Below are 136,963 nucleotides of genomic sequence, written 5' to 3'. Positions count from 1 at the left end.
AAGGGTGCCGGGCTGAATTTTTGGGCAGAAATTGTTTAAACAATTCTTTTAAACAAATACAAAAGATTACGTTTTTCTGCTCTGGAACATATATTTTTAGGTTTCTTCGGTCATTTTAAACAAGAAATGTATCTCGTAATTTTTCTTAAAAATTGATAGTTTTCGAGTTATAGGCGATATAAAATCTGAAAAATGCGAAAATACGCATTTTTGAGGCCTAAAAACTCATATTTAAATTAGTATTTTTGAGGTTGCCAGATACTTAAATTGAAGATTAAACATTCAGCTTCAAGATTCTGAAGAGTGGTTGCGTCTAACCTTAATGTATACCGTTGTGTTTAAATTGTTAAATATGCGTGTTGTTCCGATTTTTTTGCCGGTGCGGCGAGCTCTATTTCAAAAATCTCCTATTTTCCTCCGAAAAATATGTTTTCTAGATTCTTTGGAATATTCTAAATAAAATAAGTGTCTTGACATTTTTCTCAAAAATTAATAGTTTTAAAGTTATAAGCGATTTAAAATACGAAAAATGCCAAAAAACGCATTTTTGGATTTTTAATCGCTTATAACTCTAAAACTGTTAACTTTTGAGAAAAATGTCAAGAAACTTATTTTATTTAGAATATTCCAAAGAAACTAGAAAAAATATTTTTCGGAGGAAAATATGAGATTTTTGAAGTAGAGCTCCCCGCACCGGCAAAAAATCGGATAAACACGCATATTTAACAATTAAAAAACAACGGTATAAATTAGGGTTAGACGCAATCACTCTTCAGAATATTGAAGCTGAATGTCTAAACTTCAATTTAAGTATCTGGTAATCTCAAAAATACTAATTTAAATATGAGTTTTTAGGCCTCGAAAATGCGTATTTTCGCATTTTTCAGATATTGAATCGCCCATAACTGGAAAACTATCAATTTTTCAGAAAATTTACAAGATACCTTTCTTGTTTAGAATTACCCACAAAACTTAAAAATGTATGCTCCGGAGCAAAAAAACGTGATCTTTTGTATTTGTTTAAAAAAATTGTTTAAACAATTTCTGCCCAAAAATTCCGCCCGGTCCCTTGAGATTTGTTTAAAGGGGACATTTTTGAATAGGCATCCACAAAGAAACCGAATCAGAAATTTTTCCAGACGGGAGCGGTCTCACCACATGGACTAATAAGATATATTTGAAATAAATTAGTAAATAATATCTAAATATTAGTTTATTGCATGTATTATAATTACTTTAGGGCCATATTAATACATCTAAATTAACACGCGTGCAGTAAAGTAAAAACAGCGTGCGGAAAAGTAACACGCGTTCGGAAAAGTAACACGCGTGCGGAAAAGTGAAACTTTCTAAACTAAAATGCGTGCGCGAAAGTAGATATTTTTGCACGCTCGTAAAAAAAATTATTTTCGCAATAACTGTTGTAAAAATTAGTGTACAGCTTTGAAATTTTTGTCAAATAAGGGTTCTTTTGTGCTTTATATGTGATAAAAATTTCAAAGCGATTCATTCAATTGTTTAAATTTTATTCAAATTGTTTATCCCAGAGAGCATTTTTTTTAAATAACATAAGTCAGAAGAAAATGACGTTAGAACCATTCCACATATGTTAAATGAAAGAGCATGAACTATGTTTTAAACTTGGTTTAAAAAAAGTGAATAAAAAATGCATTTATTAGTAATAAATAATTATGCAAAACTATCGTAAATCTTTCTTATAAAATTTTTATTTTGTTATATAAGAAATGATACATATTTATTACAATTTTTTATCAATTATGGTATAGATAAAATTACTTGGTAGTTGTGCACTTTAAACAGGGTAAAAAGTTAATTTTTTTGGAAAAAGTTATTCAAAAAGCTTAAAAAGAAAAATTGACGATACTTTTGCAGAATTATTTATTAGATACTAATAAATGCATTTTTTATTCACTTTTTTAAACCATGTTGAAAATGTAGCTCATGCTCTTTCATTTCACACCGGTGGAATGTTTCTAGGGTCATTTTCTTCTGGCTTATGTTATTGCAAAAAAATGCTCTCTGGGAAAAACAAGTTGAATAAAATTTAAACAATTGAATGAATCGCTTTAAAATGTTTATCACATATTAAGCACCAAAGAATCCCCATTTGACAAAAATTTTACAGCTATACACTAATTTTTACAACAGTTATTGAGAAAATATTTTTTTTTTGCAACTCCGACTTTTTTCGCAATTATATTAACAATAAATGAATATCTCAAACTTTGTAATACGTCATTTTAAAGCTTTTTCCATAATCTCGAAGATATTTGAGATATTTGTATTAAAAAAATCATAAGTTTCACTGTTTTCCGTTTATTTGAAAAAAAGGGGGGAAATGCAATTTTTTGATGTTTGATGTTAATTGTTTATAAATAAAAATGGCCACCAGATCCTACGCAGGAAATAGTTATAATTTGTTCCTATAGGTATTACCTGTCGAAAAAACGCTTCAGTACTCTGGCTGCTGAAGTGTCAAGAACAGGGTACATTTTTGCCTTATTACCCAGGCCTATTATAAAAGTGGCTGGAATCAAAACTAAGCGAATTACGCTCAACATAAAGTTGGCTCGTTTTTTTGGTAAAAAAAAATCTTGAAGATATCCCAGTTTAGCACCCCAAATAAAATTAATCGTTACTACTTTACAAACAATTTACTTTACTTATATATTTTTTTATGATCCGTAAGTTTTACCTGTTTAAAATACTTATTTTTGAATGGGTTATAGTTGAACGGCTTTGAATGACTCACTAATCGCGAGTGTACGCAAATTTTGAACAGCCATATCTTAACCAATTTTTTACTGTTTGACATTTTTCTAATCACTAATACTGTTTAAGTTATTTTGGAAAAAGGGCATATTTACAAAAATTTTAGACACAATTTTCTTTATTATAAAACCAAATTGTTTCAAAAATAAGGACTTTGAACTGGTCAAACTTACAGATCATATAAACAGTAGACATACATAGAAAGTAAGTAGTAAAGTGGTAACGATTAATTTTATTTAGGGTGCTTAATGGGGTGTGGATATTCACGATTTGTTAAAAAAAGGGGCTAACTTCATTTTGAGAGTAACTCGTTTAGTTTTGGTTCTAGAAAATTTTATAAAAAATTAAAATAAAGCTTTTTTAAACCCTTTAAAAAATTTTAATAATTTTTTGATTATTTTCCGTTGAAATATTCGATTTGGAATTTGACGAAAATAGACTTCATTAATATACTATTGGTTTCTTTTTTTTTATAAGCTACATTTTTAATACTATTTTTTCTTCGACAAAATATTCACTTTTTGTGTTATTTGCGAAAAACCGCCTAAAACGTGTTTTTTTTTTGTCGAAAAAGAAACATTTTCAATCGCAAGTAACTCGAAAAGTATTGACTTACTCAAAAAACTCCCCAATGTAGTCACGTCCCAAGGAAAAAAAACGAGACGTAAGTTCAACTATGAAGTGGAGGGTAAGCTGAAGCTAAATCTAAATTTTCATGTAATTCGAAGTTGACACTGAAAATTGCATTCCAAAACGGTCATTTACTGTGCTATAAATGGGAAAGTGAAGAAAAAGTAAACAAATTGATTTATGTTGCTTATAAATGCAAAATAAATATGTTAATTTCGGCATTTTGTGAATTATGTTGGGAGATTTTCTACATAATATCATAAAAAATGAACACTTTATTTTCTTTGTAGAGTGTAGGATAAGCCTCCTCCTCGCTTGTTCACAATAAGTTAATCACCTATTAAGATTTCAAAAAACCTCACACAATCTTTAGAAAACCGATATTTTATTCTGAATTCTTTTTCAGTATATTTTGAAAAGGGATTTATTCTTGCTTTGAAAGTTTTCATTTTTCTGTATTTTCCATCATGTTAATTAAAGTGTGATACCTCTCAAACACATTTTTTTATTATATACCTACTCACAAAACAAATAAAAAAATAATATATTCTTGTCTCTGATTACTTTGCTAGTCGTAAAATAGGTTATACCAGCCTTAAACTAGAGTGACAGTGCGTATAATCTTGGACTTAATTCTTATATAATGTATAACGTATAATCTATATCAATTCCATGTTTATTGTTAGTGATTTTGCCTATACTGTATTTATTCTCAGTATAACTTATATACTTGGTTTTATTAGTAACAGTGTAAAAGTTAAATTGCTTGTTTTAATTTAATTAATTGATAAACATTTCGTCAAGACTTTTTTTTAATGTTCTCTCTTTCTCTTCGAATAAGACACATGTTCCAATAAAACTTAATTTATTAGTAAGAGCCACATCTAAAACTCAGCCATTTGAGTTTGTGGTATAAGTTAACATTTAGGTAATTAAATTAAGTGGCAACCGCGTAGAGTAAATTAATATTAGTGCGCCAAAGAAAAGTTAACATAAACCGAATTTTCATTACTCTATATTCTCCACCACTTTTATAGCTTTGCTTTTTAATTGCCACTATTCATATCATTCATATTCATCCGTTAAAATCACTTCATAAGGCTACATAATTCTCGAATAGAGTTGGGAATAGGTTAATATTTTAAATTGATACGCCATAATATTTAGAAAACTTTTAGCTTAAAATTAGTTATGTGTTCGTATGGGTAATAACGTAGTCACCATATTGAATGACGTGGCAATTATTTCTTGACATAATCAATGCAAAGTTGGGCTAGGTCTAGCTCACTTTCCGGGAAAACTCATTATAACCTTTAAGTGTTTAAGAAGGTTTTATTTGTGATTTAAAAAAACTTCAAAACATTAAAATTGAGTTGCGCTCAAAATATTGTTGGTCCCTTTCATTTTTTGGTAAAAAGAATCGCTAAAATCACCCCCTAATAAATTAGCATCCCACATAAAATTAATCGTAATCGCTTCACAAGTTACTTTACTTATGTATTGTTTATATGTATAATATGTATTGTTAAGTATCATTGGTTCAAAGTGTACATTTTTGAAAAAATTTGGTTTTAAAATAAATTTCTTTTTTATTTAAAAAAAACTTTTTTGGAAAGTGTTCAAAATTTGCATATACTCGTGATTAGTGACTCGTTCAAGTTATTTTAACTACAGCCTTTTCAAAAATAAGCACTTTGAACCGATGAAACTTACCGATCATATAAAGGATACATAAGCAAAATAACTTGTAAAGCAGTAACGATTAATTTTATTTGAGAGGCTAATTAGGGGGTGATTTTTGCGATACTTTTAACCAAAAAATAAAAGGGACCTACAATATTTTGAGCGCAACTCACTTTTACCGTTAGAAGTTTTTTAAAAAACAAAAATAAACCTTTTTTAAACACTTTAAAAAAGTTATAATGAGTTTTCCCCGAAAAGTGCCCCGTTTTTTGGTTATTTCACGTTGAAATATTCGATTTAGAATTTGACGAAGAAGAACTTACTTTTCATAAGCTACAACTCTGCTTCTACTGGGTCTACAAACTTCATACACACACCATTTTTTTCACTTTTTTATGTACTATATTTTTGCGAAGAATATTTTTTTCGAAAAAAAGCGCTCAAAAATATTTTTTGAAGTTATAGTTCTTTAGGCGCGATAGGAAGTGAATTTTTATTATTCTGCGCGCATGCGCACAGAGACACTATGTTATTCGTTGCTAAATCTTTTAAGTTATGTACATAGTATGTATCAGTCCAAAAAAGGTGTGGAAAAAGTATATTAGTGTTTTTGTAAATATATTTATTATAATTTTTGTGTCTTTGGATTTGTCTTCCTCGGGAGTAGGATAATATGTATTATTAAAACATTTTTATATTTCATACTTCACCTTGTCTATTTGTTACCGTGATTTGTCATAATGTCCGAGAAACCGTAAAAATAATTCCTTCGTAGCGTCATTGGTACAGCATTCGATTAGAGATCGAGAGGTCCCGGGTTCAAATACGGACAATTGCTGTCTTTTTTTTTAATTTTCGGAAAGTGGTAAGTATTAAAATTATTTTAATAAAATAAAAATAAACTGTTTAAAGTATTTTATTTCGTTGAAATCATATAATAGTCCGTTCTTTAACGGTAAAATATTGCAAAACCTCTAAATTTTAAAGAACCGCTTGGATTGACATGGAATTTGGCATACACATAGATAACAAGTCAAAGAAAAAAAGTGATATTGTGCCGATATGTGCTTTTGCCCCGGGGGTGCTTTTCACCCCCTCTTGGGGGTGAAGAAGTATTCGTCCAAAGTAAGTCCGGAAATTGATAAACTGACTAATTTTAAGTAACTTTTGTTCTATAGAGTTTTTTCACTAAGTCAATACTTTTCGAGTTATTTGCCAGTGAATATGTTCATTTTTTTAACAAAATAACCACACTTTTAGACGGTTTTTTGCAAATAACTCAAATAGTAAGTATTTTGTCGAAAAAACATTCTTATCAAAAATATAGCCTGTAAAAAATTTAAAAAAATGGTGTGTATATCACGTTTCTATACCTAGTAGAAGCAGAGTTATAGCTAATTAAAAATAGGTTCATATTCGTCAAATTCCAAATGGAATACTTTAACGTGAAATAACCAAAAATGAAGCACATTTCGGGGAAAACTCATTACAACTTATTTAAAGTGTTTAAAAAAGCACATTTCGGGGAAAACTCATTACAACTTATTTAAAGTGTTTAAAAAAAGCTTCATTTTTGTTTTATAAAAAAAATTTCTAGCATCAAAAGTAAACAAGTTAAGCTCAAAATAAAGTAAGTCCCTTTTTTTGGTAAAAAAATCGGGAAAATCACCCCCTAATTAGTATCTCAAATGAACTTAATCGTTACGACTTCACAAGTTTCTTGGCCCGTGTATGTATTGTTTATATGATCTGTAAAGTTTCATCGGTTCAAAGTCCTTATTTTTGAAAGGGCTGTAGGTAAAAGGAGTTGAACGAGTCACTCATCACGAATGTATGCAAATTTAGAAACACCAAATCTCAATCAATTTTTGTCTAACAGAAAAACAAAAAAATACATGATATTCAGAAAAGTAATGCTGACTTTTTTTGTTTTTCGAGATTTTTGGTATCTCTAACAATTTTTAAGTTATTTTGAAAAAAGCATATTTTTCAAAATTATAATTTTTAAAAATTTTACTTTAAAACCAAATTTTTTCCAAAATAAGCACTTTGAATCGATGAAACTTTAAGATCATATAAACACAACATAAGTAAAATAATTTGTGGAGCGGTAACGATTAATTTCATTTAAGTTGTTATTTAGAGGGTGGTCTTCCCGATTTTTTTTGGCCAAAACAAAAGCGACCAACACTTTAAAAAAATTATGATGAGTTTCCCCAGAAAGTGCTTAATTTTTTGGATATTTCACTTCGAAGTATTCTATTTGAAATTTGGTGAATATGAATCTATTTTTCATTGGCTATAACTCTGGTTTTACGAGATCCAGAGACCTAACGCGTACATCATTTTTTTTTACTTTTTTACAGGCTATATTTTTGCTAAGAACATTTTTTTCGACAAAATACTTACTTTTTGAGTTATTTGCGAAAAACCGTCTAAAAATGTAGTTATTTTGTTGAAAAATGAACATATTCACTCGCAAATAACTCGAAAAGTGTTGACTTGGCGAAAAAGCTCTATAGAACAAAAGTTACTTAAAATTAGTCAGTTTATCCATTTCCGGACTTATTTTAGACTTATATTTTTTCACCCCCAACAGGGGATGAAAGTCACCCCCAGGGCAAAAGCACACATCGGCACAATATCACTTTTTTTCTTTGACATGTAAGATATGCGTATGCCAAATTTCATGTCAATCCAAGCGGTTCTTTAAAATTTAGAGCAAAAACCGTGAAAGAATGGACTATAATAGAAGTATAACTTCTTACGTGCGTACAAAGTACACACACATTCTTTTTTTTTTGTTCAAAAAATGTACATATTCACTCGCAACTAACTCGAAAAGTATTGAGTGTAGAACAAAAGTTGCTTAGAATTAGCCATTTTATCCAATTCCGGACCTATTTTGAATTTATATTTTGTCACGCCCGAGAAGGTGGTATTTCGTAATTTTTGTAAAATGGAGGGGATGTAGAATTGTAAACTTTTTCTTATATAACAATAGACAATTTCAACTACCTATACTCAAATTTTTATACTTTCTTTATTTTTTTTTTGGGGGTCAGATTGTTCTTTGGTCGGGCTAGAAGTAGAATAGTGTGTTTGTCATTTGTGTTCTTGACACTTTTTAAAAATTATTTTATGCATAATTATTTGTAAAAAGTGTTCAGGAGATGGCTCATAAGGCTCATTCGATAGTGTTCAAATTTTTCGCATTAGATTTTTTAGATATGGTCATGAAACTTAATCTAAGTCACTGTTTGGGTATTTTTCCACTTTGGTAGGTATTGTTTAAGATGAAGCTAAGTCATTTTACTGCGTCTTTGTGTATAATTTTCCCTCCTGCTCTTTTTATAGTAGCTTCTACTTTCGCTTTGAGGATATGTGGTCCGGTATCATTTTCATTTTGTGTATTAGTTACTATCAGATACTGAGATTGTCAGACAAGAGATTTTTCTTCTTCTTCCTTCTTGCATGTAGGCTTTAAAGCATGTTTCTTCTTCAGTATATTAGCCTCCCAAATTGTTTAAATTATCGCACCATTTTTTCTTGGTCTGCCAATACTTATTCGTCCATTTGGCGACTTATCTCGTGCTATTCATACTATCCCATCCTCTGCCATTCTACTAATGTGTTCGTTCTACTCCTGTTTCCGTTTTGTCACCCATCCATTTTTGTCTTCTACATTGCATGATCTTCTTATGTTTTCGCTTTTCTCCCTATCCAACAGATTTTTCCCTGATATTCGTCAGATTATTTCCATTTCTGTGGTTTCTAGTAGTCGTCTCGGTTTAGATGTACCGGGTGTCCCAATAAGAAAGGCGCTCGGCAATATCTCAGGAACCGTTTATAGTACAGCTATGGTAAAAAAAATTTTATAACAAAAGTTGCCCCGAGAAAAGCCTGGAAATTATTTTCATAATTGTAAGTCCACCGCTAGAGGGCGCAATTGAATCTCAAAAATAAAAAAATCGAAATTTTACAAAATTTGCCTAATGAAAGGGCACTGGAAATCCAATCATCGTATTCTTCATACAATTCTGTGCATATTTTATTTCACAAGTTTAAATCTATCTGTGCAAATAAGAGGTGGGGGTGAGTGGGAACCTTGTTATTAAAATCTATGTAAGTCCGGTTCTGCTTAATCGATTGTTGCAAACTTGGTCTTGTTGAAAACAGCTCTTTTTCGTCAATGTATTAGTTATAATTTGGAAACAGCCTATTACGTAATATGCCGGCTAGGAGGCGCTATTTATCTTCTTTTTAGAAATATGGTTTTCTTTGGAAAATATTAAATATAAGTATGTATTTTTTTTCCTGTATTACAAAATAAGACCAAATTAGCAACAGAATACTGAAAACCGCATGTCTATACCTTTTTTTTATCTCGAGATATCTTAAGAAACGTGTAAATTGTAAACATAACTGTTGCTGTCATATAAGTGGAAATATAACGAGCCGTTAAATACCGCTATGAATTCCACGATTTTATTGGTTAGAACTACCCACGTGATATCTGTGTTCGTATTGGTCAGAGTGACAATCAGCTGTTAGACATAATTATGTGATGGAATTTTTATTTTGATGTAAATAAATATTTATTACTGATAATTTGTATAAGCAAAATTATTGTACTGCACTGCACCTACAGTGACTCACAGCCTCAATTCTGAAATGATACAGTCGCTACTCAATAAAACTGTAGCTTTTGTCAGTGACTCAATATTAGAAAAAAATTACATACTGAAAGTAAGTTACTAACTATAAATCCTCTAAAATAGCATAAGCTATGTTTTGGGTTTCAGTTTCAGATATACCATACTTAAATAACAATAATCCTTTAATTATTTTGTGTATGATTTTGATATCAGCTAAAATTAATAAAGAAAACAAAACTTCTTGTTGCTTATTTCTTTGGCTGATATATTTATTTCTTGCAGTTCAGCTATGTGGATTATTATTTTATAATATCCGTCTAATTGTTTCAGGGTTACATCTTTTTCCAAACTGTCTTTCCACCTCATCTCTCAATTTTGGTGCACTTTTTTGGGATTATTTGCTATTTCTCTGACAATACATCTTATTGTTCGTCCGCTATAACTTTTCCCATGCGTCACGATTCATTTTCAAGCAAATTAAGTCAAAACATTAGGTGAAACGAATGTGTATATACATTTTGTATACTGTATATTATATACTACACACATCGGCGTACGTTTCACTTTATGTTTTGACTTAATTTGTTTGAAAATGAATCGTGACACATGGGAAAAGTTGTAGCGGACGAACTATAGCTATTAGGACTTTGGAGACGGCTGCTCTGAAAAGTTCGTTTGATGTACATCCGTACAGCGTATAGCATCTCCCTATGCTTCATTTTCCTTGAATCTTTCACTGCATACTGAGTTGGAGCAAATTGTTTTGGCCCATACATGGCAACATTTTTCATACGAATTTCTAGTTACATACAACCTATCTTTTCATGTCGTAAGGTCAAACCCAGTTATACCAGGAAATTGTCTCAGGCCATAGCATTATTCTCTACATATAAAAACTTAAGAAACTGTGTCCTTTTAGGTGACACAACAGATCGAACACAACAAGCCATGTGTATCTTTTTCGGTACACAGTGTTGAGGACATGCAGTGTGTATCTAAAAGAATACACTGGCGCTGGGAGTGTTAATTATTGCATATTTGAAACCCAAAACATAGCTTATGCTATTTTAGAAGACTCATACTAACTTACCTACTTTAAGTATGTAAGTTTTTTCTAATAAATATTGAGCCACTGACACAAGCTAGCTTTATTGAGTAGCGACTGCATCATTTAAGCAGTGAGCCCCTGTATATGTTTATCAATCGTGGCCTAGCTACACAATAAAATTGTTTCGTTGATCATTCTCTGCTTTGCTTTCTTCAGCGTGCACACTGATTTTTGTACAGCAGCTTTTGTAGCCAATAGTTACTCTTGTTTGTTTTCTAGATTTTTCCTAATCAGGACTTGATTTCTTTTTGGTTAGTTACTGTCTCCCTTCTACAATAGAGAGAGAGTTTGGGGCTTATTCGTTAAAGTGTTGGAATGCTTGTGGGTTTTGATACATGTACATACTACCACAACTCTCAATACAAAATTTGATCAAACTAAACTGATAGTGTGACCACTAGATTTTTATAATTTGAACAAACTGCAGTTGTGGCGTCACTTCCTGAGTTTGCTCAAACTGTTTGATCAAATTATTTGATAGTGAAACCACGACTTTAAGGATTTAAGTAACATCAATTTAATTTGCAATAAAAAAGATCATCAAGATTTGACGATGCTTGTAAATACATACACCCGATTTAGATAATTTAAGTGACAGAAATTTTTAAATTGTCTTGTCAAATATACCTACATGCGAAAAAAATTTAATCAAAATTTTCATAAAAAAAATTGAAGTGTTTTAAAAGTTTCAATATGTAAAAACATTGAACCACAGAAACGGTTTTTCTCCACAAAGAAACAAAAATCGTAGCAACATATTAATAAGTGATACATACGTTTAAAAATCCAAATGTAAATGAAATATGAAATTTCAGACATTTTAAAAGGACACAAGACACACGAAAATGCCGAAGAAAATCATAATTATATAACACTGGGGAACACACTTTTTGTTGAGTTAGATCTGACACTCGTTTTTCACTAATTTTTGGCGTCTGAATCTGAGAATAACCTTAGATTTTGTCTATCACGTCAACTTTTTAAACTGAGGTGCCCATTGAGTGCCCCTAGCTCACTTATGAGGTTCCGATGCTTTATCTTGATCATCAGGTTTCAGTTTGAAATAGGCAAAATATGCTTGTCTGACAAATGTACTGATGTTTGTCCTTTGACTGGGAATGGTAAAACTGCCACATATATAACAAAACGAATGGGGCCTGTTTTCGCACTTACGACGTGTAGGAGCAGAGGTAGCCATAATTAAACGATTCAGTTCAAACACACTAAGTAGTTCTATACACTTCAGCAACAAAATACTAAATACTGCTAACCGACACACAACGCTTTACCACAATATTAACTGAGTATAACAGACCTAACTGAACAGAAACAGGCATGTCTAGACCAGTTGCAGTTATCAGCGCGTCATTCCTCCCACCCACATAGAAAACGAACCTGACGTGATAGAAGAAAACTGAAAACAGTTTTGAAACCAGCATACCTAATTCTATAGAAAACAGCTAAGAAATCTAACTCAACAGAAATTAAGTCTCAAATTGTTCTCCAGTGTAATATAGCATATAATTTCCCCTAAATTACTTTTCCCCATATCCAGTATATTTACTTTTATGTAAATTATCTGTTTTTAATTTTCATGCATTTATAATTTAATTTATAAGATCTATTCTAGTGCTGCTGTGTTTGTATTGAACAACTGAAATAAATTAAAATAATATTATTACTATACAATAATTGTTTATATTTTTTATGAGATAAAAGAAATATTTTATGAGACTAGGTACAGTCTAGAAAGCAGACTAGTAGAAACGAATAAATAGTGTTTTTTTAATCAATACTGTTTTTCAATATTGATTTTCTACCACTTTTATTTCTATCACAAAAATTGTCAATTGTAAGATAAACAAGAAATATTTATCCGTTATCCTCGGTCAGCAGACTTGTTTTCTTGAAACGACACTTTGCATACAATATTGGTATTTAAATATCCCGCTCTGTCATTCTTAATCATTTGACCAATACGAACACAGATATCACGTGGGTAGTTCTAACCAATAAAATCTTGGAATTCATAGCGGTTATTAACGCTTCGTGAAATATATAGAAGCAAGTAGTGTGCTATGGAAAAAAACAAAGAAACATTTTCCAGATGTCACCGTATAAAATAAATCAAAACAAAATATGAAAAACTCTACTACTGGGGTGACGTCTTTGGGGATATTTCATTGCATATATTCTAGCCGCAACAGTTGCATTTCTTATGCATTCAAAGAATGTGGCTATCATGTCAAATGCTTCTTAGTTTGTAAGAATCATCTTGAATTTCACTCTGTATAAATTTTATATAAAATTTAATAGAAACAAATCGCCAGAAACGATGACTTTTTGCAGTTAATACTTCTAATAGTTCTATTTTTTCCATAGCACACTACTTATTTCCACTTTGACTTCCTAACTTAGTTTACCGGTGACAATAACAGTTATGTATTTATCTTAGTTGGGAATAGGATAATTGTTATTAAAATATAATGAAATAAAAATTAAAAATTTGTGTAGAAAATCTGACGTTTTTACATTTTCTACGATTCATCGAGAGAAAAGCAAATGCGCGCAGGCGACAATTCATAAAAATTTCATAAAGTGTTTCATTCATAAAATTAAAGTGTTTAAAATATATTTATTTCGTTAAAATCATAAAATCTTACTCACGTACAAAGTACACACACTCTATTTTTGTTATATTTTATAGTGTTATTTGCCTTATTGTTGTTTTGATTCATTATATACGGTGACATCTGGACAATGTTCCTTTGTTTTTTTTTTCATAGCACACTACGTGCTTTTATATATTTCCACTTATATGACAGCAACAGTTATGTTTAAAATTTACACGTTTCTTAAGGTATCTCGAGATGGAAAAAAGGTATCGACATGCGGTTTTCAGTATTCTGTTGCTAATTTGGTCTAATTTTGTAATACAGGAAAAAAATACATACTTGTATTTAATATTTTCCAAAGAAAACTAGATTTTAAAAAAAAATAGCGCCTTCTAGCCGGCATATTACGTAATAGGCTGTTTCCAAATTATAACTATTACATTGACGAAAAAGAGCTGTTTTCAACAAGACCAAGTTTGAAAAAATCGATTAAGCAGAACCGGACTTTTTCATAACAGCGATTTTTTCATAACGAGGTTCCAAACTCACCCCACCTCTTATTTGCACAGATAGATTTAAACTTGTATAATAAAATATGCACAGAATTGTATGAAGAATACGATGATTGGATTTCCAGTGCCCTTTTATTAGGCAAATTTTGTAAAATTTCGATTTTTTAATTTTTGATATTCAATTACGCCCTCTAGCGGTGGACTTACAATTATGAAAATAATTTCCAGGCTTTTCTCGGGGCAACTTTTGTTATAAATTTTTTTTTCCCAAACCTGTAGTATAAACGGTTCCTGAGATATGGCCGAGAGCCATTCTTATTGGGACACCCGGTATCAGGTCTTGTCTCCGCCGTGTATGTCAATATAGGTCTAATTGCTGCTTAATAGATTCTTGTTTTGTATCTTGTCTTAGGTGTTTTTTCTTCCAGATTTTGTCATTAAGAGATTCCGCCCAATTTATTTGCTTTTAAGGTTTGTTGTCGTACTTCATCTTTAACATCTCAGTAACTGGTTACATCTATTCCCAGATATTTAAACTTTGCTTCCTGCTTTATTATTTTCCCATCACTGTCGATTTTACATCGTAGTGGGTATTTAGATGTTGTCATACATTTGGTTTTTTCTGCTAATATTATCATATTGTATTTCTTGACTGTTGTATTGAAGATGTGTGTTAACTTTTGGGGATCGTCTTCTGTCTCGTTGATTAATTCGGCGTCATCTGCATAACATAATATTTGGATTTATTTGTTCCCTATTCTGTAATTATGATCTTTACGTACTGCTTCTATTATTTCGTCCATTATTATATTAAAGCGCAGTGGGTTAATGAGTCACCTTGTCTGACTCTGCTTTGTACTGGTATAAACTAGGTTAGTTTTCCATTTATCTTTGCCTGTATTCGATTATGAAAGTAGATGTTTTACATGGTTTCTATAATATTGATTGTTATGTTTCTTTTATACAGTAAATTTAAGACGTCTTCGACTTGGATGCGATCGAAAGCCTTTGTCAGGTCTATAAAATATAGATCTGCTGGTTTATTGTACTCAATGGCCATTTCTGCGATTTTCTCATTACAAATACGACGTCTACGCAGGATCTTCCGGATCTGAATCCTTGTTATTCATCTGATAAAGTTGTTAGTTTAACAATAACAACTAACAACTAACAACAAATAAGAGATTGTATAACTAATTTAAAATAACATCGCACCTCTAAACAAATCCTGGCTGAAGGCTCTTGACATATCGATGCAAAAAAATCGGCATATATTAATTAAAAATGGCCTTTACTGAAACATGGGGATGACTTCCACTGTTAATTAGAGCGAGCCTAAAAACCTGGACAAACATCTGGAATGATGGCGGGAGTATATTTCACTCCGCCAACTTTTTGATCGTTCTGTTTCGCCGACAACGCGGGAGGTTGACTGGGGCAACATTATTGAAACAATCTAATTAATATGGCTCGAACGAGGAAATACCTAACTCGTAGCAAAACGTTTCGTGGAATAAAACTAAAAGGGACTACGAAAAGGTTTCGAGGTAATTGAGTTTAAAAATCTAAAATAACACCGGGAAAATCAATTTCAAGATTTTTGCAAGGAACTTATTTTTAATTAAAATAATGTTTTTGATAATTATCCATAACCTAACGAATTAATCACTTTACTGAAAAAGTAAATAAATACAATATTATATCCTTACAGGAAACTAAGCCGCTTAGAAAAATTGGACTTGAAATAGAAAACAATATTTCCTTTAATAGTAGGGGTAAAAATAAATCAACGATATACGATCAACGAAATACGATCAACTTGATACCAGGTAAGGCGAAACGAAGATATATAAAATAGCCAAACAGAGGGCAAAGAAAGCAAAGGATTTTAATCAGATTAGATATATCCGAGATGAAAATAATAAAACACTAGTTCACGAAAGGGATGTCAAAAAGAGATGGAGAAAGTACTTTGACAGCTTATTAAATGAAGAATTTGACAGGCAGCCTGTAGAGTCAACGGAGACAGTAGCAGCAATGGTCACCAAAATAACAAACGAGGTAAGTGGCTCAAACGCTTAAAAAAATAAAGAAAGGAAAAGCGGTAGGACCAGATGATATTCCTGGGGAAGTATGGAGAGCATTGGGAGAGACAGGAACAAGGTGGCTAGCAGGCCTATTTAATAGAATTATGGAAGTTGGACAAATGCCAGACGAATTGAGAAGCAGTATACTGTTACCTGTTTACAAAAACAAGGGATATATACAACATTGTACAAACTACAGAGCTATAAAACTGCTTAGCCACACCATGAAAATATGGGAAAGAGTAACTGATAGACGGATACGTGAAGAGACCGAAATATCCGAGAATCAATTTGCCTTTATGCAGGGCAGATCAACAACAGATGCAATTTTCATTATAAGGCAGTTTATGGAAAAATACAGGAGTAAAGAAACAAACTGGGCACTCAATAAAAAAGGAGTCCCTGGTGATTATGTGAAGATTGTGAGGGATATGTATGAGCGCGTAACGACTAGTGTTCGGACAGATGTGGCAGAGACTGATAAATTTCATGTGAAAATAGGATTGCACCAAGGCTCTGTGCTTAATCCGTATTTATTCTCATTAGTTTTGGACCAGATAACAGCGAAATTACAGGGTAACATTCCATTGTGCTTAGTGTATGCTGATGATGTCGTGTTAGTAGGAAATAGTAAAAGAGATTTAGAACAAAAACTGGAACAGTGGAGGCAAGCTCTGGAGGAAAAAGGTTTAAAACTTAGTAGGACAAAAACAGAGTATTTAGAATGTTCACTTAAAGATAGAGTTACTACAAACAAAATGGTATTTTTGGATAGTGAACTGATTGTAAAAAGCAATAGTTTTAAGTAAACTGGGGTCGGTATTACAGAGTAATGGAGAAATAGATGGAGATGCATGCAGTAGAATTAGGGCTGGATGGATGAAGTGGAAAGAAGCGAGTGGTGTGTTGTGTGGCAGAAAAATTCCAATGAAGCTGAAGGGAAAATTCAATAAAACAGCCATAAGACCGGCTATGATGTACGGAACTGAATGTTAGGCAGTGAAAAATAGAGAGGAACAACGAATGCATGTGGCGGAAGTGAGAATGCTCAGATGGATGAGTGGAGTGACAAAGAAGGATAAAATTAGAAATGAGTCTATTAGGGGAAGTCTAGTTGTGGCACCAATTGATGTCAAAATGAGAGAGCATAGGTTAAGATGGTTTGGTCATGTTCAACGTCGATACGTTAATCACCCAATACGAAGAATAGCTGAAGTGTAGATTCCCGGAAGGAGTAGGAAAGGACAACCAAAGGAGACCTGGGGGGAGACGATAAGGCAGGACATGTTGGTAAAGGGGATTAGCATAGATATGACCCAAGATAGAATTATGTGGAGAAATGCAATTAGGGAAGCCAGCACCGCATAGGGATAAGGCAAAGACAATGATGATAATGAAGATGAGTAGGGGTAAAAATAGAATGTCGGAAACAGGCTTTCTAGCAAACAAAAAATTAAAGGAGTTAATTGTTGAGTTTTAAGCAATCACATAAAGATTATGACTGTATTTTAAGCATAAGAGGTGAATTTTAAAAGACTTGTGAACCTACATACACCATCAGAGAAAAAGACTGCAGAAAGAGGAATTTTACGGTAATTTGTAAAAAGCATATGGGAAGATATCTAGATAATAAGATCTTGAAGTGTTACTAGGGGACGGAAACGCAAGCATTACAGAGAAGAAATCTATACACCTACGAAAGGTAATACAGTTTGCACCAGAGAAGATATAATAAAGGTTACTTGATAATACCTTTCGCTAAAGAAAATAACCTGATTATTCAAAGCAGCACTTACTTTCAACGCAAAGATATACAATAAGGCTCATGGAAACCTTTAAATGGAAAAGTAGTCAACCAGATCGATCATGAACTTATTGAAAGGGATGAAGAAAAGTATATTACCAACATCAGGAGATATAGAGGGTGCAGATTCTTACCACTTTATGGTAGGAGCGAGATTCAAACAGATCATACTAGTTCTGAAGTACCTAAGCATTCAATAAGGAGATGGACGAAACCAAAGAATAAGAAAATGTGGCAAAAAAATAAGAGAGGTATGGTAAAATCAGCCAAAAACAGTAGAGAATAAACTTAAAATATAGAAATATGCTTTATTGTCCCTGAAAATTTTACAATTTTATGGACAAAGCTTAACATAGAGTCAAAAAAAAATAACATAACAAATACAATTCTCTGAAATTAGATAAATCGTCAATATAAAAAAAAGAATGTGTGTACTTTGTACGCACGTAAGAAGTTATACTTCTCTTATATGATTTCAACGAAATCAATATACTTTAAACAGTTTCTCTACTACTTTCCAAAAATTTTTATTAAAACAATACCAAAAATTAAAAAAATAAAAAAATGAAACACACACAAACACATTGAAAAATGCCACAAATGATTTCTGAACAACAGTTGTTGCCAAAAATTTTAATTAAATACCTATTTTCTGAAAAAAATTATATAATATTATACTTACAATCATAAAATCTATAAAAAAAATAAAAAAATGATATAACTTGCATTGGGCTTGAACCTACTTCCCGTGTATCCCGCCGTACGAGAGTCGAAGCGATTTCAAACTGCACCAGCTTCGCGTATACGTCATGTGGGAATATACACAAACTGAACAACTTTTTGACATTTTGTTTATATGAATTTTTATTAGTTTGATTTTTGTCGAATTAAAATACAACAATATATAGAGTAAGAAAACGATACATTAGATGAAAATTTGTAGAAAGTTTGTTCGTAATCAGATTATGTAAATTAAAGCATTGCCTACTAGGGGTATAGCATAGCAAGTACTAGGTAAGTACCTACATTATTTTTTTTTACATTTTCCAAATAGGTATGAAGATAATTTTTTATTGGAATACAACTGAAACATTTAGAATTACGTACCTGTGGCTTTTCAAAACTATTTAAAAAGTCACTATAATTATAAATTTGATTTTATTTCTGTCCTCACAACAATAAAAACTAATATATTATACATTTTTGTTTACCGATAACCTCCATATTGAACAATTATTGACAGATCATTTCAACACCCAATCAGAGCCCGTATAAAGACTAATACCAAACTGTCGGTGTGCGCATGCGCGCAGATCAATATAAATTCACCCTCAATCTCAATCGCGCCTAAAGAAGTATAACTTCAAAAAGTTAATAAAGTAAAGCAACATACAAAACCAATATATTGCAAAATGAATATAAATTTCAAATTGAACATACAACATAATAGGCCTGGATCTCGCGTACCAAAAAAGTTGATTAATGGCAAGCTGAAAATTTGTCAAAAGCTTAACCACATATATAGTATGGTTTGATGACGAATGTATACAAGAATTAGATGAGCGAAATAAATTGAGACTAACAATACTGAAATTAATGCACCATATTAAGGAAACATAATCTTTATTTATTTGTTAACAATATTAAATGTACAATTATTATAAAGTAGTTAGTTTGCCCATTATTTTCTACCAAAGCATAATTTTGTGTATTATTGATCTGTAGGATTTGGGAACTCGAAGCAGCTCGAATCCAGCTGCAGGTATGGTTTTAGAGAGCTTGCATTTGAGTGACCCCTTAATTTAATTAACTCTTGTTGTGAAACACCTTGCTTGAACAAGGCTGACAGCTGAAAATCGTTGAGAATGGTTTGTTATTTTATGTTTTTTTTTGTGTCTATTCCAATTTTTTCAGCTGACATTTTTATCCACTTATAGTAGGGGAGCAAAATATGCTAAATGTGCAGTCACTCGAGCGCTTTGGGACCTATTGGATTGTGAAGAGTAGGTCCTAAAACCAAAAAAAGTTAAGTAAAGTTTTCCATTTTAGTGGGGACTTAATCATTTTAAATTTAATTTTCCATTTCCAACAATCATTTTTTAGATTATAGCGCCATCTATCCATAATTCGAAAAAATGTCTCGAGTAAAAGTTACTTATTTTTACGTAAGAAATCCAAATATGCATTAAAAAATGGGGCTCCCATTTAAGATTTTAGAGTAACTCCCAACCCCACCTCCGTGGGGGGTCGTGTTTGGTGCCTTTCAATAGATTTTTCAAAAATATTGAATAAGTGTATTTTTCAGTTTTTCGATCTGATGTTCATTTCATGAAATAGCGCGGGATTCGTATTTAAAATATTAAATTTACCCCCCACCCCTCTCCTTGGGAAATCGTGTTTGGTATTATTCGATAGATTTTTGAAAATATTGGGCACGTATTTTTTAGTGTTTCGATCTGTCATTCATTTCGCGAAATATTCGCATTTTTCTTGTGAAATTTTGGGACTCACCCATTTCCTTACGCCCGCCCAAATCGTCAGATTTTTGAAATACACACTGTTTCGCATGTACTTAACTTACCTTATCTTAATCTGAAGATTTCGAGTTTTTCTAGGGATAGATTTTTTTTTCGGCCCACCCCTTTAACGAGCTCCGCTGCATTAAGAGTCAATATATGGTAGAGGTACATTTTCAGGACACAAGGTTTTTCACCATGTAATAATCTGACGCACTCGAGTAACTGCAAAAGTCCCCGCTTGGGCTCCCCTACCATTAGATAGGGTGTTGATTCCAAGTGGACAGTTCTTGAACTAAGATCCATCCTTCCAGTTGAGGTAAACGGTAAGTTTTCTTCTTCTTCTTCTTCTTCTTCTGCTTCTTCTTCTTCTTCTTCTTCTTCGTCTTCTTCTTCTTCTTCTTATAATAGGCCTCTTGGCCTGTTTCTTACTGATTTTGAGCTTGTATTCATAGCTGTGATGTTGACTGCCAGCTATCTCGCCACCTTTTAAAGGGCCTTCCTCTTGGTCTCTTGCCTGTTGGCTTCGAATCCCTGGCTACACGGGCTATTCTTTCGCTGTCCATTCTCATCACATGCTGTTTCTACTCTCGTCGTCTCTGTCTTCCCCACCGTACTATATCTTGTATTTTACAGAGATCTCTTATTCTGCCGTTCGGTATTCTGTCTCTCAGTGTTTCCCAGTTATTGACCTCAGCGTTCTCATTTCTGATGTTCTCAGTATCCTCTTGGTTTCTGCTGTGTCACACCTTGTTTCTATCGCGTACGTCATGATCGGTCTTACACATAATTTGTATATGCGTAATTTCCCTTCCAGCCCCATATCTTTGTTCCTCCAGATGACATGCCTCAGACATCCTGACACGTAATTGGCTTTATTCGCTTGCTTTCGGACGCTCTCTTTAACATCTACATAACTACATATTTCGATTCCCAGGTATTGGAATCTCGAGACTTGTTCAATTAGATCGTTGTTAATTACTAATTTGCATCATATGGGTTCCCTTGACACTACCAGGGATTTTGTCTTGGCTGTTGATATTTTCATGTTGTAGTTCTTCGCCACTGTATTGAAAGTTTGTGTCATTCGCTGTAGGTTATCCTCATTATCGGATATTAAGATTGCGTCGTCAGCATAACAGAGGATTTTTATTTGTTTTTCGGCCATCTTATATCCATTTCCAGTAACTTTAATGTTTTCTATGATTTTGTCCATGACTAAATTAAAAAGCAATGGGCTCAAGCTACCGCCTTGTCTGATTCCCGAGTTGATTTCTACGTCCGATGTTAGTTCATTCTCAACTTTTCTTCGTATTAATGTCTTTAATTATCCTTATCATCTTGTTCGGCTATTTTTTTCTCCTTTAGAAATCTTAGCACATCTTCCAAACTTACACAATCGAAGGCTTTAGTCAGATCTATAAAGCACATAAATGCAGGTTTATTATATTCCAGTGCTTTCTCAGCAATTTGTCTGGCTATGAATATGGCGTCTATTGTGGACCTATATTTCCGAAAACCTTGTTGTTCCTCACTAATTGTGTATTCTTCATTTGTGAAGAACTTCTCCATGAAGTGTTTCTCCATCTATCCATAATTCGAAAAAATGTCTCGATTTAAAGTTACTTATTTTTACGTAAGGAATCCAAATCTGCAATAAAAAATGGGGGATCCCATTTAAGATTTTTAAGTAACTCCTCACCCCACCTCCGTGGGGGGTCGTGTTTGGTGCCATTCGCTAGATTTTCCAAAATATTGAATAAGTGTATTTTTCAGTTTTTCGATCTGATGTTCATTTCGCGAAATATCGCGGGATTCGTATTTAAAATATTAAATTTACCCCCCACCCCTCTCGGTGTTAAGTCGTGTTTGGTATTATTCGATAGATTTTTTTTGAATAATATTAAGTACGTATTTTGTATTTTTTCGATCTGTCATTCATTTCCCGAAATATTCGCTTTTTTCTTGTGAAACTTTGGGGCTCACCCATTTCCTTACGCCGCGCTCAAATAGTCAGATTTTGAAATATAAACTGTTTTGTATGTACTTAACTTACCTTATCTTAATCTTAAGATTTCGAGTTTTTCTAATGATAGATTTTTTTTTCGGCCCCCCTTAACGAACTCCCTTGCATTAAGATTAAGAGCCAATATATGGTAGATGGTACATTTTCAGGATACAAGGTTTCTCCCCATGTAATAATCTGACGCGCTCGAGTAACTGCAAAAATCCCCGCTTGATCTCCCCTACCATTAGATAGGGTGTTGATTCCAAGTGGACAGTTTTTGAACCAAGATCCATCTTTCCAGTTGGGATAAACGGTAAGAAAGGGTCTGTCTGATAAAATCTTTGGTTTCCTTTTTTCCATTAATTTCAAAAATAATCTATATTTTCGTTTGGCGAATTTCTTACCAGCCATTTGCTGCTTGCCAAACTTTTTGAACCGCCTGGATTTGTTTTGATAAAAAATGCTGTTGTATTCAATTCGGCCCGTAAATTCTCCCATAACATCAAATTCCTTCTGGAAAAAGTGAATCTTGCAGTTTACGGCCTCATTGCCTCTCCAAGCAAGTTTAAATGAGCAAAGGTGAAAAAACCATTTTTGTGCTCCATCGGGGGCTTCCCCGTCGTAGCTTTGGATGATTTTTAATAGTTCTTCGGTGGATAATGCTTTTGAACTGAGTTTTATTTTTCCTTAAACCATTAAAAGCTGCCTCCGCTTGGTATCTCTGGTTAATTTTGCACATTTGAAAGATATATTTGTGAAAGTGTCGATTTTTGTGCTGTACTCCGTAAAATATTTTTCTTGTACCATTTTTGCTGTAGTATTCCACATTGACTTTACAGACGACTCTTTATAGTCTTCGCCATTGCCTTTTTTCATGTTCAAGGCATAATCCTCGAGGATTTTTGCTAGTTGCGTTATAGTAGTACATCTTTCAAGCGTAAAATTTCTCACCCGTATGAACTCCGAAAATTGGGTCCAAATAGAGCTTCTGGACCTCTGCGTGTTCAATGGGACATTTTTCGAAACCAATTTTTTTGTTTCTTCACCTGACTGGCGTCCAAATCTTGATTTTTCGTCTGGATTCATTATATCTGTCCAAAATTGATTACGCCTCAATGACGTTTGTCAAACTGACAACAATAGAATTACCAGACACCTTGGTGACGGATCTGTCATAATTTTTTCGCTGAGAAATCACGGGCAGGAAGGAGTTTTGTCAGTAGGAAAGGTGGCGTTGCTATGACGTTTTGTCAGTTAAAAACGGTCTATAGTCCAGAAAGCCACTGCGGATCCGCTAGGAAAAATATTCCGATTCGGATTTTTTGCACAATCTTACTCAAAAAGGACCCCTTTTAACAAATTTTCATGTTGCCAGGACCAAAAGTGGGTCAAAAATTTTTTGAACGTTTTTTTTGTTTTTTTTTTCCTAAAATTATTTTTTTTTGCATGGAACAAATTTTGTTGCAAACATTTTTATTAAATTAAAATTTGTGACAAAAATAGAAGTAGGAGACCCTGTATAAATAAATATATAAATGTTTATATTACTGAATAGAGAATTGAAGAACCTTTCAAATGAGCTAGCACACGACCCCTATCCTTATTTAAAAAAAAAATCATCGATTACGTCATCACGCCCAGATGGATGACGTCACTAGTGTACCATATATGCCACAATATCATAACTTGAAAATAAAAATCGACCTGTTTCAGGATTTTTCCTTAAAGTCGCCGGTTTACGAAATAACGAATTTATTCCTTTCATTTGCACCATACTGTCGGTGGAAAATAGTGTCGCGCACGCTTGATTAGCAATTAAGAAACAAAGGAGTTTTGAATATTGTATTGCAAAATACTCTTCGTGATTTCATCAATCGATGTGTAAAGAATATGTACTTACCTTGATAACATTCAAATTTTTAGTTTTTCACATAGTTTTTGAGGGTTAAAGATGGTCAATTTCGCAATTTTTCAATATTTAATCGCTTATATGTCAAAAACTATCAACTTTAGAGAAATATCACTGAAGACCTTTTCTGTTTGGAATGATCCAAAAAACCTAAAAATACTTTGTTCCATGCAAAAAAAAATTTTAGGAAAAGAAAAAAAAACGTTTAAAAAATTTTTGACCCACTTTTGGTCCTTGCAACATGCAAATTTGTTAAAAGGGGTCCTTTTTGAGTAAGATTGTGCAAAAATCCGAATCGGAATATTTTTCCTAGCGGATGCGCAGTGGCTTTCTGGACTACTAGTGAAATAGTCAATCAAAAACTAATTCAGATATGTAACACAGTTTTCACGATTTTTACGATTGTCTTTCCTTTCTAACTTTAATTTAGTTTAAGTGAAAATCATTGAAAAAAACTGAATAAAAACTTTTCTTTTTGTGTATAAATATTTTCTTCGTAAAATGGTAATTAATAACCAGAAGTTAAAGTCTGTATTCAAAGTTTCTTTTCACTGGCTTAATGACCTCCTTCTGGTAGAACTAACTATCCGCGATTTGTAATTTAAAATTTTCAATTTGCATCCCATTTAAAATTTATTACACCATCACGTCTATATTAGCAATTTAAAAATTGTGTGGTGAATTCAGTACATGTTTCTGTAGTAAAATTTTAATTAATAAGTTTTAACAAAAAAAAATTTTTTTTTTAATTTAGCTAATTCCTCGACAACTAATGGCCACTGGCATGGTGATGGTACATGGTACTGTATGGATTTTTCCAATTAGGTACCAAGTGTATTGTGTAGTGTGTGTGTTGAGTAAGTGTCTTGTTACTTTGCAAAGTCGACGTCACTGTCTTTGCAAAGAGACTCGAGCCCGATCAAAGAACAATCTGATCCCAAAAAAAAAATAAAGGAAGGATGAAAATTTGGGAATAGGTAGTTGAAATTGTCTTTTCTTATATAAGAAAAAGTTTACAATTCTACATCCCCTCCATTTTACAAAAATGGAGGGGAATACCCCCCTCTCGAAGATGAACAAAATATATTCAAAATAAGACCGGAATTGGATAAAATGACTATAGGCTATTGATTATGTTCAAAATAAGAGAGCTAAAAAGAACTACAACGTTAACGAGATTTTATTATCGCATGTGATCAATGGACATCTAAATTTGAAAAAACCGCGGAGTGCTGCTATTTAGATGGGTGCGTTTTTGAGAAAGGGGTGAATTAGTCCCTAGGCACAGGGCGACTTAGGATGAGGTCTATGCACTTTTGGTAGAGACATGTCTAAAGGAAAATTGTTCCATGTTAAATTTACTATCGAAATATCATATTCTAAAGTCAAGAATAATTTATTTTACAAAAATATATTCAAAAGAAAAGCAGGAAAAAAACACGAAAGATAGCAATTTTGTTTTTTGCCCCATATCTTTTTTCCAAAGGAATATAGGTATAGGTATTGCTTAAGAAAAAAATTGCTTCCATCCTTTCTCTTTAAAATGCCGTTAGGTAGAAGTCTCTAGGATTCACAGTTTCCGAAATAGGATTTTTGAAAGTTCGACGCTCACAGAATTTTTGGGCAATTTTCCCCATTATTTCGCAAACATTGCTCTGTAACTTTTTTATACAAATATGTAGGTATAGGCAATGGTACATTTAGTAGAAAGAGAAGTCAATTACCTTTAAAATGGTCTATGGTCTAAGGTTGTACGACTATTATTAAGAAAGTTATTCTTTTTGAATATTTGATACTTTTAATGATTTTTGATATTTTTTATGCTTATTTCTTAACTTTCTCATTATGACTTTTTTCTTAGCTTAATTTCTTTACTTTAAAATGGTGTATTGCAAAAATTGCAAAAAATTCTAGGACTCTTTTTAAACAAGATATCCGTAGGATAATCTGAAAAACTGTAGCGACTATAGAATGATAAGCCTTATGAGCCACACCTTGAAAATCTTTCTACGTATCATCCACAGTAGAATCAGAGATAAATGTGAAGAAGACCAGGATGAAACACAATTTGGCCAATAAATAAAATAAAAACCTTATCTTGCACAAGGTATATTTAAAATCCCTAAAAAGGGCTATATCACAAAACGTTTTCGGAATCAATATTCCATCATCAGTGTTATCACAGGTTTAGATGCTTTAAGACACCAAAATGTACGGGTAAAAACCTTTAAATTTATATTAAACGGTTGAGGTTACATTCTATTCTATATCTGATTTTAAAGGATGTTAAAAATATTTCCAAATTAACCCCTGGCATCTCATGACATCAACCATATTGGTTGCGAAATTTTAGGTTGAACCTTACATGGCAGAGTTTAGGTGACAACTCAGAACCATACATAGCAGAGTTTAGGTGAAAACTCAGTTGTCACCTAAACTCTGCCATGTAAGGTTCTACCTACAATTTCCCAACCAATATGGTTGATGTCATGTGATGCCAGGGGTTAGTCTGGAAATATTCTACCATCCTTTAAAATCAGATAATAGAATGTAACCTTAACTGTTTACTATCAATTTAAGTTTGTTTACCCGTACATTTTGGTGGCTTAAAACATGTAAACCTGTGATAACACTGATGACGAAATATTGACTTCGAAAACGTTTTGTTGTGATACAGCCTTTTTAGGGAGTTTAGATATACCTTTTACAAGATAAGGTTTTTATTTTTTGTGATTTATGGTATACAGCCAGTACAGGAATTTTTTCCTTGTGATATTTTTACTATTGGCCAATGTTGTAAAAAAATAACTTAAAATTAGTGTTTTCATCAGTAACTGGTCAATAACGACAGTAGTGAGAAGCAAGTTACCAATGTTGATAAATAAATAAAATTATTCATGATGTATTATTTTGTATTTAAAACAAGTTTTCAAATGTTTAGATACCATAATAATAATGAAATATACCTAACAGAATTTCAGGTGACAAGTTCCTCCCTGGACACCAGGTACCTCGGAGATCATCGCCCTCATGAAATTCGTGCTCAGTGACCCCCCAAACCGCCGAATAATGGTTCTAGACTGATTTTGAATGATTATAACATAAAACTCCAAGCGACAAGTTTCACCCCGGGGCACCAGGAATCTTAAAGACCGTCTCTGGCATAAAATTCGTGTTCAGCAACCCTCAATACCCCTGAGTATAAAAATGGGACTTATTTCCGTCAATATTTCCAGAGTTCTAAATTTTTCATTTTCCATCTCTTAGAGATGCACTTTGAAAATAACTGCATTTTTCTTATGTTAATAATTCAATTTTCATCCCCCGGAGATCAATTTAGTTCACAAAATTTCCGAACACTCTCCTGAATCGAATGCAAAATATTGCATGACAATTCATCATTCTGCACAAAATTAGTAGGTGTAATTCTTCGTTGCCTCGCCTAATCATGTTGCCAGTTCGAAATATCGAACCAAATTCGATATAACCGATCTCAAAGTAGAAAATTGGAAATTTCGGCTTAATTATATTAATTATTTTTAATAAACATTTATTACCAGAGTACGGCAGTTCTCGCCAGTGGCGCACACCCACACCCCCTACATGCGACACTATATATACACGAAATTTTCGATTTTCTAAATCTGACTGAAATGAAAATTGGCCCAACGCCCATCTAAAGTTCAGGAAAAGACTCACCCCATCATATGTCAAATATCCATTTTGGTCCAAGGGTATGGATTTTACGGCCCTTCCTATTTAGGGTCTGTTTTTTGTTCTCGTCCCCAAAACTCCCAAAAACTTCAAAAATGTAAGTCCGACCTTTGCGGTTTCTAATAGTACTGATCATTACCTTTCCAAGGCATGTCTAAATTTAAAAATCGGTTACACCATTCAAAAGTTACCGAGTTCAGAAATATGACTCAATTTCTATTTAAAAAAGGGAAAATGTTTGTGGATATGTATATATGTATGTATATATGTATGTATGTATGTATCTATATATGTATGTATGTGTGTGGCAAAGTTAAACCGATCTGAATTTTTTCTCCGTTTGAAGAGGGGATCAGGGCCGATTAAGAACCGGTGTAGTTTTTGACTTTTGACCACCCATAAACCAGCTATAGGACTTGGTAGGTACAAAACGGCAAGCAAGCAAGCAATTTGATTTAACCCGACCTGTGGGATTTGTTCACCCTCTCGAAGGAGTACATTCGGGTGTAACAAGTCATTGGGGCGAGGTGTTTTGACCCGAGTAATACAGGGATCACCCCACCTCGCTCCAATGCCCCAGGCCATCCCTTTCCCCCCCCATAGCACGCTGATGCGCGATGGAGGCACAACTATCGTAGCCAAATGCTCTTCACAATGGAACCCTGGGTAATAAGATTCCACTGTGGTACCCTAATCGAATGCAAAAAACTAGGCCCAGCGTGATGCGCTCTATGCCTTTATCTTCTTAATAACTTATCCGCGGTACTAAAAATTGCTTGCTTGGGCCCCGAGTCATCGTGCCGAGCCCCACTGAGCCCTGTTGGGCCCTGCTGGGCCCCGCCCGATGACTCGATGCTCTAATTTTTATGTGGGTTTTTTTTTATTTTTTTGGGGGCTTTCGCCGTTTTTTATTTTATATAAATTTTTTTGGGGGCTTAAGGCCCTTCTAATTTTCTAATATTTGCTTACCTTGGAGGTGGTCGTGGTACTTGGACTTTGTAACAAAAATGAGAAAACTTCTGTTGGAGTGAAAGTAAAAAGAAAGATATAGGTACTCCAACAGAAGTAAGGAAAATAAAATAAAGTAATAAAAGGGAAGAGAGAGTGGGACTGTGTAAAGAAAAGGGTGAAGTGACTTCTACGTTGAGAAGCCGTAATAGGAAAAATACTACTAAAGTGCAGTAGTACTGAAGAAAGGGGGATTAGAAGGGATAGAAGTAGAAGTGGGAAGAGACAGAGGCAAACTGAATAGAGTTGGCTAGCAAGAGATGCAAGGAAACCACTTGACACTCAAGGATGGATACGGCTCGTTTGCATGCCTGTCGAAGAACAGTAGCTCTATATAGATAGTAATGATGACTAAAAGATGAAATAATAAGATAAGAATAATGTACTGAAACTGAATGAAGATGGATAATTGCTAAAGACGAACAAAATAAATAAATCTAACAAATCATGGGCGCCATGAAAATGATCTTCGATCATTTTCCCAGGTATCTTACACTGCTGTCAAATATTAAATATATTAAACCTGTAATAATGAACATAAAGGAATAATAAAATAATTGATATACAAAATAAATACATATTTATTAAAAAATAACTACTAGATTTTTGACAATCTCTGAGTTACACAAAGTGTATATCATGTGACTCTAAAATGACATAAGTTATACAAAAAGTCATCTCTAAGATAACAACAATAATGTTATCTGTTACAAAATTACAGGTATTAGTACCTCTTACTTACATATAGGGTACAAAATTACATAAGTCTTCTACCAAATGGTTATAGTACGCCTGCTACGTACAACTGAATTGAAACCGACAAAGATGAAAATAATACAAATAAATAGGCCCAAGCCTCACTAAGGGAAAATACAATAATGAATAAATAAAGTTAAATATACAATTGACTAAAGTAGAAATGAAGTTGAGATAAATACCGACGATGACCTAAATTAACCGAACAAATGGAATAAAGCGAATAACAGTAAAATATTTGGGAAACAAGCTAGTAATATTAAAAAATAAATTTACCCGAATTACATAAACCAATATCAAAGCAATAATAAAGTATTAAAAACCTAATTTTCTCTAGGCTTATTCCTGTGCACAAGAAGTTACCGTAGATACAAAGTTTGGGAACCAAATAATCTAATACACAAATATGTCAAAAAAAACCAGAGGTAACCTAAATCTGGAAAAAAAACATAGTGTATTTAACACATAGTCTGTAATATAAAAAAAACCAATAGTTACTAAAACACCTCACTAAATGTTCCCAAACGAGGTTGCGGTTGCATCCTAGAAAATGATGCACCAGGATGGTGCGACCCCATGACTCCTGTAGGCCCAGGTGCCAAGACGAAAATTGAGCTGGAACGCTCCCATAGCTTGTTCCCAAATCGACATACTCCCATGATGACTTGACTGTGGCTGTAGTGGTTTCTCTAGGTGGTCAAATAAGGTCTATGACTTCATGGTAGGGTTTCTCCCAAATGGCTAAAAACATTCCCAGTTTTATTTCCCATTTTAAACATTAGCAAAAAGTAAAGGGAAGAAGAAATAATTGAGGAAACTTTTTAGAAGCATTAACATAGAAAAACCGATCATTAAGATGGAACAAAAACTAATCTCAGGTAACCTTGAACTGTTTTGAGTGTGAATACATGGACAAATGACATTGAAATGATTTATTTGAGGAAATATCTGTAAAAATATATTGAATTTATAAAATATTGGATGTTCAATAAATTTAAAACCTATAGAGAAATGGTAATTATTTCCAATATTAATTTGAGGACTTCAAAAATGTTTGGTTATGTAAAACCAAAAACCCCATTAATATAAAGATCGATATAAAGATAATATAAAGATCGAAATCATCTACACCCTTCTCTTAATAGACTGACTAAGAAAGTTTAACAATGGGACTAATATTTTAAATATTCCACAACAAAAAACACATGACAATGGCTAATTAAAAATTATTACAAAAAAATAAATCTCACCGAATGATTCCTAGTTGGCTCCAACAGGAGTTGTCACACACATGTCTCCCTAACTCGACAACCCTTGCTGGTAACTTTTTACTTTACTTTAAATTGCTTGATGTTATAAAATAAGTTGGATGAAATCATCCGCCATTCTATATGGTACCTCTATTCGACACAACAGCCAACAGTCAAGTAAAGAACGAGAGGCGCTTCTCCGCCAAGGTAAACGTCAAACTCTCTCAGAAAACGAAATCATTCTCGATAAGTGGAGTACGTTCCATCACCGAGGTATGACGTCACCCCAGTAGTCCTATACGAGAAATTAGAGAATTTAAATGGAGACCGAGGAAAAATAATTATAATAATAATTAAAGAGCTAATTTTGTAACGTGACCGTTACAATCCCCTTCTACTCGGAAAAAAAAATTTTATCCATAAAATTTTTTTTTTAAACTTCAAAATATTAACAACTAAATTTACAATAGTCTAACAATCCACGTTGATTCGCAAGATTACTTCTAAATATAAACTAATGATCAAGTAAAAATAAATATATGACTCAAATTCATACTAAAATGTTACTATGTTACTCTCTGTTACCAATATTAATATTGCTTCAAAAACCAAACAAACTAAATATTGTTCTAAAGTTCATAATAATAACTAAGTGTCGAATTGGGCACTAAAACCAAAATTGAGCTATCCATGGACATCAGATTTATAAAGGATATATCCAAGGACGGAACAACCAGGAAAGGTGTGAGCCAATTCGAACCATATCAAAAGTAAATGTACCAAAGTGAATAAAAAAATCAGTAACTAAAATAAGTAAAGAATTGAACACTTAATCCAAAATTGAACTAACAATGGACACCAGATTCATAATAGTATATCCAGAGAAGACCAATCAGGAAGATTTATGGAACAACTCTCACTAATGCCAAATAATACCAATAATAAACATACCAAAGGAATCCAAAACTCAATAACCAAAATAGATGTGGAATCGGACACTTAATCCAAAGTCGAACTATCAGTGGACACCAGATTCATAAAAGGCATATCCAAAGAAGAACGACCAGGCAAATTTATGGACCAATTCACACCAATACTAATCCACATAAACAGATCAGGTCTACGTACACCCACATCCGGTAATACGAACCTATCCAACCAAATACACAAAATAAATGAAGAATCGGACACTTATCCAGAATCGGACTATCAATGGACACCAGATTTATATAGGAGTATATCCAAAGAAGAACGATCAGGCAAATTTATGGACCAATTCTTACTAATACTAAATAAACTAAATTATTGGATCCAATGGTAACTACTACTGAACAAAATAAATAAATTAGGTCTACATACACCCTCATCCGGTAATATGAACCTATCCAAACTAAGTAATCAAAATAAGTCACAATAAAAAAATTACTAACAGACTAAGTAACAGAGATGTAACCAAACTAAATCAAAGGTATACTGACTGTATACTGTATACTGACTAAATCAAAGGTATATCACTGTAGGTATACCTACAGTGTACTGACTAAAATATTATAGAAACTACATAAACTTAATTCGTGCTGGTATTCGCGAATTATAGCATGTTGCTACAACAGATGTATGAGAATAACCAGACTCAGATAAAGTACCAATAACGTAAGAGTAAGTAAGAAAGAAAACAGAATGAATGGTGAACTTGCAAGTTCTATGGCACTATGATAAATAATAGAAGTGATAGGAAAAAAATGTCGAGAACAAGCAACCAATTTTAATTAAAACTGCAAATTCATGCGTTCTCACATACGTGGAATTATTCAGGAAATATTCCAGAATCTGCATAGCAAGACTAATGCCTAAGGAAAGAAGTGGGAATATACTCAAATGAACAACTCATCTGTCTAAACACTCCAAATACTGACTTAATGAACCTACTATGTATAGGGATGGCGTAAGCATTGATTTATAAACAAGTGCGCAAGATATTTATCCATGTTTATCCATCAACTATCAAAGTACAAACATACTATGAAGTAAAAGACCTAATATGAACTAAATACTTCCCTATCTAATGATAAAAATGTAACTGGAATAATTGGACTAATTACAGAAGAATGGTTAGGAAATGTGGCCAACATTTCCTGACCAGAAATATTATGATGAAAAAACATCTGCGTACTCAGCCATGAAAGACATAGATCACGAAGTCAATCGAACAGCAGTGATCAGTTGCTGAGCAACAACCTCGAACCCACGCATTCACAAATCAGAGTATCAACAGAGTAATGACAAACTAGTCCAAAAGAAGAAATCAATAGGTACATCATCCATACATACCTATATCATTCATACATACATACATTATCCATACCTACATACATCATCCATACATACATACATTATGCATACAACCACATACCATGCATACATTCAGACTTAGAGACTTAGAATCCGTACATACCTCAAACTTCCAAACTAATTCCAGAATCATAGTGTGTAGGATATAAGGATATACATTATTATAAAGTGTTTAAGATATTGGAGACAAATGTTAATAGAGTAACCCAATAATAAATTATAAACCATAACATCTTTCCACTATGGCAAATTCAATAACAAGATTTAAAAATAATAAAAAAATTAGTAAGTAATCAAATATTCAAAATGATATAACACATAAACTGAGATATAGTAGTGTACATTATGATAAGTTCCATAGTTCCATACAAAATATCAATATTAAACCAACGTACTTGTCTGAGCTTACATATTGAAAAGTGCACCATTAATAATGCAACAAAATGATAAGCTCATAAACGAGAGTACTACATAATAATTAAATTAATAAATAATAAATTAAAAGTCATCGACAACAAAGCCAAAAGATAAAATCGAGTAATGTAGGTACCTGCACTACCTGATGATTAAAAACATTAGATTAAAATATAACAATAAAAATTGAGCTAAAGGCAAACCAAAGAAGAGATTGGCTCAACCACTGTTAAGTCACTAACAAAAAATTTATATTTACATCTCAACCCAAAGCATCTGATTTATATAAGCATTATATTATGGTACCCACACTGGTATAATATTATTATCAACATTAACAAAACTAGAAGCTGAGATGGATAATGGAACTACTTTACCATACAATAATTATAATTGTTATGTTTAACACTACCAATTAAAGAAAATAAAATTTTGGATGAACATCTGTAATCATCCGAACCATGCGACTTCAACGTATCATGTATAGAAGCTAGTGTTCTGGACTGATTTTGCTTTGTGGTGTGTGCCTGTCTTACCAAACAACCCAAATATCAAAAATAACAAATATAAAATATAATCTAAAGTTTGTAAGACAAATATACATATGGAGAAAATATTAGCGACACACCAACAAATCAAAAATGCCAGCAAAATATATAAATGATCAAATCAATAAAGTAAATGAAATACCTAAATACTGAAAATGATTTCTAGTTATGTATAAAATATAACCATACTAGAAAAAAATGTATGCATATATTCAACGATTAATTGTACGCGCAAACGTACTACCATTGGTAGAAGGAATAAAAATTTAACTAATAGAACATAATGTCAGTTATGTATACTCAATCTAAATACATAAATAAGTTTCCAATAAAAATACAAAATCCAAACTAAGATATGAGCTGTACCACTAAAACTAAAAATGAGGTATCGAAATAAACTAATCAAAACCAAAAGCAGTATAAGTCTACCTGTTTAGTATTAATAAAAATAAAAAGACCAAAAATAAATCAGAAATAACATGTATACCAAGATATCAAGAAGGTAATAATACAGAAAATTCCAATAAAAGAAAATTGAACTAAAAGAACTACTGTCTTAGAACCATAAAACGGTTGGCACCACGCATTGGGCAGCCAGTGTAACAAAAATGAGAAAACTTCTGTTGGAGTGAAAGTAAAAAGAAAGATATAGGTACTCCAACAGAAGTAAGGAAAATAAAATAAAGTAATAAAAGGGAAGAGAGAGTGGGACTGTGTAAAGAAAAGGGTGAAGTGACTTCTACGTTGAGAAGCCGTAATAGGAAAAATACTACTAAAGTGCAGTAGTACTGAAGAAAGGGGGATTAGAAGGGATAGAAGTAGAAGTGGGAAGAGACAGAGGCAAACTGAATAGAGTTGGCTAGCAAGAGATGCAAGGAAACCACTTGACACTCAAGGATGGATACGGCTCGTTTGCATGCCTGTCGAAGAACAGTAGCTCTATATAGATAGTAATGATGACTAAAAGATGAAATAATAAGATAAGAATAATGTACTGAAACTGAATGAAGATGGATAATTGCTAAAGACGAACAAAATAAATAAATCTAACAAATCATGGGCGCCATGAAAATGATCTTCGATCATTTTCCCAGGTATCTTACACTGCTGTCAAATATTAAATATATTAAACCTGTAATAATGAACATAAAGGAATAATAAAATAATTGATATACAAAATAAATACATATTTATTAAAAAATAACTACTAGATTTTTGACAATCTCTGAGTTACACAAAGTGTATATCATGTGACTCTAAAATGACATAAGTTATACAAAAAGTCATCTCTAAGATAACAACAATAATGTTATCTGTTACAAAATTACAGGTATTAGTACCTCTTACTTACATATAGGGTACAAAATTACATAAGTCTTCTACCAAATGGTTATAGTACGCCTGCTACGTACAACTGAATTGAAACCGACAAAGATGAAAATAATACAAATAAATAGGCCCAAGCCTCACTAAGGGAAAATACAATAATGAATAAATAAAGTTAAATATACAATTGACTAAAGTAGAAATGAAGTTGAGATAAATACCGACGATGACCTAAATTAACCGAACAAATGGAATAAAGCGAATAACAGTAAAATATTTGGGAAACAAGCTAGTAATATTAAAAAATAAATTTACCCGAATTACATAAACCAATATCAAAGCAATAATAAAGTATTAAAAACCTAATTTTCTCTAGGCTTATTCCTGTGCACAAGAAGTTACCGTAGATACAAAGTTTGGGAACCAAATAATCTAATACACAAATATGTCAAAAAAAAACCAGAGGTAACCTAAATCTGGAAAAAAAACATAGTGTATTTAACACATAGTCTGTAATATAAAAAAAACCAATAGTTACTAAAACACCTCACTAAATGTTCCCAAACGAGGTTGCGGTTGCATCCTAGAAAATGATGCACCAGGATGGTGCGACCCCATGACTCCTGTAGGCCCAGGTGCCAAGACGAAAATTGAGCTGGAACGCTCCCATGCTTGTTCCCAAAATTACTACCCAATGATGACTTGACTGTGGCTGCCTAAGGAAAGAAGTGGGATGAATGGGAGCTCCCCACGTTGGGCGCCAGTGTAGCAAAAATGAGAAAACTTCTGTTGGAGTGAAAGTAAAAAGAAAGATATAGGTACTCCAACAGAAGTAAGGAAAATAAAATAAAGTAATAAAAGGGAAGAGAGAGTGGGACTGTGTAAAGAAAAGGGTGAAGTGACTTCTACGTTGAGAAGCCGTAATAGGAAAAATACTACTAAAGTGCAGTAGTACTGAAGAAAGGGGGATTAGAAGGGATAGAAGTAGAAGTGGGAAGAGACAGAGGCAAACTGAATAGAGTTGGCTAGCAAGAGATGCAAGGAAACCACTTGACACTCAAGGATGGATACGGCTCGTTTGCATGCCTGTCGAAGAACAGTAGCTCTATATAGATAGTAATGATGACTAAAAGATGAAATAATAAGATAAGAATAATGTACTGAAACTGAATGAAGATGGATAATTGCTAAAGACGAACAAAATAAATAAATCTAACAAATCATGGGCGCCATGAAAATGATCTTCGATCATTTTCCCAGGTATCTTACACTGCTGTCAAATATTAAATATATTAAACCTGTAATAATGAACATAAAGGAATAATAAAATAATTGATATACAAAATAAATACATATTTATTAAAAAATAACTACTAGATTTTTGACAATCTCTGAGTTACACAAAGTGTATATCATGTGACTCTAAAATGACATAAGTTATACAAAAAGTCATCTCTAAGATAACAACAATAATGTTATCTGTTACAAAATTACAGGTATTAGTACCTCTTACTTACATATAGGGTACAAAATTACATAAGTCTTCTACCAAATGGTTATAGTACGCCTGCTACGTACAACTGAATTGAAACCGACAAAGATGAAAATAATACAAATAAATAGGCCCAAGCCTCACTAAGGGAAAATACAATAATGAATAAATAAAGTTAAATATACAATTGACTAAAGTAGAAATGAAGTTGAGATAAATACCGACGATGACCTAAATTAACCGAACAAATGGAATAAAGCGAATAACAGTAAAATATTTGGGAAACAAGCTAGTAATATTAAAAAATAAATTTACCCGAATTACATAAACCAATATCAAAGCAATAATAAAGTATTTAAAACCTAATTTTCTCTAGGCTTATTCCTGTGCACAAGAAGTTACCGTAGATACAAAGTTTGGGAACCAAATAATCTAATATACAAATATGTCAAAAAAAAAACCAGAGGTAACCTAAATCTGGAAAAAAAAACATAGTGTATTTAACAGATAGTCTGTAATATAAAAAAAAACCAATAGTTACTAAAACACCTCACTAAATGTTCCCAAATCGACATACTCCCATGATGACTTGACTGTGGCTGTAGTGGTTTCTCTAGGTGGTCAAATAAGGTCTATGACTTCATGGTAGGGTTTCTCCCAAATGGCTAAAAACATTCCCAGTTTTATTTCCCATTTTAAACATTAGCAAAAAGTAAAGGGAAGAAGAAATAATTGAGGAAACTTTTTAGAAGCATTAACATAGAAAAACCGATCATTAAGATGGAACAAAAACTAATCTCAGGTAACCTTGAACTGTTTTGAGTGTGAATACATGGACAAATGACATTGAAATGATTTATTTGAGGAAATATCTGTAAAAATATATTGAATTTATAAAATATTGGATGTTCAATAAATTTAAAACCTATAGAGAAATGGTAATTATTTCCAATATTAATTTGAGGACTTCAAAAATGTTTGGTTATGTAAAACCAAAAACCCCATTAATATAAAGATCGATATAAAGATAATATAAAGATCGAAATCATCTACACCCTTCCCTTAATAGACTGACTAAGAAAGTTTAACAATGGGACTAATATTTTAAATATTCCACAACAAAAAACACATGACAATGGCTAATTAAAAATTATTACAAAAAAATAAATCTCACCGAATGATTCCTAGTTGGCTCCAACAGGAGTTGTCACACACATGTCTCCCTAACTCGACAACCCTTGCTGGTAACTTTTTACCTTACTTTAAATTGCTTGATGTTATAAAATAAGTTGGATGAAATCATCCGCCATTCTATATGGTACCTCTATTCGACACAACAGCCAACAGTCAAGTAAAGAACGAGAGGCGCTTCTCCGCCAAGGTAAACGTCAAACTCTCTCAGAAAACGAAATCATTCTCGATAAGTGGAGTACGTTCCATCACCGAGGTATGACGTCACCCCAGTAGTCCTATACGAGAAATTAGAGAATTTAAATGGAGACCGAGGAAAAATAATTATAATAATAATTAAAGAGCTAATTTTGTAACGTGACCGTTACAACTTCGTGGGTAACGCTATCTTCGGCACTTGTTTCGAGCTACGAACACACTACTATCACTTATCACTTTTAGTTTATCCTATAATTTGTTGTTTCGGGCGTCTGTGCTTCCATCGGTGGAACTCGTCGTATCTTAGCGTCTCTCGCAGTATGTAATTTGGGTGATGTTCTAACTCTGCGAATTTGACCCTTGCCTTGTCTGTCATGGTTTCTGTGACTCTCACCTGTTGGAGTTCTCTGAACAGGAATCTTTCAGCTACATATCTTGGGACTCTGACGGCCTCCCTCAAGCTGTTGTTATGGACTGCTTGGATCTTCTTCTTGTGTGTATTACATACGTGTCCCCATGCGAGAGACGCATAAGTTAATACCGGTAGGATTATACTATTTATCAATCTTAACCTTGTTTTGAGTGTTAGTTTACTTTTTCTGCCTGTGAGTCCTCTTAGATTCGCTCTTGCTATGTTGGCCTTCTGGACTGTGGCTTCTACGTGTTTTTGGAAGGTTAATCCTTTATCCATAATGACTCCTAGGTATTTGGCTTCGTTTTTCCACTCGATGGGCCTGTTCTGCACCCTCAATTGTTCCTCTGGCTGCTGTCTCCCTTTCTTGTATAGAACCGCTTCTGTTTTCTCTGAATTTATGGCTATCTTCCATTTGATACACCATGCTTCAATTTCTTCTAGTGCAGTTTGTAGGTTGGTCACTGCTATATCTGCGTTTCTATGCTTGGCCGCTATTGCTGTATCGTCGGCGTAGAGGCTCATGAGGGTACCTGGTGTTCTAGGTACATCTGCGGTGTATATCGTGTACAGCAGGGGTGACAGGACCGCTCCCTGTGGTACTCCAGCCTCCGGGATTCCGAGTTCGGACAGGACTTGTCCTATCCGAATCCTGAACCTCCGGCCGCCCAAGTACGACGAGATTAGCCTCGTCATCGCTCCGCTGTACCCGTAATCCCGCATTTTGAATAGGAGCCCCTTGTGCCAGACTCTGTCGAATGCCTTGCTTACATCCAGGAACGCTGCTCCAGTGTACTGCTTATCATTGAAACCGGCTGCTATGTACTCGGTTAGCCTGAGGACTTGTAGTTCGCTGGAGTGCTCTGCTCTAAATCCGAATTGAGCCTCTGGGATGATATTTAGTCGGGTTGTTTCCGCTTGCAGTCTGCTGAGGATGATTCTTTCCACTATCTTGCTGATCGCTGGAAGTAAGCTGATTGGCCTGTAGTTCTGTGGGAATGTGTGATTCTTGCCAGGTTTTGGAATCATGATGACACGGGCCTCTTTCCATCTGTTTGGGAATGTCTTGAATCTTAATATTGCGTTTATAATATTTGTGAAATACACTATAGCTTTTCTGGGCAAATATTTTAGGGCTCTGTTGGTTATTTCGTCGAGGCCAGGCGCTTTTCTCGGTGAACTATTTTTGATATGTTCATTGATTTCTTCCGGTGATGTTGGGGGGATGAAGTCCTCTGGGTCTTCTGGTCCTTCTTCTTGTTCTTCGACTTCTTCCAGGAAGTCGTCGTCTTCGTCTTGGTGGAAGTTCAGTCTGCATTCATCTTCGAGTGTAGTCCTCATCGCCTCTGCTTTGTCTTCTATGGTGTATACCATGCCGTATCTTCCATGTAGTGGGGGGATGGGTTTCCTGTCGCTTCTCAGCATTTTCTGGAGCTTCCAGACATTTCTCATGTTTGAATCTTGTTCTTCCATCTCTTGTACGAAGTTGTCCCATTTTTCGCTACGGTGGAGTTTTAGGGCCGTTTGAACCTCCCTATTTAAAATATTTGCCCAGGATTTATCTACTCTGTTTCTTGTTCTTCTTGCTGTTTTCTTTGCTCTATTTTTTTCCCTTATCAACTCTTGTGTTTCTTGTGGTATGTCTTTGAACCTTCCCATGAATATCTCGACATCTTCCTCTGTTGTGCTGTTTCTAATTGCCTCTTGGATGATATTTTCGAACTCTAGGACTTTTCCTTCTATTTCTTCTGGATTGTTTATTACTGGCACTATGTTTATTCCTTCACTTACTAACCTTTTGCAGTTAGTCCACTTTATTTTCTTTTTTGTTCTTTTTGGCGGGTTTGTCTCTTCCCATGTTCCGATTTCTAGTAGGATGGGGTGGTGGTCAGTTGATCCTTCGTCCAGCGTGATTAATTCTGATTGCAGTCCTAGGTTTTTGGCTACAACTAAGTCGATGTGTGTCGGAAGTGCGTTTCCTGGGTAGTGGGTAGGTTCTTCTGGGCCCATTGCCATTGTGTCTTCGTTGTTTTCTATGTATCTGTTTAGTAGTCGTCCATTTCTGTTCGTAGCTCTGTCGTTCCAGTTGGGGGATCTTGCATTCAGGTCTCCTATTATGATGGATGGTTCGGCGATGTTTAGGAACGCATCTAGGTCATCGTCCATTAAAAGGTCTTGTGGTCTTACGTAGGCTGATGTGATCCTTATTGCGCCTTGCCTCATGTTAACTTCTATTGTTGTGGCTTCCATGTTGACCAGTGGTGGAGTAGTGTAACTGGTGTGTCTAATACCCTTCTTTACTAGGATGGCCGTTTCTCCTGATCTTCTAGTGAGGTCGTTCCTATATACGTCGTATCCAGGAAACTTTAGGTTGAAGTTGTTGGTCAGTTTTGTTTCCTGAATTGCTACGATGTCCATCTCGTATCTGTTGGCGAGTTCATCTAGTATGTTCTGATTTGTGGTTATGCCGCCCGGGTTCCAGGAGCCTATCCTCAAGTATCCCCTCTCTGCCATTAGTTCTGTGCCTGCCTGGTGCTGATTATCACCTCTTGGACTACCTTAGTCACGATGTTTGTGACCATCCTGACTAGGTACTCTTCGTCTGGGAGGGTTGGTCGGTTGGACGGTGTGTTGTTCTGCGCTGGTTGGTCTCCCTGCGTGGCTTGCGCGTAGGATACCCCGGTTGCCTGCTGTCTTCGGTTTGGTGGTGGTCGCTGTTGTGACCTCTGTGGTGGAGGCCTCCCCCAGGTTGGGCACCTAGGACATCCTCTGTAGTTTGCTGGGTGGCTCCCATTGCAGTTGGCACACGTTGCCTTGACTTCTCTGGCTCTCTGGCACTGCTTTGAGTGGTGTTCTTCGCCGCACTTCACACATCTCGGGTCCTTGTGACACGAGTTCTGGTTGTGATGGTACCCTTGGCAGTTGAAGCACTGCGTCGGTCCTGCTGCCTTGCGTAGGTCCTCTACCACAACTTTCATGTGGCACAGGTTCGTTACCCGCTTTGCTTTTTCCACGTCTTCCTGATCCAGTGTCATGACAAACATGGGTAGTGGCCTCCTTTTCCCTACTCTCGTAGACATGTTACGTGCTGTGTGGCAGGTTATTCCATATTGGTTTGCCATGTCTTCTTGGATTGCCTTCTCGGTGGTATTCGTGGGCAATCCTCGTAACACTAATTTTGGTTTCCTGTCTTCGTCGAGTGGAAAGGCTATCCATTGTAGCCTCTTTTTCTCTTTGGCGGCGTATGCTTCTGCATATTCCTCCACTATCCTTGTCATCTTTCTGTAGTCATCCGGGCTTTTAGCCTGGATGAGCGTCTCTCTGCCACTTCTGGAGATTTTGTTTGTGGTGATGATGCCTTTGCCCTGGGCTATGGTAAGAATAGCCCCTGTCTCGCTGACACTCTGTAACTTAATTACAGGCGGTTTTCTGTATGGTGTTACCTGGTTTTCAGGTAACACGGCTTCTTCGGCGTCTTCTTCGTCTTGGTTTGTTTCCATTGACACTGTATCAGTTTGACTGGAAGCGGCAAGCGCGTCCCTATCTGTGCTCGTGGATGGCACTGGTTCCTCGGGGAGGGGTAGCTGTACCTGGGGAGCTAGTTTCATGGCGTTTTCTTGGTTGGACGTCCATGCGGCGTCTTCCTCGTCGGTTAGTGGAAGGTGTGTCACCAGGGGTGGAAACTCTTCCTTACTCTTTTTCCTCTGTTGGGTGGACGCCTCCTTCGTCGAGGTGGTAGCCTTCTGGCTGGGTGGTCGAGTCTGCTCGGTGGTCATCTTTTTGGTGGCAGACTGCTCTACTGGTGGCTTTTTGTCCGTCTTTTCGGGGTTTTTCTTCTCCGATTTCTTTGCGAGTTGTTTCTGGAGAGCTATCAACTCGTCGAATCTGGCATCCATCTTTTCGCTCATTCGTCGAATCTCCGTATTCAGCCCTTTGATCTCTGCCTTCTGTTGTGCGATCACATCTTCGTATTTTTTGTTGTTTGCATCAACGTTTGCTGCAAATTCTTTCATCAGGGTTCTGAGTCGGTTGATTTCTGCGTTGGCCTTTGTCAGCTCGTCTTCGCTGGCGGCATCCTCTTCAAACCGCTGACGTTTGGTAGTGCCCCTGCCTTCGGCGCCTGGGACGTCTTCGTCCATGTCTTCGACTTCCTGGGTGGCCTCGATGTTCTGGGAATCCTCGACTTCCTGGGTGGCTTCGGTGACGTTCTCGGTGGTCTCGACGTTCTGCGTGGAGTCCTTGCCTTTTGACTTCTTCTTCTTTTTTCTTATTCTACGATTTTGGATCGTAAAACCGTCTTTGCCATCTTCCTGGTCGCTCGAGTGGTCATCGCTGCTCTCTTCAGGGTGCTGTAACTGGAGGGACTCTTTAGAGTCTGCATATCTTGGCGGGGAAAGCGCCTTGGATTTGGGGGGTGACCGAGATCTGACTCGTGTCATCTTTGGTTGGGAGCGGTAACCTAACTTTTAGAAGAAGCCTTTTTTTCAGCCGATTGGCCCGACACCACATCGACTTCAGGGTTGGCTCCCTGCACAACAGCGCGGTAGTTCTCGTACCTAGACAGAACTAGGTACGGGATCCTCTTGATTTTCTCAACTCTCTGACCTTAGGGGCCGGGGCTGCAAGATGTATTCTAAATAACTACACCTTGCAGTGTCGAGGTACAGTGTTTTAAACTGTACCCATTCCTATCGGAGGCACAGAGAGTATCCCGTAGCGGGCTCTTTAAGGTACAAAACGGCATATTATTTGGGGGTATATATCTTCGGTTTACGAAAAGACAGGAGAACCGCAAATAAACCAAATCCATAGTGTTGAGTTGAGCTTTTAAATGGTGTCTAATCCGTCAGGATCAGACATACACTCGGCTCAGTGTCGCCGAAAAACTGAAAAACTAAACTTTGAAAAATTTTGGGTTTTTCGACAATTACTCAAAATTTCATCCTACGAATTGCGCCAACAACTGAGCGTTTGTAGAAGGACTCTAGATGAATCTAACGGTGTATACCTCATATACGGGAAAATTCGATTTTTAAGTTATAGGCTTCATAAATATGATCAAATCTATTATCTATGGAAAAAAACGGTTTTTCAAGCTCAGTAATTCCTGTAATAGCTTTAGTTATTATACTTTACCTTAGATGCATCAGATACTACTTGTCAATACGTTTCAAACTCATGTTTAGTTATCAAAATCGGTTAAGCCGTTTAGAAGGTATTAAGCTACAAAAGTATAATCCAATTAACGATTATTTCCGAAATGGTTTATGTAGTTGTAGTGGTTACGACGCTAAATTTGATCTGGCAACGGGCAATCCGAGTTTATTTACCCGCCATCCCAATATTTTTTTTTCAATTTATTTAGAATAGGAAAAAATCTAGTGTACATTCGATGGACACTAGATTATTTGGGAGGTAATGCGACAAATGCCACCATTTATAAAGCGTAACGTGTAATCGAGAAACATTACATTTAACTTCATACATTTAATTTATAATTAACTTTGAAAAACTCCCAATACAAGAATAAAAAACCGCTAAACACCGCAAAAATGCGTGGCGCATACAATATTCCAGCTACAAAAGATCTGATATGAATATAACGTGCCGCGAAAATGTATTTTCATTTTGATACAAAACAAAATTCTAGTTTTATTTTAAAAATTTTTTCCATAATATTAGCTAAATTTGAAGTAAACGCACCACAAAAGAGTTTCAAATTTCAAACTGTATCAAAGTTACTCTTTTGTGGCGCGTTTTACTTCAAATTGAGCAAATATTATAAAAAAATCTTTTATAAAACTAGAATTTTGTTTTAAACTATTCATATCAGATCTTTTGTAGCTAGAATATTGTATGCGCCACTCATTTTTTAAGGCGTTTAGCGGTTTTTTATTCTTGTACGCTATACACTCCTGATAATTTAATGGCTGCCCAGCTGACTGCCGTCTTTTAAGAGGAAACAGTAGCGGTCAACAGGTAGCAAAAACGTGTTCCAAGATTGCGGCTGTAATTTTGAATATTTTTTCGAGATATTTGGCACACGTATTCGTAATATAATAAAGAATGGCGGTACAGAGCCCAATTTGAAAAATATATTAATATGTGAAAATTATTCCGTAATTAAATACAATATTAAAAAAGCCAGCCTGTACCGCCATTAAGAAGAACAAAAAAATACACTTTATTCAAATAAACTTTTTTATCCGATGTCTAGATTTTGTGTCATTTTGGAAGTACTAAAATTTTTTATTTCATTAGTAGTTCCAAAATTACACAAAATCTAGGCATCGGATAAAAAAGTTTATTTGAAGAAAGTGTATTTTTTTGTTCTTCTTAATGGCGGTACAGACTCGTTTTTAATATTGTATTAAATTACAGAGTAATTTCCACATATTAATATATTTTTCAAATTGGGCTCTGTACCGCCATTCTTTATTATATTACGAATGCGTGTGCCAAATATCTCTAAAAAATATTCAAAATTACAGCTGCAATCTTGGAACGCGTTTTCGCTACCTGTTGATCGCTACTGTTTCGCCTTAATATTTTCTGAAATTTATAATAGTCGAGGAAATGAACCTTTTTGGTTCGCAATTTTTTCGTCCAGCATGGATTTACTTGACATTTCCACAGAAGGTAGGGAATAGTCCAAGGATCATTTTCCATTGCCACCCCATCTCGGGGGCGGGAATTTTTTATTACATTTTAACCATTTAAATCGATGTAAAAAGCAATTCTAAGAAAAAAATGTTTTTTAAATGTTCTTCGTAAAACTAATATTTTTTGGGTTATTCGTGCTTGAAAGTAACAGTTTTTCGACGAAAAAATCGACTTTTTTAGAGGGTTTTTTGAGAATACCTCGAAAAACGTACATTTAATCAAAAAAACTGTCAATATCAAAATTGTATCTTTTAGTACCACAAATCAAATTATTTTTTTGTAATATCTTTAAAACCAATACAAACCGAGATACGGCATATTAAATGTTAGCTTTTTTCGTCAAATGCATAATTTAAAATATTCAGAGCCAAATTACGGGAAAACGTTGCATTTTTCGAGGAAAACTTAAATAATATTTTTTCAAGCATTTTTATTAGACCTTTAAAAAAAATAATATAAAGCTTGTAGCATACAAATTAAGCGACTTATAATAAAAAAAAGGTCAGTACCTGCTTTTCTCTATGAAAAAATCAGTGAAAACAACCCCTTAACTACCCTTCTAATTAAAAATGGGTCTTCACCTTTCTGTAATTCCTTTTACATTTATATTGTCAATATACACAAGAAGTTTATTTTATTTAAAAGGCCTAATTTTAGAAAAATTGGATTTTAAAGAAACGTTGATTTTTTGCAGTTTTCTATTCTTCACCTTTTACTTCAAAATATCTCCGAAAATCCTGGAGATACGAAAAAAATCATTGACTATTAAATTGTAGTTTTTCTAATAAGTAAAATTCCTTTTTACATGGATTTTCATTCGAGTGCACAGTTAGCGAGATATAGCTGTTTAAAACCACTATTTACGAGCAAACACCCCCTTATTCGAGCCTTTTAAACCCACCCTAATTAAAAACTAAGGGATCTTACGGAACTCATTTTACACAGTCTTATAACTCTTAAAAAATCTTATAAAATCATTTTTGAAAAAACTTTTTTTCGCCAAAAATGAAAGAGCTGTGTTTATAAAACGATTTTTTTTTTCAAAAATTCGAATAGTCCGCTTATGGATCATTTTCGATGTATGCATATTACCACAGAACCGGTTCGCATCCTGGAAGATGAATAAAAAACTATTTTTATTTGTACATATTTGTAAATTCGTATTTTTGTGTAAATAAATGTTTTTGTAATTATTTAATTCTACTTTTTTTCTAGATAGATCTGTATAGATCTATTAAATTATCTACTTATTAAATTGTAATATTATTAAAGGTGGTTTTTAAGGGTTGAAATATTATAATGTATCCTAAAGTATAAAACAATCATTATTTAACCAGTCAATACCAAATTTTACCCATATTAAATTTTACAATGTTTTTATATAATTTTTGACAATAAGGGGTAGGTTACACCCCTAAAAATAATCAACGCCCTTAAGCATGATATAGAATATGAAGTACAGGGTGAGATGATTCTAATCCCAAATTTTTATGTAAATCGATGCAAGCCGAAATTATTCTTTTAGGAAAAGTAAATTTTTATATATAACTCCAACAAGGGTGGTTTTAAGGGATGAAATATGATGATAGTATATCTTAAATCATAAAACAATCATTATATACCTAATAAGAACCAAATGTTAACAGTATAAAAGTTTAAAACGTTATTTTATAATTTTTTATAATTAGGGGTAGTTTTCACCCTTTAAAAACCAAAAGCGTACAACGGCTCAATATAGAAAATGAACTAGAGGGTGTAGTGAGCCTAATCCCAAATTTTTGTAAAAATCGATGCTGGACGAACAAATTGCGAGGTTTTGCCATTTTTTCAGTTTTATTTCCTCGACTATAAAATATTTTCGTAAAATTGGATTGTGAATAATAATTAAGTAGGGATATAGCAACTAATAAATAATACACTAAGCATCAAAATTAACGCACCATTTTAAAAATGGGACATTTTCGATGTCTCTTATTTCCTAAACCTCTTGTCCGATTTGAGTTATTTTTTTTAATGTGTTCCCTATACCTCTATTCATCAAGAATATCGGTGTAATAATATTGTTGCTAAACAGATAAGTGTCATTGTATACCGGGTGTAACAATGATAGTGTGTTTTTTCTCAAAGTTTGGAACACCCTGTGGAAGATACTGACGTATATAAAATATTGAAATTAAAACTGAACTGTAGCGTCTTTCTTAACGTTTTGCTTTTTGATTCCTTCGCTTACGTTGGATAATAAAAAAGTTAGGTACTTTAACAACTAGCAACGTTCTTCATCAGTACAGGGTGTTTCTAAATAGGTGCGACAAACCCTAAGGGGTAATTCTGCATAAAAAATGATGACCGTTTACTTTATAAACATGTGTCCGCAAATGCTTCGTTTCTGATATAGGGGATGTTGAATTTTTTCTTACAAATTTTCGATTTATTTATTTCTCTGATACTGGTTGAGATATGCAAATGGAATTCGGTACGTTTTAAGAAGTAGTTATTGCGCATTTTTTGACATACAACTAAGAATTTTATATTCGCCATTGGCGTGCATCCGGAATGTATCTAAAATGTTTATACCCGTATGCACGCCAATGGCGAATATAAAATTCTTTTGTATGTCAAACAATGCGCAATAACTACCTCTTAAAACCGACTAAATTCCATTTGCATATCTCGACCAGTTTCAGAGCAATATATAAATCGTCAGTTTGTAAAAAAAAATTCAACATACCGTATTTCTGAAACGAAGCATTTGTGGACGTATGTTTATAAAGCAAACCGTCATTATTTTTTCATGCAGAATTGCTCATTAAAGTTTGTCGCACTTATTTAGAAACACCCTGTATTGATGAATAACATTGCTAGTTGTTAAAGTATCTACGTAACTTTTTTATTATCCGACATAAGCGAATAAATCAAAAAGAAAAATGTTAAGCTTAATGCTACAGTTCAGTTTTAATTTCAATATTTTGTATACGCTAAAATATTCCACAGGGTGTTCCAAACCTTGAGGAGAAAACACACTATCATTTTTACACCCGGTATACAATGGCACTTACCTCTTTAGCAATAATATTATTAAATCGATATTCTTGAAGAATAAAGCTGTAATATACAAAAAAAAAACACTAAAATCGGTCAACAGGTTTAGGAAATACAAGACATCAATAATGTCCCATTTTTAAGGCGGTGCGTTAATTTTCGTGCTTAGTGTATGATTGAATTCAAAGTTGACATTCGTCGACTAGTTAACTCCGTTTTTAATATCGGCTTCGCAAAATAAAACACATCACATTGATTTTATATCATGAATATTTTCAATTTCCAATTAAATCCTTTTTCCATTTAATTTTGTTAGTAGTTTTAATGTGTATAAGGTTTTTAATAAAATACAATGAACATACGGGTATTGTTAATTTGAGGATTTTTAAAGGGCGCTTTCAACAGATAGTAAATATTACTTTATTGCACTCATTCACGTAGTCACTGAAATTTTTTTAAGTGAAAATTTTAGGGACGTTGTGCGATTTTTGGATAGGGGAAAAAGCATTGAATTCGCGACGGGCATCGCGACCGTCATCTTTATGGACGTTGTGCGATTTTTGGATAGAGGAAAAAGCATTGAATTGCAGACCGTCATCGCCACCGTCATTGCGATCGTCATCGCGACCGTCATTGCGACCGTCATCGCTTATGCTATATATTATGTGTATGTATATATAAATTGTGCAGAGGTATTTAAATTTAAAATAAATGTAAAACCTATTTTAGGATGGGGAAAAAGGATTGATTTCGCGACCATCATCGCGGCCGTCATCGCTTCGGCGAAATAAATTTTTGAAATGAAAACTTCCTTAGGGACGTTGTGTACGTTTTGAATGAGGAAGAAGTATTGAATTAGCGACCGTTATAGCTTCGACGAAATAAATTTTTGAAGTGAAAACTTCTTTAGGGACGTTGTGAATTTTTAGATGGGGAAAAAGTATTAAATTAGCGACCGTCATTGTTTGGCGAGATAAATTTTTAAAGTGAAAACTTCTTTAGCCCGTTGTGCACATTTTAGATAAGAAAAAAGTATTGAGTTTGCGACCATCACCACTTTGCCGAACTAAATTTCGTACGTATATATCGCTACTTCAATACAAAAGGGTCACAAATCAAAAAATACGAAAATCGCGTTTATTCAAAAAATCTAACCTTAAGCAGTCATATTTTTATGTAGCACTGAAACCCCCATATATTTTACGTTTTTTAATATCGAAATGACACTTGCGCCCTTTTTGCGTTTTTGTGTTTGAGAGAACAAATATGGACAAAACCGCCACTTTGTTAGTTGTGTCCTGGCAGTCGAAGTGAACGCACGTTTCCTTTGTGCTAAACAGCCACATTTTAAAAAACCCTAGTCGTTGTTACCGTTTTTATAAACGAAAGTGCCACATTCCAAAATACGTCTGTTTTGCACAGAAGATTCACGTACTTAAGTATATTATTATTTCTTAAACAAAAGAGATGTGTACCGAAATACGGCCATTTTATACAAAATATTCGCATAATATATATTTTTATTTCCTAATCAAAAAGGATGTATTGCGGAATACGTTCATTTTGCTTATGATATTTTCGTAGTTAGTATATTTAAAATAAAAAAAGGGCCATATATTGGGACACGACTGTTTTGCATTTTTTATGACTGTAAAATGTTATTATTATAAAGTAAAATGTCGTTGTTTTCATTTACTTGTACCTACAGTAGACTCTCTCTATAACGAGAACTGAAATAGCGGACCAAGACCCTCGTTATAAGCGGATCTTATTATATCAGACAACAATAATATTGAAATGTTTTGATGCCTCTTATGTAGTTTATTAACCCCTTAATGTACACGCTCTGACACGAGAGCGTGCCTTATTGGCAATTTTGTACACACTCGACTCAGATACGAGCGACCATTATGCCTATTTATAGGATACTAAAATTTTAATTTTTTTCAACCATTAATATTTTTGTTTAAATTGTAAGAAAAATTACCCTGTATATTTTATAATTTAGTAAACTCATTAATACAATTTGTTTGATTATATTACAAACACCCGTTCAGTAAAAAATTATAAACATTGGTCAAATTTTTTGACCTCGTCTAGATTTACACATTTAATAATAAAAATTTCATTTCGGCACTTTTTTTGTCTCTCAATGGGTTATTATTGTTGAGTAAGGTTTATTACATCCGATAGTCATAAATATTCCGAGGTCCAGATTTATTTATTATATCTAAAACGGGTTTCAAATTCTCGGCGAAGTTACTTCGCCAAAGTTGACCGAAGTCCGAAGTGCCTCTTTACATACTAGTTCTACTTCGCGAGGAACACATTCATGCGGTGCGATACCGACAAAGATCCCTTTGACTCGGACGCGCCAGACCGACAGATTTCGGAAGTAGAACGAAGTTAGGCAAAGTTACACAAGGTGGCCGTCTACACTCTCGTACTTGTTGAACCTCGAACGACTTCGGCGAGAGTGTGTACGGCGTTTAATAACTTGCAGTAGGAACCATTGACAATTGATACATTGCATTTTGTTGAATTGTTAAAAATCTGTTTTTTTTTTCGAGACACTAAACACCTGTAAAACATTGATACCTTTTTTTATTACCCAGCCAGTGTTAAGACATTGTAAAATGAGATTTATTTTCTAATAACTAATAACTTGCAGTCCGAACCATTGACAATACGAATTGAATTTTGTAGAATTTTCAGTATTTTGTTATTATACAAAACATTAGTACATTTGAAGCAGTCTGAAAGCTTTTTGTAATAATTTTACTCAAAATCTACATTAGTGACAAAAACATTGATTAAAATGTTTGTTTTTTTTTGGTATGTGTCCGTTTATTTCAAATTCCTATCATGACATAAGAAATAGGTTTTATACAAAGGGCCATATCTGCTAATATCTCTTTCAGGAAAAAACTTACGCTGTATCTAAATACAATATCAAATACACTTTAATTTTACCTTTCTAACAATATATTACTTGCATATAAATGATAAAAAATAAAAGAAAAATGAACCAGAAATAAATGTAAAAACTTTGAGTAGCTCCTCTGTAAAACCTGTGATTTTGATTTGTTCTCTTGTATTGAAGTAGCGATATAGTATGTGTATGTATATGTTACAGTTCAAGTTGATTCTCAGTTAGAGTTGACTCCAACTAGTTTTTTTAGTGAAACGAGCAGTAAAAGTTGATTTTAAAAATTTAAATCAACTTTTACTAGTTGGAGTTGACTCTTCCTGGATCGATTCAGTAAATGTTGATTATACGAGAATCATTTGTATGAGTGCATTATGTGAGTATAATCATGTGCATTTTTGATGAGTGTGCGTTTCTTTGTTTTGACCGTTTCAACTACTTATTAGTATAGTCTGTAACGTCGCCCCCGTTAGGTAAATTATTCTGATTCGATTTTTTTGCACAAACTTACTCAAAGAAATACATCCGTATAACAATCCTTATAACAAATACACAGGGTGTCACGCGGTACCGCGGTCGAAAAACTGTTTAACCAATTTCAGTAAAGTCAGTCAGTAAAGTGACTCTTTATCGAACGAGTCTGATATTACGAGCAGAGGAACAGACGCGTTCGATAAAGAGTATTGAGGTGGTGCGTACAAAATTGTATCATCAATCATAAAAAACATTAACACTTACTTACAACTTTGAGGAAATTTTTTTAATTTTAGACGAAATAAAAAATTCGTATGTCAGTAATGACAGATGACTTTTGCATGATGGCCGGTTTTGATGTTTAATCGATAGTTATCAATATTGTATATCTATCTAATTACTAAATCTGTAAGGTTTTGATTTATTTTGTATAAATATAATTGCGAAACACTACAGAATTTTACTTTTTGACATAAATTTTATTAATAATAAGATAAATTTTGTACAATATTTTTAATAATTAAACTAAATAAATTTTAATTTCACTCAAATAAAAATCGATTGCTGCCATTGACCAATGACATTCCATCTCGGTTAATTTGATTAATTATCGCGGCAGGTAAAGTAACATTCTTCTTTCAATACAACAAAGTGTTACTTTACTGCCGAAAATGAGGGCAAATGAGTACAATAATGAATGATTTTAGTGACGTTTGGCGATAAACAATGATTTTGAACAAATTCCCAAAAATACACACACCGGCAAAATTAGCCGAACACCTTAAAAATGGGACATGTTTGATGTCTCGAGTTTCCTAAATCACTGATCCGATTTGAGTGATTTTTTTACTAGGTTATAGCCTTATTATTTAAGAATATCGTTGTAATAATATTGTTGCTAGACAGGTAAATATCATTTTATACCGGGTGTACAAATCATGCTGTGTTTTTTTCTTAAAGTTTGGAACACCCTGTGGAATATTCTAGCACATGTAAAATATTAAAATTAATACTCGATTGTAGATTTAGGCTCTTTTAATATTTTTCTTCTTGATTCATTTACTTAAGTGAGATAATAAAAGAATTATGTGCGTTAACAACTATCCATGTTTTCATCAATAAATCCTCATAGTAGGGGAGGAAACTATACTAAATTTGCAGTTACTCGAGCTTTATGGGAACCTATTGGATTGTGAAGAGTATGTGCTAAAATCAGAAAAAGGTTAAGTTAAATTTTCCATAAAGTGGGAGACTTTTCATTTTTTAATTTAATTTTCCATTTGAAACAATCATTTTTCTCCGATTATAGCGCTATCTATCCATAATTAGAAAAAATGTGTCGAATAAAAGTTGCTTATTTTTACTTAAAGAATTCAAAACTGCAATAAAAATTGGGGGCTTCTATTTAGAATTTTAAATTAAATCCCCCACCCCACCTCCGTGGAGGTTCGTGACAACCCACGGAGAGGGGAGGGGGGTAAATTAAAAATTTTAAATACGAACCCTGCGATATTTCGCGAAATGAACATCAGATCGTAAAACTGCAAAATACACCTATTCAATATTTTTCAAAAATCTACCGAATGGCACCAAACACGACCCCGACGGAGGTGGGCTGGGGGGTTACTTTAAAATCTTAAATAGGAGACATCTTTACAAACTGCAAATTTAGCATACTTTCCTCCCCTACTATGAGGATTTATTGATAAAAAACATGGCTAGTTGTTAAAGCACATAACTTTTTTATATTCCAACATAAGCAAATGAATCAAAAAAGAAAATGTTAAGAAAGCCTAAGTCTACAATCGACTTTTAATTTATTTTAAAATATTATATATACTAGAATATTCTACAGGGTGTTCCGAACTTTAAGAAAAAAACACAGTATGATTGTAACACCCGGTATAAAATGACATGTACCTGTCTAGCAACAATATTATTACACCGATATTCTTAACTAATAAGGCTATAACGTACTAAAAGAATCGCTCAAATCGGACAACAGGTTTAGGAAATTCGAGACATCAAACATGTCCCATTTTTAAGGTGTTCGGCTAATTTTGCCGGTATGTGTAATTTTTTCACTTTGTACAATTTTCTTTAGATCCGTTGGCCTTTTTTCTCTAAAATTGACTGTTGTCGAGTTATTAGCGACTTAAAATTTGAAAAACGCCAAAATAACCATTTTCAAGGTTTGATAACTCGGTTAAAGATAATTATTGTGAAAGTCGAGCGAGCGGCCATGGAGTAACGGCATAATCGCTGGCCTCATACGCCAGTGCACGTGGGTTCGAGCCCTGCTAAAGTCAAACCATTTTCATTTCCAATAATGACACGAGCCGTCTCACCGTGCCTCGGAGAGCACGTTAAGCCGTCGGTCCCCCTGGGCTAGTGTACATTGACACTAGTTACTTGAAACAGGGTTAAAGATGTAATTTGCGCCGGAACTGTCAGAAAGGCAAAAATGCCATACCATACTATATAATATGAAAATCAGAAACTAAAAAAAATCAAAGATTAAAGCTACCTCTATAAGATCCTAAAGAAATTTTTGTCATTATTTCATTAATAAGATATTATTTTTAATTATCAACAATGAGCGCTAACCGTGTATTGAGGCGGCCGTCAATGTGAGTGCGAGTGAGATTCACCATTGGACGGCTGGAATGGTGCACCTCTTTAGCACTCACCATTGACGGCCGCCTAATACGCACTTAGCGCTCATTGTTAATAATTAAAGATAAAGCTTAGTAATAAAATAGTGACAAAAATTTCTGCTGGATCTTGTAGAGGGGGCTATAAACTTTGATTTGATCACTTTCTGACTTTCATAATAATGGATTTTAACCGAGTTATTAAGCCTTGAAAATGGCTATTTCGCATTTTTCAAATTTTAAATCGCGTATAACTCGACAACAATCAATTTTAGAGAAAAATCACAAAATACCTTTTTTTGCTCAGAATAACCCAAATGATCTAAAAAAAAAATTGTTCGAAGTGAAAAAATTATTTTTGTGAATTTTTCTAAAAAATATTGTTTAAACAATTTATCGATCAAGGTACTGCCTGGCACCCAGTAGATTTGTTTTAAGGATCTCTTTTTGAGTAAGTTTGTGCAGAAAATTCGAATCGGAGTAATTTACCTAACGATGGCGACGATACAGCCTAGACTAATTTGAACATATTCAGTAACATTTAATTTCTAGAATCGGCTGTTTGTGTGAATCAGAATCAACTTTTACTAAATGGCATTGGGAAGAGTATACTTTTCCTAGTTGGAGTCTACTTTTACTAGTAAATGTTGAATATAAATCTTCATTTTATATTTATAATCAACTTTTACTGAAACCAGCCGTTAGAGTTGACTCCAACTAGTTGGAGTCAACTCCAACTGGATAATCAACTTGAACTGTAACATATACATAAATAGCATAGAACGTACGCAACGCGTATATAATATAGATATAGCACTTCTTTTTGGATGAGGAAAAGCATTGAGCTCGTAATTTATATACTATAATAAGTTTTCACTTCTGTCGGCACTCCCATGAGTGCTTTAACCCTGCTGTCCTGTTCGGGTCTATTTGACCCAAAAAATAATTTATTTCTTATTTTACAAATTATTACGCGGCGTAACGATTTGGTTTTTCGTGACTTTATTACCTAATATGAGGTCTTTGAATTGTATAATATGAGATAAACCATCAACTTCCTGATTTTTTTGACAAAAATGAAATTGTTACCTAGGGTACGTTCGGGTCAATATGACCCGCGTAATTAGACCGTTAAACATTACCTGTGTATGTGTGTTTAGTTGGCAGTATTCTATATTGGCAGTACCTGTGGGTTTGTCAGCCGGACACTTTGGAACCAACTGGAAAGACATAAATAAATTTGGTTTCCAAGCATACATTGATCTTTTATTTTTAGCTCGAGTTTATAAGTCCCATGGTGAATAAACTAAAAGTTTGTGGAATGAAGAAACGGGTCGTAGTATATCTCAATCAACAATGTCGCTTGATATATTTACAAAAAGTTTGCAAGTAATACGTTTTGATAACAAAACTACTAGACAGGATAGGAGACGTTTTGATAAACTTGCTGCAATAAGTGAAATTTAGGAAACATAGGTTGAAAATGTAGCAAAATTTTTTAACCCTGATGAAAATATTACCGTCGATAAGCAACTACATAGTTGCCTTTAGAGGCCGCTCTCCCTTCAAATGGTACATTTCAAGCAAGCCAGCGAAATATGGCACAAAAGTTTGCGTTTTATGTAATTATGAACAGTAGAACTTCTTATGCTCTAAAATTTCAGTCCTATACAGGAATGCGTGTGATGTGTAACTTGAGTAGTGATTTGGAAGGCCACAATATTACGTTTAATAACTTTTTTACATCGTAAAATTTAGGACAATTTCTTCTGAAACAAAGTAGATACAATGCCGGGGGACTATAAATAAAATAAACCGGAGCTTTCAGCAAAAATCGCGAATAAAGAAGTTCATAGCACGTCTTTTTTGCTTCACGTAAGATACCACTGTTGTTGATAATATTCCTAAAAATAATAAAAATGTTGTTCTTATGAGTATATATGAGTACTTTGCATCATGAATCAATGCATCATGCATCACTTTCATTAAATGAAAAATACCCAAATTATTTTAGATTGCAATTCCAATAAGGGAGCAGTGGATACTCTAGATTAGCTTGATGGCACGTATACATGTGAGAAGAACTAAATCGCTGGCCAATGATTGTTTTTTAAAATCTGCTGGACATTTCTGCCTACAAAGCGTTCGTGTTAAGGGCATAAATATCCAACGGAATATACACTGGCAAAACAGCGAATTTTTTTTTGAGGAATTGGGAAAAACACTAATGAAACCAGTCATCATTTCCAGAAAAAATCTACCAATAACTAAAGTCTCTCACGAACTGGTAAAAAGGACACGACCAGAAACAAGTAGACAAGATGGAAATGCTACTCAACGGACAATCGGTCTATGGACAATCTAACTCCTCCAGCTAAACGAGCACGCTGTAAACTTGTCCTAAAAACGATAGCAAGACTAATTATGATGTTGTAATATCATAAATATATTATTTGTAACATCCATTCTTTTTATTACTGTCCCAGTTGTAAACTGAATTAAATTTTTGTAGATATTTGTTACTAGGCTTCTTTGAAAGAAAAAAATACCTTTTATTTTTGTTAATAAGGTTTAATTCATATTAACAACATAATGTTTGTTTAATTAACCATAATTTCTTGTTAATAAAGTTTTATTTATCACCATTAGCTTATTTTATTTCGATTAAGGAGCGTAAACCATAGTTGGGTCATATTGACCCGAACGCATCTAAACATTCCGTATATGTATTTGGACCATAGGAGTTTTCTATTGGTTCGTTGCAGCACGCGGTAATATTTTAACCAATAGGCGGCGAGGTTCCAGATGCATATACGGAATGTTAGTCGGTCCCAAATTCATATACGGAATGTTAAATATCGTACACCGAAAAATATAAGTTTTTTTAAAGTCTTTTAAAAGGAGATTGATTTTAAAATACTTGTTACTGTATTATGTTAATTATTCGTAGACCAAAATAAATATATAAACCAGAATAAATAATATTTAAAATACAACCGCAAACGTTATAACCAAGTTAACATTTATTTTCGTCTGATAGCACACAGCCCTAAACTTCCAACAGAATTGAATTGAATAGCTGAAACAGATCTAAACATAATTAACAACACGTGCAAGTCATTAAAAATTCTGAGAAAGCGAAACCTTAGTCAAATAAAGAAATGTGTATCTCAAATCTATACCATCCCATTTATGAATTTCACACCAAATAGGTACCTAATCATTGTTTTATTTTTCGTTAATAATACATCAATAAAATAGGTATTCTAAAATCAGTCTCCTTTAACTGATTAATAAAAAGTCCCATTTTTGGTCTACGAATAATTAACATTCCGCGTATGAATTTCGCACCAAATAACATTCGAAATACCTACTATAATTGTTTTATTTTTATTTAATAATACAGTAACAAAAATTTTAAAATCAATCTCCTTTTAAAAGACTCTAAAAAAACTTATCTTTTTCGGTGTACGATATTTAACATTCCGTATATGAATTTGGGACCGACTAACATTCCGTATATGCATCTGGAACCTCGCCGCCTATTGGTTAAAATATTACCGCGTGCTGCAACGAACCAATAGAAAACTCCTATGGTCCAAATACATATACGGAATGTTTAGATGCGACCCGAACAGTACATTTGTGTAGTTGACTCGAACGGGACAGCAGGGTTAATTTTTTTTTCAATTATGGCGAATACGCGAGGATACATACATGTTATAAAATTAATAAACTCAATTTAAATGTTTTAGTCCACATTACATCGTCCTTTTTGGAAGATGATTACAAAAGTCTTAAAAATGGTCTTAACTGCCTCGTTTGAGCGGGTCCACCACTTTCTGAAAAATTTTAGTGTGTAGGTTGGATGGATTTTCGCATCCCGCGCCATTAACATAATATTTACGTTGTCGGACTAACGAAACGCGGCTGTAAATTTGTCGGACAAGACATCGACAATCTTTACTAATTAATATAAGTACTTTAAATTAAAAATTAAGAGTTTTGTAATAACAAAGCTACCGCGATAAGTGACCTCTTGCGGGTGTCGGACTCTACGATTTTGTTATGGCAAAACTCTTAGTTTTCAATTTAAAGTACTTATATTTAATTAATAAAGATTGCCGATCTCTTGCTCGACAAATTTACAGCCGCGTTTCGTTAGTCCGACAACGTAAATATGTTAATGACGCGGGACGCAGAAACGCGTCCAACCTGCAACCTAAAATTTTTTAGAAAGTGGTAGACTCGCTCAAACGAAGCAGTTAAGAACATTTTTAAGACTTTTGTAATCATCTTCCAAAAAGGAAGTGTATTTGTATGTGTATGGAAGTGTATGTGTATGGCAGTCTATTCTTCCATTTCGCACTTTCTGCACCATGGTTTATTCAGCTTTCCTAGTTTGTAGAGGTGATTCCTTAAACGGAAATGTCCAGTCCAGTCTCGTCGCGAACAGAACCTATTTTATTTCAAATCAGGCCCCAGGCACTACATAATTTTCGGGCCCCTAAATATAATTTAATAATAATATTAATTAAGTTAATTAGTTAATATTGATATCAAATTTTTTAATTGTTCTAAGACCTTCTTCTTCTTCTTCTTCTTAACGTGCCCTATCAAGTCCTCTTGACGTTGACGATTAACATGGCGAAACTGTCTCTGTCTCGAGCTATTCTAAATAGTTGTTCTGCTTTCTTTATTCCTGTCCACTCCCGGATATTCTTCAACTAAGAGGCCTGCTTTCTACCAATTCCTCTGCGTCCTTCGACTTTACCCATCATAATAAGTTGAAGAATATTGTACCGGTCTCCCCTTACTACGTGTCCAAAATAGGCCATCTTTCTATATAATTTGATGTTATCAAGCAGCTTGCGGGCAGCATTTGCTCTCTTAAGGACTGCCACATTTGTCAGAGTAGCCGTCCATGGTATTTTCAGTGTACGTCTGTGCAGCCATATTTCAAAGGCCTCCAAACGATTAATGGTTGATATTTTTAATGTTTTAATGTTTAATGGTGTTTAATAAATTATATGACTATGTATGTTGATGGTCATATAATTCAAAGAGTACCCAGTTTTAAATATCTTGGTTGCCATATTACTGCCAGCAACATACATATGTATGTTGATGGTCATATAATTCAAAGAGTACCTACCCAGTTTTAAATATCTTGGTTGCCATATTACTTTGAACTGTGAATCTTGATGGGCCAAACGGTTAAATACCATGTAAAGTCTATTCGCTAGGCTTACACCGGTCATGGATTAAGAAAGAAATGAACGAATTTACTGGTCCGCTGTAGTTTGACTATTTACACATGGACCTCTACGCACCCGAGGTCTACGCTTATATACCTGGTATACCTAAAATATTACAATCGACCTGCCGATTCGTTTGTTTCTTTATTAATGCGTGACCGGTGTATCCCTACCGAATAGAGTTTATTTTGTTTTTGAACAGTTTATGTTTAGGCCAAACTCTCTTCCCACTGTGTCAATGGCATTTAAAAGGTGTTGTAATCTATTCATATCATTACTTAAATTAACTGTATCGTCTTCATATCTGATTCTATTTATCAGAATTCCATTAACTTTCACACCCCATTTCAAAATATGGAGCGCTTCCTTAAAAATTATATCTAAATATAAATTGAATAACAGTGGGGACAGTATACAACCCTGTCTGACACCTTTTTGTATTTTGCATATTTCTGTTAATTTTATTTTTATGCAAGCTGTCGCTGTTTGACGCCATTATAATTTTTCTGTGATTCGTACATCTTGACTATCAACTCCTTAATTCTTAAATATTTTAAATAATTTGTGATATTGTACACGATCAAAGGCCTTCTCATAGTCAATAAATACAGCAAATACGTCTTTCCTTTGATCTCGGCATTTCTGCAATAATACATTTAGTGGAAATAATGCGACCCGGGTTCCCAGTAAATTTCTGAAGCCAAATTGTGTTTCATCCTGGTCTTCTTCACATGTATCTCTGATTTTACTGTGGATGATACGTAGAAAGATTTTCAAAGTGTGGCTCATGAGGTTCTAAGACCACAGTTAACAAATTTGAAAATTTATCTTGTTTTATTGCAATAACAATTTTTTGATGATCTTTCCGGGCTCCATTAAAATGCGGGCCCGAGTCAGGTGCCTCACTGGCTTAGTGGTAAAATAAGCCCTGGTCGCGAAGGTGTTAAAATCGGCGGTGAAATCATTAATATTATCAGATACGCAGATGAGACCGCCATAATGGCAGAGAGTCTGGAAGACCTTCAAACCCTGTTGAACGCTGCCTGTAAACAACGAATATATTGCAAAGGGCTTAACAATCAACGCAAAGAAAACAAAATGAATGATGGTCGAAAAAATTAATATTTAAGACTCAGTACTTAAATTAGATAACAAAATCCTGGAAAAGGTGGACCACTTTAGATATCTGGGTAGCTGGATTGACTGCAGGGTTGAAAATGATGAGGAAAAATTCGACCAGAATAGAACTTACACGAAAAAGCTTTATTAACTGGCGTTCTATATTGTGCAGTAGAAGTCTGTCGTTGACCACACGTCTAGTAGTATTAAAGTGTTACGTCTGGTCCGTTTTGTTCTATGGATGTGAAACTTGCTTGTATGCTGGAGACTATACACAAAGAGCGAGAATTGATCAACGTCATAAAAATGAGAAAGGTTCAGTATTTCGGTCATATAATAAGAGGACCTCAACATCGCTTGCTCCGGTTGATCATTCAGGGCAAAATCGAAGCGCTTGTCTTTATTAGAGTGGTCACACAAGATTGCAAAAATATAGAATGGGAGAAAAGGAAAAAAAGATAATCTGCTACGCCGACGACGCCATAATAACAGCCGAAAATGAAGATGACCTACAAAGATTAATTAAAGAATTTGAAGACACGGCTCTCATATTATACAACATGGTGATCTGAACAGAGTAATCTAAATCGATAGTGATATCAGCGGAACCGAGACGATGTAAATTGGTCGTAAATAACAAAATAATAGAACAAGTGATGGAAACACAATACTTGGGAATAAAACTGTCAAGCTACGGAAAATTGGAAGATGAAGTACAAAAACAAGTTAACATGGCGAACAGAGCAGCAGAATGTCTCAACAACACAATTTGGAGAAACGAATACTTTACAATGGAAACGAAAACAAGGATATATGAATTAACAATAGGACCGATAATGACGTATACAGCGGAAACAAAGCAGATACGGCGAAAACACAAAGAGTGCTGAAACAGCAGAAATGAAAGTCTTACGAAAAATGGCAAACCAAACTCTAAGAGACAGAGTGAAGTGAGGAAATACGAGCGAGATGTAGTATAGAAGAAATAAACACGTGGACCAAAAGAAGATATCAAAGAAGAAGAATAGAATGGAATCAACAAATAGAAAGAACGATAGAAAATCGAATAGTACGAATAGAAAGAGACAAATAGCCAAATGGAACAAGATCATTGGGACGACCGAGGAAAAAATTGTCAGACAATGTCAGTTGAGGCTAAAAACCGAAGTAAAACAGACATTGAGCCTATTTGTAAAGTAGGAAGAAGAAGAAGAAGTACTCAACCATAAGTAATTGTCGGTCGTATCACTGATGTGTTTAACCAATAGATTACCTTTGGTTTCAATTCCCAGGATTTTATCTACAACTCGTCTGCAGTTCCAGAAGCGTCACTTAGCCTTATTGGCAGGGCCCCGTAACCGGGCGTGCAACGCGTGCGGCGCACGCGGGCGTAACCCCAAAGGGGCGTCAAACCGACGGTTTGGTAAATAAGAAATATTTATTTTAAATGAGAGGATCATTTTTTATATACAATTTTAATTATTTCATGAACAGCTAGAGAAATATCAAAAATCAAATATTGTGTTATTACTGAAAAAATAATAATTATTTCCGTCCTGAAATGTTGAACTTACTCTGTCTAAAATACATTACATTTTGTTGTTCCTTAAGTTCCTTCCTAATTTTTTTCTTTGAAGTACATAGATTGAATTACGCTTGGCATACCATCCAATCTATTTTATGTTGTAAACTAAAGCGACACTCAAGATAGTCAAATAAACATCAAATCACACTCCTTGACGAGTAGAAACATAAATTAACACCCATAATGCAACTTAGCAGTTTTACTCGTATACAAAACACAACTTGCAGAATCAAGCAGTTTTACTCCTATAAAGTGAATCGTTTACTCTCCCCTTCTTGTCTATGCGTCTATAGTCTATAGCACAATAGTATATTGTACAGCAAGTGAGAAAAAAGACATATTTCTCACGAGCGCAGAAGTTTGTTGGCACGAGCCGAGGCACGAGGCGAGGGCCGCAAATCAAGCGAGGGAGAAATATGTCATTTTCTCATGTGTGGTACACCGTACTTTTTCTATGGATGCGGTTTTCTCAAGAGTTCAAACTTCAAAATTAAATAATTTAGTTGCTTTTAGGTTCTGGCCAGTTGGTTGCTTAAACCAGTGCCAATAAAACATAAACACACACAGTTGCTTTTAGGTATATTATATGCATAAATTAAAATAAAATATATACATGTGGGTATTTAATATTCTTAAAATTTATATACCTTATTTTTTAAAATTCTAATTAACAATTATTTTTGAACAGTTTTGAAAGATAATTCCTGGTAGGTTTTGCTTTAACACATTTATTTGACAACATTGATTGTGTTTGTATTGTGCATGTTACCATGGAAAAGGCGATCATAGTATGGAAGACTGTAGGATAACCCGTGAGAAAAAATATTTCTCACTGCAATGGCCGACTTTTCTCACTGCATGAGGAATTGTTCATTTTGAATGTATGTAAGTAGTGAGAAAAGTTGCATATTGTATAGTATCCATACAAAAATATTATTTACTGTTACTGGTGAACGGGTGGTTTCCTGCATGAAAGGTTTAAAATTTTATTTTATATTGTTGTTAGTAATTACGACTATTAGGTCTGGATCCCGCGTATGAAAAAGAAGTTGATTAATAGCAAGCTGAAAATTTGTTAGTAGCTTAAGGGTGTCTAGTCGAATAAACTTTGATATGTGTGAAGACTGGAACAGGGGCAGTTTTAATTGTGGAACAGGTTAAAAATTTGGAACGGTCACAGCACGAAAACGGCACATTTATTTTGTCCGACAGAACATACTTAAACTCTTCGAACAGAGATTAAACTCTCATGCAAAAATCAGACTGCTATTTATCACCAAATGGGCGTTTTACTAAGTGGAACATGTAGAATATGTCAAATGACAGGAATTATGACAGGTAATAAATAGCAGTCTGATTTTTTCATGAGAGTTTAATCTCTGTTCGGAGAGTTTAAGTCTGTTCTGTCGGACAAAATAAAAGTGCCGTTTTCGTGCTGTGACCGTTCCAAATTTTTAACCTGTTCCACAATTAAAACTGCCCCTGTTTCAGTGTTCCCATATATCAAAGTTTATTCGACTAGACACCCTTAAGCTATTAACAAATTTTCAGCTTGCTATTAATCAACTTTTTTTTCATTCGCGGGATCCAGACCTATTGACCTATTACATAGAATAATAGTAATTCATTTTAAATATAATCGGGTTGCCTCTAATAAAATCCACAATTTACAATTTATTTTGAAAAAAAAAGATAGTTAATACATTGGTGTCTGCATAACTTAGAACCATATGGGAAACTTTCTATTATTAATTTTAGGGAAAAAATTTATTCTTCATAAAATGCTTTGCATAGTCTAAAAACTAAAATGCAACCAAATATAAAATTTTATCAATCTTATACGAGTATAAAAAATACGAATTTCGATCAAGAGTACCTTATATTCTACAATATCGAAATATTATTATGAAAAGTTGTTTGAAATTAATTAAAAACTATGTTTTAATATGCAATTACCTACATCCTTTTAATTGAAACATTTTTTTTTCTCAAATTACAGATACCCAACGCCCTTTTCATTTATTACCAACAATACGATAACTCTTTTATTATTAATGATTAATTAATTAATAATAATAAAAGACTTATCACATTATTTCTGATAAATGAAAAGGGCGCTGTTGAAAAGTACAATTATTTTACAATAAAAATTTATTTTTTTACAATCACTTGATAAAGAAGACTTTTTTCTTGGAAACGGCAACGAAAAGTTGACTTTTACTGAGTACCGTCACTTTATCGCTTTAGCGTGTTAAAGTTAGATAAACGCGTGTCGTTCGTAGAAACCATACAATCATACAACACAAACAACTTGAACAATCAAATTCATAAAGTTAATGATTTAAAAATAATTTCATTTTATTAAGTGACTGTAGAAAAAATGTATGTATTACAAGCATAAAGTGACATTATTGCTTTCGAGTAATTACCGCTCTCCGCTTCGCGTCGTGCGGTAACTATTACTCTCAAGCAAAAAATGTATCATTTTTCGCTCTTAACACATAAATAACTATTATAAAAAGCTTTTTATGGTCCAAAATCTAAGATGCAACCATCAAATCCTATCAAATTGTATCAATTTTATGTGAGATACATATGTGAAAAAAAATATGAGTTTCGATCAAGAGTAAAGTGCCTTTCTAGATCACAATATTTAAATTAGAAGGATGTTATTGCATACAAAAACATAGTTTTTAGTGCTGAACAACTCTTCATAATAACTTTTCAATCTTGTGTAATCATTAAAAACAATTTACCCTTTAGCGAAATTAATATTTTTTGTTTTGACATACCTTGTATAAGATTCATAAAATTTGATATTTGATGGTTGTATTTTGAGTTCTAGACAATGCATAACTTTTTATAAAGAATAACTTTTTCTCGTAAAATTAATAATAAAACAGTTTCCCATATGGTTCCTAGTTATGCAGACACCCTCGATAAAATTTGTTTGAAAACTTTGAAATGACAAAATATTATTGTTTATTTACTTAAATCTATATTTTTATTTTAATATAATTCATTAATGTTGCAAAAAATGTAAGGGGAATGGCGAAAAATGTCGCCTGTCAAAATTTTCAATGTGTTTTAAATATATTTATTTTTTTCGAATCCTGGGAAAACTAATAAATATTTTTAAAAAATTTAAACGCAGAATGAAAGATAACGTTATTGCCGAGGGCCGACAGTCACTTAGAATAAATAAAAAGTTTCTTTTGAATTAAGTATTCGCAATTAAAAATCACACTAAATTTTCAATAGTAATACCACTAGTGATTCAATTTTCGCGATAAGTCTGTCGATTTACTTCTAAACGAAACTGAGTTGCTTGAAAACACCACGAGTCCGTAGGACGAGTGGTGTTTTCTTCAAGCAACTCAGTTGAGTTTAGAAATAAAAGACAGACTTATAAGATAAATTAAATCACGAGTGGTGTTTTATTAGACTATTTCATGAACAAAGTGATAGGTCAAAAATTCAAAAATTCAAAAAGTAGAATGAGAGGAAGGAATTTAATAATAATACATTTGATCTAGGCAACCCAAATCTACCCATTTTTTGAAAAATTCACAATTAGTCATAATCATGAAATATTTATTATAACTATAAATAATTTGCTATAATTATTTTTTACCTATAACAATAAATAATTTGTACACGAAAAAAATACATTATTCTCGACTATAATTATTATAAACGGTGCAATTGTAAAAATTTTGAATAGTATGACCGTTATTAGGTGGATACAATGTATTGTTGCTATTATTACTTGATGTACTTGGAGTATTCCTAAAAGTATTCACTATGTTCTGATGATGTTCGGCACTAAGATATAAATACGGTTTCGTCGAGTTCGAACTTCCATGTCCAGTAATTTTCATAGCTTGTTGTTCACTAACTCCAGATTGTAGGAACTGACTAACTGCAGTGGCACGATTAGAGTGATTCGTTATTTTCACTTTTTTAGTGTCTAATCCTATCTTTTCTGCAGACATTTTTGTCCATTGGGATATTGTATTAATACCAATAGGACAATTCTTGTACCAATTACTATTATTATATTTATTCCACTTGCCATTCACAGTCAGAAAAAGTCTATCATTGGTAATAGTTTCCCTTTTCGATATAAGTTTCCGGTATAATCTCACAGGACACATTTCAGGATTCTTCAAATTTTGAGTAAGCCATTTATTATCTGCACAGTTTTTATCACCACCTTGGCGGGTTTTGGAGAATATCGGGTTATATGCAATTCTGTTTGTTAAACAGCCTTTGTTGTTAGTCTCTTCCTTGAAAAAATGTAACATGGAAAAACTTGCTTCGTTACCTCTCCAAGCTAATTCTACGGCAGCTATATGAAAAAACTTCTTTTGGAGTCCCTCTGGCGTGTCTTCCTCCCATTGTAAGCACATATTTTTATATTCATCCGAAGTCATAGCGACAGAACTCATTTTCCTTTTATCGGGTACAGTTTGCAACAATTTTCTCTTACTATCACGAGCCGCTCTCGCTTCCTTGAAGGTTATATCTTTGAATGGATCAATATGTCTCTGATACTCACAGATATATTTTTCTTGTACCAATTTTGCAGTAGTGTTCCATATGGTTTTAATAACACTCTCCTTGTAATCACTACCATCAATTTTTCGCATGTTGAAGGCTCAGTCTTTTAGAATGAATGCTAGTCTTTCGTTGTTATTTTCTGCATCTAATTTGTAGTTGCGATCCACACAGAACATCATAAATTGTCTCCATATATAAGATTTAGATTTTCTTGTGTTACTCAGTATATTTTCTTCAATGTTTTGGTTTATAACTTCGTTTGAAGTACCACAGAAACGACTCATTTTGACGTATACAGCTACAATAATTTTTTGGCAAACGTCAAACTTTGCTTTGCGATCGGTATCCATGGTTACGTCGTTGAAAACACGAAGCTGATAGACCAATCAGAATTGAAAGACAGTTTGTGTTTTCGCGATAACACAAGCTGTCTTTGGTTTGTGATTGGTCAGATTATGTGAAAATTTTAAGATGAGTGAAATAGTCTCTGTTAGTTTCACCCCTGTAACTTATTAAAATAAACATTCTAGAAGTTTTCAGGGACTTCCGGCCTCAAAAAATATTTATTAGTTTTATATAGTAGGTTTAAAGGGCGCTAAAATAATGTCCCGCACGCGGGCGCCAGTCAGCCTTGCGGGGGCCTTATTGGATATATTGGTTATATGAGTATTCCAATTGAGTTTCGAATCCGGGGTTATCCCTATATAGCTTCATTTTTTCTAGTTGTATCGCTTGTGTTCCGATCTACCCATTTTTTTGCCCTTTTCTTTATTTTTTTATGACTTTCCATACTTTCGTTTAATAATGCAAGATTTACAATATCTCGAGACATATCAGCGATAACAAAATATACTGAAAACTTGAGCAGAATTTTTATAAAAAAATTCTACTTTTTTTGTCTATACTTTTTTCTCAAATTGAGTCCCAACAAACTTTACCCCCGCTTCCAATTGAAAATGATAAAAAGAAACCACAGAATTTTTTATGCCCTTTCTCGACAAATTAGTAAAGAGGGAATCTTATGTAAATTTGTCTGGAATTTTCACTTCATTAAGCAGGCAAATTAACGAATTAGGAGGTAAAACCTTGGGACCTTTTTTCGCTGTTATTTTACTTGCAAATGCCGTGAAATTACTTTTTCATTCTCGGTTGTCCTCAGTACCGAGTTGGCTCTTATTCTGAAGAATTTTATGTATATTATACTGCATTTTCGTCATTGAAGGAAATGTAGCGATAGTTGGCTGTTTTAATGTAATTATGACAACTATCTTAGGGAAGTAAGATTTTTCTGAGGACTTTGAATAATACAGGTATCTGACAACTTTTTATTTATTAAGAAAACCTACCTATCTCCTGCCAAGTGCCGTTTTTTAATTATTAAAAATGTATTGAAATTTAGTGGGTCAGAAATCTCAGTGGGCAGAGGCGCACTTGATCGACAAATCTAGCAGATATAGGATCGAGTTTCGAGCCCCAGTCCGGTCATTTGAAAAATAAAAAGACCAACATCGTAGTATAAAATTTAATATAGAATCTACGACTTGATCTGGAATAAACTGGTGTCTGATCGGTCTACGGAGGAGCGGTACGGCAAGAGATAAGGGCTTGCCGCTTGGTGATACTCCTCCATAGATCTCTACCGAAGGGCGTTGACGCCTAAAAACGGTGTATATATAGCGCAAAAAATGCGATTTTTTCAATTTTTTGCACCTTAACGCTTTGGCCACACGGGCGATTTTTTACGGCGCGATAATTTACTGCGCCCATTGGTTTGACTCCTCCTCCACTAATTTTAGATAAAGGGCGATTTTTTACGGCGCGATAATTTACGGCGCCCATTGGTTTGACTACCTCCTGCACCAATTTTAGATGAAATTTCATCAAAAATTGGTGGATGAGGAGTCAAACCAATGGGCGCAGTAAATTATCGCGCCGTAAAAAATCGCCCGTGTGGCCAAAGCGTTAATAGTTTACATAAAATGATATGTACTTAAATAGTTATTTTCGTAACTAGTGCGGAAAGTGATTATTTTCCCCATGCGACTGCCGTTAACCCGAACGACGCGATAGCGCAGTTCGGGCAAGCACTCAAGTGTGGGAAAGACACTTTCCGCATGAGTTAGGAACAATATTTTTTCTACGGTTATACGTTTGGAAAAAAGCCACAACAAATACCTAGAGTTAGGAGACCTATATCAATTTTATTTACGAGTAAATACAACATACAACAATACGTAACACAAAAATGTATGCAAATTTAATCATTTGGAATAACAAGAATATCTTTACTTATTGGTTGGTAATATTAAGTGTAAACGAGCAATTCATGGCATTTTGCAAGGGCAAGGGTTTATTGGCAAACAACGGTATCTACATTTTTTGTGAAATTGAGATATATCTATAATCGAGTTCACCGTTTTCGACTTCATTTAGTAACAAAAACCTGTATCTCTATCTGAAGCAGATTACAAAACACATTAAACGTTAACTACCAATTGTGAAAAAATTGTTCATGTCAAAAACATCTAAGAGGTGATAACGTTATTTCACAGTGAATTTCGTGATACATCAAAAACAGTTATCGACTGTTAACGTTTATTGACACTAATATTTTAAGCTGTAATTGTAGACAGCGTTATTATTATAATTCGTATTTGTTTGAAAACCGTCATTTTGATACTGGATAGCTAAATACATTTGTTTATTTTCGATATTGTTCGATTCTACCATCTGATTACTCATTATATGATAACATGATTACAATAATCGGGTTACTCATTACATTTTTTAGTTTTGCCAAAGTTAAAAGAAAACATAGATGTTATTTTCTTATTGCCGGTTACGTATATATTTGTCGTAATTATTTAATATTTTGATTTTGTCAGTCTTTAACAGAAAAATGTCCAGTCGTAGCACAAAACTTTGTATGACAGAATACGAGGCATTAGCGGGTCGTGGATCTTCTGAGGTAGCCTCTTGCCTTACAAATACAATGAAAAGTGAAGTTACTGGGAAAGACTTCGCTTTTATGTCTGAAACTTGTTCGGGCCAAAATGGAAATTCAATTATTGTTTCCGCAATGTTCCTGATTGCTGTTTAAACACTAAATATTTCAAAAATCGACCAGTTATTTTTTGAGCCCGGATATTCACAAATGAAATGTGATATGGTCCATGCCCACATCGAAAACGCGAGTAAAGGCTTGGAAATTTATGATCCATCGGGATGGTATATGTACAGTGAATAAAATGGCTTTAATGAAATGAACATACGAAGTAGTATGAAATAGATCAAGAAGACATTTTGGATTTTAAAGAACTTCAAATTCAAATGATTAAAAATAAAAAAACTGACATTGAAGGAAATGTTGTCAAATGGTTGAACATAATTTGGCTACAATATACATATTAGAAAAGAAGACACTGCACCCAGTTATTTCAAATATAATTTTAAATCAGACAACTTTACGAAATTTAAAATACAGAGAAGGCAACTTCGAACATTTTCAATTAACAAACTTGTGCCAAGAAGAAAATATGACAAACCGTTAACGATTAATAATAAAAAGTTAAAAGGTTTAGTAGAACTCTGTGAGCAAAAATTAAAGAACAATATCACTTCTTTTACTAGAACCTTCAAGGAAGGGGTGATGATCATAATGAAAATGTTTCAGAAGATGAAGGTGTTTAAAGATGGTATAAGTATTTAGATATTTTTTCATAAGTTTAATATTTGTATGTTATTAGAAAAGTAAAGTTTTTTATTTAAATACACTTATTAACATTTTTAATAATACAGGGTTAGTGCTGCATTGGATATCCTGAAAATTTTGAAAATATCATCGAATTTAAGTTAAAGTCAAACTGGATATCCCGAAAAAAAGGGGAAACATCAGGAAAATTTTCGCCACATTTTAGGGAGATTACATTCTTACATTTTCACCCAGCAGTACTAACCCTGTCGTAAAACTATTATTATCAGGTGCGACTTTAACGGTTACAAAAAATATATATCGGTAATATCAAAAAGCGTTATCAGGTCATTATTAAAAAAAAATTTATTTTTTTCTTTGTAGAATATCAATAACCTGTAATAATTTTTACAATATGTCAAAGAAACCATAATAATACTATATTAATTTAGAGATTTCTATTGTAATGTATTTTGCCTCCGTAATCAAAAATTTGTTGGCTGATATTACGTTTCAAAACAGTTTTTCGCATTTTCTGCCACTTTATGTTTTTGTAGTTAACGTTGTTTGATACTAAACCCTCCAAATTATGTATCATAGATGCAAGCTGATCCTTGAATTGTTCAATACGTTCCATGACAAGGTTGTCAAAACCAAATTTTCATTAAAATAAAATTGTTTTTCATGAAAATGACGACGCAACGAGATGGTTCAAAACCATTGTTATTGCCTACTGATTTAGCTTTTGAATATTATATCATATTTCAACGAATTATCAATAGTAATTACACGAGAGCTCTAAAATTATCGATTTGTATCCCGAGTGACACTTTGACAGTTTTAATTTCACGACCCGAAGGGGAGTGAAATTATGCCAAAGTGTCACGAGGGCAAAACAAATCGATAATTTTTAAGAGCTCGAGAATAATTCGGTAAGATTATTGAAGTTATACTTCTTTAGCCGCGATTGAGAGAGAATTTTTATTATCCCACGCGCCTGCGCACAATGACAATATAGAGTTAGTTGCTAAATCTCTCAATTTATGTATGTATCAGCGCAAATAAGGTGTCAACAGAATATATTAGTGATTTTAGTAAATATATTTATTATAATTTTTGTGTCTTTGGATTTGTCTTGCTCGGGAGTAAGATAATAAATATTATTAAAACATTTTTATTTTTATACTTCACTTGATCCATTTGTCACCGTGATTTTAATTATGTCCGAGAATTGATGTAAACAGAGCGGTGGTAGGTCATTGGTAGAGCATTCGACTACAGATCGAGAGGTCTTGCGTTCAAATCCAGACAATTCATATTCGTTTTTTATAATTTTTGGTAGGTATTGTTTTAATAAAAATTTTTTGAGGAAATAATAAGTTTTAAAATTTGCTTAATATTTAAATAAAATACAAATAAACTGTTTAAAGTATATTTATTTCGTTGAAATCATAATATAATAGAAGTAAAACTTACGCGCGTGCAAAATACACACACATTCTTTTTTTTTTTCATGAATAAAACTGTTTTTTAAATCATTTTAGCTAATATTTTATTGACATCTTCACCTAAATATTTGCTAAACCTGTTTCTTGGTGTTCTCTGTGGCAAGTTGTAAAACATTAATTATATTTTCATTAATGTCACCGAATGTATATTTTCGTAGCAACGAAAGGCATCTGACGTAAAATACTTGACGACGAGAAATTATCAAAAATTATCAGTAGTAATTGCACAAGAGCTCTAAAATTCTATATTAATTTTAGAGATCGAGTGCAATTTGTTGCGATTATTTCATGAATAAAACTGTTCAAAACCAAAATTTTATTGTAAATTATTTAAGTACAAATTAGTACAATTAAACACACAGTTATTAATATAAATATTTGACGGTTGAAAGGCATCAGTCATCATTTTAATAATTTTTAAAGCATTACGTGTCATTATGGTCACCGAATGTATTTTTTCGTAGCAACGAAGGGCATCTGACGTAATATACTTGACGACGGGAAATTATCAAAAGTTATCAGTTTAATTTGTATTTCTGTAGCTTTCTATTGGTCAAAATCTCCTATGAATGAAATAATCGGTAGTAATTACACGAGAGCTCTAAAATTATCGATTTGTAAACCGAGTGACACGACAGTTTTAATTTCACAACCCAATTACGACACTCGCCTACGGCTCATGTCGAAAACTTCATCATCGTGAGTAATAGCCATCATTACATGCTCGTTGAATAATATACCATCGAATTATGGAATAGACCGTTTTTTACACTGGTCCAAATTAGATAGCCTTCCCCTATAGGGGTGGGAAATACCTACCGATTATAACCTAAAATCGGTTTTTTACTCCGCAATAATCGGTTTTTCCAGTTTGTCATGCTTCTTAGGTACCGGTTTTTGTTTTTAAAGTAATAACCTGTGAAAACCCGGAAAAGTAACCTCTAGAAAATATAGTGAATTCATAGAAAAAACGGGAAATTTTTTGACCCCCGAGATGCGCGCTTGAGAAATTTTAAATTGAACTAAGCTGAAACCGAGTTAACAACACTTATGACTGTTTTCTCTTTTAGATCCCAATTGGCTAGTTCCTACTTCCAGTTCAATCTACATCCATCCCTTTGCCCTACTTAACATAGAAACAAAGAATATAGTTATAATTGATGGATTCGACCGTTACTTGATGGAAGTTAATTTTATCTAACAATACAACACTGAAAACGTTTGTTTTCTATACTTCCACAAAATTTATTAAAACTATGTGACTACAGCTGTTTCGGCAGAGTGCCTTTCTCAAGTGATTTAGTTTACCATGGGTTTGCCTTTTTAAAGTCTTTAACTGAAGAGGTTGAGGAGTGGGGAGCTGTTTGTCTCGAGTTGTTCGTTCATAATTATATTTGTATTTTTCAATTAATTAATTTCCATAGATTCTGATAAAGATAGCTTAAGGTCTTTATTTTGAATATGCAGAATTTTAAACTCTTCATTAATAGAATGATTATGATTTAGAGAGTGAAGTGCATATGTAAAAGTGTCTGTTTTTCTATTGTTGAAAGCCTTTTTGTGTTCTGCTATCCGTTTGTCAAAGGTTCTGTCAGTTTGACCGATGTAAGTTTTCGGACAGTCACGACAAGTTAGTTTGTAGTTAGTTTATTTGTTAGTTTGTTTCAAACACAACTTGCCTCAACATAATAATCAAAAAAATTTAGAATATTTAGGTGTAGAATGTGAAGTAGCGTTAAAAGAAACTACCAAGAACGTAGAAAAAAGCATAATTGTAAAATCTACTACCGATGTGTGAAGTAAAAATAAAATTTTAAACCAAAAACTCCATAAGAAAGCCCTGAAATTAGTCTATCAACCACCACAGAAAGAACCCAGTACCTTCTGATCTATCACACATACTGACAAGATAATAACAAAAATAGCCAGATACATAAAAAAAAGGAATAACACCAGCTTTCAGAACTAACAACAACTTAAGCAAATATATTAAGAACAATAAGAGCCGGAAAGAGAAAACAACTACAGAGTGGTGTCTACAAACTAACCTGTGGTGACTGACTGTTCGAAAACTTACATCGGTGAAACTGACAGAACCTTTGACAAACAAATAACAGAACAACGAAGGGCTTTCAACAATAGAAAAACAGACACTTCTACATACGCACTTCACCTTCTAGATCATAATCATTCTTTTAATGAAGAGTTTCAAATTCTGCATATTCAAAATTAAGGCCTTAAGCTATCTTAATTAGAATCTTTGGAAATTAATAAATTGAAAAATACCGATATAATTCTGAATGACCAACTCGAGACAAACAGCTCCCCACTCCTCAACCTCTTCAGTTAAAGACTTTAAAAAGGCAAACCCATAGTAAACTAAATCACTTGAGAAAGGCACTTTGCCGAAACCGCTGTAGTCACATAGTTATAATAAATTTTGTGGAAGTATAGAAAACAAACGTTTTCAGTGTTTTATTGTTAGAGTATAGTTATAGATTTTGAAAAAGCTTTCGACTTCGTCAAAACTTTCTTAACTCTCTGTACACATCCGGTATGTTACAACCAAATTGCATTTAATTTTAACGACGCCGTAACTTAGTTTTATTCCTCCATTTATCTTACAACGATGCATGAACCGCGTTATTGTTGTACGTTGGAAATTCCATCATTGTCCCTATATCCGTAAAATTTGACACCCGGTAACAGTCGTGGGCCTACGATAAGCGCCACACATTTATTACCGATGTGTGTAGTGAAAATAAAATTTTAAACCACAAACTCCATAAGAAAGCCCTGAAATTAGTCTATCCACCACCACAGAAAGCACCCAGTACCTTCTGCTCTATCACATATACAGGCAAGATAACAACAAAAATAGCCAGATACATAAAAAGAAAGGAATAACACCAGCTTTCAGAACTAACAACAAGTTAAGCAAATATATTAAGATCAATAAGAGCCGAAAGAGAAAACAACTACAGAGTGGTGTCTACAAACTAACTTGTGGTGACTGTCCGAAAACTTACATCGGTCAAACTGGCAGAACCTTTGACAAACGGATAGCAGAACACAAAAGGGCTTTCAACAATAGAAAAACAGGAACTTCTACATACTCACTTCACCTTATAGATCATAATCATTCTTTTAATGAAGAGTTTCAAATTCTGCATATTCAAAATAAAGGCCTTAAGCTATCTTTATTAGAATCTATGGAAATTAATAAATTGAAAAATACAGATACAATTCTTAATGACCAACTCGAAACAAACAGCTCCCCACTCCTCAACCTCTTCAGTTAAAGACGTTAAGAAGGCAAACCCATAATAAACTAAATCACTTGAGAAAGGCACTCTGCCGAAACAGCGGTAGTCACATAGTTATAATAAATTTTGTGGAAGTATAGAAAACAAACGTTTTCAGTGTTTTATTGTTAGAATATAGTTATAGATTTTGAAAAAGCTTTTGACTTCGTCAAAACTTTCTTAACTCTCTGTACACATCCGGTATGTTACAACCAAATTGCATTTAATTTTAACGACGCCGTAACTTAGTTTTATTCCTCCATTTATCTTACAACGATGCATGAACCGCGTTATTGTTGTACGTTGGAAATTCCATCATTGTCCCTATATCCGTAAAATTTGACACCCGGGAACAGTCGTGGGCCTACGATAAGCGCCCTAGGTGGCCTCTCGTGCTCTCGAGGTGAATTATTCGCCATACCCGGTGCTGATATCAACAGTTTATTGTAATAGCAAGTCGCCCACTATGATTACTTGCTATAACAGCGAAGGCAAGCGTAAACAATTTATGTACGGAGGCAGAATACTACTAGCCCTTTGTGGCACCGAACTAGTTTATTACATGTGTGCGGGATAATGAGACATTGTGGAGTGATGTGGGATTCTCAGGAAAGTAACAATACAAAATAAAGTTAAGTCGCTTTATTTACTATAGTTGTTCCATTTTATCTTTGACAAAACGTCATCATTCATTTTCAAACAAGTTAAATAAAAAAAATTAAAAAATACGTCGACGTGTAATATCATTGATATGTACTGTCAGTGATAATAATTAGGAAATGGCTATTGTCCCGTGGATATATTATATAAAGTTATTTTAAAGTCGCAAACTAAGTTCTCAATCCAGTAGCCCAGAAAACGACAATAAATAGCGTTCTCATACCACAGATGGAAATTTTCTGGTTACTACCTCTGCTGCTTTCAAAAATTATAAGACATACGGGTGCCAAGACGAACATTAAGATGAGGTAATTTTAAATAATTCACGTCCCATCTGCTCAGCGTGGTAAAGTTCCAACGAGAAGATTTCCTAAGTACTCCACAAAAGACTAAATGAATTAAAAATGTATCTCTCTCTTGTCGTTTCCCAGTTACTGAGGATCGTGATTTCTTCCAATATTCCTAACAATGTTTCTCCATTGGTCTCTATCTTCAGCTGCTCTAAGAGCTTCGCAGAATGAGTTTCCAGCTGAATGCTTTACTTGGTCAGACCATCTAGTTGGTGATCGTCCTCTTGACCTTCTCCCCGGAACGTTTCCAGAAACAATCTCTCCAAACTGTCGTCGCCTCTGCGAACCACGTGACCAAAGAATTTCAGAATTCGTTGCAGACATATTGAGGACAGTCTTTTTTTAATATTGAGTTGGTTTAGAATGGAAACGTTTGTCCTATGAGCAGTCCAAGGTATGCGCAGCATTCTTCTCCAGCACTACATCTCAAAAGCATCAATTTTTTGGCGCTCGCATGCGCGAAGAGTCCAAGTCTCTGCTCCGTATAGAAATATTGAGAATACAAAGGCATTTACCAGTCTCATCTGGATATTTTGAGAGATAGATCTGTCTTTCCAAACTTTAGTTAGGCGACTCATCGCATTTTTTGCCATACCAATACGTCTTCGAACTTCTGCTTTGCAGTTATCATCGTTAGTTATACTAGCCCCAAGATAGACAAAGGTGTTTACTATCTGGTAGTCCTGTAACATGTTAGTCAGTTGAATAGTGTCGAATCTGTCGACCACCATTATTTTTGTCTTAGCTTTATTGATTTTCAGACCAACTTTATAGCTTTCGTACTCAACTCTTCGCAGAAGATCCAAAATTTCTTGCTCATTTGCTGCTATAAGTGTAGTGTCATCAGCAAATCTTAAATTGGAGATTTTCCTACCATCTACTGTTATTCCACCGGCCCATCCTTCTAAAACCATCCTCATGACATGTTCACCATAAATGTTAAATGTCAGGTGACAACACGCGTCCTTGTCTAACATCTCTCTCGGTCTTGAATTGGTTTGAGAACTTCTGATCTAGTCGTACTGTCGCTATATTAGACTGGTACAGATTTTTAATAAGTGTCACCAGTTGCATTGTTGCGCCCATTTCTATTAAAATTGACCACAGATTTATCCAGCTTACACAATCAAATGCCTTTTGGTAGTTAACGAAGCATATAATCATAGGTACTTGAAATTCTCTAGACTTTTCAATTAGCTGTCTTAGGTTCAGGAGTTGTTCCCTTGTACCTTTACCGTTTACAAACCCCGCTTGTTCCTGAGGTATTTGGTAATGTAGATAGGTTTTTAATCTGTTTTTGATGATATGCAACAAGATTTTACTAGCATGTGTCATTAGTGACAGTGTGCGGTAGTTTTCACATCTAGTAGTAGTTCCTTTTTTGTGTAGTGGGATATAAATTGAGGTACGCCAATCAGATGGCCATTTTCCTGAATTCCAAACAGCGACACAGATGGAAGGGATGATATGTAATCCTTTGTGACCTAGTAACTGTAGTATTTCACATGGTATTGAATCAATGCCTGGGGATTTATTTCTCTTTAGTGACTTAATTGCATCTTTGACTTCAGCTAGTAAGACAGTAGGTTCTCTAGCGTAGTCAGAAGGCCACTGATTTTCTGCTGATACCTCGTTATTTTTATATAGCTCGCCACAGTAGTTGGCTGTTACAAAACTGACCATGAGGCGAGAACGATAGCCACAGAAACGGCACATATACAGCGGTACAGAAGGCAAAGGGAAACCATTGCACTATTTTCCCAAGAGAATTTCTTTCCATAACGATAAAAATGTATAAGCATTTTCAATTTCTTTGCAACCTGAAAATGCAGCAGCACCATATTCTAGTTAAATCGGAGAGTGCAGGAAGAGTCTATACCGGTTTTGGGTTTTGTTGCCCAATCATCAGTAGTCCTTTGCAATCTGAGAAGGCAAGCATTGATGTGTTTGGTTGAATCGGAGAGAATAGGATATGGTACTACTGATGATGGGGCAAAAAAGCCCCGGAACTGGTATAGACTCTTCCTGCACTCTCCGATTTAACTAGAATATGGTGCTGCTGCATTTTCAGGTTGCAAAGAAATTGAAAATGGTTATACATTTTTAATTCATTTACTCTTTTGTGGAGTAGTTAGGAAACCATATCGTTGGAACTTTACCACGCTGAGCAGATGGGACGTGAATTATTTAAAATTCCCTCATCTTAATGTTCGTCTCGGCACCCGTATGGCTTATAATTTTTGAAAGCCGCGGAGGTAGTAACCAGAGAGTTTCCATCTGTTGTCAATCTAGTGGTATGATAACAATATTTATTGTCGTTTTCTTTGCTACTGGATTGAGAACTTAGTTTGTTTCTTAGCAGATGTCGCTACGATATCCATGACATTTCTTTCTTTGCAATCTGGGAAGCCACGTATCGAGGTGTCAGGTTGAATCGGAGAGAAGATGATATGGGACTACTGATGATGGGGAAAAAGCCCCGAAACCTATATAGGTTCTTCCTGCACTCTCTGATTTAACTAGAATGTGGTTCTGCTGCATTTTCAGGTTGCAAAGAAATTGAAAATGATTATTCCTTTTTTTATTTTAAAGTGTTTAATCTTTTAATTTTTTCGCTATTGAGGAGATTGATAGACTCAACAATAAACAACTTTAACATCATGCTGACTATTACTAGTATAAAGATAAAAATATAGAACGGTAATAAATAAATTAAAAAAAAAAACAAAAAGTTAAACAATAATTTTGAAAATAAACAAAGAAGTTTCCATTCGGCAGAACTATAGCCACACTGATTTAACATGTATAATAAAAAATACTACAATTTGTAGAATAATATCGATAACGGTTTCCGACGTGGAAGAAGTCGAAACGCCAATAAAGTAATTTCAGACTGAAATTGTGGCTTTATTTCGCAAAGAAACTAGTAAATTACATAATAAAACAGAACAGAAAGTTAACAAATGAATAAAATCAATTATTATGAACGGACTGTCAAACTAACGTTAGAACGTGTATGTATCGATCTGTAAATTGGTGCCGAAATTTGTAATTATTACTGTAAATACTAGTTATTAAAATTAGTTTTCGCTCAAATAGTGACTAATAACAATTGTGTTACGTGTTAATCATCAAGAACAAGCTGTAATGTCAGTCAGTAAGAGATGTTTTACTTAATAATCTTCCAACTTAAACCCATTCAGTGTCAAACTGTCAATAGTTTTTCACTGTTGCTATCCCGTCCCAACGGACGCCAACGGTTAGGCAACCAGTATTGCAGTTGTGTATCCAAGGTTATCACTTATTCCCAGACATTTAAAGCGTAATATAAACAAATTCAAGTTACTTTTGACTACATGAGTAACAATTTAAATCAATGTTCCCCCACTGTTAGCGTCACCATGTCTGGACCCAATTCTTCCAGTAATCTTACTAGTTCATATGCAACTGCTACTATGACGAAACAACGTCCGAAGTATCCCAAGCAGACCGAAGCAATTTTATAATTAGTTGTACGTCTCTATAGTATCCAATGATTGTATATCCAATTTTTTTTTCTTCATAATTTTTACCTAATGTTATTTAAGATTTAGAAATTAACTGTTATAATAATTAGTTTAAGTCCTTATTGTAATTAATTATTGTATAACCAATATTGTTTATTGCTGCCGAGACACATTAATTTAAATAAAAAAAAAATTATTATGAACAATTATTTGAATAAATATAACAAACAAGTGACGTTTATAATATTACACTTTTTTTAATTCTAAATAAAATTTATATTAAAAAAAGCACTTTTACACCTGTCACACAATGTTGGTTTACGCGTGACAGCAGACTGTCCTTCCTTTGGAAACGTTTTCATACGAATTTACTTCGTACGAAAAGAAACGTTTATATACATTTCGTTGAAACGACTTGAAGGTCCTGGAAGTCGCATTAATTTTGGTGTATACAGACGAAAACGTGCCATCTGAGAAACATCCAAATTGAATGGAATGTCTTCGGACGAATCTGACAAATTGCAGTGTAAAGAATTGTTTGCAATATTAGTTTTTTCTTTACTTTTCAACGATTGGACTAAATGTGGTATAATTCATTCTGTAAATTATGTATAAGTAACTGTTTAAAACCATTTAAGAAAAATGCTATATTTTAGCAACCAATAAAAATTTGAAAATCTAAATATTTTCTACCGGCAAATAAAACCAAGAGAAAACAGAATACTTTGGCCGTATATTTTTGTTGAGGATACTTCGCCTTATATGACAAGGGAATATACTTAATGCAAGACTTCATGTGTACTTAATACAAGACAGTGGTGTGGTTTCACAGCAAAAGACTTATTTCGCGCAGGAGCAGGAGCCAATAGAGTAAGGTTTCAGTAAATGGTAAAGATGATGACGGTTAACATCTGAATACGAACAAGGTACCTAAAGAACAAGAAATAATCAGATATGTTGTGAATTTTTTGAAAATTGTTTAAAAATATCCACAAGGTAGCATTTCCTGTAGCTGGTTGTATACCATTAATTACAAGTAAAATTTAATAAAAAAGTTTTGTCCCGGTAAATGGTATATTAGTTTAAAAAGCCCCTATAGGGCTACAAACATAGAAACAAAACGTTTTCGCTCTGTAACAAGAGCATCATCAGTGTTACAAAAACATGGTGAGCCACCCAAAAATACAAAGGTTGAAACCTTTTAAAAATAGAATGAAAGTCTCATATAAATATAAACATCGTAAAATCCAAAGGATGGATAAAATTCCTATGGATGTGGCTTTAACCCACTTACCACGTGTGGGAGTCATATGTTGTCCTAAAACCACATCCATAGTAATTTTATCCATCCTTTGGATTTTACGATATTTATATTTATATGAGACTTTTAGTCTATTTTTAAAAGGTTTCAACCTTTGTATTTTTGGGTGGCTCACCATGATCTTGTAACACTGATGATGCTCTTGTTACAGAGCGAAAATGTTTTGTTTCTATGTTTGTTGCTCTATAGGGCTTTTTAAACTAATATACCTTTTACCAGGACAAAAATTTTTTATTAAATTTTACTTATTTGAAAATAATTTAAAATTTATATCGTACAAGATAATACATCTGCGTATATACAGGGTGTCCAGAAACTCTACCGACAAACGAAGATAGGAGATTCCTCAGATAATTTTAAGACAATTTAACCCAATTCTCTAGTCTGAAAATGCTTCCTAAAGAAGCTAGAGCTATTTGAAGATGGCGTCTGGTAATTAGTTTTTCTTGAATGTCTCCAGAACGCTTCTGTTTAGACAAACAAATATTGCTACCCATATTTATCTTCCAGAGATAAATCGATTCCATCCATTGCAAATTTCTAGTACCGGTCATAGGCGCCGTTTTGGGTAGGGCAACAGTTATAATTATCGCATAATTTTTTGCTTTGAATTGTTAAGCATTTTTGAGTCTGGATTATTAAAACGTAAGGTATACAAAGTACTCCTACTTTAAGTCGATAGGATACACCGTTTTCTAGAAAAATCAATTTGAAAAATTTCTATTTTTAAATATCAAAAAAAAAATAAAAAAAAAACTATTTAGAAAAACAAAAACTGGTACGTTTATTTATATTCCAAAGAAGAATCTATTTCATTAATTGCGAATTTCTAGTACCGGTCATATGCGTCCGTTTCGGGTAGGTCAACGGTTATTTTATCGCATAACTTGTGTCTTTAATTTTTAAAAAAATTTGACATTAGATTATTAAATTATGAGGTATTCTAGTATTAAGAGTTACGCTTGCTTTAAGTTGGAAAATACACCGTTTCTTTTGAAAAATTTTTCATTTTTTTTTTTAATTCTGGAAACGGAAAATTTTCAAATCGATTTTTCGAGAAAACGGTGTATTCTACCGACTTAAAACAAGAGTAACTTTTAGTACTAGAATACCTCATAATTTAATAATCCAGTATCAAAAATGCTTAAAACTTAAAGACAAACAGTTTTGCGATAAAATAACCGTTGCCCCACCCAAAACGGACGCCTATGACTGGTACTAGAAATTCACAATGAATGGAACCGATTTATCTCTGTAAGAATATGTGTACTAATTTTCGTTTTTCTAACTAGAAGCGTTCTGGAGTTAAGAAAAACTAATAATTACAAGACGCCATTTTCAAAGAACTCTAGTACCAGTATTATAAGAGCACATTTATTAACCAAACTGTAGATACTTTACTTATTTCTATATTGTTACATATAATTATTATCTTTGGCATTTTTATCAGTGTTGTCATCCATACTTTATGATTTATAATAATATTCGGTCTTTACCTGTAGTTTTTTTTGCTTAGTGCTCATTGCCTTTCTTATTTCGTCTTCTGTTATATTTGGTATATCTTCAGATCTGGCATTTTTTACTATTTTTCGGTGATTTTATTCTCTATTTGATGCCGGTTCTGTTTTTGACTCAAGTAAAGTTTGGTAGTAGTTTCTATCATGATGGCTATTTTTTTAATTTCTGTAATTTTCTCGTTTTCATCGTTCAGTAGTTTTGTAATTAGATTTAAATAGAGAATATTTTCATACAAAGTCTATTAAGCTCTGAACCGATCCTGATATAATCTAAAAGGAAACATTGAGGATATATGTATGAATAGGGCCGTAATCGTGTGTTATGGATAGGTTAAATAATAGTGACGCTGTCGTTAATAAACCTTAGGATAATCACAATAGATGATTAAGAGGAACAGCCTGCCCTGACATATTAGTTTACGCAAGTAAATGCTAATGACGGATATTGTTTGGTGACAAACCACTTTAGGACACTTTAAATGGTGTCTTGATTTATATTATGATAAAGCTTTGTTCTAAATTGAACACAACGGTCACTTTTGAGAATTAAAATGTCAGGTTGATCATTTATCTCAGCAAAAATAAATCGCTGAGATGTATGTACCAGCAGAACTTCAGAAGGACCACAACAAATTAGATGATTATGTTCTTGTTTTGTTTGTTATTAGTACAGAGAAATAAGGTTTTTGTCGGACACTTGACTTAGCCAGGTTGCAAATGGGTTTTTGGGTACTCTATACCTATAGTCCGTCCCACCTTGACTTTATAGTATAGGGAACATAGGCAATGCAGTAGTTATGAGAGTTTTTAGCGCGGCAATGCCGATTTTATCAAAAACAATTATTAGTACGTTATATGTAAAAACAAAAATGCCCTCACAGTTCGAACGAGTTAGTTATTAACAAATAAGGGTGAAAAATGACAGTTTTCTCATTTAAATCGCTACAGGTGTAAATAGCGTAACCAAATATCTTATTAAGGGGATGGGTACGAACTTTCGCCTTCAATGATATTTAAATGGAATTCATTTTTTTCGAATCCTAAGAAAACTAGTAAGTATTTTTGAAAAATTTAAACGCAGAATGAAAGATAACGTTATTACCGAGGACCGAAAGTCCCTGTAAACTTCTAAAATGTTTATTTTAATAAGTTACAGCATTGAAAAACTAAGAGAAAATTTAATGCGACTTTTATTTTCAAATATCTCATTGAAAACAAAATTTTTTTATTTTAAAGGACTTTCGGCCCTCGGTAATAAAGTAGTCTTTCATTCTGCGTTTAAATTACCCTGTGGAATATTGTAGCATTAATAAAATACTGAAATTAAAACCCAACTAGAGCCTCACATTTTCTCTATATTCTTTTTTTTGATTCACTCGCTTATGTTGGACAATAAAAAAGTTAGTTACTTTAACAACTAGTCCTGTTTTTCATCAGTATAGAGTATTTCTAAATACGCGCAACAAATTTTAAGGGGTAATTCTGCATGAAAAATAATGACAGTTTGCTTCGTAATCGTATGTCCGCAAAAGCTTCGTTTCCGCACTTTATAAAATGTTTTTGCAATGGCAAAAATGACTTTTGTCGACTTTTTATTAAAAATATTGAAAACATAGGTCTTCCTCTTTCATGTCGAACCCGCAAAATGGCTGTATCATTATCATTTTCTGAGTAATAACATTGCAAAAAAAGCTCTACGGGATAAACAAATTGAATAAGACAAAAATGAATAACCATTTTCAATTTCGTTGGAAAACGAAAATACAGCCGAACCATATTCTGGTCCAATCAGAGAGTGCAGCAAGCACCTCTACCGGTTTCGAAACTTATTAGTCTCTCATCAGGAGGCACATATGCTGCTCTCTCTGATCCAACCAAAACAAACCCCCAGCGTGCAGTCCCGGATTGCAACGAACGAAATGGCATAGGTGCCCTAGCGGAAACTGCTAGCAAAAAGACTGAGTTTTCACTCTAGTGGCATATAAAACAACATAACGCTATTCTACATCCCACCAGAATGAAAACAATGGGAACCTTCTCTGGTTACACCTCCGAGGCTTCTACAATTTGCAAGCCATATGGATGCTGAGACTAAGGAAGATGCCATTTATATGCCATTAGAGTGAAAACTCAGTCTTTTTGTTAGCAGTTGCCGCTAGGGCATCTATGCCATTTCGTTCGTTGCAATCCGGGACTGCACGCTGGGGGTTTGTTTTGGATGGATCAGAGAGAGCAGCATATGTGCCTCCTGATGATAGACTAATAAGTTTCGAAACCGGTAGAGGTGCTTGCTGCACTCTCTGATTTGATTAGAATATGGTTCGGCTGTATTTTCGTTTTGCAACGAAATTGAAAATGGTTATTCATTTTTGATTTACATTTACTCTGATTGGAGTATGAAGGGAACCATTCTCGTTGGAACTTTACCGCACTGAGCAGATGGGACGTGAATTGTAAATTGTAGAATTCCCTCATCTTCCTTAGTCTCAGCATTCGTATGGCTTGCAAATTGTAGAAGCCTCGGAGGTGTAACCAGAGAAGGTTCCCTTTGTTTTCATTCTGGTGGGATGTAGAATAGCATTATGTTGTTTTATATGCCATTAGAGTGAAAACTCAGTCTTTTTTCAAATTAAATAAAATTTAAACTAATTGACGCATGCATCGCCTTGAAATTTATTGTGTATTATATGGACTATTTGACTCTACTTTTCGTGCAATATCAAAGTCTTAAGTTCATTTTCGCTAAAGTTATAGCAAATTTTTGATTTTCGAAACTTTAGTCTTATTTTTGAATTTTCGAAGCCACAAATGATTGGACCAAAATTCAAAAACTGCCATTTTAAACCTTTGCGCATCTTCTAAAGGGTGAATAGGTGAATACTCTAAATAAGATATTTGGTTACGCTATTTATACCTCTAGCGATTTAAATGAAAAAACTGATATTTTTGACCCTCATTTGTTATTAACTAAAATTCTCGTCCGAACTGTGACGGGCACTTTTGTATTTAGAATGTATTAGGTATATTATTATAGTACCCAAAAATCTCATTTGCAACCTGGCTGGTTAAGTGTCCCGAACATGGTATATTTTTGCCTTTCTCCCTGGAACATATATTATTATCAAAACAAGGTTTGTATACAAGGTAGTTTTCAAAAATTTGTACGTATGAAAAGATAGTCCTGTCGCCAGGGGGGGTACAACGGCCTCCTGTATTCAGATGGACTTACCCAAGTTTTTTTTATGTATTTTGACCTGTAGAACACGAATTTTTTGGGTAACAGTTGATCCGGATGTCGATAAGATTGTTATAAACCAAGAAGTTGAGGAATCACATAACAGCGATTTCTCGCAAAACAAAACATTTTTTTGTATTTTTTGGTCCATTTTAACCAAAAAATGTTCCTACAAATTTTTTCGTAGGATGCATAGTTTTCGAGATAAACGCGGTTGAACTTTCAAAAAATCGAAAAATTGGAATTTTTGAACCCGAAAAACTTTTGATTAAAAAATAAAATAGCAATTCTGCTTACCGCATTTGAAAGTTCAAGTCAAATTATATCGGTTTTAATTATTTGTATTGCCAAAAATGTATTATTTTATTGTTAAAACAAAGCTATAAACACCTAGTGCTTGAGTGATGTTTCAATGATTTCTCATTTAAAATCGAACGAGTACGTAGAGGAGGTAAAAGTGCAAGCGGGGCTATTTCTAAGTAGCATGCATTAAAACACATGTATTAGGCACGGGAAACAGTATGTGTTTATAGCTTTTTTTAACAATCAAAAAATAAATTTTTAGCAATGCAAATATTCAAAACAGATATAATTTGACTTAAACTTTTAAAGGCGGTAAGCAGAATTGCTATTTTATTTTTTATTCAAACGTTATTCGGGTTCAAAAATTGCAATTTTTCCATTTTTTGAAAGTTCAACCGCGTTTATCTCGAAAACTATGCATCCTACGAAAAAACTTGTAGGAACATTTTTTGGTTAGAATGACCCAAAAAATACAAAAAAATGTTTTGTTTTGCGAGAAATCGCTGTTATGTAATTCCTCAACTTCTTTGTTTATAACAATCTTATCGACATCCGGATCAACTGTTACCCAAAAAATTCGTGTTCTACGGGCCAAAATACATAAAAAAAACTTGGGTAAGTCCATCTGAATTAAGAAGGCCGTTGTACCCCCCCTGGCGACAGGACTAAGACGTTAAAAAACCATTTTTCTCTTTTCTGCCATTTTCAATCGCTATGTATCTCTAATTTGCGCTATCCATCAACCCATGCATTGGGGATTATTTACACAGTTCACCCGAGCCATGATAAATGTTTTTACTTGCGATTGTTATTACTAAAAAATGTTCGTGGACCAACTTCATTCAAATTTTTACGAATTGACAATGGTGAATTACCGATAATATGTTGCTCATAATTCACGGAGAATTATGAGCAACATATGATCGGTAAGCCTGTCATCGTTTATATTTAGTAGAGGTTAGGGGATGATGTTAATTTGGATCACATACTCGTTAATGCTGTTATTTCGTCTACTTATCATATTTGGGTACCATAAATTATGCGGCAGCTTAACCTTATTAGTTTCTAAGCTTGTAATATGCAATTTGCAATTTATTTAAATTTTGCAATATTTTGTTTTATTTTATTTCATTATCTTTTGTTTTGTAATATTGACGATTTATGTAATTCCAGTAAATCGTAATGGTTATTGTTATTTTCTTTGTAAGCTTTGTTCAAAAAATTGGTATAATTTTCTCTCACAATAAAGCAAAATTTCTATTCTATTGTATTTCATATCAAATTCGATCATTATTTGCCATCATAATTTCGACATATTTTCAATCGGCTCACATAACTGGTGAAACAAATACAAGGACAATATGGCTGAATACATTTTTCATTGAGTACATTCAATATAGGAAAATCCATAACTTTAACTTTGCTCAGAGATACGCAATAAAGTTTTGATAGTTTTTGAGAATTTTGTCCAGGAAGATTTAAACGAATTAACCCAGATATTCCTGGCGTACAATAAATTGTACACCACAAATATCTTGAGGATCATTATCTCATTTATCTCATTAATGTCTGAGGATCATATTTCTTGATAACCGCCTAAATACTTCCAGAAAGTAGTAATCAATCATAGGGTGTAGTTGTGTGCTGGCTTCGAAATATTTGGCGATAGTTGTGTGATAAAGTTTACAGTTTTTATAACATGGCCGAATTTTGAATACGATTTACCTACTCAGTAAGTAAATTTTTGTTATAATGTATGTAAAAACAATATTCTTTTTGTGGTTACATGTAGAAAACACATACATATTTCAATTTAGATTTACAAATTGGATAAATAATTATTTTGTAACTAGCGTTAGGCCATTTGATTTTAGTGTACAATATATTGCACGACAGGAAAATACCATACTTTTTATTTTTATGGGCTTTTCATTGGAGGATGCGCTTAGTATGTTAGAAGATGATGAAAATTTAGTAGCAAATATAGACAGTATTGCTTTGATGCCTCCAATAAATGCATGTGAGTGCCTAACAGACGAAGACTCTGGTGATGAAGATATAATATTGATATAATATTGATGGATAATTTACCTGGGTCGCAATTACAAGCTTCTGCTGAAATAAACGTGCAAAATAATGGTGACGCATTATTATCCGATTCGCAAGATATTTCATTACCAGAGCAGGGAGAAAAAAGAACGGTTAAAGAATCTAAGAAAAAATAATCTACCACTGGACAAAAGAAATTCAGATGGAAGACCAATGTAGACGATCCAGATATGAAACGAAATAGACAATCTTCCTCTGTAATACCAGTAATATTTATCATTTCAGGTATAGCCCAGTAAATGAAACGGGAAATTCGGCGGTAGCGTGTAATTTTCAGGGGCAACTCCGAATTGCATGAAAATTTGGATTTAGGTTCTACTTACCCCTCACTTCAAAGTTGAAATTGTGCCGTTGGTTGCTTTTACTTGGGGGGTGACAGTCACCTCTTCTCGGGGGTGAAAAAACATACGTTCAAGATACGACAGGAAATGGATAAATTGACTGATTTTAAGCAACTTTTGTTCTATAGAGTTTTTTACGTAAGTCAATACTTTTCGAGTTATTTGCCATTGAAAATGTTGATTTTTCGACAAAAAAACTACGTTTTCAGACGGTTTTTCGCAAATAAGTCAAAAAGTAAATATTTTATCGAAAAAATATCCTTAACAAAAATGTAGCTTATAAAAAACCCAAAAAAAATGTTGTATCAGTAAAGTCTATCAATCAAATAAAAACAAAGTTGTAGCTCATGAAAAATACGTTCTTATTCGTCTTTCCAAATCTTTCCAAATAATTCCAAATCGAATATTTCAAGGTGAAATCACAGAAAAATTAAGCACTTTTCGGGAAAACCCCATTTAAACTTTTTAAAGTGTTTTTTAAAATGCGTTGTTTTAATTGTTAACAGAAGTTTAGCGTTAAAAATAAGCGAGTTACGCTCAAAATAAAGTTGGCCTTCTTTTTTTGTAAAAAATCATGAAAATCTCGCCGTGTTTAGCTGTCCAAATGAAATTAATCGCTACCACTTTACAAATAATTTATTTATCTATCTATTTTTTATATTGTCTGTCAGTCTCACCGGTTTAAAGTGTTCATTTTTGAAAGGGTTATAATTGAGAAAGCTTGAATGGGTAACTAATCACGAGTGTATGGAAATTTTGAACAACCATATCTTAACCAATTTTTGTCTTACGGAGAAACAAAATTTAACTAGCATATTTATAATAGTAAAACCTACATTTTTGTACTCTTAAAGATTTTTCTTATCACTATTACTTTTAAGTTATTTTGAAAAAAAGAAATTTTTCAAAAATTTTTAGAATTTTTTTTTACTATAAAACCAAATATTTTCAAAAATAAGCACTTCAAACCTATCAAACTTACAGATCATATAAACAATACATATACAGTTAAAATAGATGGTAAAGCCAAACGATTAATTTCATTTAGGGTGCTAAATAGAGGGAGGTTTCCACGATTTTTTTTACAAAAAAAAAGGTCAACTTTTTTTTTAGTGTAACTCATTTATTTTTGATGCTGTAAACTTTTGTATAAAACGCCTTTTTTTAATAACGCTTTTGTATAAAAAAATAAGCTTTCCTTGATACCTTAAAAATGTTAATAAGGTTTTCCCAAAAAACGCGTCTTTCTTCGGTGATTTCGCGTTGAATTATTCGATTTGGAATTAGACGAATAAGAACGTATTTTTTATGAGCTACAACTTTGCTTCTACTCAATTTGTAGACTGTACTGGTAAACCATTTTTTTCGTTTTTTTATAGGCTACACTTTTGCTGAAAATATTTTTATCGATAAAATATTTACTTTTTGAGTTATTTGGGAAAAACGGTCTGAAAACGTAGTTTTTTGTCGAAAAATCAACATTTTAAATCGCGAATAACTCGAAAAGTATTGACTTACGTAAAAAACTTTATAGAACAAAAGGTGCTTAAAATAAGTCAATTTATCCATTTCCGGCCTTATTTTAAATACCCGTTTTTCACCCCCCGAAAAGGGGTAAATGTCACCCCCGAAGTAAAAGCAACCAACGGCACAAATTCAACTTTGAAGTGGAGGGTAAGTAGAACCTAAATCCAAATTTTCATGCAATTCAGAGTTGGTCCCTGGAAATTACACTCCAAAACGGTCATTTATTGGGGTAGTAGAACAACCCCATCTCGTAGATGAGTATAATATAAACATGGGCGGAGTAGATTGTAGTGACCAAAATATTAGTCTTTACCGCATTTCTGTTCACGGCTAAAAATGGTATTTTTCATTGATCAATCAATGCATTGATATGGCTGTTCCATATCCCTGGCAACTTCATCGTTTGCATGGAGGAAAACTGGACCACTTTATCATTATATGGATCATTTAGAAGACGCATTGCAACATCTATGTTACAACAAAATAAAAAACCTGCTTCCTATTCTCAAGGTCATCCATCAGCCAATGAAAACATTGTTATTCGCTGTGATCGACTAGACCACTTGGCAATTTTACAGGAAAATCCAACTCGATGTGGTTTTGTGCTACGATAAAGCAAAAATGAGGTGTTCAAAATGCAACGTGGGCTTACATGTTAAATGTTTTGTTTCATATCATACTCAAACTTAATAGTAGTTTATATGCCTGGTGTACCATATTTTGTACACTATTTTTTTTTTACTTGTTTTTCATAAATATTTTGTTTTAACGATAAATATGTTTTTGTTACTTTATATAAGGAGTTAATTTGAAGGAAAATATTAAAAAATCTTTGCAAGTAAGATTTAGGCATATCTGGGTTAAGCGGAGAACACATTAAGAATGCTTGTGTTAATCGCCCCATGCACGACGCATTAAATCGTGAATTTAAAGGAAAATGACAATGCACAGAAATTCTTTGAGTCAATCCATACAAAGTAAGGTGCCACTTTTAGGCGAATGGTTTACTAAGCCGAGCATAACCGTATATTTTTTAAATTTTTACTGCACCAAACTCTTTTTTATTCAATCCTATATATTTCTCATATGTTCAAATATATTTTAATTTTTCCAAATTTCCTCGAAAATTGTTGATAAAAAATAAATTATATTGAAAAAAAAAACGAAACTGAATTGCAATTCTACAAAAAGCTTTAAAATCTTTAAACCTTCATGTACAAGAAAGAATAGGCTGACAAGGATCAGTGGTGTCTTTCTCGATAAAAACAGTTATACCTATCGCCGCAGAAGTTGTACACTTAACGTTAGACTGCTCGAAAGGCATATTTATTTGAAATATTTGGGTCCATGTTTTCAGCGGAATACAAACCATATATCTTTGTTAAAATACTCTTACTTATACTTGAAGGTTCAAAGATTATAAAACTTTTAGATTCGATTTGGGCACAAAGTCAAATAGCGCTGGCAGTAGCCTCAACTGGGATCGCTGCTACAATTTTATAAATTGAATGTACCGCTCATTCTGCTCTTAAACTGCCATTTAATTTGCAAAATGTAGAAGAACCAACATGTAGAGGAAAGTCGCCAATTATGGAATACCATTTTGTTTTGGAGATAAAAAAAAATACCTTTATAGAAATGAAAACAGTTTAATGTTATGACAAATCAGTGATACATTTTTATGTAATAATTAAAAGCCTTGCATTAGATATCTTAATTAACAAAAAAAAATCGAACAAAAAAAAAATACCAAATGAGTCACCAAAAATGGAATAGGTACCCATATATAGAATATATAAACCGGGAGATATTAACAGAAGTTCAACCACGATTTTCTAAGTCCTGCCCTTTGCAATACTGGAAGGTTAGGGAAGGTACCTACAATTTGTGAAAAAATCCACGGGTTTCCTGTGACATTTTCCTGTGAAAATTAGATTTTCCATGAAAAAAAAAATTGGGAGTTGCGATGAATTTTAAGTCCTGCCATATCCATAGAATAACAGGATACTATCTATTTTATGAAGAAAATTTTTTGGGCAGGACGGTTGCAAAAGGACTAAGGGAGTATACAGATATACAAACATGTAATGAAATTAATGAAATTTTCATAATTTTCTAAGTCCTGCCAACTTAATAAATTAATCATATTTATTTAAAAATGACCAAAAAAAATGTTGGCATGACGTCACCTAATGTTTAACTGCACTTGTTTCTTGGAAAATTCTGTATAAAATTTTCACTCTGGTTCCGTGATTTTCTAAGTCATATAATAAATTTTGTTATAAAATAAATAATTTCAGTAGACATTATTCAAAATGGCAGGATGTTTGGTTACACCTTTTTTACTATATATAGTTAAAAAATGTGTAAGATAATTCGTGGAAAATTACACGATTTTCTAAGTCATGTCATTTCGCACATATCTCAAGAAGGTTAATATAAATCTATTTTCAAAGAGGCAGGATGGTTGTATAGTTATTTCGTATAAAAAAAATTAAATTGTGTGTCTGTAAAATTATTTCAGGATGTTATACAAACATATTCATATCACCACAATTTTCTGAGTCATACCATGTCGAGTATGCTTAAAAAACACTAATCTAAAACCGTTTAAAACTTGGCAGGATAACCGCAAAGATGAATAATACAAAAAATTAATTTGTATATCATTAAAACAATCGTATCCTATTAAATATTATTTTCCTGAATAATGTCTGGGAATTTTTACACACTTTTCAAATCTAATAGCAAACTGTAACATCTTTATTTTAAGTGATTAAATAATATGTTTATCTAAGTAAACGCAATAAAAGTAAATAAACAATTTTTACAATTTGTTGGTTATAGTAGGGAATTTACCTACCCATTATATTATACAGGGCGTCCAGAAGCTCTCAAACGAAAACCGGAGATTCCTCAGATAATTTTAAGAAAATTTAACTCAATTCAAAAATATTGCACAATATTTTTTCAGTTTTTCGATCAGATGTTCATATCGCGAAATATTCGACCGTCCCGCTACTTTTGGGACAGCCTGTATAACGGGAAAACTATGAATTTAAAGAGTCGATTGCTTCTATCCCTAGGGCATAAACATTCTCCAGTACAAGGTAGATTTTGAAAAAGTGCTTTTATTTAGTGTATAACATTGTTCTATTCTATTACAAATTAAATAGGTATACAGTGCGCTGGAATAAGTGTTACCGCCCCTTATTAACTTATTTATTTGTAGCACATAAGCAAAACGCTCGGAGACTTCGATTTTTAAAATAATCATAGTATATTAAAGCATCAATATTTCGAACTTTACGCAATCACTCTTCAGGTGACAGTAATAACTTTGATTTTTTTTAATGGGAAATTACGTCATGTGACACCTCATTTAAAAGCTTTTGAAATACTTATTACTGAGAAAACTAATAAGAATCTCTGAATCTCTGAAAAACTTTCAGAAGTATTCCGAAAATATCTGTATGTTCAAAAAGTTAATTGTTATAGTCATATGTTATAGTTAACATTATTTTATGTATGTTTTAGAAGTTATAACTTAGTGATTTTTTCACAGATACACAATTTATTAAAATATTAATTAAAAAATTACACTTACCAATATTTCAGCCAACAAAATTCAAATCTAATATAAAAATGTGGAGTCGGTTTTCTGTTGTTATCAATAAATTTTTGTTGCATAGCAATTTTATGCCGCCTATCTATTTGTTGTTATCAATATATTTTTGTTGCATAGCAATTTTATCCCGCCTTCTTACTTGTTCGAACACAAAATACACACGCATGTAACAGGCGCTAAGTTGCCGCACTCAACTGGTTTTCCTGATATTGTAGGATTGTAGATATTGTCCTGATATTGTTTCCTATATTTGATAGCAAAATGTACTAACACTAACAACACCAGAATAAATCGATTTTTAAATACAGCATCTATCTACTTGCAACTTTTTGCATTGTGTTCAGGATAACATCAGGAAAAGGTGCATAAACCTGTTAAAATCAGTGTATTAAGGGCAAAATTTTGTTATTTGGGAGGTTTATGGAGTTACGAATACGCAAGCAGAACCGACCTCCGAATCACCTAGTGCCCAGAGTTGCTGCTAAGGCACGTCATCTGGAGTTTCGTGGGATATCAACAATAAATTAAAGAAAACAGATTATTCGAGGGATTTTGGGATGGCCGAACACGAATATGACATTACAACCGACCCTCGGAGCACCTGGTGCCCAGGGTGACTGATCTAGAATTTCGAGAGTTTTGGAGGTCGATTCTGATGGCGTATTTATGTGCAGCAACCACAAAACTCCTCGAGTAATCTACTTGCATCACTTTATTGTCTGAAAGCCTCGAAATTTAAGAATATGGCGTGTATATTAGTCACCCCGAGCACTAGGTAAAGATCTGTTCAAATGTGACATTCTTGTTCAGAAACCCCAAAAACCACCTGAGTAATCTGTATTTATCAATTTACTGCCGAAATTAATATGTAAATATGGTATAGAAAATGCTTAACAAATAAAAAGATACCATAAAATATCATTTTATTATAATACTAAAATACAGGGTGTCCCATTTAAGAAAACTAAGAAAATACTCATTCCGAGTTTCAACCAACCCCGTATACTAAAATTAAACATTTTGGTATACTATTAATAACTAACAATAGTAGACTATGTATATTAAAAATCGTTTAAACATAAATTAATAGAAGTTTGGATATCAAATCACTAACAATATGTATAGGGTGTGAATGTTCCTACAAAATTAACAAAAAAACGTAATTATATTTTAAACTACCTCGTATAATATTTCAAAACACTATATTTTATTAAAGATAACATCGAGTAGAATCCAAAAATGTAAAAATATACAGGGTATTCAATTTAAAAAAACATACATTTCTGTCACCCTTTGAACACGGGTAGCCCTGTATATTATAAAATACTGTTAAATCATAGTCCTATCTGTGACCCACGTTTTACCTAAATAACTTTTTTCGTGTATCTTACGACAAACGAGTAATTGGACTTTATCACACTAATGCCCCCCCCCCTGTATACAAAATAACCATAAAACCATCCTGCCTCTTTGTAAATAGACTTATATTAAGATTCTTGAAACATGTGCAAAATGGCATGACTCAGAAAATCGTTGACTTTTTCACGAATTTTCTTACAAATCTAGGACTCCTGCCGTCTTACAAGAACCGTTTAACCTTCTTGCCGAGTACCGAAAAGGTATTTATTGTATTTGAGTATTATACCTTTTTAAAGGCAGGACTAAATAAATCACGGAATCAGGGTGAAAATTTTCCGCAGAATTTTCCAAGGGACAAGTATACTTAAACATTAGGGGACGTCATGCCAATATTTTTTTTGATCATTTTGAAATAAATATGTTTAGTTTATTTAGTTTTTTTTTTGAGTGAATTTGATGGCCTTGGCCGAGCCAATTAGCCAGACATTTTGTTATTTTAAAAACAAACAAATTTGATTTTTCAATCAGAGGATTTTTTTCTGTATTTCTAACTCTGAATACATAACAAACTAACATTATTATCTACAATTATTATCTAAATAATACTCTGTTTTGGTTGTTCATTTTTTTTTTTGTAAATTTTTATTTTTTTTTGTATTTTATTTATTTAGTTTATTTAGTTGGCAGGACCTAGAAAATCATGAAAATTTCATTATTTTCCTTACATTGTATACATATATACTCCGTTACCCCGTTTGCAACCCTCCTGCCCAAAAAATTTTCTTCATAAAATCGATAGTATCCTGTCTATCTACGGATATGGCAGGACTTAGAAATTCATCGCAAATCCCTATTTTTATTTTTTGGGAAAATCTAATTTTTACAGGAAAATGTCACAGAAAATTTGTGGATGTTTCCACAGATTGTAAGTACATCGTCTACCCTTCCAGTATTGCAAAAGGCAGGACTTAGAAAATCGTGGCTGAACTTCTGTATAATATCTCCCGGTCTAATAGGCATAAACCAACATATCAGTAATAAAATAGACATAAACATCTGAGATCAAATATAAATTTAAATAAGAAAATTGTGAAAAATGAAAGAAGTAGCTTAATTCACTTGCAGACATCACATATCCATGTATGAGACTCTGGACCAGCACAATCATAATGAGCCTACACATTATGCACTTAATCCACTATTCCATAATTAGGCACCAACGACTGTTCATATTTGGATTTGTAGATTAGTTCAAACTAGTATCAACATTTTTTCAAGTCGTAATGTTTTAATTAGAGTTCAAGTTCCTCCTGTGTGCTTTTCTACTGGCCTCTTCCGTTTCTATTTCTGCCAGCGTTACACTTCAAAAAAATATTATTGTTTTCCCAATTTATGAAAATATCGTAGTTCACCTCGTTCTCGTTCAGTATTTTCAGTCGTCAGTTCATTCTAGCGAAATACATACATACATACAAAAAGATAGTAAAATTTTTCTTTTATAGCAACATTGTTGTAAAAAGATTGATGAGTTCAACCTAGACGTATATATGCCTCTGTCTCTGGAGCACTAAACCTAAAATTGTGTATCAGGATACGCATGAAAATATTTAGGACCTATAGGTTTACCGTGGAATTTTAAAAAGGAAAATAAATTTTATATGGCGTAAAATATTTATGGACTTAAAGGGTAGGTAAACGTACAGAGATGGAGTGGTGCATTATTGAATATGTTGTGTGTTCCATTGTTCTTAATGTAAACGTCATACAGTAGGTAGATGCAGTTGTTGTTCTATCAGTGGCGGAACTGAGATATTCAAGAATTCCAATATGTATACTAGTATAGCCTAACAATAAAATATGTGATTAAATTAAACAGGTAAAAAATTCTATTATATCCAAATTGCTATTAAAATATTTTTATATACTTGGCTTGGTCCTTGGTCTGTGTCACTGTCTCCTCAAATTTTGTAATCCATTTTAAAAATAGTTCTAGGCCACCTAGGAACCTGAAATTTTCAGAATAGTTCATAACTAGCTAACAATTCAATATTTAACTGCTATTATACAGGGTGATTTATTAGTAGGGTAATGCTCCGTGGATCCGTTATAGTAATGTATAGCGATAAAAGTTACTAAAAAAATTGCAGCTAACTTTGAGCTTCACATTACAAAATTAGTTAGAATGTTACAGGGTGTTAGATAACATAGTGGCAGACCAAACTTATGTTTTTTAAATGGAATTCCCTGCATTTTATTTTATATATATACACCGTTTTTAGTCGTCAACGCCCTTCCGGTAGGGAGATTTGGAGGAGTGTTACCGAACCGCAAGCCCTTATCCCTTGCCGTACCGCTCCTCCATAGGCCGATCAGACACCAGCTTATTCCAGACCAAGTCGTAGATTCTTTTTAGAATTTTAGACTACGACGTCAGCCTTTTTATTTTTCTATTCACCGGGCTGGGGCTCGAACCTTGATCGCCTCGACCGCATATCCACTATAGATTTGTCAATCGTGCGCCTCAGTCCGCTTGGCTAATCTGATCGACATTTTATTTTATATTCAAAATATTCCTAACTACTCCATTACAAAAATATAAAGGTTTGGTATGTTATACAGGGTATTTACAAAGTTATAACCAATTTTATATGAAAATCGTAACAAGTTCAACTCTCTGTATAAATAAAAGTAAGCACAACTGCAATGGTTTATTGATGCCATGTTGTTTTATTTATTGTCAAAATTTTCATAAATGATTGATATTGCTTACTTTTTTAATATTTAATACAGGGTGAGTCAAAAGGCAAGTACATTATTTTCTCAGTAATTTTAAATGGAATACCCCGTATTTTATATCACTAGCGGAAAGTACCATTACCGTACTTTAATTTTTATATAACATTCCCTATGTCTAAATTTATTAGTTTTCAAGATATTTTCATTTTTCAGAGTAAATTATTAATTACGGGTCTAAATCTTTCCAAATTTTAAGTAAGCCATGACTGAATTGTCTAAAAACTGACAGTTTACGATTACTGATTATCAATCTGTAATCAAATTTGGCTACAATTTTTGTTATTAACGTTTATTGCTATCTATGACTATAACGGATCTACGGAGTTTTACCCCACTAATCAATCACCCTATATGGATAAATCGAATTTTTTTTATTTAAAACTATTTTAAAACTGTGTCTAATGCAATGATATTTTAAAGTACGTTAATAAATCTATATCTACAAATTAATGGTGGCTCAGTGGCATTAGACTGCAGATCGAGAGGTCCAGAGTTCGAACCCGGCTGTTGCGTATCTTTTTTAATTTTTGAAGTTATACTTCTTTAGGCACGAGGGTGAATTTTTACATTCCCTGGCGCATGCGCACACAGACAGTATGTTGTTAGTTGCTAAATCATCCAATTTATGTATGTATCAGCGCAACTAAGGTTTGAAAATAATATATTAGTGTTTTTAGTAAATATATTTATTATAATTTTTGTGTCTTTGGATTTGTCTTCCTTGGGAGTAAGATAATAAGTAATTTAGACATTTTTATATTTAATACTTCACTTGATCTATTTGTCACCGTCGTTCGTAATTACGTCCCAGAAGCCGTAAAAACAAAACCCTGATGGGTTATTGGTAGAGCATTCGACTACATAACGCGAAGGTCCCGGATTCAAATCCTGACACGGACGATTGTTATCCTTTTTTTAATTTTTGGTGTTGTTTTAATAAAAAAAGTTTAAAAGTGGTAATATCAAAATTAGTTTATTAATTAAATAAAATACAAATAAACTTTTAAGTATATTTATTTCGTTGAAATCATATACTTAATAGAAGTATAACTTCTTACGTGAGTACAAAGTACACACACATTCTTTTATTAAAATAAATTAAAAGTTGATATACTTAAAATTCATATTTTGTAAATTAATGATTATATACAGGGTGTTTGGTAAAGAATGGGTCATAGATTAACCCTAGATTCCTGAGGTTAAAATAAGTCGATTTAGGCTAACTTACCTTAGTACAAAAGTTGATAATAACTGAAATACTTTTAAGCTAAACTTTTAATTTTTTATTTTTGAATATTTCCTGACAGGCATGGGACAACAACACGAATTTTGGTAAGTGGTACTGGCATTGTACAATCTACTAAATTATGATAAACAAACGTTTCTGGCTGTTTTAGACTTAAACAGACAATTTTTTTATTCTCCAATACTTTCTATGTAAAAAATCATACTTTTTATTTGTAACGATAAAGCCATTAATTTTCGAGATATTTGAAGCTAAAAACGAAGGAACATAGATACATTAATCAAAATAAGTGTGTAAGTGTGCCTTTTCATTTTTAACTTCAAATATCTCGAAAACTAATGACTTTATCGTTACGAATAAGACGTAATTAGTAAATAAGTATTGTCAATAAATATAACCCTGACGTCAATTATTCTTGTTTTGTGTTAGCTAATAAACTAAAGTTTCTCCGCGTGTTGGATAAATAAAACTGTAACTTCTCATCTCCTGCAATATATTCGATTCGAACAATATGTGGGATCCTTTGTTATACATTTTGGCGATTTTCAAAAATATTTAATGGTATAATAATGACAACTTCGTGCTATATTTTCATGACGAGTCTACAAATACCAATGTCATCCCTAGCCTGAGCGAACTGAGTATATACGAATACGCATAAATCCACAACTTGAGAAACAATATTTACGTTTGGAAGACGGAAGTTCAAAAGGAGTTAGGGACCGGGTACCCCTTTAGTCGGTGTTGCAGAACGGATATATCTTACATGTGGTTGAATACATACATTTTATCCTTAAGATAGCTGTTAGTCATCGTTTTAGGAGGATCGCGGGAGAAAACCGTCGATGTGGAAGTTGATTATGTTTACGAAAGATAGTTATGGTTTCCTGTATGCAGCGTCGCAAGATTTATGTTTGTGATATATTGCAACGCGACTTGTTTTTTCCAAAATAAGTCAATTTTTATTGAGGTAAACATAGAATTTGGTATGCAAATTTGTAGATAAAGTATGAAAAAATGGAATTTAACTATCGGCAATGGATACCCCTTAGTTATTATTACTATTCCATTTTTATAGAGCCGTAGAAAAAAAAAACTAATGAAACAGAGTTTAAGATTTAATTTCATCACCAATTTAATTTAATTTCAGAGACAACCACTACAAAAGGACGCATTAGCGACATTTATTAAAAGCAACTAGAAATCTAACGAATCAGAAAACTAAACATTTCTTACGTTGGAAAACACAATTTCTAAATCTGAATCTTCTAAAATTTACAAATCATAATTCAATCTTAATCTGCCTTCCATTACCTTAGTTTTACTCAAAAATTAAGTACGTACCTACTAGGAATCAAAATTCGTTGAATTTTTACATAGTTAAATTGAGGTTTTGTGGAATGCATATTGTAGATTCTCCATATATTTAGCACGAGCAATGATTTCATTTGATTGAAAGACCTTGCAATATGTATATTTGCAATTATTGCAACTCGACTTGTTTTTTTTTAAATAGGTCAATTTTTATTAGGGTAAACATATAATTTGGTATGCAAATTTTTGCAGAAAATATGACATAGAATTTGACTATTATTATTCCAAGTATGAAGCTTAAAATAGGACAAAACCTCGCAATTTTTACAGAATGCATCGAGTTGTTTGAAAATTTAAGAAAAAGTAGTGGATAGACCAAGGATCAAAATCTATCATGCCAAAAGGCGCTTTTACTATCGGGGTGGTTGCCACCCCATCTCGGGGGTGGAAATTTTTTATTATATTTTAATCGCAAAAGTTGCTAAAAACTTTCATTCTAAGCAAAAAACGTTATATACATTTTTTGATAAAATTGATAGTTTTCGATTTATTCGCTATCAAAAGTGTTAGTTTTATATCGAAAAAATCAATGTTTTTAATAAGTTTTCTGCTAATAACTCAAAAAGTTTTTTTAAATTGATAAATTTTCTACTAATAACTCCAAAAACAAAACAGTTTTTTTTAATTTTCTTTAAGGCCAACAATAATAGGTCTGGATCCCGCGTAAGAAAAAACGTTGATTAATAGCAAGCTGAAAATTTGTTAATAGCTTAAGGGGGTCTAGTCGGACAAACTTTGATATATGAGAACACTGGAACAGGGGAAGTTTTAATTGTGGAACAGGTTAAAAATTTGGATCGGTCAGACCACGAAAACGGCACATATGTTTTGTCCGACAGAACAGACTTAAACTCTCCGAACAGAGATTAAACTCTCATGCAAAAATCAGACTGCTATTTATTACTAAATGGGCGTTTTAATGAGTGGAACATGTAGAATATGTCAAATGACAGGAATTATGACAGGTGATAACTAGCAGTCTGATTTTTGCATGAGAGTTTAATCTCTGTTCGGAGAGTTTAAGTCTATTCTGTCGGACAAAATAAATGTGCCGTTTTCGTGGTTTGACCGTTCCAAATTTTGAACCTGTTCCACAATTAAAACTGCCCCTGTTCCAGTGTTCCCATATATCAAAGTTTATCGGACTAGACACCCTTAAGCTATTAACAAATTATCAGCTTGCTATTAATCAACTTTTTTTTCATACGCGGGATCCAGACCTATAAAGGAGCTATACTTTATTATACAGTGAGGACTTTTGAGTTGGAATAAATTCATTATCTCGAGAATGGGCGGATTTGGAGAGAAATTCTGAGACATTTCGATTTTTATTTTTAAATTATGATTTTGTGGCATATATATCATACTAGTAACGTCATCCATCTGGGCGTGATGACGTAATCGATGATTTTTTAAATGAGAGTAGGTGTTGTGTGATAGCTCATTTGAAATATAATTTAATTCTCTATTCAGCAATATAAACAACAACCTAATGATTTGTACAGGAGGGCCAAAATTTTTTTGAATTAAATTAATTGAAACAAAAAGATGAATGTATGTAATTTATTTAATGCCAAATACATTTTACTGCTGTCAGAAAACAGAAAAAATATGTTAATTTTGAAAATAAACATTGCTTTTCGCTTAAATTAATTGTTTAAACTGCTAAGAGGCAGGTGGGTGGCAGATTTTGTGTTAAATTCAAGCGAAAAACAATATTTATTTATTAAATAAATTTTTTTTCCTGTTTTCAAACAAGAGTAAAATATATTTCGAATTAAATAAATTACATACATTCTTCTTTTTGTCTCAATTAATTTAATTTAAAAAAAATTGGCCACCCTGTATAAATAATTAGGATATTGTTTACACTACGGAATAGATAATTGAGTTACCTTTGAAATGAGCTATCACACAATCCCTACTCTCATTTAAAAAATCATTGATTACGTCATCACGCGCAGGTGGCTGACGTCACTAGTATGATATATATGCCAAAAAGTCATAATTTAAAAATAAAAATCGACCTCTCTCAGGATTTTTCTACAAATTCTGCCCTTCTCGAGATAATGAATTTATTCCAACTCAAACGTCCTCACTGTACGTTGGCTCCTCTTCGTCAAAATGTTAAATATTGTAGTTTCAAAGTCAAAAGACGGGAAAACTATGCATTTTTCGAGGACAACTTGTTCAAACTAATTTAAAGTGCTTAAAAATATCTATCTCCAGAAATAAAAAAGTCTCTAGCTCAAAAATTAAGTGACTTATAATGAAAAGAATGTCAATCCCATTTTTTTCAGCGAAAACGTGATCGAAAGCAACTCCCTAATCACCACCCTACTTAAAATTAGTCGTTGACCTTATTTGGTCTTTTTTATTTATCTATTACTAATAGGTTCTAGAAGTTTCACCGGCTTAGAATGATTAGTTTTAAAAAAAAATGGAGTTACAAGCCAATAACGAATTTTTGTAGTTTGGAGTAAAATGGTTTTTTCTTCAGAATAGCAAGATTAGAATCAGAGATACGAAAAAATGTTCAAATATTAAATTATAGCTTATGTAATTCTGAAGAACCTGGTTTGCAAAAATTTTTTCTACGGCAAAAAATTGAATGAGTTATTGACAATTAAAACTTGTAATAACATGCCAAAACCACCTTTACCAACCCTTTCAAAGTCACCTCTTTTTGCGACTAAGGATTTTATAAAGATTTAAGATTAATAGGCTTGTAGAATAGATCTTTTAAAAACCTACAAAATTATTTTTTGCCAAGCTTTCCAAGATAAAAATAAAAAAGTTACTTTTAAAAATCAATAAATTTTTTTGAAAAAAAAAGGAGTAGTCCAACTGGAAGCATAATAATAATTGGAACATAGTTAGCGGTGTTCTTAGTCATTGACCTTATTCATTCTTATTTATTTATGTATTATTAGTAGATTCTAATTTTTGTAGTTTGGTAAAAAATGCTATTTTCTTCAGAATAGAAAGATTAGCATCAGAGATACGATAAAATGTTTTAATATAAAATTGTAGGCTATTTACTTCCCAACAACTTGGTTCGAAAAAAATTTTTCTACGGCAAAAATTGAGTGAATCGTAAATGAGTATATCGGAAAACAGTGATTTTTTCTATACAAAACTAATAACACTTTCGATAGCTAATAAATCGAAAACTATTAATTTTACCAAAAAAATGTACGGAACATGTTTTACTTAGAATGAACGTTTTTACCTATTTTGCGGTCAAAATATAATAAAAAATGTCCACCCCCGAGATGGGGTGGCAACCACCCCCATGGTAAAAACGCCTTTAGACATCATATAGATTTTGACCCTTGGACTATCCACTACTTATTCTCAAAGTTTCAAGCAAATCGATTCATTCTGTAACAATTGCGAGGTGAAAAGCTTCGGCTACGCTCGAGCGGCCGCGCTTTTAAAAATGACAAGAATGGTCGCGTGGCAGCAGAAAAACGTATGAATTAAATTCAAAAGATACATACTTATTCTTCATATAAATAATAGTAAATTTTTTAGTGTTAAAATTAATTTTTATTATAAAAAAAAAACAAAAATAAATTAATATTCTACATAATAAAAAGCATTTTGTATTTAGAATTAAATCGAAATATTTTTTGTTGAATCTTCAGGACGAACTTTCATTATATTTTTTGCTTTAATTTTACCTGGTGTTGGTGGAATATGCTTTCAAATATTTTAGTTACCTTTGGTAATGTAGAATAAATAATCAGTCTCCTGTATTTCCATAGAGTACGTATTTTGGAAATCTTCGTCTCCGGATTATTCTGAATCGCTGTTGTCTTCTAAATTAATTTTTTTAAGGGCGTAGGCGCAAAATTTCACACTAATGTGTTTTAAATGCATTCATTTTTTTATAATCCTGAGAAAACTAATAACTATTTTTTGAAAAATTAAAAGTGTTCTCAGGATTCGAAAAAATTACTGCATTAGAGTTCACTACATCCTCGATTTCTGCAAATTATCAACCAAGTGTTTTAACTCTGTGACTGTCAAATATTTATAGAATGTTTATAGTTGTATAAGTAAAAAACAAAAAACAACGAACATAATTCAAGGTAAATTTTACTCACATCATCGGGCGCGCTACGGCACGGAATGTCGACAATTTACACCTATTACTCCAGCGTCGTACTGACAAATAACAACTCATATATCGAGGCGTTATGTGCGTCGTAATTCATTTAATATAGTCATTTAAAAATAGCGAGAAAAAGTAAAAGTAGAAGATGAACAAACTGACCCAATTGAAGCCGGCAATGTGATAAGACTTTAGAGGGATTCCTTGAGTCCTTTATTGTTCAATATTATCATGGACGAAATAATAAAAAAGTAAGAACTAAAAAAGGATACCAAATGGGAGAAAAACAACTTAAAATAATCTGCTATGCAGACGATGCAATACTAATCTCTCAAAGTGACGATGATTTACAACGTATGCTGCACCAATTTAACATAACCGCCAGAAAATTTAACATATTAATTTCCCAAAAAAAGACAAGATGCATAGTTATAACAGCATGTATCCAATAAGATGTAAATTGGAGCTGGAAGGTCAGATAATAGAACGAGTGATGGAGTTTAAATACCTAGGCATCACACTATCTAGCTACGGAAGGCTCGAAACAAAAGTGGGAAGATCAAGTGAATAAAGCAAACAGAGCCGCAGGTTGCCTGAATGACACAATATGGAGAAACAAATATATCGGAAAAGAAATGAAAGGCAGAATTTACAAAACAGTCATCAGACCAATAATGACATACGCGGCAGAAACACGACCCGACACAGAGAGGACAAAAAGATTGCTCGAAACAGCGCAGATGAAAACTCTTAGAAAAATCGATGATAAGGTACTATGGAGCAGAGCTAGAGGTACAGATATACGACGGCGATGCAAGGTGGATAACATTAATAACTAGGTATGAAACGGAAGAATAAAATGGAATGACCACAAAAGCTGAATAACAACAAATAGGGTAGTCAGGACAGCGAGAGGCAGTTCCCCAACAGGAAGACGATGAGTTGGAAGACCACGAAAACAATGGAACAACTTACTAGAGGCACATTGAAAAAACAGACAGAGTCATGTCTATACAAAAAGAAGAAGAAGAAGAAGAAGAAGAAGAAGAAGAAGAAGAAGAAGAAGAAGAAGAAGAAGAGAATAGCATGACGGATAAGTGGAATTATTAAATCATATTTTACGGAATTTTTAAATTACTAAAAAAGCGACATAGAGGACGATAGCGCGCTCGCCGAAGGGCTAGTATTATTCTCTTGAGATTCTTATAGATTTTATAGTAAAGCAAAGTTTTAACATTTTCTCAATATGGAATGTGACGTATAAGAACTAACTTTTGATGAGCTACAACTCTGTTTCTACTAGGTTTACAGATTTCAAGGAAACACCATTTTTTTAGTTTTTTTATAAGCTACATTTTTGCTAGGAACATTTCGTAACATAAAATATTTCCTTTTTAGTTGTTTGCGGAAAACCGTATAAAAACGTGATTTTTTTATTCAAAAATAAACATTTTCGCTCACAGAAATCCAAAAAGTATTTATTGGGTGAACAAGACTTATAAAACAAAAGTTCCTTAGAATTAGTTAGTTTGTCCATTTCCGGACTTACATACTTTGAACGTATGTTTTTTCACCCCCAAGAAGGAGTGACTTTCACCCCCCAAGTAAAAGCAACGAACAGCATGACTCAAAAAGTGGAGTGGAAGATAAGAGGAATCAAAATACAATTTTAATGTAATTCGGTGGTGACGCGGAAAGTACACGGTATCGCCATATTTCACGTTCGCCGTGTTCTGCGGATGCTTCTGTTATTCTCGTTTGTTCTCTATTAGCAGATTTTTAATTGCTGATCCCACTGTTGCATTTTTTTAATGCTTTTTATTTTTATTTTCTTGCCTAAGGTCTCTCATAAAAAAATTCTCTGGTCAAAGTGATATTTTTTATTATAAAGCTAAGCTGTCTGGTATAGACATCTTTAAGTGAAATTTAAAAATAACTTCATTTTTCTTACCTCTTTCTGAACTAAACCTTCCAATTTTATGACTGTATCGTAATAAAACTAAAAGATATCTACGGTTTGCAATATTTTATATCGAAGGCCCCAACTTTGTGTACCAAATTGAATAAAAAAACCCTCCAATAAAAGTAGCTCATTAATTCTGAATATATTCCACTCGCATATCTCATTTTAGCAGTTTAAAGAGCTTTATGCCTATCCCTGCTTGAATATCTTGACGTCCGAAATCCACTATAAAAATACCAAAAAACCAACCGAACATCCGATATTTTAGGTCGAGAGCAAACTCACAAGAGATATAGTTTTCCCAATATAGTGCAGTCACTGAAGGTTTTCACCTCCGATTTCGTTGAACCTCCATCGATATTCATGAAAATCGGTGAGTAGTTAGAGGATATCTCAAGAACCAAAAGTGACATGGTACTGACTTGTGGATGTCACCCCTTCTCGGGGGTGAAAATTATTTTATTAAAAATAACCAAACAAATAGATAGAGGGACAAATTCTAAGCAAAATTTATTATATCAAGTTATTAAAATAACTCAATACCTACTTTTTGAATTATTAAAAATCAAAGATTTTAATTTTTTGTGAAAAATGTACGTTTCCAATCAGTTTTTCATAAATAACTTAAAAACAATAAGTTTTTTACCAAAGAAGTTGTTATTACCAAAATTATTAAAGATATTTAAAAACTAAATAGATTCGTTACTTGAAAACCCATTTAGTATTAATTTAAAGTGAGTTATAGGTAATTGAATGTACATTTTCCTGGACAAGTACTCAAATCTAAGTATTCCAGCTGAAATAACGGGAAAATGATGCATCTTATAAAATATAGGTACTTACTAAACACTTATCAAAGTACTCAGAAGTACCAATCAAGTGAGTTCCAGAAGAAGTTAATAGCATCAAAATTAAGTAAGTTATGATGGCAATAAGAGGACCCTTTCGAATTTTTTAGGAAAATGTGAAAAATAAAACATACGAATAAAGAATATTCAATATAAGGCGGCTTCCTTCTACTTTCTGCGACTATAGCCCAGTAAATGAACGGGAAATTCGGCGATACCGTGTAATTTTCAGGGGCAACTCCGAATTGCATGAAAATTTGGATTTAGGTTCTACTTACCCTCCACTTCAAAGTTGAAATTGTGCCGTTGGTTGCTTTTACTTGGGGGGTGACAGTTACCCCCTCTCGGGGGTGAAAAAAACATACGTTCAAGATAAGACCGGAAGTGGATAAATTGACTGATTTTAAGCAACTTTTGTTCTATAGAGTTTTTTACGTAAGTCAATACTGTTCGAGTTATTTGCCATTCAAAATGTTGATTTTTCGACAAAAAAAACTACGTTTTCAGACGGTTTTTCGCAAATAACTCAAAAAGTAAATACTTTATGGAAAAAAATATTCTTAGCAAAAGTATAGCTTATAAAAAACCCAAAAATTTGGTGTATCAGTAAAGTCTACCAATCAAATAAAAACAAAGTTTTAGCTCACGAAAAATACGTTCTTATTCGTCTAATTCCAAATCGAATATTTCAATGTGAAATCACCGGAAAATTAAGCACTTTTCGGGAAAAACCCAATTAAACTTTTTTAAAGTGTTTATAAAAAGCTTTGTTTTAATTGTTAATAAAAGTACGCTCAAAATAAAGTGGGCCCTCTTTTTTTTTAAATCATAAAAATCTCGCCGTGTTTAGCTCCCCAAATGAAATTAATCGCTACCGCTTTACAAACAATTTACTTCCCTATCTATTTTTTATATGATCTATCAGTCTCACCGGTTTAAAGTGTTTATTTTTGAAAGGGTTATAATTGAGAAAGCTTGAATGGGTCACTAATCACGAGTGTATGCAAATTTTGAACAGCCATATCTTAACCAATTTTTGTCTTACGGAGAAACAAAATGAAACTAGCATAATAGCAAAACCTACATTTTTTTACTCTTTAAGATTTTTCTTATCACTTTCACTAATACTTTTTAAGTTATTTTGAAAAAATGAAATTTTTCAAAAATTTTTAGAAATTTTTTTTTTGCTATAAAACCAAATATTTTTAAAAATAAGCACTTTAAACCAATCAAACTTACAGATCATATAAACAATACACACACAGTTGAAATAGATGGTAAAGCCAAACGATTAATTTCATTTATGGGAGGGAGGTTTTCACTATTTTTTTACCAAAAAAAAGGGGCCAACTATTTTTTTCAGTGTAACTCGTTTATTTTTGATGCTGTAAACTTTTGTAAAAAGCAAATAATAAGCTTTTTTTCGATACTTTAAAAATGTTGATAAGATTTTCCCGAAAAACGCTTCTTTCTTCGGCGATTTCGCGTTGAATTATTCGATTTGGAATTAGACGAATAAGAACGTAATTTTCATGAGCTACAACTTTGCTTCTACTCAATCTGTAGACTTTACTAGTACACCATTTTTTCGTTTTTTTATAGGCTACACTTTTGCTGAAAATATTTTTTTCGGTAGAATATTTACTTTTTGAGTTATTTGGGAAAAACGGTCTGAAAACGTAGTTTTTTTGTCGAAAAATCAACATTTTAAATCGCGAATAACTCGAAAAGTATTGACTTACGTAAAAAACTTTATAGAACAAAAGGTGCTTAAAATAAGTCAATTTATCCATTTCCGGCCTTATTTTAAACACGCGTTTTTTACCCCCCGAGAAGGGGTAAATGTCACCCCCAAGTAAAAGCAACCAACGGCACAAATTTAACTTTGAAGTGAAGGGTAAGTAGAACCTAAATCCAAATTTTCATGCAATTCGGAGTTGCCCCTGGAAATTACACTCCAAAACGGTCATTTATTGAGCTACTAGCTGAAGACCTGTTGGAGATAAATGAATAAATATTACAAAGTTTTTCTTTTGTTACAGAAGCGATCACAAACTATGGAAGTATTGGACGGGTGTGACTTGGTTTTCGGAGTGGAAAAAATCACTTATATACGCACCAATCAGCGTCATTCCGTTCGTGTGGCCGCACAAATTATGGTTGTCCTACGTGGCGGGCGGCCAACTGCTCACTCTTGCGTTTTTTCATCTTGTCTTGACGTTTAAAAGCAAAAAGAAGAAGAGGAGGAGGAAAGACAATCTTCTACATACCGACGGTGATAGCTTTGAAAGGTAATATAATTTGTTTTTCAGCACAATTTTTTATGTTATAAATTTTTTTTTAAAAATGCATAGGTACTTAATTTCAAAAAGAGTTTTTCGTAAGATTCAAAAAAAAATTTGGTGAAATAATTTTAATTAGTTTACCTATAGGTCTGGATCCCGCGTATGAAAAAAAAGTTGATTAATAGCAAGCTGAAAATTTGTTAATAGCTTAAAGATGTCTAGTCGGATAAACTTTGATATATGAGAACACTGGAACAGGGGCAGTTTTAATTGTGGAACAGGTTAAAAATTCGGAACGGCCAGACCACGAAAACGGCACATTTATTTTGTCCGACAGAACAGACTTAAACTCTCCGAACAGAGAATAAACTCTCATGCAAAAATCAGACTGCTATTTGTCACCTGTCATAATTCCTGTCATTTGATATATTCTACATGTTCCACTCATTAAAACGACCATTTGGTGATAAATAGCATTCTGGTTTTTGCATGAGAGTTTAATCTCTGTTCGGAGAGTTTAAGTCTGTTCTGTCGGACAAAATAAATGTGCCGTTTTCGTGGTCTGACCGTTCCAAATTTTTAACCTGTTCCACAATTAAAACTTCCCCTGATTAACAAATTTTCAGCTTGCTATTAATCAACTTTTTTTTTCATACGCGGAATCCAGACCTACTACTGCTATTCTATTTGTTTATCAAAAAGGTAATTTTTGCAATTGAAAAAACATGTTTCTCATTGTTGTATCAGGTCTATATGTTATATCAATGTGTTATCAGGTGTTTAGATGGGCTAATTTTTTTCGTTTAAACTTATGTCTACAGGATGGCTATATAAGAAATGTAAATTTCAAAGACTTCCTAAAGACTACAGTCAAAATTGTTTAATCCATACAAGATTTTTGTTCCTTACTTTGCGAGAAAATACTTAAAGGAAATAACACAAAAATCAGCTAAGGAATCCTATGGAATTAAGGAAATAATGAAACCAGCGTGGATAAGATACGTGCAAACAAGGATCCAACAAGGATCCAAGGCATAAAAAATTATATATCAATAATTAAAATAAAATTGACAAAAAATCAAATAGAGATGCGAAACAAAAATCCACGGAAATGAAACAAAAAAAAAACATACTAATAATTTTGCAAAGGATTAAATAAAGGTGGAAAAAATGACATCCTTTTGGAATTAGATCAAAGCAAATGTTAAGAAGGCAAAAGAGAACAGAAATATACGACAAAAAATATTAATTAAAAAATATAACATAAACCACAAGAAATCGTAAAATCTGGAGAGAGTAATAAACCTGTAAATTTAAATGGGAAGAAAACATAAACAAAACATTTAATTCAAATGACACATCAAGGTCTAGGAAAGAGTAGAACAGGACATGGAGAATACAGAACGAAGAAGCTGTTGAAGCAACAAAAAGGATTAATATCTAATAGCTAAAGGAGAGATTAGGAAAAAAATAATAATGAAGAAAATAACACACAACGTCAGGAAAGACAAAATCAGAATTGATTAAATAAGAAAAAACTACACCAAGATTAAGTAATAAGTAAAATAAAAAGAAAACAATTGGAATGGTTTGAGCACGTACAGAGGATGAGAGACGAAAGATAGCCAAATAAAATAAAAGAGAATATTAAAAACTTTTAAAGAGTTTGTAAATGAGATCGAGAAACAAAAACTAATGAAAAAAGAGGATAGACACCAATACAACAAAAAACCTAGGTGCTAAACGAGTTTAGAGAAGAAGAAGAAGAAGAAGAAGAAGAACTTTGCGAGGAATAAATATTTTATAATTCTTTTTTAAAATTCGGTATACTAATAAATTTCCGCGAATTAATAAAAGTTGTTCTAGGACCCTTTTTAGCTGATATTTAATTTTTTAATTTAGCAATTAATGCTAAAATGGAGTCAAGCTCAGTAACCTGCGATATGCAGATGATACAATAGTGTTTTCCAATACCATAGAAGGGCTGCAAAACTTAATGAATAAAATAACTGAAACCAGTAGAACATATGGACTAGATATAAACACCAGCAAAGCCAAGCTAATGATCATCAGCAAGCAAAACATAACTGGAGTAAATCTGTATGTGAACCAAATGAGAATTGAACGTGTCTCACAACACAACTATTTGGGCACTATAATCAATGAGTCGTGGGACAATACTCAAGAGAATAAATGTCACATCGGAAAGGCAAAAAGTGCATTCTTGACTATGAGCTCTGTGTTCAAGAGCCATGACATCACTCTAAAAACAAAGATAAGGCTCCTTAAATGTTACGTGTACTCAGTGCTTATATACGGAGTAGAAACGTGGACCTTGAAGGCGGAAACTCTATCGAAACTTCAAGCTTTTGAGCTATGGCTGTACAGAAGGATCCTGAAAATACCATGGACAGACAAAGTCACCAATGAAGAAGTACTACGGAGGATGAACACAACCGCAGATTTAGTCAAGATCGTGAAGGGCCGTAAGCTGCAGTACTTAGGGCATATAATGAAAAATCAAGGCAGATACCAGCTACTCCAGTGCATTTTACAAGGTAAAATTGAAGGAAAAGGGACCCCAGGACGAAGAAGAATATCCTGGCTTGCTAACCTGAGAGCATGGTATAGAAAGACCTCAACTCAACTATTCCGTATAGCAACTAACAAAGTCATCATAGCCAGAATGATCGCCAACGTTCGGAACGGACAGGCACCCTAAGAAGAAGAATTAATGCTTGACCAAGCCGCAATTTTGTGTTTTCCGTAATGTCAATGTCCTTGTGAGTTTGGCTGTTGCCGATCTAACCATTTTAATGCGTCAGCGGATGTCGTCTTCGCATCCTCCACTATTAGTAATAAAGGAGCCTCAGTAATGAAATTGTCTGACCACTTCGTAACCTGCCATGTTTCTTATCTGTTTGGTTGTTTCGGATTCTATCGATGATCATTACTTTGGTTTTATGTATATTTATTTTCAAACCATATTCCGTATTCACCGTGCTTAGCCTATTCATATTTTGTTCCAGTTCTTCTCTTCTTCTTGTGAAGACGCCAATATAACAGTGTCATCAGCATAACGTAGGTTTTTAATTTTTCTTCCCTCTATAGTTGCTCCACCTTGCCATTCCTTAAAAACTTGCTGTGCAGAATAATGACGCATGCGACGCATAAGGTGTTCACTACTATTGGGGCCGTGCAAGTTCGGAAAAGCGACACCTGGTTTCGGCAACATTTTTCGCACTTTTATTTATATTGGCCAATAATATTGGTCCTCGTTACTGGACAATTGTCAAGGCCATATAACAAAAAAATTATAACATGAAAAAGTAATATTAAGGTTATGTTATCAAAAGGTAAACAATTGTATGTAGTAAATAAAATTAATTATTAAAATGCTTTACTACAATCAAAATACAATTAATTTAATTCACTTTTATATAATAATCGCATATTATATCAATATTGTGGAGCAACATATAATTTTTCTTCTTCATTGACAGTAGATATAAAATATAGGGGAATGGGGGGCATGACGGGGTCTCGAGGTAAGACGGGGTACCGCACACAAACAAGAAACTACACGTTGGTGAATAGCATGCAGTAACTCAATAGGAAGAGTCATTCGATTAACGGTCTCTGCAAGAGAAACCGTGAATGAGAGTGCACGCGTTTTTTGTTTACAAACGGAAAACTGTTTTAGCGATCCGTTGATCTAATTTTGTGCAAGGACAACCATCGTTATTTTAAGGTAATTATGATCACCTCATTAATGTCTTTTTTATCGTTGTTTACTAGTATTCTTATTTTGATAATGGCATATTGTTTGTGTGAATACGTTAAACATTTGATTAGTGAATTTTTTTTTTGTTCAAAGTTACCTTTTGAGGCAAGATGGGGTATTGGGTGCGGGGTATGATGGGACATTGGTGGTAAGTCTTGGTTAATTTAAATTTCTTAATAAATAACATTGGATTATTATTTTAGATAATACCATGGTACGTACTTACAAGAAAAAACAAAAAAGGAGAGTGGTCGAGAGATGCTATGAAAACAGACATAGATAAAGTGACATCGTCAGAACCCTGGGTAGGCTGCCAGATCTGTGGATGTTGAGCTCACAATGCTTGTGCTAGGGTGGACAATGAAGATCTGGAACAAATACACATTTTTGTTTGTTTTGTGAGAATTAATTAGCATCACGATCATGCCCCAATTCCATTACCCCATCATACCCCATAGTATGGGGCAAGATGGTTTTTCATAATGTTCGTATTAATGGCTAATTGTTGAAAAATGTGATAGGTTGATTTTCCAAAGATTGTACCAAATCATAGTTAGATTAATGACGTAACGTGCCATCAATTAATAATAGTAATAAACGTAGTAATTATGTTGTATTTTTGTTATTTTCCTTAGCTACCCCATCATACCCCCCTTCCCCTACGTCAATTTGACAATTTCGATTGACAATGAATTATTTAAGAGAGTTGCAAGATTTCTCCGCTATTCGCGCAATCGTTTCTCGTATCCCCTCCAAGTACATGCACACGGCGAATACGGTATGCTACTGTGTGGTAATTACTGAGATCTCTGTCGGTGAACCTTTTTTATTCAGTATGGAGCAAATGAAAGGAAAAAATTCATTATTTGGAAAGCCGGTGACTAAGGGAAAATCCGGAAACAGGTCGATTTTTATATGATTTTTTGACATATATATCATACTTGTGACTTCATCCATCGGGACGTGATATAGAAAATATAATACAAAATGGAGCATTAGAAACAATTACAAACAATTAGAATTATATAATATTAGACGAAGAAATCAAGTAAGTAACTATTTTTAGATGAATAAATAATGAACATTTCTCATCTGAGAAGCACTTTCATAAAAGAAGCACTGGAAGCACTTTCATAAAATTTATATTTTCACAAAATAAAAATTTCTTATTAAAATTTTTTATCAGAGATGAGTGTAGATAACCTTAAAAAAAATTTTAAAACTGTTTTTTCTAGAGGGTTTTTGGGGATATTTCCTATTTTATAGACTTAAAAATAGACTAAATCAATGTTCTTTTATAGGTTATATAAAAATTGAAGAAACTGAGTCCCTTAGAAGATTTAAAAATGGAAGAAACACGTTCAGACCCACAAAAATCCCCTAAAAACAGTTTCTTTTTGGATTGTTGAAAGTGGCGAACGTTACAAAAAAATCTGACAAAAATTAGAAATATAGTGTTTGATAAAATAGATAATATTGAACAAGATAGACCTGCAGAGATCCTCAAAAAAAGTTATACGCTTTTTTCCGCAAAAAGAATTAAAAAACTGTTTTAAGTTTATGTGCACTCAAACAACGGGTCCATAAAAAATAGACATGTTTTGTAAAATCCATAACTATGCGTGTGAATTTTTTGAAATTTTAAAATTGATTACTTCTCACCTAAAAAAAAAATAAAAACGAAAAATGAAGTTTTCGATGAGTGGAACGGGGAAGGGGTGGGTTAAAATTACGCTGAATCTTATTTGTTGATCACATAGAACTTAAAAAAATGAAAAAAATTTAATTCTGGTTGTGAGGGAGGGTACCTTTTAATATTTATTTATCCCCTCCATAAGTGGAAAGTTTGATACGCCACTCTCGACGCATGTGCCACTAAAAAGTGACGGCACAGTGTTCATAGGGTTTCTTTTAGGTTCTACTATTTAAGTTATAGACTCTTATCGTGCATAAAATTATTAACAAATTTCACCTACACCGGCTCTTAGCGTGACCCGTCAAAATAGCCCGGTCAAAACAGCCCCGTCAAAAAAGCCCCGTCAAAATAGCCCGAACACAAAATAGCCTCGACAAAATAGCCCACAAACAAAATAGCCCCGACAAAATAGATCGCACACAAAATAGCCCCGGTCAAAACAGCCCCAGCTAAAATAGCCCCGGCTAAAACAGCCTCTTATAAACAATTACATAATTATTTATACAAGGTGTCCAAAAACTTTTTTTTAATTTAAATTATTTGACAAAAAGGAAGAATGTATTTAATTTATTTAATTTAAATGCATTTTACTGTTGCCCGAAAACAGAAAAAAGTGTTTATATCATAAATTAACATTGATTTTCGCTTAACTTAAATGTTCAAACTTCCAAGAGGTAGAAAAGACAGGACTCGAGTTCTCTGAAAAGACAATTTTTATTTAATGTAGTTAAGATAAACATCTGAATAGAGGATAATTACCATTTCCGAAAAAATGTATTTTTAAGGAATTATTTCATGATGAATTCTGAAGGAAGCTTTTTTGTCGGGGCTATTTTGTCGGGGCTATTTTGTCGGCGGGCTATTATTCCGCGGCTATTTTGTCTGCAGGCTATTTTGTCGGAGCTATTTTGTGTGCGGGATATTATGTCGGGGCTATTTTGTCGGAGCTTTTTTGACGGGGCTATTTTGACGGGGTACCGGCTCTTAGTGTACAATGTTTATTTGTCAAATAAAAATTTTATTTCTGTTTTCTGTTAGCAGTAAAATGCATTTTGATTTAAATAAATTACACAAATTCTTTTTTTTTGTGTCAATTAGTTTAATTAAAAAAAATTTGTGACACCCTGTATAAATAAATATGTTAATGTTTAAATTGCTTAATAAAGAATTGAATAACCTCTCAAAAAAAGCTAGCACACGATCCCTATTCTCATTTAGAAAACCATCGATTACGTTATTATGCCCAGATGGATGACGTTACTAGTATATACCAAAAAATCATAGTTTAAAAATCGACCAGTTTCGGGATACTGAATTTTGGCTTTTTTATTGCAGACTCAATTTCTTGTGTCAATATTTGAGGTTCGTTTTCGTAACTTGTTTTCTCTATATTATTGTCTGGCTCGTTGTTAAAGAATAGTATTTTGCAATACTGTTTCCACACCTCTGCGATACCGTCTAGATTTTTAGTGGTATTTCCACTGTTATCTTTTTGACTTTCGAGAAAAGCTTTCTAGATTATTGGCGGTCAGTATGTTTCTCTAGCTATCTACTCGTACAATTTTTTTAATGTAATTATTTTTGTCCCTTCTCCACAAATGTTGTATAGTTTTATTTATGGCGGCTATCTCTATTTCTTTTGTAATGAGTTTGATGTCCCGTTTCTAACTTTTCGTCTTTCGTCTTCAAGGTTGAGTCTATTCAGTCGTCCAATGCTTTTTCCTATCTATTTTTCCTTGGGGTTTCTGTTGTTGGTGGCTTCAGTGGTCCACTTCTTTCTGTATTCAGACGTTTTTGTCAGATAGTCAAAGGTGGGTCAGCTTTTGTTAATGCTTCTCTAAACGTTTCCGGGTGTTTTTAACCAAATGTTGTCTTTTATTTGTAATTGTTTTTAATGTTGTTAATTATTAATACTTTTTGTTTATTCCAGCAGCAAATTCGAAGAGGTGACGGAGTGCCTAGACGACGGCCTTCCGGAGCCTATCCCGGGCAGTAGCCACTCCATTTCTGATAGTTTAGTGGAACAAGACACAATTCTTGAAATTTGACCTGAAGTACACAAACCCCCAGATCTCTTCAGACACATCGTCGATTCAGGACACTGGAGTGACGAAGACAGGAGTGAAACTCCAACGACAGTGTCATAAACTGTTTTTGTAAAGTATATAGTTTTATTTGTGTGCTGTGAAGATGTAAGTTATTTCTCCTGTATTAACGATTATTGAAATCTGCACTTCAGTAATCTTTAACTGGTGTTAGCTACAAGCATTACGATAAATTGGAAAATTACAAAATTTAAATCATTTTATAATATTCAAATAGCCTTACTTATTTATTGATTTGAATAAGGAACAAGCTGTTTTTCCATAATTTTAGTAATCTTATTCTCTAATTGTAGTATTTAACCCTTTTATTTCTCACGAGCGTACGCGTGTTGTAAATTTTACGTCTTTTTGTAAATGTTCTTTAAATAAATACAGGAAATTGTTATAAGGATATAAGAAAATTGTGTTTTACGTCATTTTAAACTATTTTTATTAATATTTTTTACAAAAAAAAACAACACTCCAAAAACGTAATATTTTACGTCTATTGGTCAGAATCAACATGCTCATTCTTTCAATAATTGCGAAACACATTAACCGCACGTACCTACTAACTGCACGTATGGGCCATTCCACGAACATACACCTGTTTTGGATTACTTCGACAACGAATATTTTACTGTGCAACATAAGAGGTACTTAAGTAAATGGCACTAATAATTATTCCAATAAACAACAATGTAATTTGCAATTTACTTTCGTTCTTCTTATTTTGCACAGTAAATATTCGTTGTCGAAGTAATCCAAAACAGGCGTATGTTCGTGGAATGGCCCATAAATGTCAACACTTAATAATGGCAACACTTCAATGAACCTGAAGATCTTTTCTTCTCCATTACACATTGTCGGTACACACCGTGTTTTGGAAGGTTTCTATTTTGTTCTTCTTCAGTAAGTTGAACCTCCCAACCGTAAGTCACCTTGAGGAGAGTACTTCTTATATCTTTTGGTAACTTTCTTACAAATTTTTCAGGAAAACCCTTTGCTATTTCGGAGTCTTAGCTGGACAGGCCAATTTATATAAAATTTGATCATTTATGCTGTCAATATTTATCACACTGTAGAAAACTATACACGGCAATCTGTTTGTTATCCTGTAGGCCGAGTAAGCAACACACCACTGATGGATTGGTTGAATATTAGTAATAGATTGGCCACCACGATGGCCCGACTTAACACCTCTGGATTTCTTCCGATGGGGATACCTAAAGTCAATTGTCTATAAACCACAACCTCGAAATTTGGAAGATTTAAGTGGAAGAAAGAATAACTGCCGCGTGTAGGGTTCAGGCTGAAGTTTTTCGAAATATTAGAGAGCAGTTTTAGAGCTGGCTTTGTCACTGTTTACAAAATAGTGGATTACACCTCCGAACATTTAATAAAATAAGTTAATTTTCATTGAATTTTTATGTTTTATTGCAAAACATTTTATACTTAAATATCTTTATGGTTTTATTTAATTTTTCCAAAAGTACTGAAAAGACATTTATTGTATGTAGTATGTTCGAAAGGGTAGTTGATCGACCTTTAAAATAAAATATCACTCAACCCCCTTTTCATTACAGCTGTTGGAGTCTGTGTACGTCCCCGCTAGAGGGTTGATGTAATTTAGTTGAAAACAAATGTCCCCCTAACAAATAAATCCGACGTGTTTTGCAAATTTTTAGATTTTCTATAGGGACCGAATGTGGATTTTTATTAATCACTTATTGAATCAGTTTTAGATTCAGAATTTTAGTCACTTTGTTTTATGTTGAGAAGAAGACGGTGTTTCACTAAATGTTTTAAGCACGATAATGCAACATAAATTTGCAAATAAAATAGAGAGATATATTTAATTAAAACTGGACAATTAAAATATATGAATATACAGGTTGTTCGATAAAGAATGGGCCATAGCTTAACCTTAGATTCCTGGGTTAAAATAGGTCGATTTAAGCTAACTTACTTTAGTACAACAGTTGAGAATAACCGAAATACAGGGTGTTAAAGTTATACTTTTATTTTATTTATTCTTGAATATTTCCTGACAGGCACGAGATAACAACACAAAATTTGGCAAGAGGGGATTTTTTAGGACGAGAAATGTAAATTTGCCCCCAAAAATGATGTATTACCCAGAGGGCGCCACATACTTCTTTCAACGCTCATTTAATACGCTCATTTTTTTATCCCCCGCCCTACTTTTTGGATCAAAACTTTTATTAGCATCGACCTATTTTAAGCTCAGGGATCTAAGGTTAAGCCATGGCCCATTCTTTATTAAAGACCCTGTATACTAAATAATAGAATACAGGAGAAATAACGTAATTTTAAAATATTTTGTAAACAGTTTACCTTTGAAAGAATGTTCTAAGATTTCTGAAATTTACATAAAAAATTAGCTATTGTTATGTTAAAAAATTTCATAAATTCTTTGGTTACTGTATTCCTTTTAACTAATTCATTAATAAAAATGTGTGTAAGTTGAACTAATAATGTTGGAATCTTTGTTTCCTTATATTAAGTATAGCCGTCGTTTTCTATTACGTCGTATTAATTTGAAGGGGTGGGTGCAATAACCAGGTAGCTCCATATTTTAAAACTTGTGGGAAATTGAAAAAAACCTCCTAAAAATTCAAAATTAGTTTATTTTTGATTATTTTTTTTTCCTGCGGTGAAAGCATGTAAAGAGAAATTTTTTACGTAGTTTTTGTAAATATTATTAATATCATACTTTAATAAAATAAAAAAAATGGAGCTGCTTTGCCAAAAATATACAAAAAAAATAGTTTTAGGTTTATTTATAGGTTATTTGGATACAAAAAGTAAAGAAACTAAATAAAATGTCCTTATTACATTATTATCAAAATACAAACTAATCAGTGGAATATGAAAACATAAAAAACAGGTAATATTCTTCTTAGGTTACTAGTGTTCATCTTCAGTTTCGGAAGTTTGGCATTCTTCTGGCTCTACAGAAACAAGTTGTTGGTAGTAGCACATTTCAGCCTCGCCAACATACTGTCTGGCCAATTCCATGATATTTAATAGCTTATCCCTTTTCAAAGGCAACGGGGCATTATAAACCGTATTGTGTACTTGTGGAAAAATCGGTACACAAGATTTCTTTAGAAGAACAAAATCATCAGTCACAAAACCATTCGCTGACTCTGAGCACATAACAGTTTCTCTATGTGTATCACTAAATTCGATAACTTTATATTTCGATATGGTAAATTTTGCACCAGAACTATTTTTAATATTGCTTTTCTTAAAAAATGGCTCCAGAACTTCTTTATTAGGGTGGAGTGAAAATAAAACAAAATTTTTTTTTTCTCAAATTTTTTCGCCTGTATGCGGAAAAGTGGTCTCACGTGTAGTGTAAGTAGCTTGCAAAAAATGAATTTGATGGGATAATTTTTTCCGGTGCCCCAAGCCACCTAAAAATTAAGATAACGTGAAAATAAAACAAAAATTTTTTTTTCTCAAATTTTTTCGCCTGTATGTGGAAAAGTGGTCTCACGTGTAGTGTAAGTAGCTTGCAAAAAATGAATTTGATGCGATAATTTTTTCCGGTGCCCCGAGCCACCTAAAAATTAAAATAAAGTGATTTTTTTTGCAGCTCTTCGCTTGTTTTCCGTGAAAACAACCCAGAACTCACCACGAGGAGGTGGCTGCAATTCGAGTTCCACCCACCCACCCACCTTTAAAACGTTTATGATTTAATGCTTGAGATTAGCTAAAAACTCAACTTTTGTGTTAAATTTAGGTAATGCTTGTCGGGAAACTATTTGGGACCTTATGAAGCCATCTCTTGCTTCAGGCCCACATACTTTTAAGGATGCCTCTGTTACCAACTTAACGCAGCGTTCTATAGCTTGGGAGTGACAGGGAAAACGTAGTATCTCCATTTCTTCAGGAACATCTTTAATCATCTGTTTTAGATCTTCTGTTGAAATTTTTTTTGTCATTGGAGGTTCGCTTATCACTAATTGTTGCCAGTCAATCATTTCAATGTAGTCATTTGCGTTAAAGTTAATTTCTGGGACTTTAAATTTTCTTATTTCATGGGAGTTTCTGGATTTTAAGATTCGCCGCAAACCTAACTCTCTGATATGCTGCCGTTCATCACAAAGCATTGCTATCAACACATTTTCAGGATGTGCAAAATAACCATTAATTTGTATTATCCTGTCCACTATTTTTTGCAGTTCAGGTGACAAATACCTCGTCCTTTTTACTAAATTAAATAAATGTACTGGTCCATCAAAACAAAATGGTCTTGCTTTAATCTCGAACCACAGTGGGGCATATACGTTTTGTATATAGCATACCAAAGATTTTAGGTTTTCCGAAGGAGGATCTGTTGCTACGTAAAGACGAAGAATTCTGCTTGCAGTTGTTAGCCATCTAGCATGTGAAATTTTTCCCGGTTGTCTTCTTGCTAAGTCACTCGAGATTTTACCGTTAGATACTGAATTACTAATTTCAAATAAATATTTCTGATCCGTGCTAAGCTTCTCGATTTCCTTTGCATCATATTTGGGTAAAACTGATCGAATTTGCTCAAATTTAACTACAGGAAGATGCTCGCAGTTTTGTAGTCCTTTTCCAATTTGTCCTGAAAACTCACGTGGTCCGGTAGTTTCTCCATCCAAGTGCTTTATTAGATGGCGCAGAGGTAGTTCATTGGTATGTAATATGCAAATAAACCATTGCATTGATCGACCAATTGCAAGTTCTACTTTACGGATAACACCATTGTGAATACCTGTATTGACAGCAGTTCCGTCGCATCCAACAGCTACCAAATTATCAAGGTCTACATTTTTATTTAGAAAGTCCAACATTGTCTTGCTGATTTCTTCTGCACTACCCGACGATACACTAATATGTCCTATATATTTTGACTTGGGCTCAGAGACTAAGACAATATGTTCTTCAGATATGGTAGTTTTGTAGTATTTATTATCCTTCATTTCATTTTGTAGAGTTCTATCTTTTCTACCATCAAAATAGATTCCATGAAGAAATTTAAAAATTTTTGTATCATCAATTTTAATCTGGTTGCGCCTTTTTTTTCTCTCCCGCCTAATTTTACTCCGATCTATGATTTTGTCATGACTTTCTACCGAGATGAAACTTAGATCTTGCAACACCGAGTTTGTTATTATGGATGCTACTCTATCAGATACTCCTGTACGATCGCATGCTTGAGCTAAGTTTGGCAAACTAATTCGCATTTGTTTTGTTTTTTTTGTATTCGGTAAATCGTCTTTTGTTCCGGTTTTTGTATTTTTCTCGTAGACACTTGTGGCACTTTCATCTGAAGACTCACTTATAATTTGTTCTACTGGAAGATGTGTTTCGGATCTTGATGAAGAAGATGTAGCTATTGGAGATTGTGTTTCCACAATTTTCCGGTAAATAGAGCGTTCTAGTTTTTTGGTAATTACTTTATCCACCGAACCAATTACCATTTTTCTATCATGCCTCTGATCTTTAATGAAGTCATGCTCTCGAGCCGGTATTTTATTTTTGCATTTGCATAATAAATAGTCAGAACATTTGCATGATGCAATATCAAACAATTTCTTTTCCAATAAATCTCTAAAATCTTTAACCTTTCTTTGCATATTGGCTGAGTTTCTACTTTTCATAGGTTTTTTAATATTTCTGTATTTTTGATGTAATTCCTTTAATTTAGATTTAATTTGTTGATCGGATATTATCGGAATGGATGCTTTAACCCACAGCAATTTTAATTCAACAAGAAGAATTTCATTAATGTCACTAACAGTTGGTTCAGCATTATTTGCTGCAGCTTCTTTCATAAACTGGCGAATACACAAAAAGTTTCTGATAACATCAGCACAGGTCGGTAACATATTGTCTTTAAACTTCCTTGGTGCTCCAAAAACACAACAAGCGACGTCTGTTCGTGTTTTAGGCATGTTTTCTTTTTTTACGGATCTCACGGACACAGTTTAACAACACAGAATAAAACAACGGTTCACTGTATTGCATCTAAATTGATACTAATACAAGAAACGCAGTTTGCTCTCGAATCGAACTACTACCAAAATTAACCAAGTAAGTATTAACGAAGGCGGGCGCATCGGCGCATTACTTTAGTGGGAGGCCAATAGCCTCAAATTTCGAAGTAGTGGGGGCACCGCTAAACGAAGTCCGATCGATTTGAAATTTTGCAGGGTATTACAACAAATATGCAGACCACTTTTCCGCATACAGGCATTTTAAATTTTAAAAGTTGATTTTTTCGCTCCACCCTATTCTTTATAGTTTAGAATCATATCTTGTTTAACAGTTTTCACAATAAACTTCTTACTGGTATTTGCTATCAAGCGACTCCATTCCTCTGGCAGATAAACTCTTTCTTTCTTTCGTTCTTTTTTCTTTTTCCACCAGAGCAAACGACCTGTCACAGGGCAAAAAACTATGCCCAGGTTCGGGATAACGATGCCTTATTCTCTTGAATCTTCCATGCAATAGAAGAGATTGCCAAAAGTGAATAAGAACGGAGTTCTTGTTCTGCGCAGCACAGTTGTCACTAAAAACGTAAAGGGTTGTTACCTGCGGATCGAGGTGGTTATTAATAAAATCGTGTAAGCAACTTATCACTTCATTTGGAGATTTTCGACCCGTTATTTCATCGAAAACATAAAAGTAACTCTTCGAAACATATTAAAATATTAAAATAATATTAAAATTATTGTATTATTACATAAAATTCAAAAGAAACTAAACAAATACATGAAGATATCAAACTTATTTTTTATATTCCATGCATATTTTTATATCTTTTCTATATTTTCTATTATATTATTTTGCCAACAGTTAAGTGCAAGAACCAGGCAGCTCCAGGAACTGCCCGGTTCTTGCTACAAACCGAATGCAAGGTAGCTCCAAATATCGTTGCCATTTATGTGCCGTTATTAAGAGATACCCGATTGTTGCAGGGAACGATCGGCCGATTTTTTTAAGAGTAAGTCACTAAAAATCTCATTTTCGTAAAAAAGTGGAGCTGCCTGGTTATTGCACCCACCCCTTCATTTGTGAAAGAACAATATTACAGAAATTTGCTATCAAATCAGGAAATGTTTTCATTCATAATACGAAGGAGTTTCACGGAAGTTTGTGAACCTGTGGAAGTTTTTGATAAGGCCAACAATTTACTTTTTTCTTTATAAATAAAATAAAGTCCTGTTATAATATCCTGTCCAGCGACAGATCCCACTTGTTCTAGGTTCACTATACCCTCACAAGCATTTGGTCGTATTCTCTTTTTTTTCCTATTGATGTATGTTTCTTCAGAGGATGTGCTACATTATTATTGTTTTTATAATTTGTCATATTTCTTGGTACTTAACTTCTCTTTGTTCTTAACAAAAGTTATGTTCACGTATTCATGCAGTGTTTGAAAGTTCTTAGTTGTTTCTTTTTTTCCTATGGTTTTTTGTTGTAATAATGTTCCCCTGAAATAGCCTTTTCTAGGAAACCCAAACGGAAGCTATGTTTGCTTTTAAAATAACTTACCTCGGAATATGCCATAATTTCAGTATAACTTTTGTACTTTTCACCATAATGACCTAAAATTATTTTCGCACATTTGATACCTTTTCTACCAACATCATGTCCAAAACTATGTGACCCACACGCTGTTAATTCAGCCAAAGTGCAATATTACGATGCATCTGCTTAAAATGTTTCTATAGCCCAAGCTAAATACTGTCCAATTAGCCAATGTATATTATTTCATGTAATCCGCCATTAGTAGTCACGTCACAGAAGTAAGTCAGAAATATGGACAATAAACATTAAAAAAACAAAATGTTTGATTATCTCTAAGAAGGAACAGCAATTTGGACGAATTAGTGTGAACGGTCAACAAATAGATTTTGGTCGAACGTTAATAACAATTGGGACATTTCTCTGGAAATTAAATGTAGGATTAGTCCAGAAAGCCACTGCGCATCCGCTAGGAAAAATATTCTAATTCGGATTTTTTGCACAATCTTACTCAAAAAGGGCTCCTTTTAACAAATTTGCATGCTGCCAGGACCAAAAGGCGGTCAAAAATTTTTAAACGTTTTTTTTTTTGTTTTTTTCCTAAAATTATTTTTTTGCATGGAACAAATTTTTTTTAGGTTTTTTGGAGCATTCCAAACAGAAAAGGTCTTTAGTGACTTTTCTCTAAAAATGATAGTTTTTGACATATAAGCGATTAAAAATTGAAAAATTGCGAAATCAGCAATTTTTAACCCTCAAAAACTATGTGAAAAACTGAAAATTTGAATGTTGCCAAGGTAGGTAGATATGCTTTAAACATCGATTGATGAAATCCCGAAGAGTTTTTTGCAATACAATATTCAAAACTCCTTTGTTTTTTAATTGCTAATCAAGCGTGCGCGACACTATTTTCCACCGTTGCATGTGTATACAGTACGGTGCAAATGAAAGGAATAAATTCATTTTCGTAAACCGGCGACTTTAAGGAAAATCCCGAAACAGGTCGATTTTTATTTTTAAGTTATGATATTGTGGCATATATGGTATACTAGTGACGTCATCCATCTGGACGTGATGACGTAATCGATGATTTTTTTAAATGAGAATATAGGGTTCATGTGCTAGCTCATTTGAAAGGTTCTTCAATTCTCTATTCAGTAATATAAACATTTATATAATTATTTATACAGGGTGTCTTTATACTTCTTTTTTTGTCAAATAATTTAATTTAATAAAATTTTTTTTTGACATCCTGTATAAATAATTATGTAAATGTTTACATTACTGAATAGAGAATTGAAGGACCTTTCAAATGAGATATAACACGACCCCTATTCTCATTTAAAAAAATCATCGATTACGTCATCACGCCCAGATGGATGACGTCACTAGTTTAGCATATACGTCACAATATCTTAACTTAAAAATAAAAATCGACCTGTTTCGGGATTTTTCCTTAAAGTCCCCAGTTTACGAAATAACGAATTTATCCCTTTCATTTGCACCATACTGTCGGTGGAAAATAGTGTCGCCCACGCTTGATTAGCAATTAAAAGACAAAGGAGTTTTGAATAATGTATTGCAAAAAACTCTTCGGGATTTCATCAATCGATGTTTAAAGAATATCTACTTACCTTGGTAACATTTAAATTTTCAGTTTTTCACATAGTTTTTGAGGGTTAAAAATGACCGATTTCGCAATTTTTCAATTTTTAATCGCTTATATGTCAAGAACTATCATTTTTAGAGAAAAGTCACTAAAGACATTTTCTGTTTGTGATGATCCAAAAAACCGAAAAAAACTTTTTTCCATGCAAAAAAAATAATTTTAGGAAAAAAACAAAAAAAAACGTTTAAACAATTTTTGACCACCTTTTTGTCCTGACGACATGCAAATTTGTTAAAAGGAGTCCTTTTTGAGTAAAATTGTGCAAAAAATCCGAATCAGAATATTTTTCCTAGCGGATGCGCAGTGGCTTTCTGGACTAGATAGATAAAAGCCAGATCTGCTTTTTAAAAAATGGCCAAGCTATTTAAATACCAGGATTTATCAATACCCATAAAAATCAGATTACTACGATGACATTATATCTTTCCTATACTATTGTACAGAGCTGAGTCGTGGACTCTCCTAGACGCCACCTGCAAGAAAATTGAGGCTTTTAAAATGTGGCTTTATCGTCGAACCTGAAGATATAAACATTATTCCAACCACGTTAGGTACTAATTGTGGCGCTTTATTCTTCTAGAGATGTTGGCGACCACATTGACTTATCTTATTCTATTCACAAAAACGTTCGAAATAGATCAGTTGACGTTAGACCAGTCCACTTTCTAAGATTGGCCAGCCAGGATATACGTCTACGTCCAGGCAATCAACTGTAGTGGCGGTATTTTTTATTACGCGTAATGTGGCCGAAGTAAGCCAATTTTCTGTTCTTTACGGTTTTAATAATTTCTTTGTATTTTCTTAGCCTCTGGAGAATAATTATGTTAGTTGTGTGGTAATGTGGTGTATATGAGAACCTATATTCAAACGCCTCTAATCGTTTTATATCATTTTCTGTAAGACTCCATATTTTTACTTCGTAGGGGACACTAAAGACGTAGCATCTAAGAATTATTATGCGTATATTGATACTTAAGGATAAGTTGCAGAAAATCATCCTAAGACTGTTAAAAGAGCTTCTGGCCTTTTTCAATAGGAGTTTTTATTTCGTATAATATGATCCCAAGTATCCTTAATATTGTAGTCAGAATAGCAAATTTTCTGTACTCTTTCGAACGGTGTATTTTCTATTGTAATTTGGGCGCTAATGTTGGTGTTCTTACTAGGCGTTCTAATTGTTGGCGTTTTAAAATGAACACAAAAAGAAAAAGAGCTGTTAACCATAATAAAAACAGCCAAAATCGAATACATCGGTCACATTATGAAGAACAGCGAGAAATATGGACTGTTTTGAAAATATGGAAATATGTAAGTTTGCATGTACTTTATAATATGGAATACTTTTAGTATGCTTTTATCTAATATCTAAATTCCCTTTCAATTCCAATTTATCCTCATAGTTTCATTTCTTATTAAACTTTCAATGTAACCTGTAAACGATATTTTTTTAATTTTATATTTCATAGCAAACTCGTTTGAGTTTAAAGAAACAGTCTTTCAAATATAAACTGAGCAAGCAGAAATAGACGTAAATACATAAGTAATGCTCTAAAACGAGGTAATTATTTTACAATTAAGAAGAGAGACTGCAAAATGTTTGTACAATTTGAAGTAGAAGCACAGTTTTCCTATATTTGTTAAGCTTTCTCAAGTATGAGTCAAGTTGTTTTGTTTTGGTTCAGAACGGAATTGACTTAATTGAGTGCGGCAGAGTGGTTATAGTTCGGCAGCTAACGCTGTATTTTAAGCACGTAGTGACTTTTATATGCAATGCCAAAAGACTTTTCTGGTGCAGCACTTAATGTTTTCCAACATCAATACGAACATTTATGTTGGAAAACCATCATTCACCAATAGGTCAGTAAATGAACATGAAATATGGCCATACCGTGTATTATTCTGTCACCACCGAATTGCATCATTTATATTTAGGTTTCTCTTGCTCTTCACTTCACTCTTGGACCGTAAGTTGCTTATACTTGGGGGTGAAATCGCTCCATTCTCGATAGTGAAAAAACCTACGTTCAAAGTAAGTCCGAAAATGGATAAACTGGCTAATTCTATGCAACTTTTTTCTACGACAAAAAAAAATTATGTATGTATGAAGTCTGTAGACCTAGTATAAGCAGAGTTGTAACCCATTAAAAGTAGGTTCTTTTTCGTCAAATTCCAAATCGAGTATTTTAACGTGAAATAACTAAAAAATGTAGCACTTTTCGGGAAAATCTGATTAAAATATTTTTAAATTGTTTTAAGAAAATCTTTATTTTTGCTTTCTATAAAAGTTGTTAGCATTAAAACTAAGCAAGTTACCCTCAATAGCTGCTCAAAATAAAGTTGGTCCCTTTTTTGATAAGAAAAAACTTGAAATTTACCGCTTAATTAGCATAACAAATAAAATTACTAGATACCGCTTTACAATAATTTACTGTGCTTATGTATTGTTTATATTATCTGTAAATCTCACCAGTTCAAAGTGCTAATTTTTGACAGGGTTGTAGTTGAACGGGTTTGAACGAGTCACTAATCACGAGTGTATTTTCGATGTTTGAGATTTTCGTACCTAATATTTTTAAAGTTATTTTGAGCAAAAGACATTTTTTTCAGAATAAGTTTAAAAAAATTGTATTATTTTAAAACCAATTTTTTTAAAAATAAGCACTTAAACCCAGCGAAACTTACAAATCACATAGACAATATTAGGATAAGTAAAGTTAAAATTGTAAACCGGTAACGATTAATTTAATTTGGGATGCTAATTAGGGGGTGATTTTAATGATTTTTTGTTAGCAAAAAAAAGAGATCAACTTTATTTCGGGAGCAACTTGCTTAGTTTTGATGATAGAATTTTTTATAAAAAACAAAAATAAATATAAAATAAAAATATAAAAAACATATATAAAAAAACAGTCAACAGTTTAAAAAAGTTTCAATGAGTTTCCCCGAAAAGTGCTTCATTTTGTGGTTATTTTATGTTGAAATGTTTGATTTGAAATTTGGCTACTAAAAACCTACGACTCTACTTTCATTAGCTACAACTCTACTTCTACTAAGACTACAGACTTCATAATAACACCACTTTTTTCGCTTTTTAGAAACTAAATTTTTCTTAAGAATATTTTTTACGATATAATACTTACTTTTTGAGTTATTTGCGGAAAAACATCTAAACCCGTATTGTTTTTTGTTGAAAAATGAGCTTTTCAATTACAACTAACTCTAAAATATTCCCTTGGTGAAAAACTCTTTACAATAAAAGTGGCTAAGAATTAGTCAGCTTATTCATTTCCATACTTATTTTAACCTAATTTTTTTCACCCTCGAGAAGAGGTGGCTTTCACCCTCAAGTAAAAGTAACCCTGGGCCCAAGTCCAAAAGTCATAAATTTAAATGTTCAAGCAAATCCGTCGTGACGTGGAAAATTACACTCCAAAACGGTCATAGTAAGGCAATGAAATAACAAAATCAATAATCGCAATAAGGGGCCTCAAAGAGGGATGTGGTCTATCACCTACACTTTTAACATACAGTATGGTGAAAATGTTTGGAATAAATTCGTTATTATTTTATAAGCCGTTGACTTTAAGGAACAATTCTGAAAGAGTTCGATTTTTATTTTTAAATTATGATTTTTTGACGTATATATCATACTAGTGACGTCATCAGTTTGATGGCTATGACGTAATCGACGATATTTTTAAATAGAAATAGAGGTCGTGTGCTAGCTCATTTGAGAGGTTATTTAATTATATATTCAGTAATATATACATTAACGTAAATATTTATACAGCGTGTCCACAAAAAAATGTTTTGAATTAAATTAATTGACTTAAAAAGAAGAATGTATGTAATTTATTTGATTTAAAATACATTCTGTTGATTTCGGAAAACAAAAAAAATATTTATTTAACAAATAAACATTTCTTTCTGTTTAAATTCAATGTTCAAACTGTATGCCACTGCCTCTTGGCAGTTATACGAACAGTTGAATTGTACTTTATAAGAAGATGCTTACAAATCGCCAGTGAGGATAGATTTAAAACAGGAAATTTGGAACAAAATAAAAGTAGAATGCCCAATTACAAAAAAGTTGGAAGACAAAACCCTAAAGCCCCTACATGTATGTACTAAGAAAGCCAGAGCACACAGCGGGTCGAAAATAATATTGGACTGGAAAATTACTCAAACAGTAGAAGAGAACAAAAATTTAAAGATAATGAAAAGAGAACTCACACAAAGAAATATACATACTCACTCAAAAAAAGAAATATACAAGCCGAGAGATAAAGGCGGAAAGGCAACAACAGATAAACAAAACATTCTGAACATAACTAGAGAGTTTTATAAAGACCTCCATACTAGCTCAAGACCACGAGTCAATTTTAGGACACGAGCAAGGACCCTCATAATTCAGGAATATGAAGTACTTTTACTCATTAGTGTCAGAAATAAAAGCAGCTTTAAAAGAAATGAAAAACCATTGATCGCCTGGAGAAATTCTATTATTAAGCGAACTGTTTAATAAATGCTTACATGTGGGTACGATTCCAAAAGACTGGAACTATGCAGTGATAGTATTGTTGCACAAAAAAGTGATATAATTAAATTAGAAAATTTTAGACTCATCAGCCTCTTCACACATGTGTACAAACTCTTTATGAAAATAAACTCACCTGCACAAAAAACGGGCACCCCAAAAAATGGGTCATTTTAATGACTAGATTTCCTAAACCTGATATCCGATTTAAGTAATTTTTTAATATGTTATAGCCTTATTCTTTATCAATATCGCTGTAATAATATTGTTGCTAGACAGGCACCTTGTCATGGTATACAGGGTGTACGAATCAAACTGTGTTTTTTTTCTCAAACTTTGGAACACCCTGTGGAATGTTCTAGCTCTTATAAAATACTGAAATTAAAACCCAACTATAGCCACAGGTTTTCTGAACAATCTGTTTTTTGATTCATTCGCTTATGTTGGATAATAAAAAAGTTAGGCACTTTAACAACTACCCCTGTTTTTCGTCAATACAGGGTGTTTTTAAATATAGTCCTGTCGCCAGGGGGGGTACAACGGCCTCGTTAATTCAGATGGACTTACCCAAATTTTTTTTATGTATTTTGACCCGTAGAACACGAATTTTTTGGGTAACAGTTGATCCGGATGTCGATAAGATTGTTATAGACCAAGAACTTGAGGAATCAAATAACAGCGATTTTTGGCAAAACAAAACAATATTTTGTATTTTTTGGGTCATTTTAAGCAAAAAATATTTCTACAAGTTTTTTAGTAGGATGCACAGTTTTCGAGATAAACGCGGTTGAACTTTCAAAAAATCGAAAAACTGCAATTTTTAAACCCGAATAACTTTTGATTAAAAAATAAAATAGCAATTCTGCTTAGCGCCTTTGAAAGTTCAAGTCAAATTATGTCGGTTTTGATTATTTGCATTGCTAAAAATTTATTGTGGTATTGCTAAACAAAGCTACAAACAACTAGTGCGTGAGTGATGTTTCTATGATTTCTCATTTAAAATCGAACGAGTAGGTAGAATAGGTACTAGTGCAATCAAGACTATTTCTACGTTACATGCGTTAAAACGCATGTAAAAGCACGGGAAACCCTACGTGTTTATAGCTTTGTTAAACAATAAAAAAATAAATTTTTACCAATGCAAATAATCAAAACCGATATAATTTGACTTAAACTTTCAAATGCGGTAAGCAGACTTGCTATTTTATTTTTTAATCAAAAGTTATTCGGGTTCAAAAATTGCAATTTTTCGATTTTTTTAAAGTTCAACCGCGTTTATCTCGAAAACTGTGCATCCTACGAAAAAACTTGTAGAAATATTTTTTACTTAAAATGGCCCAAAAAATACAAAATATTGTTTTGTTTTGCCAAAAATCGCTGTTATTTGATTCCTCAAGTTCTTGGTCTATAACAATCTTATCGACATCCGGATCAACTCTTACCCAAAAAATTCGTGTTCTACGGGTCAAAATACATAAAAAAAACTTGAGTAAGTCCATCTGAATTAACGAGGCCGTTGTACCCCCCCTGGCGACAGGACTAATAAGTACGGCAAACTTTAAGGAGTAATTCTGCATAATACAATAATGACAGTTTGCTTTATAAACGTATGCCCGCAAATGCTTCGTTTCCGATATAGGAGGTGTTGAAATTGTTCTTACAAACTGACGATTTATTTATTGCTCTAAAACGGTTTGCGATATGCAAATGAAATTTGGTAGATTTTAAGAGGTAGTTATTGCGCATTTTTTTGGCATACAATTAAGTATATAATATTAACCATTGGTGTGCATACGGGATATATCTAAAGTGTTTATAACCGTATGCACGCCAATGGTGAATATAAAATTCTTAATTGTATGCCAAAAAATGTGCAATAACTACCTCTTAAAATCTACCAAATCTCATTTGCATATCACAAACCGTTTTAGAGCAATAAATAAATCGTCAGTTTGTAAGAAAATTTTCAACATCCCCTATCTCGGAAACGAACCATTTGCGGGCATACGTTTATAAAGCAAACTGTCATTATTTTATCATGCAGAATTACCCCTTAAAGTTTGCCGTATTTATTTAAAAACACCCTGTATTGACGAAAAACAGGGGTAGTTGTTAAAGTGCCTAACTTTTTTATTATCCAACATAAGCGAATGAATCAAAAAATAGAATGTTAAGAAAACCAGAGTCTATAGTCGGGTTTTAATTTCAGTATTTTATAAAAGCTAGAACATTCCACAGGGTGTTCCAAAATTTGAGAAAAAAACACAGTTTGATTCGTACACTCTGTATACAATGGCAATGTACCTGTCTAGCAACAATATTACTACAGCGATATTGTTAAAGAATCAGGCTATAACATATTAAAAAAATTACTTATATCGGATATCAGGTTTAGGAAATACAAGTCATTAAAAATGGCCCATTTTTTAGGGTGCCCGTTTTTTGTGACGGTGAGTGTATTAACGAACATACTAACACCTAAACTTGATTTCTATCAGCCCAAAGAATCGGCAGATTTCAGGGCAGGATATGGCACAGATGACCATTTGCATAGCATAAAGATTTTAATTGAAATGCATCGAGTACAACATATTTATGTACTACTGGTTCTTGAATTTGTCGATTACGAGAAGGCTTTTGATTCTGTAGAGTTTGAAACAGTACTGGAAGCCCTAAAGCCAACCCAAATAAATTACAGGTACACGTCACTAATCAAAAATATCTATGATAACGCTACATCAGGTACACGACTACACGAAGGCACACAAAAATTTAGCTTATCTCGACGAGTAAAACAAGGAGACAATATTTCACCAAAATTGTTCACGGCAGCTCTGGAATCAATATGAACACTCAATGGCAATAAATGGGCACCCGTATAGGTGGAGAAAGATTAAATATCTGGATACGAGATCAAAATAAGCAGAGATAATCAAACATATGAAATACGGAGACGAATAGGGCTCCATTGGCAGCATTTGGCAAACTAAATTTTTATTCTAAAAAGTTCAATTCCCATGTGTCTCAAGCAAATGTGCCTTTTTATATCCAATGTTTTCAATGTTATAACCAATGTCTGTACAAACTTATGGAGCAGAGACTTTAACACAGACTCACAAATCCGCGAAAAAACTCAGAGTTACCCTCACAATAGGGTGGGTCGAAAAAAAATGTTTTATTTTTTAATCGCTATACCGCGTAAAACTTGCCTTAGGGGTATATAAGTAAAATGCAAACTAAAATAAAGTTATATATTACTCCCAGCTAGCGCATCATACTTAAAATTTAGTTTTTTTTTCCAGAAATCAAGACATCTTTCAATTATTTTTACAATCTTTAGTCAATAATATTTGAACGTGCTATAGTGAAAACTGTTTAGATAATAATTTAAAAAATAGGAAATAAATTTGAAACAGACAATATCTTTTAATTTGCGGTACCCCAAAATACTCAAAAATTGGTAAAATTTACATATTAGCACCTTAAAAGACGGTATAGTCTAGTGTGTTGTGTTGGGTGTTAATAGCACAATCCATTTTTTTTTCTTTTACTTTACACTCCATTTAATTGGAATAGAATTATTATAGTGTGTATAAAGTTATAAAGGATATAAATAAAAAAACTTATAATTTTAATAACATGTTTAATTGAAACAAAAAGAAACCAAATTGTAGCCAAACAAAATCAACAAAATTAAATAAAATTTTGACTTTAGAAAGAATCTTTTACTCACTATTTCTGAGTGGGTACGTTGAAGCTGCGCTTGATGTCAAACTTTGGCATCGAAGCTCTGGATGCTACAGCAGATCTTATGAAACCATCTCGTTCCTAACCACTAGGAAGACTCGTTAATCGCAATCTTTTGAGTAAAGATGAATAGTATCTTCTAGACATAAGTTTTGCGATAAAATCAGGCAACTTTATCGCATATAGTTACACAAGTCAGGCAACGGTAAAAGTTCAGTCACTAACTTGACGCAGCGTTCCACGGCTTGAGTATGACATGGAAATTTTCCAAAGTTCCAATCCTCAGGTGTTTTACCAGCAGTGATTTTAGCCCAAACTTCATCATCAGAGACTCTCCGTAACAGTGATGGTGGTGTAATTTCAGTGGTGTTGCAATCAATTTATTCAGTAGAGTCAGTAGCATGAAAGTTGATTTTTGGAGGTCGAAAAACCCTAATTATTGTTTCTGTTTCTGTAGCTAACATCCTTGCTTTGATTATTCTTCGGAATCCTGATTATCTTATGTGCTTCCTTTTATCCACTATCATCCTCAGTAGCAAATTTTCTGGGTGGGAAAAAATGCATTTCTTTCGATTACAGCATCAACTACTTTAATCAAATTCTCTGGTAGAAATCTGGTTGATTTGATATCCTCAAAAACGTGTTCAGGTCCATCTGTTATGTATTTGCTGTACTTTATTTTGAACCATACAGGTATGTATGATTTAAGAATGAAGGATACTAGCAATTTATGTTCAACTAAAGGAGTTTAAACACTTACATACAGTCTCAAAACTCTGTTAGCTGTAGTCAACCATCTAGAGTGGGAAAGTGGACCCGGTTCTCGAACAGATAAGTCCACAGGGCAGTTGCCTGACTTTATCGCACAACTTATGTCTAGAAGATACTATTCATATTTACTTAAAAGATTGCGATTAATTGGTCCTCTTAGTGGTAAGGAACGATATGGTTTCATAAGATCTGCCGTAGCATCCAGAGCTTCGATGACAAAGTTTGACAGCAAGCGCAGCTTCAAAGTACCCACTCAGAAATAGTGAGTAAAAGACTCTTTCTAAAGTCAAAATTTCGTTTAATTTGTTGACATTATTTGGCTACAATTTGGTTTCTTTTTTGTTTCAATGTTATTAAAATTATAAGTTGTTTTATTTATATCCTTTATAAATTTAAAGACACTATAATAATTATATTCCAATTAAATGGGGTGTAAAGTAAAAGAACAAAAAATGGCTTGTGTTATTAACACCCAACACAACATACTAGACCACACCTTCTTTTAAGGTGTTAATATGTGAATTTTAACAATTTTTGAGTATTTTGCGCTACCGCAAATTAAAAGATAGTGTCTGTTTCAAATTTATTTCCTATTTTTTAACTATTAACTAAACAGTTTTCACTATAGGACGTTCAAAATATTATTGGCTAAAAATTTAAAAAATAATTGAAAAATGTCTGGATTTCTGAAAAAACTAAATTTTAAGTATGATGCGCTAGCTGGGGGTTCAATATATAACTTTATTTTACTTTGCATTTTACTTATATACCCAAAGGCAAGTTTTCCGCTGTATAGCGATTAAAAAATGAAACATTATTTTTTTTTCGGCCCACCCTATTACACAACAAGGCATGAAACGTGCAATGCTGAACGAGAGCCTT

General features: G+C 33.3%; 1 protein-coding gene across 1 annotated transcript; it reads left to right on the top strand.

Annotated features, from left to right (window-relative positions):
- The first annotated feature begins 68,525 nt into the window (after positions 1-68,525).
- Positions 68,526-120,285, top strand: LOC126880735 (uncharacterized). Its single transcript, XM_050644782.1, has 3 exons — positions 68,526-68,545; positions 110,018-110,266; positions 117,671-120,285. The coding sequence occupies exons 1-3, from the start codon at positions 68,526-68,528 to the stop codon at positions 117,786-117,788; spliced, it is 387 nt and encodes a 128-aa protein (XP_050500739.1). The 3' UTR covers positions 117,789-120,285.
- Positions 120,286-136,963: the final 16,678 nt, after the last annotated feature.

This window comes from Diabrotica virgifera, chromosome 2, assembly GCF_917563875.1.
Source record: "Diabrotica virgifera virgifera chromosome 2, PGI_DIABVI_V3a".
Lineage (NCBI taxonomy): Eukaryota > Metazoa > Arthropoda > Insecta > Coleoptera > Chrysomelidae > Diabrotica > Diabrotica virgifera.
This window is presented reverse-complemented; position numbering and strand designations above follow the sequence as displayed.

Coding starts and splice junctions, on each gene's coding strand:
- LOC126880735 (XM_050644782.1), top strand. CDS start 68,526: ATGACAACTATCTTAGGGAA. Junction 68,546..110,017: donor ATGACAACTATCTTAGGGAA/GTAAGATTTTTC, acceptor CTTTTGTTACAG/AAGCGATCACAAACTATGGA. Junction 110,267..117,670: donor GACGGTGATAGCTTTGAAAG/GTAATATAATTT, acceptor TGTTTATTCCAG/CAGCAAATTCGAAGAGGTGA.